Source organism: Aptenodytes forsteri, unplaced genomic scaffold (assembly GCF_000699145.1).
Source record: "Aptenodytes forsteri isolate BGI_AS27 unplaced genomic scaffold, ASM69914v1 Scaffold88, whole genome shotgun sequence".
Lineage (NCBI taxonomy): Eukaryota > Metazoa > Chordata > Aves > Sphenisciformes > Spheniscidae > Aptenodytes > Aptenodytes forsteri.
The window spans coordinates 207,274-338,867 of record NW_008795948.1 but is presented as its reverse complement, the minus strand read 5'-3'; the positions used below and the strand labels follow the sequence as shown (position 1 = coordinate 338,867).

General features: G+C 39.5%; 2 protein-coding genes across 3 annotated transcripts in view; one reads left to right on the top strand and one right to left on the bottom strand.

The window, feature by feature from the left end:
* The first annotated feature begins 38,049 nt into the window (after positions 1–38,049).
* Positions 38,050–104,761, top strand: AFAP1 (actin filament associated protein 1). Of its 2 annotated transcripts, XM_009285361.2 has the most exons (17): positions 38,055–38,181; positions 43,770–43,867; positions 56,291–56,399; positions 61,417–61,628; positions 64,743–64,922; positions 74,298–74,390; positions 76,134–76,218; positions 79,625–79,774; positions 83,304–83,515; positions 84,990–85,135; positions 89,216–89,333; positions 92,892–93,006; positions 94,536–94,700; positions 95,319–95,509; positions 96,231–96,392; positions 98,377–98,427; positions 101,129–104,761. In XM_009285361.2, the coding sequence occupies exons 1-17, from the start codon at positions 38,055–38,057 to the stop codon at positions 101,153–101,155; spliced, it is 2,241 nt and encodes a 746-aa protein (XP_009283636.1). In that variant the 3' UTR covers positions 101,156–104,761. The 2 variants fall into 2 exon arrangements, with proteins under 2 accessions (XP_009283637.1, XP_009283636.1); XM_009285362.2 differs by lacking the exon at positions 98,377–98,427 and having other exon boundaries at positions 38,050–38,181.
* Positions 104,762–120,783: 16,022 nt separating this feature from the next.
* Positions 120,784–131,594, bottom strand: part of SORCS2 (sortilin related VPS10 domain containing receptor 2) — a 119,641-nt gene continuing 108,830 nt past the window's right edge. The window contains exons 24-26 of the mRNA XM_009285427.1: positions 123,344–123,501; positions 121,147–121,226; positions 120,784–120,807 (exon numbers count right to left, since the gene is read on the bottom strand). Coding sequence (XP_009283702.1) covers positions 120,784–120,807; positions 121,147–121,226; positions 123,344–123,501 — 262 coding nt within the window. The remainder of the gene's footprint in view (positions 120,808–121,146; positions 121,227–123,343; positions 123,502–131,594) is intronic.

The window sequence follows — 131,594 nt, the reverse complement described above, 5'->3', positions numbered from 1 at the left end:
GCAAACTTGCTGAGGGTGCACTCAATCCCACTGTCCATGTTGCCGACAAAGATGTTAAACAGCGCCGGTCCCAATACCAACCCCTGAGGAACGCCACTCGTCACTGGTCTCCACTTGGACATTGAGCTGTTGACCGCAACTCTTTGAGTGCAACCATCCAGCCAATTCCTTATCCACCAAGTGGTCCATCCATCAAATCCATGTCTCTCCAATTTAAAGACAAGGATGTCATGCGGGACAGTGTCAAATGCTTTGCACAAGTCCAGGTGTAGAAGAGTAGCAGTGGGATATAGAAGAGTAGTGATGGGATATATAACTGCATTCTTCAGTGTACTGTGGGGGCTGGAGCTAAATCAACATGGCTGAACTTGATAGGCTGAACAACTATAACCTGTTGATAGGTTAGGAAAAGCAAAGGTACTGAGTGCAGTGCAAACCCTTACCCTGCTTGTCCATGGGACTTGAGGGAATAGGTGTGCTGTTTGTTAAAACGATTTTCATTATGTTTGTGGTGGCTTGTTGCATTGGTTGTTCCTGATACACGAGTGACAGCTACAAGCCAGAAGTGCTTTCTTTCCTTCCTTCCTTCTCTTGGGACAGTGGGATGAAATCTTTCATTCGTATGTCAAATCTGTTATGTTTTTCACACCAGAGTTTTGAGGCTGGGAGAAAAAGATCCGTGATGAGGCTGTGACAGGAGGAAGCCAAAGCTAGAGTGAAATGAGAATGCATTTTTATGAAGTAATTAGCATTTGGAAATGTGCTTTCTAACTGAGGAGAAACAGTTTGTTTTAATCTATTCACTTCTAAATTAGGACTCAACTATTGGTACTTACAAGGCACTAAGAAAAGCACTTACTTGGACCATCTGTATTGAAAAAATGGGAATATGAAGCTAAGTGTCATCATATGTTCACAAGTCCTGCCTGTCTCTGGTGATTGTAACAGCAGCCTCATGTGCATGCTGAGTGAGTCAGAAACGAAGGAGACTATGTGAGCTCCGCTGTGGCTCCCAATGGTGCCAGCTAATGTGTACTTCAGGAAACATAAGTCTAGCTATTTCTCTTACTTCTATTCTCAGTAAAACTGGTTAAGCACAGGTAAAAGATGACATAAAAATGATAAGTACTAATATTACTGTTAAATGTGTGTGAATATAACCTATGACTATATTTAAACAACTTTCTAACTGTATTTAAATAGCTTTACTGTAATGAGAAAGCTCTTTTTCACGTTCGTTTTAGTAAACGTGGGATCAGATTTTCAAGCACATGAAAGCTGATAGGCACTTAGAGTGGGATACATCCTGCCAGACTTGCCACACATGGGAGAGCAGGTCTACAGCTGAGCTCGTTCCCTGTAGACTTCCTTTACAGTCAGGGGATAGAAATCTGCTTCGCTAGGATGTACTTAATCTGATCTGTTCTAAATGTCTATTTTAGGAAGCCTAAATTTCTCCATTGACTGTGCATTGAGCCTAGGGCAACTAGCTGAGATACAGATGACTACATTGTAAGCGTTGGCATTTAGTCAGAGGAATGTCACCTCTAAAGCTCAAATGGTCTGCCTCCCTACCTTCAACCATATGAAATGAGTAATTCTTCTGAAGTAAAAGAATTTATTCAGGAGGTTTAAAACAAGGTGATCGTTCTTTGGATTTGCATAGATAGGTGGATTATTTGTACTCTTAGTTTAGGTTTACTCAGTGCTTACAAAAAAGTCTGTCACAACATCTTTCTGTGGCTACTTCAATGCTTTGAAAGCTCAAGGGACTCAGGGAAAACATCCTTGAAAAGAGACTGGAAATGCAGGAATGATGACCGAGACAGACTATTGGAAAATCAGGTTTATGATATACAATTGTTAGCTGTGTATTTCTGAGAATTGCTGTGTAATATTAGCTCTCTCTTGCATGAGAAATTTGCCATATTGGTCTCATATAAGATCATTCGTATACCAAATGTCGGTTCATTCAACTGTGAGATTTTTATTTAGACTGCTGTGCTCAGTGCACATTAAGATGTCTTGCATTGGCTGACTGAGGTTCTTAGTCTTAAATAGACCAAAACTAATTAGTTTTATTACTACTGTTTAAAATTAAAAAAAGAAAAAATTGTGCTGTCAAATAACAGGAAAACATTCTGAAGACGGAAAAATTGAAAAAGAAACTGATTGTGTAGTGCCTTGGGAGTCATCACTTGGAAGTACATGGGAAACTACAGCTAGAATTTGGGAAAATGTTGCTTGTGTCCTTGGAAAAGGTGCACATTGGAGGCCATAATTTCTGGGAAGGGGAAGCATCTGGGTTTAACCAATAATTTACTGATCCCTTTAAACATGAATCCTACATCTGAGTAATGCCGGGGATTTGGGATTTTGAAAGGAAGTCCAGGGAGAACCAGTGGTTTGAATTTATTACCAAAACCTGATTTTTTTATAAGCATACTTCAGATTTGGACAGGAAGTATAGGTATAGATATAGATAACTGAGAAATACGGCTTTTTTTAGCAGAAATCCATATATAAACTATTGTATTGCAAGGTGATCTCCATAAAGGCTGTTTTTTAACCAAAATTTTGTTTGGTTTGGTTTTTATTATATACTATATTAAATACATTATATAAATATTATCTATATATCTCATTCTCAGGTAGTTTAGTAAAGCAATCAGAGAATTTAGTGAGGACATTTACGTAGAGATGGCTGGAAACTGTAAACATGCAACAGTACTCAAATGACTCCAGTAGGAAATGAACACCTATAAAAATAGGGTTTTGCCCATGAGACCCAATCAAGCAAAGTTCTTTACACACGTGTGTGTTTGCAATGAAGCCAATGGGAAAATTCAGAGACTTTAATATGTCTATTAATGCACCAGAAGGCCAAATAAAACTGCAGACCTAGAAGATGCAGAGCGCCTTGGGAAGCTCCTTCATCCTGTGGTTAACTTTACCCGTCAGGCAGACAGTGTGCATAACCCATGTTCTGTATTTCTTTTCCTGTTGACATTTGTTTACTTGTATCAGCCTTTGTCTGACTTTTTGTTGCTGTTTAAGTCTTAAAAATAGTTCAAAGACTTAAAAATAGTTTAAGCTATTTTTATAAAGAATGTAGTTCTTCATCACTGCTTCAGGCTGAATAATGGCTATCTGGCTACATCTTACTTGTATTACCTATTGTAGGTGACCTCCCAAAAAGATTCATTATTGTATGAAACGTGATGATTATTGCTGTATTGTTTTACCTAAATAATTTTTGTTGAAAAAAGAGGTAAGTTAAATATTTTTAAGAGCTGGAGAGGTAGAGCATTTATTAGAAAGTGCTGTTCATAAACACATCACATTCACTCAAGTGTAGACCACCACATGGTTGCTGTTTAGTTTAGGCAAGCGTGCATTTACATGTTCTTTACAAGGGCTTATGATATGCTGAGCAGCTGGAGTTTATGTTAACATTCTGTATTAACCACAAAGGCAAGATAGATAGAGCTAAATGAGGGCATCAAACCTTGGTAGATGTTTCAATGCTTTCCCCGAAACTGTATCCAGATCTCTAGCTAAACACCACCAGTTGCAACAGATGTTGGTAGAAGATATCTGTAATACATATTCACACAACCCTCTTTACCTTACTATCCAGACAACTGCTGATACCTCTTACAGATAAAAAGACCTTAGATGCAACAGAATTTAAAGGGCTGGGCAGCGATTAAGAATTTAAGTGCAAGGAACAACCTTCTGGAGATGCCTCCCTTTCACTATTGACCTTGATTTGGAAGAAACTGGTTTGTATCTGCAACTGTATAGTATATAGGTGCTTATACCTCTTCACCTTATGAGGATATTAATAAATAGGATTTTTTGACTTAAAACTAATTTGAAACTAGTCTTCTCCTCTGGGGAGTAGTGAGGTCTGACCTAGTAATCTAGTAAAGTGTATTGGAAGTGTAATTCTGGAATAAAACCATATACTGTTCAACAAGCCTACATCAAGAGAGCATGCGCTCTCAGTTTCAAAAGGGTGGATGCATCTAATTTTTTTTCTTCAAGCAGCCTCATTTGCTGACCACAAAAATATTTGTGGAGAATTGGCCCCAGCTTCTTAGTAGATGACTAGCTGGTGCCCATCACTCCTCCCCCTTCTGTTACTATTCCACTATCAAATGTCCTACAGAATATGTATATGTGTATGTATATATATAAATATATATACTCCAGGGGCTCCTCTTGGCTCAATGAAGGATGGCTGAGAGAAGCCATGCTGTGAAATGACTCTTGAATCTTGTGTCTACCCTTGCACTGCACTGTCTCATCCCTGACACTGAGATTCCTGAGTAACATATATCCCCTGGGTCTTTGCAGTGGACCTGATTCTCTTCCTCTTTAATTTAGGCAAGCTTCCCCACTTTTTGTGGGTCCGTGATGGAGCTGTGGGATTTTGCTGGAGAAACACTAAGTAAAGTTAGATAGTGCTTCCAGCTGATGAATTGTTTTAGCTTGAGCTGTGGGATAGGAAAGACACAGTTAAACTGTGTTAAGAACAGCTGGTCTTATATATGAATGCATGTGTGTGTAGTCTCTTGCATTAACACTTCTGCACGCATCTGTACTGCGTAACAGACATCCATAGATGAGCAACTAGAAATACAATATTGTACATAACCTGTTGCAGTGGAATTCTGACTGCCTTCAGGAAAGATTTCTTCCTATCATTTCAGATACATTTCCATTTTCTTATATATTGGAAGCACCAAAGCTTTCCACCTTTCCATACTCCATCCTTAAAGGGTATGGGTTCTTTTTGTTTGTTTGTTTTCTTTTATTTATTTATTTATTTACTTACTGCATTCATTTTCCGTGCTGCTTGTGGATTCCAAAACCTTGCCAGGAGGTACTTTGGTAGTTACGTGTCAGCACAAACCAAAATACGTGTCAGCTTTTTTTCCAATAAATAGTTTTATTAAATTCATCTTAGAGTGTAAGAATATATATGTGTTGCCTATTATTATTACTGCTTCTGTAAGAGTTGAGTAATATGTTTGAACCATGCTTATAGGAAAAAAGAATGTGGAAGGAACTATATTGTACTCAATTTCATCTGGAGAACAATGTCCTGAGAGTTAAAATACATCAAAAAATTAAGTAAGTCCCCTTGAAATGAAAGACATGAGTAACTGTGTGCATTCCTCCATTATAACATTTGCTTATCCAGTTTCACTCTCTTCTGTTTAATTGTCAGGTAGAAGCACAAAGTAAAAAGGATAAAACGTAAAGGGTAGTTGTGGTGCCCAATGGTTCATTATTTTTGTAAAAAAAAAAAGAAAAGTCCCTACTGATGTTGTATTTATTGACCTTAAGACAAATTTCAGAAGAGAAAATAAACAATCATCTCCCTAATGTAAAACATTAAATACTACTGGGCTGTTTAATTCTCACAGAAATATTCAGAATGAACTTTACTCTTTGCACGGTTGCTTTGTAGTCTCTAAAAGCACAGAGCTGCATTGTTATCAGAGCAGCTAATGCTTTCCACAGAGATGCAGGATAACACCCCTGCTAGGAATGCTCTGCCCCAGGGAGGAGAAAGCTAAATGTGAGCCTGCTTGCAGCTATTGCTTTCATTTGAAAATAATTATAACATTTAGGCTACTGGTGACATTGCCTCTGGTAATTTCAGCAGTTTAGAGTGCCTGAGTGTATTTCACATATAATACACAAGTATTTTGCATATGTGTTTAATAAATACCATTTTTTACCTTCAAGTGTTTTGTTACAATATGGTCTATGCAGCCCAAAATTTCTATGTCCAAGTCATGCGTGCTCCAAGAAGCCGAGTATACTGCATAATAAAAACATCCTTATTCTTGCTTCCACATAGCTACTGCATCCTACACATAAACAGATGAAACCCCACAGGAATAAGGACTCTTCTCTGAGGAGCTCGGGGTGAGCTGCAGCTTTCCTGCCGTACCCCGAGTGCCTGACCCAGGAGACGGAGATGTTTTCTCCCACCACTCGCCTCCTGATAGCTGTCGTGCTTCCACCCACAGCAACATGAGGGAAGTCACGTATGTACATGTATATTTGTGTGTGTGCATGTATATACACACACATATATATGCACATATGTAGGACTAGACCATGTGCAGAGGTCCCTTCCAACGTTAACCATTGTGTGACATCTACACCAGAGACTCTTGTTCCACAATAGCTTTAAATCTAAATGTAGGCTGCCACTAAAAGCGACGGTCCAATTCATCCTCCCATCCTTGCTCTTGCCCTGCCTGGGCACTGGCAGAAGCTCCTTCAGGCACGCGGTTAGCTGGCTCTGTGTGCTCACCCCGTGGCCCAGAAATGCTAATGGTGGCCCAAAGGAAGGCATGAAAATGAGGGATCAGAGACGAGATCAGCCCCTCAGCAGCAGCCCAGACATAGGTTAACTTAAAGTTTTTGTAAAACCACAGCCTGAAGGAAAGGCAGGGAGAGAAAAAAGCAGAAATAACCATCTAATTTGAAATACAAACATATCTGCACACTGGTAGATGCTTCTTTCACTTGTACAGACTATGCTGAAAGTCATCTCAGTATCTCAGAAAGTGACTCTCCAGGCACTGTTTTCTCAGAGCATTGGTAACTCGTTTTAAGGAGAACATCCAGCCTGGCCTAAGGATTGCAAGTTCTCTAATTAGGAAATCGTTAAGCTGAAAGCACCCCATGAGCATCCTGGAAGGGAAGGAGGAAAGTGGAGAGAGTTTTTTAACAGTTTTTTAAAAACAGGAGTTTTTTATTTATGTTCAATTGTACATGTCATCCTCTCACAGAGTGTATTATTTGATACACAGAGTGTATTATCTGATGCTAATCTAAAAAGAAGTAGATTAATACATTTTGAATTTAAACTCTTGGCAATGTCAAAATTACCTTTTTCTAACTTTTCTGGGTGTATTACTTGGATGATAATGTCTAATGTCTAAATAACAGCTAATGTCTAAATAACTGCTGCTCCTTGACAAGCATCAGACAGATTCCTTAAGAACTTGATTTTTTCCTACTTAAACGGCACTCTGCATGATTAGATCTAAATCATTAATGAGAAACGCTTATTTCCTGTGAAAATTATATTGTGATAAACTAACAAGAAAGAAGAGAAGGGTCTTAGAAGAAGATCAGTTACTTGAAGTTCTGCACAGGCTTCTTGACTAGTAAACCTTTCAAACCCTACTTGGTTAAGAGCTCTGGTGTACCCTTCATGGCCAACTGAAGTTAATACTACCCATGCACGGCTGAACTACTTGTGATTCAGCTTCTGAACTGCTGTGGCATTTAAATACTAACCAGAATTAGGGATCGTTTGCATTAATACGACTTTTTCAGCCACAGTGGCTCATCAGCTGAAATAAGACTGGTGCAGCTTCCATGTGTGAGGAGGAGGGAGAGCGATGTCCTTGGCAACTGTGCCAAGGTATGCCCAAGCCCTAAGAGATCCGTGTCATTCTTTTGAGATGAGCTGATTCTGAAGGGCCTGTATAGCGTCTCATCCTGTAAATGTTCTGCCACTTTTTCCTCCTGCCTGCACTTTTGTAACAATTCAGGGCAGACAGAAAGGAGCCTATAACCTATTATCTCCGCTCCGTAATTAGGCTTTGTCATGTGTCCACTTCTTTGCAACCTACTAATTTGTCATATTAGCAAAGCAATGTTTCCTCATCATAACCTTTTTTACCATGAAAGGATAAGGTCAGCTGGGCTATGTATATGTTGTCACTGTTAACACTTCAGACAGATGCAGGCCGTTTCTCTGATTAAAATGATGTGCAGTAGTATGATGTGCTGTTTCTCTGATTAAAATGATGTGCAGTAATATCAGGAGGTGATAGATTATTATGATGCTCTTTCCCTCAGTGCTGACACTGTTACTCAAACATTGCTTAAGCAGAAAAATAGCAAGTCCAGGCTGAATGCTGTTCCTGGACTCCTGAGCACCTCATTTGTATCATCCATTTGCAATCCTTCCTCTTTCCATCATTCTGCTTCTCATAAAACTGACTTTTGTAACATGGAGGAGGAGTTAGCATTTAGGAGTTCTCTAAAATCTTGGCATGTGGGAAGGGGTCTCTCAACCTGGAGCAAAGCAGTTTCTTCAGACAGCTACCAGCTGGGATATTTATAGCTCTTCTGTTGTCTTGTCTCATGCCCAGATGATAAAAATATTTATTATTCTAGGCAATTATGGTGAGTTTTCCCCACTCATTTTATGTCTTTGGTATGATGAATTTGGTGATGAAACCCTGAAGACTTTTTTTTGTGTTGCTTATGCCGAGGCTGAAGGCCAGTATCATTATAAAATGTCACCCCTGCCCCTTCCCTCTATGTTTTTAAGTAATAGAAACAATTTAAGGTAAAAGTAAGTGGTATCTTTCATTTTGTTGCATTACCTATAGCAAGAATAAAACAGCTGTATGGTCTGCAAGATGTGTGGATGTGACAGCCACATCTTGGCCAAGTCTGAAGGACTGATGTCATGGTGTTGCCAGAAAAACAGGCAAACATTTTACTGGGAGCGTTGGTCTGGAAGGGATGTGAAATAATCCCCCGGGCCCAAATAACCTTGGGAAGGCCTCAGCTGGAGCAGTGTGTTATGTGGGGCGCTGTACGTGGGGGACCGTTGGAGAGAGTTCAGAAGAAAGCAACAGGGATAATCAGAGGGCTGAAAGATGCAACCTGTGAAAGATTCAGTTGTTTAGCTGAGAGAAAACTGAGGAGAGACATGATAATAGTCTTCAAATATGTTAAGGCTGCTACAAAGAGGAAGGGAATGTGTTTCCCATGTCTTCTGTGGACAGAACCAGAAAAAATGGGCTTAAACCTCAGCAAAGGAGGTTGATAGTGCACATTAGAAACACTCTTTGTTATGTTAACAACGGTTGAAGGTTGGACTTGATTGCCCCCAGAGGTCAAAGGTTGGACTGACTTCCATCAGGAATGAGGTGTAGCTGGTCTCACCTTGGATGAGAATGGTGAACAACACCACTCCCTCGCTGTTTCTTTCAGCTGTATTCTTTGATTGAACAAGACCTATTTATGGTGTCTGCATTCTCATATTTTTCTAACCCTCTCTCACCCAAAAGATTGATGTTTTTCTGTTTTTTAGTAATGGCGTTCCTCAGGCTAATACTTAATGATGTCTTAACAAAGTAAACGTAAACATAGTAAACATTTTTCATGAGGGTAGCTTGGATTTCCTGGCTGCTCTCTTCAGACAGTGGCCTGACACCACCTGTTTCTCCATCTTAAATAGAGTACGATGGTCATACAGTAACTAACTAATGCAGAATGGTTTTGGCATCTTGGAGGAAGCTTTAACTGCTAAATAGCATTTCATATCCTTAGTTCTGTCTTCTCGGATCACAGTTTCCTATTCACCCAAAGCTTTTCCATATAACTTTATATTTGGACTTGTTCTGTTCTTTTTTCTTTTCTTCTTTTATTGTGTTGAATTCTGCAATTTTTAGCAAAATTGACATGGACTTTTCACCTTTGATAACAGCTGCAGGGTTAGTTGCTTTTTCAGCTCTTCTTGACAGCAATGCCTTCCATTTCTCTCCCTCCCATTTGCCTCTGAAATGGGCAGAAATTAGAGAAAACCATATGATGAAGCTACTGTGGGGCTGGGACACGCTTACTGTGCCCTTCTTTCAGTTTTTGGTGGCTGGCACTTCTCACTCCCTGATGAGAGTACATCATTGTACTGAGTCAGCCCACCACTCATCCTTACGAGATGCAGCCTCTGAGGGACACGACTTGCAAAAGACAGTCTGCTCAAAGTAGTGTAGAAGTCTGTGATTATTAAAGCCTAATTTTTTAGGAGGAAAATAACCAACTGAGCATTTAAAGGAATGAACGTTGGAGAGGCTCCAACTGAGGGGACTTCTCATTCTGGTGTTGTGGTCTGTCCTTCCCTCTGTCTCTTGTCTCATCCCGCTTCCTCTGATTGCTGCCGTTTTAGAAGTGGCTCTAGTACAAAAAAGGTTTTCTTTGAAGTACTGTGGAAATACCATTTCTAATAAAACATGACCAGCAAATGCCCAACTTTCTTTTTGAGCTCTCTTGTTAGAATACAGCACTGATATCTGTGGTTTTGCCCCTCTGGTGTAACATGAAAACTTTCAGTGACTTTTACGGTTCAATTACTTTTGGCAGACTTCGGTTCTCAATGTTAGACCCATGCACTTGTATAAACATAACCGGCTTCAAGCTGTGTTAAATATAATCACTTAGCTACAAAAACAAAAAACAGAGATAATGACTAAGATTAAGATTACACTTTTTATAAACATTTTTGGGCTGAAAATGATGATTTGGTGTGGCAATCACACCCTGCTTGCTAGTATTTTCCCCTTTCGGTTCTTTAGCTCTTGCATCTTGTCCTGTTGTCATCCTCTTTGCCTTTGCTAAAAGTGCATTCTTCCTACTCTAAACCCCTCAGAAATAGATTCTGCCTAAATTGTGTCTTAAAAAACACGCAGAGACACATGACAACGGGAAGTACAAAGCAAAAGCTGAAATATGACACCACCACTCCTTAGGGAGAGGAATACTGAATATTAAGTGAAATCCTGAAGTTCCTTGTGCTGCTGCCTAAAAACAGCTTGATACGCATGGTGAGCATTAAAAAAAAATATGTTGTGGAAGGAACACAATCAGCAAAACAATTTAAAAAATACATTTGCTTTATATTGATGTTTGAGAGTAAATATTTGTTCTACAGTACAGCCAAATAAGAAAAAAAGAAACTAAAAAATAATTTAAAAAAAATCAGTGTGCAGGCAAAAAAACCCGTAAGTGATGGGACAGAAGAGATTGCAGGTTTTATTTTTAAAGAGGATCTTGGGATGTTTGTTAAAAACACCTCCCTTCCACAGTCCTCCAAAGCAATGGATCACTTCAGTCTTTGTTTGAAAGTTAAAAATATTACCCAAAAGGAAAAAAAAAACCTCTGCTTTTTTGAAAACTGACACTAAAAGCATGGAAATGTTTTTCCTTATAAATGAGGTCAAAACAGCCTCATCACTCCCCCGGCACTGCCCAAACTTGAACTCTCTAAAAGACGCTTCCTGAAATTCAGAAAACCCAGTTGCACATTACACAAACATCACAAGCTGTCATAAGAATTTAACTTGCTTTATATCTGTCTTTGTAATTCCAGCCTTTAGTTTAGACAAAAAAATAACTGTGCCAAACAGTAATATTAAGCCTTGTGTTACCTCCCATTAAGCTGCAGCTCTGGGACTGCTCAGACTCCAGGAAGGACTGATGGACATGAATTAGCTGCTGCTTCTTCTGCAGACTTCACTCCTACACTTGCCCAGGTGTGAAGTTGTCTAGTTCGCTTCCCAAACACACTTTAAAATCTCTGAATGGAGCTTGGTGCTGCTTTCAGTGTAGGCAAGCAGGTCGACGTGAGCAGATAAGCTAATAGCCGAGTGGGTCGTTGATGCGGGCTGCTATTCTTGCCACTTCCCAGCGAGGATGGGGCCAAGCTACAGACGAGTTGTTACTCTTCCTGTGCATTCCCAGAATTTCCTATATGTGCCTGAAAGGACATGGTGAACCTATGGAGATATGCTCCCAGAAGCTCTTGGAAAACTCATCTGGAAAGGCAAGAGGTATCTTACGTATTCTTGATAGACCTCCCACACCTGAACCGGGTTAGTCCGTTGAGCAGTAAAGCAGATGTTCTTGCAGCAAAAGACATGTTTTAGCAGATATTTAAGTATGAGTTTCATGATGATCGGCTGGTTGATTATATGGAAAGTATTAACTACTGAACAGCCACTAAAGATTTGTTTAAACTGTAAAACTCACAGAACTTCACTGAAACATTCTGAGTAAGAATAAAAAAAACCTTGAGGATCCGTTCTAGCTGTTTGTACAACTTGGGTATAAATTCAATTGTAAGTTACGTTATTGTCTTCTCAAAGGATAAAAATACTCCAAATTTCACAGTAATATAGCGGAATTTTTGAGAAGTCCAAAGGGTTGTTTTTTCTGTGATCTAATTTGCTCTGTTGATGAAGAGGAAAGTGTGGTTAATATTACTAGAGAAAGTACACACTTTTATTGATGGCACTGCTTTAGTTTACTTGGTTTTGGAAGACATGGATTTACTTAGGGAAAATCCAGATGCAGACGATTAGATGAAAGGGAAAACTACCAAAAACAATAGGATGAGACTAAATCTGTGGAGCCACCATAATATATCTGCATATCTGGATCGCTGTTTTCTCATAATGAGTAACAGGACCCGGAAACCCTTTAACATATGTTACATTCACAGTGAATCAACCCACGGTTTTACTCATATCCTTTTTATACTTTTATAAAACAAAATTTGGATCTGGTTCCAGCAGTTTAGAAACGTTTTATGGCAACTGAGTCAAAGAATTTGGCAGGTTTTGCAGTTTGGAAGGCCACAGGAATGTTTTGCAAAAGCCATGCTAATGTCTTAGTAATAATGAGGTAAGAGTAATAACTTTTTCTGCATTGCAAAAAGTAGGATTCTTTCTAATTTTTATTTGAATATTTAGAGGCTATTCACTCTCTAGGAGATTCCTGTAGTTCCTCCCTTTCAAATGATAGATGCTCTGTAAGGGTAATGCTGGAGGAGTCCATAAGGCTAAGTCCATAGCCTTACTTTTTCTTATGTTTTCGTGGAGCTGGATGGTTTGATTTGATTTGGCAGAGATGGACTGCACTGTTTTGTTAATATCTTTGTTTAGAAATATAAGGGTCAAGAAGGTACGTAGTGCTCCCTGGAAAATGTAGGAGTGTAATAACATCAAAAAAATCTCACTGCTCTTCCTTAAATATTTAAACGTCAATGTGAACCACCATGCCCAAATGTTTAATGTGGCCTACATGATTTTGACATAAATAACATGATTTTTCTATTAAATTTGCTCCGTAGCTTTTTTCGGTATGTGTGTTTTTTGGCAGTAAGCATTAACAATTCCCGAGAAGCAGAATCTGTCACTGATGCTGCACTTTTCCAGAAGCGCTGAGATAAGGAATGAAAGAACACACAAATGCAAAGGGACAAGGAACTGGTTTCTTGCTGCCACTGTATTGTGCTAAGGATTTTAGGAATATAGCTGGATCTTCTCGTAGACGGGAGTAAAGCAAGGAATAAATGCATCAATGTTAACAAAATATTATGTGTTTGAAATCAGTGTGTTAAAAGTGTTGGTTTATTTACTCCATGATATCAGCTAATGTGGCACATGAGGGCCTATTTGTACAGGAGCTGTTGGATAATTTCGTATCTGTAGAAGTTTTATTATCAGTAGGTTGGCTCTGGTGTCCTTTCTGAGAAGCAGACTGTGTTAAATGTTTGACGTGATGGTTCAAAGGGGCATGTTGGCAGTCTGACCGCTTCTTGCTTTAATCGGAGGACTTCAATGTATTGCAACACTTGTGAAAAGAAGGTGGCAATGTGTTAGTGTTTGCAGAGACCTTAAAGTGAACATAGGCTGTACTGGAAGACCATGAAGAACTGAGACTAAAATGTTGCGATCTAAATTTCCAGCCTCCCCTATCTGATCACTGAAAACACTGGTTCCTGATTTATAGAGGAATAAATCTTGAAAACCACCAGAACACAGCAGCGTTATTCCATCTTTACAGCAGTTTAAGTGGATCTGGGGTTATACTGAATTCTTGTCTTCTACCCACCCTGAGGGTCATTACTTACTAGCAGTAGAGAAACGATCCTTTTTTGGCTCTGTTAGACCTCGAGACTCAACAAAAACCTTGAGATTTTTATTTCCTTCCCATCTAGTATCTGTCTTACATGTATGCCTCTGAGACACATGCAAGATGTCTTTGGGGTTTAATATACATTCCCATATACTACCGTGATTAAAATACACTTGTGGCATTCTGGTGTGCAGAGCAGGCGTCCCGTCTGCCAGGGACAGCAAAGGCGGGCAAACAGGGACGTGTTTCATAAGCAACAAATGTGTATAAACACAACTGTGCAAAAAGGAGGAATGGTTTCTCCTTCGTGTTTCTTAGAATTTACAGAACTTCAGGGAAAGCCAGTGTTTGTTCAGCATATTCATATTTTGTCATAAATTGTTAACTCCTTTAGTCCAGGTATGCTCATAAGTGATTAATTTATCACTTTTTGTACTCTTCTGTGTCTCCATCCCTTGCTACTTTCTGTGAGCGTGTTTATTTGCAGGATAGGAAGCACGTTATCACTGCAGCATTAAGAAGGGAATAGGTCCAAAAATAGCAACAGACTTTCATAAATTTGAAACAAAGAAGTTAGGGAAAACAGAAGAGCAAGCAGTCTTAGACTAACCTTTAGTGTTTAAAGAAAGCTGTATTTACTTCAAAACCTATCATTTAAAATATATAATAGTAGATCATCATGCAGTTCTCTCTTTGTTTTTGTTGTATTTTTAGTTTTGATTACTCTTTTTGGTGCCATATAATCTGCAGTTATTTTAACTAGCACTCACATCATAAACAATCTCTACAGGTTTTTCATTCTTGCAATTCATATTTACCAAATACTGCTTTTTCTGTTAAAACAGTTTACTCACTTGTATCGAAACAGAATGTGAAATAGTCTGTGTACTTTTTTAGTAGATGCTCAAGAATGAGAAAGGAAAGTTGGACCACACAGCCACCATTGGGAACTGTTACCATTATTATCCTGTATTACCACTTGCTTTTACTGCATATCTCTTTGATTGGCCACCAAGCCTTTCCTGGACTTTTAAGATTTGAAAATTGAGTCAGGCATGTAATTTGAAAGATTATAGTCAAAATTTGGAATAAGATTACAATTTCATGTGTGTCTGACTTCATGGCAATTCTAATTTTTAGACTATTCTTTAAACCAATAAATTACTATTAAGTTCAGACAGTTGCCAAATAAATGGTTTCTGCCAGCCTGGCTAAGAAGTTTTTCCTTTTTCCTCTCTGAATACAAAGATGAGTATCCAGTTACTGGCCATTTGAAGGGACTCCGTTGGTAACTGGATATGTAGGATTGTTCATCTTTAGGTTATTAGTTGAAATCCAGCCAACCTCAAAGTCATTAACATGGCTGAAGCTGTTCGTAGCTGGTGTGAAATGAGCCAGAAGTCTCATCCAGTTATTGATAGGCATCTATAGTAAAATGCTTTTGCTGCAACTGGTGCAGAAAATATGTATCTAGTGGGTATAATTAAATAACAAAATAATGCAACTTCCTAGGATCTGAAAAGTTTTTTACCTAGAGAAATTTTTCTCCGTATAATGTTTGAGGTCTCTTAGTGGAGTATCTCTGGAGTTTTCCATTACGTTATCATGCTATACCTGCTGGGCTTTTAGAAAGAAGACTTTGTACCTCATGACTGAGGTACATTTCAGACACAGTAGAATAACCCTCACTATAATTACCGTGTCTATGTCTGAATGAAACCTTGAGATGAGTGTAGCCTTGATCCAGAATGGAAAGGATATAAGAACTGACTTTCTCCTAACGCCAAAATAAATACTAGAGGCAGATGAGATTGTATGTGAAAAAAACCAACCTGAGCGTCCGATCCTCCAAGTAGTGTTCCTGTCTTCTTAGCTATAATAAAACCTCAGTTAATTTCACCCCATTTTGCAATTTTTTGGGTATTAGAGTAATGAAAATGATAAAAGTATTGTCAATATGCTATAGCTGTCAGCAAATGTTACTGAGGCCTGTGGCTCTTCATCAAAAGGCTTGTTCTGAGGACATGAGTCTTCTGCAGAAAGATCTCTGTGTGTAACTCACAGCCCATCACTGGCATTCAGTTAAATTAACTTAAACAGATTAAACTGAAAAAAACCCCACGCATTTGCCACTGTAGTTGCAAAAATGTAGAATTAAATGTCTTTTGAAGTTTAGACCAATTAACAGGATGGGATCTTTTGCAGCCATGTAAAGGTTACAGATGGTAGAGGGAAAAATTGATTTACAAATTGGATGTGTCTTTCGTTCAACTTACAGAGAAATTTTTAAATACAGATACAGTCTGATAGCAGTGATGTAGAGATGGCATATTAAGCCTGAGGACAATCTGTGGCTTGGGATGGGAGGACTGAACCACGTGAAAGAGTCTTGCAGCACTTTTCAACCACCAAGACTAGAGAAGATGGGGAAAACCTACAGCATCAAGCACTGCCTCCTTCTTTGACTGAGCAGGAGCAGTGCTGGGACAGTGGAGAAAGGTTTCAGCTCCCCAGCTTCACCCTTTTCCTGGAGTGTGAGTGAGGGGGAGTCCATGCCGCTCAGTGCAGTTTAGTCCGGGGCTGGGGAGGGGAGGATGGGGAGTTTTGCCCGGCTCCAACTCCGGGCAGCATCTGATGGCCTCAGGCTCTCCAGGCCAGCACTTCCCGCTCCTGGGGGGAGAAGTGTAGATGTGATGGATTTGCTTAAGATGTGAGTACTATGCTGATATATTTGGTGCATTAGCTGGCCGGGGGCGGGGGGGGGAACGGGGTGATTACATAAAAGAGTGGGAACGAATCTCTGTCAGTATGTGTCCTGCTGCACTTGGATGAAAGGTACATACTTCCTGCCAGAGTATGTATCAGCCCTCTGAGGACCCAAGAGAAGGGTTTAATCTCTGAGTAACTGAGTCCAGAGGAGCATGTGCTGAAACAAGTGACTAGTCCCATGAATTCAGATAATTATGCATGTGTCTGGTGTATTTTGCGTTGTATCTTGTAGGAACAAACCTTAACAGAGAGTAAAGATGAAGGTTCCCCAGCTGCCATCCATCCTCCAGCAGTTCTCCCCCAAAAAATCTCAGGTCTAATTCTGTTTCTAATTTGAAACTATGTTTTTCACTTTTAGAAACCTTTTTTTATTTTCTTTTTCCTTAACTACTTCACCACTAGGAAAAAAGCAAGCACTGGCCCTGCAGCACGAAGGGAGGTTTCAAGGCATGGCTTTGTCTATGGACGCATGTGCACAGAGCGCTCAGAGGGGTCTGTAGGAGAGAGGCTCAGACCCTGGCAGAGTTATTTTATGCCTCAGGAGATGCAACCTGTACCAGGATCAGGCCTGTAGTTTCCAACAGACAGTGGCCTAATATAAAACTGCTAGCAGGAAATATTTAATAACAAAATTAGAAATCGGTTCCATGAAGGCAGCTCCTAATTTTCTGTATCTCCGTGTTAGCAAAACATTCTCTTAAAATAAGAGTGACCTGCTGAACTGCTTCTGGCACAAAATTTAACTGCCCTATGTTGTAAATTATCTAGCGAAATTTGGGGCAGTACAAGTGAACAAATATTGGAGGAATGCACTTTTTAAATATAAATGGGGTTTGTGATTAAACTCGACTATCGAAAGATTGCATTCTCGACTTCAGAATAAGACATTAGGAAGCAGAACAAAGAGCAGTTGGAAATTGAGTAGCTGCAGAGTCATTGTAAAATCAAAGTCAGCAGCCCTGAAGATTACAGCACCTGACTGGATTGCTTTACCAGTGCCTTGGTTGGATTCGTGACAGATGCACCAGATCTAACAGTTGTGCAGCTGTAGGGTGAGATGGCTCTTATTCAAGGAAAAGAAATCCTCCCTTTTGCACTGAATCGAGGCACTCTGTGAGTGCGCAGCCTAGCCCTTGATGCAGGGAAAAGCCAGAAATCCACAGCAGAAAGCGGGGGACAGAGCAGATCCACCCTTTCCCAGCAGCCCACAATCATACTGGAGTAGGAGCAACAAGAAATTGGATTTTTGGCTAGAGGTGCCATAGGAAGATGATTCAAGTTTACCTTTGGGTTTGCTATAGGTTCTGCAGATCTGTTCAGAGCAACATTTCCCACATGCCTGAAAGAGAAGGCTTTTTTGGACTGTATCTTTTATTATAATTGTCTCTTTGATGTAATGGGGATTTTTTTTTTTTTTTCACATTAAACCATATAAAAGTAGTACATTATGGTATTGGCACTAATACTATGTCCAAATTAATGTTCTTATTTTATTTAGAAAATGTTCCAAGCCAAAGGCAAAATGCCCCAAATTAGCTTAAAAAAAATATAACCCGAAGAAAAAATTGTCCCCTGGATGAAGCCCAGCTCTGGGAAGAGAGAGAATTAGATTATCTTCCTAACTGGCACCAGCTCCTGCGCAGCGTTTGGCAGATTACTTAGGTCAGACTTTAGCTGTAGTGTTTATAATTAAGTGGAGAGGCTCTGGTTACCAAATATGTTAATATATAATGATATTGTAACTGATATTAGGGGCCAGTTCTTAAAAGTGCTGAAAACTTTGAACTTTTGAGGAATTCCAAAATGAATCAAAAAGATATATAAAATAGTGATGTAAAGACACAGACTTCAGTATCTTTCTATTTACAAAATTACCTAAAGGTATTATAATGCCAAAAATTAATAGGCATTTGAAAAGAATGAAATGCATTACTATTAAAAAGGCACAAACCAGCCAAAAATAATACCAGAATGTTCATTTTTTACCCTCCAAAAATAAATAACTTCTGTTCATTATAAACACTACAATTAGGGAGGTAGTGCAAGTTACAAAATCTTTTATTTACTTTGTTTTGAAGTACAATTGAAATTGATTTCTGCTTCAGAACCAAACTTTAGAGGAGAAAAAAAATTTCTTATGACAGACGATTTTAATTTACTTCTAATGAATTTGACTCATAGCATACTTATTCTTCTGGGGTCTTATTGGAAACTGCCTGAGCAGAAAGTTCATTTTTCCTGAAAAGTCACACTTCCTTCTGGATGTGAGTAATAACGTGTGTATGTTTATGTAGTAAAAAATTCTTTTTTTTTTTTTTTTAACTAAATAAAAGACCTCTCCAAATACACGAGGCTGCCAAGAAGCAGATATTTGCTGGTAACCTACATGGTAAGTTTCCAGAGCATCTTTTTCTAACATTTAATACTGTAGTATTCTGAGGTGAAATAAAATGTTCTTGTGCCTTGAAGGAATGAAGAAATGGCTCTGGAGCACTGGCTATAAATGAGGGGACCTTCTGACTCTATCTCAGTAGCTCCAGTTGGTGGGACCTTATATTTTGGCTTCATAAAAGACTTCTGAAGGTCTTTGGCTCTCGGAGGGGGCATCTTGCCACCCCACGTGATCCTGCCTTTTATGCTTGGCGTGTTGCCAATCTCTCTTCTTGGTGTGGCAACTTCTCATGCACTTGAGAAGAAAAAGGGAGGATGGTCGAGGAAGTGCAGAAGATCACCTGCTCCTCATCACAGCATGCGATTCCTGCTGAGGAAATGGTCATCTAACCCCTGACAGCCTCTTCCTCCTCATATACCAAGACATACCTCCATCAGAGTGGGATGTGAGGCTGAATTCAAATGATCCTGAAGCTCCTAAAGACCCTTGGCTATGATCTGATATGTATGTGCTTATATATAACTGTCTTACACTGGAGGGTCTCACAACTGCTCAGTTAATAGGAATGTGATGCTATAAACTGGGAAACTGCATTTCTGGGATGCTGCTCCTTTTCTTCCATCCCTCTTGGTGCCACAGTGAAGCTGGTGGCTATCGCATGCAGTTCAGCATCTCTTTTTTGCAAAGAGTGTAGCTGAACGGCTGCACTCCTACCAGGCTACTACATAAATGTTCGTCAAAATTACACTTTACCTGCTTTAATGTACCTAAATCCTACTATAGAGCAGACTTCTGTTTTCAAGAACACAGCATATTCTTTTACAATGCCAAAATAAATAGGGGGTAGGAGACAGGGATGAAACAGAGCTAACGAGGATTTTCTGCTGAGTGAATGTTTGGATTGTAAACTCTATGGGGGTTTGGACTGTATCCACACTTGTGTTCTGAGGAGGCTGATCTCACTACCAGTGTCCAACAATAAATAAGGTTTTGCAAAGAGAATAAATAAAGTTTTGCAAAGAGACATAAGGCCTATCCAAAGCCAAAAGGCAACAAAGAGGCTCATTAAGAGGTGCAGAATCTGTAAGAAAACACAAAGATGCAATGCCTTTGGAAAACATGTGCAAATTAGAAAAGAATTAAGTGAAACACAAAATAATAAACAAATAAACCATGACCCAGACTATTCCTTGCACTCAGCTTCTCCCCTGTCTTCTCTGCTGATTTGCTGGCACCAGGGCATGCTCCAAGTGTAGGGGCAGAAATAGGGACAATTAGTGATGATGGAATCAAATATGGCTAAGATGCCCCCAAAGCAAATGCAGCACTTTCCTCCTATCTGCCCTTGTCTGAGTGCACTGTTGCCAGAGATCCACCTCATCTAACAAATTCACAAAAAGAGGATGCCTCACCCCATCTGTTTGGTGATCTTGGCATAACCTGCCCTTCTGGGAAGTTTCTTCTTAACCCCTGGGAAATAGATAACCCTGTTTGGTCTTTGTCTTACACAGTGATCCAGAATTATTAGCAAAAAATATATTCTCTGCATCCTTGCTAATATTTTATATTCATACTTTTCATGTGAAAATTTTGTGTAATTTCCTTTTATCTGTTTGTTGTCTTTCAGTTTTGCTATTTTCTTGCTGTTTAATTATTAAGAGGAGTAAATAGAATCCCAGTGTCCTGTTCTACATTGTTATCTTTACACTTTTTCCTTTCCTAAGTCAAATGGATTATGGTTTTGATTTTTCTCTGAAGCAAGTCTGCCTGATCTTTTAGAGCATTTTAATCATCTATATGTGGGTTCTTTGAGCAGCATGTAGCATTACAAAAATTAGTGTTGTTTCTGTCCCACTGTTGATACGTTCCCTGTTCTGTTGCGGGTCGTGGTACATGAAGTAGATATGTTCACTGAATTTTCTTTTTTGTCACGTGGGATGGAGTGTGGAATCAAGATGGCAGGGACAGAAAGAGACTGGGGAGGTGCCGTAGGGCACATCGGGAGTTGCTGGGCTGTTACTAAGAAGTGATGTGGCGCTCTCTCCTCCGTGTGGGCCATGCCGGGGAAGAGCAGAAGGGAACAACGGGGGAGCCCGCAGTCCAGCAGAGCTGGTGGGAATGGGCATTCCTTGGTTTCTGCGTCAGCTCGTGGGTGAATGATGGGAACGACCTTTCCCAGCAGCATCAGGCAAGCCCACAGTTAAGGCACGCTGTATGAAAGTGCAGTGTAGAGAGCAGCTTTTCAGAGCTCCTTCCTAAAGTTTCTTCCCAATTTTCCCCTTCCCAGACTTCGCATTTTTCAGGTTTCTACCATCTGTATTGCCTCAGTCTTTTTCTTTGATTTGTTTTTACTCTCCTTAAAGTTTTTGTTACTTAGCTTCATATTGTTTACTTTTAAGTGGGAAAGGCTTGAAGATACATATTTATTTGTTCATTTGGAAAAACTTCACCATTATTTAGACCACCTAGGAGATTAAACCCTGCCAGGGTACCAGTGACCCTTCCTGTGTCCTTTACTCAAAGGAATCTACTGTAAATGAGACTAAATAGCAACTTCTTGTCTTCTAATGCAGGGAAAATTGGAAGTGACTGAACAAATAAGACAGATATGTTTGGTTGCTCGCTGGCAGACCTTTGAGATCATACTCTGGTTAGCTACATTTGCAGCACTTTTTCTTATTGTCATGCTTTCAGATTTGTTTGGTTGCAAAACCATTAAACTGTTAGATGGCATATGCAAGAATTCTTACGTTGCTTTCATATGTGTGTTTTAAAAAACATGGTATAATGATATCTAAGTAATGTAGTGTCTTTCTTTAGTGGATATCAAGGCTAAAACCAAAGGGGATTAAAATTATTATCTTTATCTCCAATGATGGGGAACCTGCAGGCTAGAGAGGAGATACCATTTGCTTCAGTGCATCTCACGGGTCCATGATGAACCAGAAGCTGGTCTATTGAGTCCTCTAGTATCTTCTTTTTAGTCCTCTATTTTTTGGGAAGCAAAGGTATCGGGGCACAGCATATCATTTGACTGCTTCCTAGGCTTTCCACACAGACTTAGCAGCCAGGATTGTTTCTTCTCTAAATAGGTTTCTGAGTTGAAGCAAAACTGCTTGCCCCAGTGTTTGGCTGAAGGATGTGGATTCTGTAACTTACACTTAAATAGGTGCCCATCTCTAACTTAGACTCAGGGAGGTGTTTGCTGTGGTAGTCCTCAACTGCAAATCAGACTGTATGGGGCTTGCAAGACACTCCCTGACAAAACGTTATTTTCCAAACGTGAGATATTTTCTGAAAAATGCCATCTGACTGTGATAACTGCCAAAGAGCAGTGGTTTTGAGGCACTTCTGCTGAACCTAAGATTTATGTCAAGTGCTCAGTGAACCTTTTTCTTTTTGCTTTTAATTTGAAACTCTGCTGACAGCACTGCTCCATTGATCAGCTGCATGGATCATTGAAGTGTGGCCTCACAGAGCATGCTTTGGGAAACTGCTACCAGAGCTCGAAAGAGTGATATTAGCTCATGATTTGCTACACTTAAGTAGTGTTCTCGAAGGACCAGGGTACTGGACTGAGTTTTCAGAGCTCTGAATTCATCTCTGGCTTTGCCATTTATTTTTGTAGTGGTCTTGGGCAATTGCTTTTCTCCACAGTCACTTAGTTGTTGCTCTTTTTACCTTAAAGAAAGATAATTGGTAAAAGACTTGATGAGGCTATAGAGAAACTACAATCCTGAAGTTCCACTTAGCTGTCTGAAGCTGGGCTTTTATGCCTTGTTTTTTCTTCTATAAAGTGAAGATATCAACACTCCACTCTGAAACCCCCTAAGCTGGGAGGCTTAATGAATATTCATGCAGTGGTCTGAAGAATAAGAGCATAAGAATTTTCCAAATAATAATCACACCTGCTGACTTTTATTCCAAGCCCCCTTCCACCCTTGCTCTTTCATTATTTCAAAATATAGTCTCTCTGTGCTGCAGAACTGAGACCATTGCTTGGAATTTTATAATGAACATTTCAGAGTTGTGCATGTGGTTTGCTTGAATATGACAATTTTCACCTCTTGTTTTACTTCTCCATGTTCTTCTCATTTCAGACTTGTAGGCTAAGCTGATACAGTGGGATATAGTTTCACCGTAGCCTGTGAAATAATTTTTGTCAGTGTCATCATGTCAGAGAATTACGCTATCCACATATGGCCAGGCTGCACCCTGGCACATGCACAATCAGTTGGTGGCATTGGTGGGGGAGATGTATTGGCGTGGTTGAGCATTTTTATTCTGAAGCATTTATTCTTTCTCAGTATGGGAGGGTAAAAAGTGAAACCTGAGTAGTTTTAATTAATCCATGCTGCAAATGATATCTGGCTTGGCTTGAAATCCAATCCTCTTCCTCACTACTCCTGGACTTAGGTAAGCCATTTGCCTGCAGGCTAGTGCAAGCCAGGAATGTAGGTCTGGGGGCCCAGCGTGGCCTGTGATTGTCCTCCCAGGCAGGACTCCTTGGATTCAGTGAGGAGCATCGTATGCTGAAATTGGGTGTCCCTCTGAGCCCGCACCTCCCCATTTGGCAGCAGCACAGCATCCTTCTGCTCCATGTCAGGCTAATTAGGTGAGGGGCCCCGGGGGCTGAGAGCGCTGCCAGGATGGCTGTCAGCGTCTGACTTCTCGCCAGCCATCTGAGGCAGTTTGGCGTTATAGATCGAGGAGAGGCTGGAAACTAGAAAGTCAGGAACGCTTACATGGTTCTGCCATCATCATCATCATTATTATTATTTATTAGCATCTGCACATCTAGTCAAGCCATGCTGCAGCATGTGCAGAGGCAGCTCCTGCCAGTGGGGTCTGCTCTCATACACAGGGCTGTGGCCCTGGGACAGCCCTGTAATGTCAGGGAAACCTGCAAAGTGGTGGAGAAATTTATTAGTAAAATTAAATATTATTAAAGTTATTAATAGCATAATAGTAAACTCTATATGCTTTGAACATTTTTTTCTAATTCTCTAATACAAATATCTAATCATTTACTATATAGGGGTTTGGGCTCTTTTAAGGTTTAAGGAAAGCTTATCTCTCTTTCAAAAAGTCCTTAAGGACTTTCCACTGCATCCAGGTCACATGATTTAGATCTACGTTTTAATTACAAAAGCCAAAGACAAAAATAGACAACACTGTCAAAAAAGGATAAAATTAGTCAGATTGTCTTGAGAGGGCCACAGCTTGATTTGGATTTTCAGACGTGCTAAGGGTTAGATTATCTCAGCAGCTGTTGACATTGGGAGAACTTTGCCATTAATGGGAATCGTTAGACAAATGCTGTTTGGATCTGAGATTGTGGCTCAAACATTCAGTGTTACACATTCAACATGGATATATTTGGTCTATAAGGCTAATTTGATGCTATAGCACAGAAATGATGCTGATACCAAATTTGTGGATTTAGAGGAGTGCAGAACGTGCAATTTTCCACATCTTTTGCTGGTGTCCCCAGGAGGGAAACATCAGGTATTCCTGCTGTAAGATGTGCACAGAACTGCTCCAGCATGCAGTGTGGATGGGACACCAGCCCTCGATGTGTCCTATCTCTCCTTGTGATATGCCAGGAAATTGGACAGTGAAGACCACCTGATTCTTTCAGACCGAGATCCCCCACTATTGCCTCATACTAGGATAAAAGGGATTTCTAAACAGCCTGAATTTGGGACTACAGCCCCATGGAGCTCCACAGAGCATTAATTTAGGTGCAAGTAGGTCTATGGTGGTGTTCCACCATAAAGTTACTCTAGCATAACTAGGTATTGCACCTAAAAACGGTATCAGTCTCTTGCTCCAGTCCGTCCTGTGGCTGCACAAACACATGTGCCAGCCCAGAGAAGAGGCAGGAATGACAGCCTGGGAAGGATACGTGCAGCTGCTCCTTTTGGTGGCAGCGCTGAGTTATGCTCCGTGAAGGTCACTGTGGTACTAAGCCTGCCTCAGTTTCCCAGCTGTAAACCAGAGAGAGTGCTACTCTGTAAACCCAAAAGAGTGGTAGGTAAATGGAACGGTTAATGGCTCTACAGTGCCTTGGGAATGTAAATTACCTTCTAAAAGTTATGTGATTATATTTGCTCTCCTGCTTCTCTCACTTGAAAAATTGCAAAGGCTTTTTTTAGAATCCATGCCTTCATCATAATTCATTTCTTGATTTGGCTATTAGTCAGTTTTCATCAGTTTACCATCTGGAATGAAAAGAAAGCATAAGCTGATTTTTGCCTTTCTTTGTATGTCTCTTAAGAAAAATTGGGGGCGAAAAAATATAATCATGGGAAAACAGATTAAGGCAACATAGAAGAGAAAAAAACCTCTTTACTGCAAATGCATGTTTGCATCTTTCCTCTAAACAAACTATTTAACTGAGATAAACCTATTCGTTTTTCTTCAAGGAATACTGTTGGTTCCACTGGACTTTTCTGCCTTTTGCCAATTGTCTGTCATTGTCTTACTGCTAGGAGGTGAAGGAGGTCATCTTGCATTATTTTATTGCTAATGTGTATACATGTCATGAGCCGCTGCAAGTAGGGGGACAGAACTGGAAAGGACTAGGACATGATGGAACATTTTGTCCTTTCTTACATTTTTTTTAGTTTTAGCAGCTTATTGGCTATAACCACGGTGCTCAAAGTATAGCTTATGAAAAAATGGTTGAAAACTTTCTTCTTAGAAGTTTCTTCACTGCATTTTCAAACTGCTTTGAACAGGAGGGAAGGTTCTTTCGGTTTTTTTTTTTTAAATATATACATTTCTCCAGAATTCCCCTAAAAACTATCAAAGTGGATTTGACTGCTTGCTTTCTTATTGAAAATAATTTCTAACTCAGATGATGAAAAGTACACGTAGGGTAAAACCATTTTTACTAGGAGGCTTTTAAAAATATTCAATTTGATAATGTTCCTATAAGCAGTTTCAAGCGTGTCTTACATGGGAAAGAAGAGAACAGATTTCTATCTCAGAGTTTTTCCCCTGAAGCCTGTGAAATTAGTCCTTCTCTAAAACCAGTATGTTGCAATTTATATATAGGGAATACCTCTTTAAGACTTTCTCTGGATTAAAGGCCACAGAATTAAGATTTCTGCTTTTCTACATGCAGTGCAAATCAGATGCAAATAGGAAACTGTTAGGAATAAATGATCGAGATGATAAAATGCAATTTTAGTTGTTTCCTTAATGTCCATGATTGGTGAATAGCCCCTAGAAATTGGGCTAGGAGATGTAATTTATACAAGCAAGACCAACCCTGAGTTTTCCGTACGTTCGCTTGTGAAAGACCTTCTTATGTTCTTTGAAAGAGATATACACTTTATTAATTTACTTTTTAGCTCTGATGAAAGTGTATGGGAGAAGAAGAAGAAGGGGAGGTAGGGAGCACAGACTAGGAGGAGGACCATTCAGTCTGATTTATTTCAGGGTCTACAATTGCAAATGAAGCATTTTGGTCTCTCTTGATGAAGGAAGGATCCAGTCAGATTAGAGGCCACTGTCGCCCCATTTGAGTTGCAAAAAGGGTTGCATGCGTAGTCTAATAATTATCTGTAATGCTAAGGAAGACATTAGCTTCTGATTCAAGCAACCACCGTATTAATTTTCAAGTGAGCAGCAGCAGAAGCAGATGGTGAGATGAGGCAAGGATGCAAATGTTTGCCATCGATCGCTTTTACCTTTGTGTAATGGCTGTGGCTGATGCCGGGCTGAGCCAGCGGGGCCCGATCGCTGCCCGGCCGCACCAGCTGCTGGTCCTTCCCCAGCCTGGCTGCGGAGGGATGCTGCACAGGGCTCATCTGCGCACGGCCACAGGCGTGACAGGGGTTGTTTGTGCTATGATGCAATGAGATAGCTTTTATATAGAGTCAGCACATTTTTGATAATACTGAGGCCAACAGATGCAGCAGTCTGTGGTTTCCTAGTTAGGTTATGAGTCTGTGAAAAACAAAGCACATAAACCCAGGAAAATATGCAAACTTGCTATAAACTGAAATCCTTGCTGTTTTTTTTTTCTTGGGGGAGGGTGCTGGGTTTTTGCCTGTGAGATCTCAGTGGGAGGACATTTGGCAGTGCATCTTCTTTGTTACTCAGGAATACAGGAAGAACTGGGAAGCACCTTTCAGCAAATATTGTTAAACAAGCCATCCCAGGACCTTATCCAGCGATAAAAGGCACAAGATCAATGGCACACCCAACCCTTGGTGAAGCTCATGTTGATCAGGATATTCCCTCAGCTGTGACAGAAGGCTGGTGAGGACAAATGGAGTCGCAGTGATCCTCCTAGTCATAAAATGTGGCTTCCTTGCCCAAGTGATATTGCTGAAGTATGCTCAGAGGTAGCTGCGTAATTTGAATAGAGGGTTTTGTTCTGGATCCAATGGTCCATTTTTATCTTTACGGTATCCATCAGCTGACACAAGCGGGCAATCATGAGGAGAATATGCTGAGGATATATGTAAAGTGCATTTTTTTCCTCTTTTTTTTTTCTCTTCATATCTGGCCAGATATGAAGTTTTTAGATGTCGTAACAGCGAGAAGCTGGTGTTGTTTGTGCTGTTCAGTTCTGTGGCAGCACATTTTACAAACAGTAAATTAGCTCATTGACCTCAAAAAATGCACCCGGACTCAGGGTGAGCGAGAGCCTCTGGTAATGGTAACTTTTTGGACATACATCCTCAGAGCTTTGAAATACTCTTGTATGGAATATTTTTTTTTTTTTTTAAAATGTCACCTCCCTGGTGGAAAGGGCCAAGGGGGAGGGTGGAGCAGGCGCAGCCGGCCAGGCAGTGCCCGTGTTGATGCCAGGGTACGTCCCGGCAGCTGCCCTGTTCTCCCGTCCTCCGCGCTGCATCCTCCCGCTGCTGGCAGGATGAACAGACATCCGACTGTTTGTCTACTTTGCTCCTGTTGCACAGGAATGAAATTACTGCCTTTTAGATGTTAATAACTAAACCACAGATTTTTTTTTTTTTTTTCTCTGAACTCATCCTGGTGTTGTGGTTAGTGAAACCGATCAGAAGGATTGGGACTTTTTTTTTTTTACCATGGGAAAATGTTTGCAAGGTCTGGCCTAAAGGTAGATAAAAAAACCAGCTGCATGACGAGACATGGCGCAACTGTTAGGCGAGGGGGAATGTGAGGATTATTGTTGAAGGGACTGCTGAAAGAAAGAGGGATTTCATGGGAGAGAGGGAGGTTGCTTGGCAGGGAGAAGGGAGGCTGTTCCAAACATATGGGGCAGCGTAACCAGATGTAGAAAAACTGGATAATGTGCAGAAAACAGAAAGTGGCCAAGGGGAGTGAAAACCATGGAGGTGAGTTTTCCCGAAGATTTGGTAGGTAAGTCTGTCTAGCACAGTCTGTATTCCAAAGAGGTGCGAGGGTGATCAGGTAGAGGAGGAAAGGTGGCTGGCGCAGCCTGAGAGAAAGGTGTTGGCAGCGGTTTATTAGTGTTTGTTAAACATATGTTTTCTGGTTTCATGATAAATTGAAGGCACATCTATACTTCAAATGAAGTCTCCATAATACACAAGTATTAGCTGTATATCCTAGGTTGCAATGAATTAGTTGAGCATCACTGAAACCATGAGAACTATACCAGATAAGGACCCAAAATTTTCAATGAGGGTTTTTTTTCTGTTTTGTTGTGAGGGGAATTTGCTTATTTATTTATTTTATTCTGTATCCTTAGAATATAAATATAGATTAATGTTTATTTTATTTGGTGAGGGAAATTCAATTTTAAGTCCAAGTTTTGTGTTCAGACAGGTAGTGTATAAAAATCCCAACACAGTAGTTAAATACGTTTGTAAGAATCTGCATTTTTTTAAGGCAAAGGTTTCTGCTAGAATTTTGTACTCTAAAGAAACATCCCAGCAAACAGAATTAAGAGTGCTGTAGTCCACTTCGGTGTCTGGCCTCACACTTCATCTTTCTGCGGATCCAGCTCACCATGAGTCTTCAGAGTAACTGTTGGTAGTATGAGAAAGACGGGAGTTTTCTTTAAAAGCTTCTGCAATATCCAGTATTTAACGTTTCAGGGATCTGACTGTGCATTTTGAAGGCTACCATGAAGAAGTAACTTCACTAATTTCAGTGGTTCTGTCCATCTTATGACACACTATACAGTCAGTAATTAAAATGATGTATCATTTACTGGTTTTTAAAGGAGTTCATGGTTCATATTTCATGCCATGAAATGCTCAAGTCTTTTAAAATGTAATGGTCTTATACCTTGTTTTCTGCCTGATCAGTGCTGGAGACAAAAAACACCATGTATCAGTACTCTGGTTATTGAAAATATCTGGCTTTACAATTAGTGTGTTTCATATGGTTCACTGGGTGGCTGTTGGTGACATGGTGGCAACGTCTTACATCAGATTTGTGGGGTCTAAATCTGTTCATGAAAATTGTTCCAGAGTGTTTGTGATCCTTCCTCTACAGCATGCTCAGTCTCGGGCCCCATTTTTATGTTAATGGTTCTTCACCTATGGGGCTTGAGTTTCAAAGCTACCTTAAGCTCTAATATTTTATTTCTGTTGATTACGATCTACCTCTCACATAATGAAATTCTCCAAAATAAGAATAAGGGGTGACAGTAAAGGAGACAGATGTTTCTTGGGGCACTGGTGTGAGGTGGGGAATGATGTATTTTCCACTTGAAGGGAGATTTCAGTTCTCACCATTCTACTCTCTATCAGTGTAAAAATACGTTCCTTTGGTCTTATTTTCTTAAGATAAATCTGTATCAATGTGTACATCTATTTAAAGAAATTTTCAAAAGCCTGACAGAAGAAGCAGAACATGCTTCTCTCCTTGGGAAGACAATAAGCAATGTATGACAGAAGTTACTCATCGCATAATGGACCCAGCAGTGAGAACTGTGGTATAAAAAAGTGTTGTAGGATACAAAAATATTTTTTTTTTCCATACAAATGTGAGGACTTCTGGATCTGTTCTTATAAAACGCAGTATTGTCTCATTTCTGGCTTTAAATTAGCTGCAAACTGGAAGCCTAGAGCACCAGTTTCACAGAGCGCAAACTATTCTTGGATTGTACTGCACGTATGGCTGACAAGATCAGACTCGGGACTTCTTGAGCAATTTTTAAGTTTGGTATTTGACATGTATAATAAAAATTGTATTGCTGAACACAAAAAACCACCAAATTATAACGTGCCGTTCCCACCATTACCATATTTGTATTTCTTTGTCATTGTTTTGCTATTCTGTTTCTCCATTCCATTAACTTCATTAATTTACTGTCTCACATTTCTGCTGGATATGTAATTATTCATAACTTTGAAAGAAATCCTAACCTAAAAAGGGATCTGTGTGCAGCTGAGGACCTGAGTGAAGAACTCACAAGGTGTACTGCAATGCTTTGCTTTCCTTTTACTACCGCAGGTTATCTGCTTCTGTGTGTCTCAGCCTTAACTGAGCCCCATCTCCTCCTGGGACCTGGAGTCTGTGGCAGCCTTTCACCTCCTACCACAGATTTTCTGTCTCCTTTTTGCATCATGAGGGAACTGCTTTTCTTTTGTGGAATCAGAGCCCGTTTATTAATTCCATAGTGGCTGCTTATCTTTTGTGGTTTGGAGTAATGGAGGAGTTGAGCTAATGCAGGAGCCAGCGAGCAAGACCTGGAATGTCTTGTCCTGATGAGATGATGTCAGCTGATACATTTGGAGATGGTTAAATGGAAGAAATTTCCATTTTCTGCCCTAGTAGGGTAATGGGAGTCTGAAAAGAAAACTCAACCTGAATGCCCACAGTGAGCACAGAGACAGGAGGGTGAGACTCTCGCCCGGGCTGCTGGGCATGCAGTTGGAGCGAAATCCATCTTCTTTTGCTTTACAAGGTATGTTACATTTATTTTGGGAGGAAAAGAACCCTCATGTGGAAAATATACTTTTAGAGAAAGCCTTCAGCAACTTGATAAAGTCCACTGTAGGTTTCTGTAATTAGTTATTCAGCTTTTGGTTTTGGCTAACATATCACAAGTTCAATGTAGATAATTAATACTTAAACAAAAATAAATGCCTGTAATACTAAATTATTTAATTTTTAATTTTTCTTTTTTCTTTTCTTCTTTCTTTTTTCCTCTTTTCTTCTTTTTTCTTTTTTCCTTCTTTCTTCTTTTGTTTCTTCTTTCTTTCTTCTTTCTTCTTTCTTTTCTTCTTTCTTCTGTTTTCGTTTTTCTTTCTTCTTTTTTTCTGAGTCTGTGAACTTGCTTAAAAGGAGGCATTCCTCTCCAAAGTCTGTGGCAGTGCTTAAACACTGGTTTGGACTTTAAAAAATAAACTCTTTATCCATCTACCTTATGCTAATGGATTACACTCCTGCATTGCTGTCACTCATTGCATGGCTGTAGCTGATTGAGTAGGATTTTTGGCAGCTTGTTTCTTGTCCAAACATTCCTTAATGCTTTCCCACCTCTGGTTTTATCACCCAAGTATTGCAACAGCAGCATTTGGAGCTCTGATAGCTTTTTCGGAAATCTGGTTTTGTAAAAGCCAATTCCTTGAAAACTGAAGCAGAGGGAAGAAAGAAAAAGAGGAATACATGTGGGTTGTGGCTGAAATGATCCCTTGACACTCATTGAGGTTGATCATAAATATGCATGAGACAGGAGGAGTTTTTAGTAACTGTGTTTTGCCTCTCTTGCCCCAAGCTGTCTGGAAAGAGAGTTTGTGACAGTCTGAGAAGCTCCAAATTTGAAACAAAAGATGATTGTTTTGAGTTTTTAGAGAGGCTCAAATATGATTATGTTTATGTTAAAACAGTCTGATGACAATCCTTGTATGTGTTTCACTTGTTCCATGCTAATTCTTCATCTTTAGGGCTTCTTCTACTATTTAGGGTACCCCCCTTTTTCATACACTTTTACCATTCCTTCCTGTAATACCATGGACCCCCAAGATGATCATCTGCTTTCTGGAGCAGGTTTTTAGCATGCTTAACAGGTAGAGTTCATCACACCTCATACACTACAATCGGTAGGGCAGCAAAGAAGGGGCAGTGTAACCACAAGAAAACTCTCCTAGTGAAAAGTCTTGTCTTTTCACTCGTTTTTCTTCAAACAGCATGCCTTTACATTTCTTGGTGGATAGGATATTTATACAGTTTTCAAATATGTCATGTAATTTCTGGTAGCATATTGAAGAAAGTAAAAATTTTTCCTGGTGCTAAATCCACTGTCACTGCCTGCTTCCAGATTTTGTGTATTTCTGTGTGAAATTCTTTTCCCAGATAATGATAATGTAGTCATGAAAGGAACTTTTTCATTAATTACTGGATTTTTGTAATTGCATTATAGGATTGAGTGGAAGCAAGTCAAAGTGATTTTGTGTTTTTCTTCTTAGTTTAAAGATTTTTGTCTCCTTGTGGCTCAATATTCTTCATGGTGTCTCTGATATTTATATCTTTATAAAATACAGACATGGTTTCCCCAGTGGTATACTGTTACAAACTTCTTAATAAAATATTCAAATAACGACATCCAAAACTAAGGATGATGACACTATTTCAATAGAAATGGGTATGAACACGCAGTTCACACTCTGTTTTTGATTCAAAACTAGGTCATATGTCTGGTTTCTCCACTGTTGCTTGTGTACCCAAATGCCAATGAGCTTTTTTTGGCAGAGTGGGAGGGTCTGTATGTTTCAAGAAGTTTTTACACATGGGATCTTAGTAGGCTTTAATCAGATTTTGAAACAGGATAATTTTTAATCATTCAGCCAGCCAGCCATCACTAGCTTTAACTTTTTTTCTGAAGAAAGTCCCAAAGTGTTATACTGTGAACAGAATATGGAGGCTTAGGTTTTTAAGAGGTGAGAACATAGATGCATTGAAATTGGGCCATGTGGTGTATGAGTTAGAGAACATCTTTTTTATGTAGTACAAAACTGCAGCATGGACTTTTTTTTTTGAGAATAAATACTATTATAGGATTAGGTATGTATTTCATTTAATATAGCATTGCAATAAATGACCATAAAGGCAAGGCTAAGGCTGAGACATCCACTTTGAAAACCTCTTAGTGGTTACCCAATATAGTGCTTGTGTGTGTGTGCGCGCGCACGTGCATGTGCATGTGTGCGCTTGTATTGGGTTGTAGTTGGCTTGAAGTACACCTATTCTCAATACCTGATTTTCATGTGTAGCTTGAAGATTGGCATCGATATGATCCATAAATCCAATCAAATGTGTTTCAGGAAGTTAAATGGGATTTCCGCCCCTACCTTGGTCAAGGTAGGGCTCAAAATGCTGACATAGATTTTTGGCGTTCCTGGAAGATGTATGCTGACATACTGGCATACTTGTATACATGCATTTATAATAGACATGCAAGCATGGAAGTGCATTTACTTTGCCTGGGGTTTGTATTTTATGGACAAGACAATAATTATTAAAAATACTTCCTGTCATCCTTCCTGGATTTGTCTTTCTTTTTCTTTAAAAGTTCTTCAGCAGATATTAGTCAACTGGAAAACACTTTCGGGTCATTTGTGGTGTGGCAAGGTTAAGAGATACTGTAATTGCTGTGAGTGACCAAAAAACAATCTGATCATTCTTTTAATGAGCTCATCCTTGTCTTTTCTTCTGGTTTAAGCAACCTTGAAATCATGTGTGTGATATAGCACTGCTCCCAAGAATTTTTTTAATCAATTGGAAGTGAAAACTTTATATTCTTTAAAAAATGGTTATAGGCTAGTACCCATAAATGTAGATTTGGAATAATTGCATCATCATGCTCTTTCAGTCCCAGTTGGTTTTAGTGCTGGTTTGGAACAAAAACTACAGTGTGATGTAATTGCCTTCCTCTGATTATTTTTACCTTGGTGTATTCCACTGCTGGCTTGTGTATATCTTTTTTATGTGCTGTCATTTGAAAAACTTTAAAACTCTTGAGAGCCAGTCTTGGAAACCCTTCTGGATGTATCATTGTTTTTTTATTTGTGCATGGCAATTGCAGCAGCCCATTAGGGGCCTATAATTCCTATTGAGCATAGAATGGACTTCTCATCATTTAATATGGAATGTGATTTTTCTCCTCAGTTGAGCTAAAATCTGCTTACTGTTGTGATTACCATCCCTGGGCTCCACCCTGCCTTTCACCACCTGCCACTTACAAGTAATTCCTTTGGCAATGAGAATACAGCCAAAACTGTCAAATAAATTGGCCCCTTTTTGAGAGCCTTCTGATTATTATTCTTATTTTGTGGTGATGTCAGATTTCCAAGGGTAATCTCTCACTGGAGGAGTATGTTTTTCGTTGGGACTTGCATCACCCTCTCATTTTTAGTCTCCATTTCAGAAGTAATGATTGCTTACTGAAAATATGCATTATGTGGATTTTTTATTATTCAGTTCCATTACTTTTTGTGAGCACATCGTTACATTTCTAGGAAGGAGAAGAGAAGATTCTTTAATCCAGAAGATAAGGCAAGGATTGACAACAGACAAACTTGTTTTTTCCTGACTACATACAAGCTTATTTGTTACCATCTTAGAAAAAAGAGTTTTCAGTTCCTTATTTAAATACTTCAAAAGCACTCCATGGCAGTATTTCTGTTCTCTGCTTAAGCAGCGAAAGTATTAAAAAAGAAGAGTGCATTTTTAAGATACATGGAAAGAGCGTTTCTTACTAGCTGAGAACAGTGTTTCCCTTTTTTTCTTTTTGGGTGTTTGACATCACTGCATATATATAAAGTGAAATTCAGAACTTCCTTCCTCCACACTTCGATGCTTGTGATGCTATTAGCTCCCACAAAAGAAAATACAACCCCAATTTAATCCTGGTAGAAAAATAAGAGAAGCGATGTCTTAAGTATTTGTGCCTAGCAATTTACAACAGCTGCTAACAATTTTATTCTGTTGTATTACTAACATTTTAAAGTACCTTTTACGACTGCTTACTTGAAGTCAATGTCATATACCTGCAAGCTTACAAAGGCAGGAAGAACAAGTCTTCTCACGCTCTGTATTCCTTTATGATGCACTATTAGATATTTGAACCACAGTGCTGGACACCAGGCCAAATGTAATCAGTTACAGCGAACGTGTTACTAATGCAGTGGTTTCAAGATTTTTTGAGCATTGTCTCACTGGTATCAGCTTCATCTTGTCATCCTCTATCAGTCCTAACTGAGACTTTTTTTTTTAAAATCCTCTGCTGGGTGCAGTTAAACTGCTGCCAGTAACTTTGTCATTGTAGGTCAACGAACTGTGGTCACCAGTGACTGCAATGCAGATTTTCTCCAAAGACATGGAGGAGGAGAAGGCCACACGTTTATGTGATGAGGCCTCAGGAGAGATTTGGGCTGATGCCAGCTCCCAGGAGTCTCTCCAGCAGCGGTTTCCCATCTCCTCTTCTGTTCCTTCCCTGTCTCTTTGCCTCATAACTTCCTCTTGCTCTGTTTTCATTTCTCATCCATTTATATTAGATTATAAGCTCCTGAGTACAAGGATCTTATCATTTTTAATAACTGGAAACAGTTACGCACACTGTGCACATCAATGGTATCTGATGCTTTCATCCTTTTCTCTCTTCTTTCCCAGAAGTGAAGGTTCTAGGCAAAGAAATACGGTTACTGTGGGACAGGGTATTCATTGGTGAAGGGAAGAAGGGAGAGCTCCCTTTCAGCTAATTTACAGTCCCTTGCCTTAAAGAATCCAGAAAACAAGCCATTGCAAAGAAATTTTAGTGCAGTAATATATGCAATTACTGACAGTAATTTATATGGCTGTAGAACTACTTGAAAAATATACATTTCTAGAACTGTATACTGATTAGATTTCACAATGACTGCCTAGATTCTATGGTAATGATAGCTTTTGAAATGCATGTATTATAATAAATAAGTAAATATGAAAAGATTCATAAATTCCATGATTAAAATCAAGCTCATAACAACAATATTAATACATCTTATATTCAAAGCATACTTAAAAGCAAGAGACCGCTGTACACTTAATGGAGTATACATCTTATTTCTAAAATCTATCATTTACAAAATAACTCAGAGCTGATTATTTGGGTATTATTTTTTTTTAAGTCATAGGTCCTCTCTCTTTTTTCCTCCTTGAGACTTGTAATCATTTACTACTTTGCAGACCTGAACCTATACCATTTTGCTTCAGAAAGCTGTATGCTGTGGGTATGTATATTGTTGTTCCATAATGTGAACAACACTGGAAGTAATAGGGTTGTCATGAAATACTTTAGATTTCTGACAGACTTCTAGACAGCTTAGACAGCTACAAGTGTGATGGCAAAAAAAATGACTTGTAGCCATGGGATGTTTTTCATGAGCTACACTGTGAAGTGATGTAGGCAGTTTTGCTGTCATTTTGGATACCCCCTTTCTGCCTATGTATTGTAAAAATCTTTGGGAAACAAATTTCCTGAAAGTGTGGACAGTTGATATAATGGCAGTGCTACTGCTCAGTTGAACAGAAGAACGTATTCACCAAGAGAAAACTTGGGCGGATGGTTGTATATGTGCAAATTAATGGTGTCTTTCAGAAAAGATTTGCCCAAGTGTACTTCTTATCAGGGATTTCTTTGTTAAGACGCTATCGTGCCTTAGTGTTGCAAACTGGCGTGTCTTCTGTGCCTGCTAGGCATATGTCAGGTTTGCCAGAACAGCCTGAACGTACTGGCAGGTACAGTCAGCAAATAAATGGGAAAATGTGCATTCACTGGAGACAAGAAGGGGCCAACAGCCCCTTGTAGAACCATAGCTGACATCTGCAGGTTTCCCTGCACGGTGCTGTTTTCAAGCGTTGGACAAAACAAATGCATCTTGACCAAGGGTTGTTTAAACATCCAGACATGTTCCCAGAAATGGGAAAAAAGATTCCAGGTTCACTTGGGTAAACAACCGTATCATTAGGAGTAGGGAAGAGCTGGTAAGGGAGTAAGCAGCAAAGTATTTTTTAGACGTCTGAAGAGGCTTAGCAGCGTTTGCCCTGTTAGGCCTTGAAAAGACTATAAAAACAAATGTGAATAAATAGAGAAAAAATTAAGTGGAGGCATTTTGGAATGAGGATAGCCCTGAGATTAATCCTAGGTGCGGCCCTGAAATGAAATGGATGTTTCTCCTCGTCTTTTAATGAGGATAATGTCATCAGATACAGAAAGTACAGAAATGTGAACTATTATATCCAAGATGAAACTTAAACTAAAAATAGCAAGTCTGCTTAAGCGAAGGGACCAGAGAATCAGAATTATGAGAGAGTTGAAGCATGAAAATGAGGTTCAGTACCATGGGTTTCTCATAAATCTGCTGAATAGGCATCATACGATTAAGCTGTAACAAATGTGTTTATATGTATGGTCTGAGCTACTGCAGTCGTCAAGACAATGCAAGACTTTAGAGGTAATTTGAAAGGAAAAAAGTAGAAATGTGCTTATAAAGTTTGTTGATAAAATTGAGAAGCATTGGGAATACATGGAAGGAATGTCGTTTTTTCTAGAAAGAATTGGAAAGCCTTGAGATCTGGAATAGTAGAAATAGGATGAAATATGAAGTGCATCATCAGGAATCTGGGGAGTAATAAGAAATTACGTGACGGGTTGGGAGCTTGTCTTTGGAAGTTACAAGAAAGACAAATCACTGTAAAGGAATACCTGCTCTTTTTTTCCACAGCGAACAGAAGAAATAAGATGAGGGAAAGAGAGCCCTTCTCTAAAGATTTATGAAAATATCAATGTGTTGAGAAGTTCTTTCAAACTTTAAATTTGTTCTGCAGTTAGAAATTGTTTGTTAAAAGGGAGAGGAACCAGAGTGGCACTGCTAGAAAAGCAGATGGCCACCACTCCTGCACTTACTTTTGTCTAGTGCTGGCTTGATGATGTGGTATGTGAAAAGAACTGTCTTTTCTGCATCAATTTTGAGATAATCGCTACAAAAGCCAGTAGTGCTCACTGATGGACTATTCTGTTGGTTTTACTGATGAATAGTCTGTTTCCAGCAGGGAAGACCATACATGTTGAAGAAATGCTAGAAAATAACTGTGAATGTGAATAAATGAGAATTATCTCTATCTTTTTTCTAATGGGACTTTTTAGAAAAAGTAATTCTTTTTTTTTTGTCTTTCAGCCATGGAAGAGTTAATAGTTGAGCTGCGCCTGTTTCTTGAACTTCTGGACCATGAATATCTAACTTCCACTGTCAGGGAGAAGAAGGCAGTAATAACTAACATTCTCCTGAGGATACAGTCATCAAAAGGTCAGTGTCAGGGGCGGGTTTTCTCACTTGCAGAATGCACAGAATAAGTCTGTGCTCAGTGAAATAGCTTTAAGGGCTAAAGACAAGCCCTAAATCGAAGCAAGACAGAAAGACAGGATGAAGCCAAAGTGTAACTTTCCTGAATGCTTTCCTTCATGTTCAGCAATAAAATGTAGCAAAAGGCATACTGGAAGTGTCTTGGACGCACATGGGTGAATCCAGACACAAAACTACGTGCTAGATAGATAGAATGTTTTCACTTCTGCTGATATAGTGGTTACTTCATTTTATTTGTGGCAGCAGTGCTATTTATGAGTTTTGATGGAAAAGTAATACTGCGTCAGGGAGTGCTGGCCACAGCACCATTTTGTGGATGCATGAGTGCTGCATGCTGCATCTCTGTCAAAGGACCCAAATCCATCAAAAGCTTGATATTGAGGCAGACTCTGGTGCATGACTGATACAGGAGTGTCAAGCCAGAGCTAGGAGGAAATGGCTGTCAGCACGTTTGGTTTTCATTTTGCAATTAGAGTTATATTCACTTTCCCCTTTTCTTCCTATCTAAAACCATTTTGATTGCACAATCTGTTTTGTCTCCATCAAGATTATGGAACTGAATGCAATATAAATGATTCACTGTGTACAACAACCTTTCCACACAGCTTATATGAAGAATATTGCTCACTATGTTTCCTAACAGTACGCTTAATTTCCTTACAGCACCTTTCTTTATAAAGAGGCATCTGGGCTATAAGACCTCTGTCTCTCCTACATTTAACAGAAATACTGTCAGTATAAACCCTCACTGTTTAGATTTTTGAAAAATACCAGAGTGTGTTGAAGAAAATGCCACATTGTGAGCAGCTGCATTTCTCATGATTTGTTTCTTCTCCTAAAGAAAAATATGCTAAAAAAAATATGGTCTTGTTTGATGCAGTGTTTCCCCCCTTCAGTAAAGAAATAATTTTTGCCACAGGATTCAAGTCCAAGGAGATCAACTTGAAAATAATGATTGTCCTCCTTTCCATTTTGACATTCTTAAAGACCCGTCACTATTTTTACTTTACTACTGAGAGAAGGAGGCAGGTACCAATTTCACATATTGCGGAAGGAAGCTTCACGCTCCAAAAGCTGATCAAAATACACCAAACTCCCCAAAACCAAAATCTGTAGGTAAGAACCTGCAATTTGATACGTTTAGAAACAGCTGTATTTTACAGGAGTTCAAAAGAACCTCAACAATGCTGATCTGACACTGCATGTTCTTCTTGTGTTTGATGCAGTGTTTCCCCCCTTCAGTAAAGAAATAATTTTTGCCACAGGATTCAAGTCCAAGGAGATCAACTTGAAAATAATGATTGTCCTCCTTTCCATTTTGACATTCTTAAAGACCCGTCACTATTTTTACTTTACTACTGAGAGAAGGAGGCAGGTACCAATTTCACATATTGCGGAAGGAAGCTTCACGCTCCAAAAGCTGATCAAAATACACCAAACTCCCCAAAACCAAAATCTGTAGGTAAGAACCTGCAATTTGATACGTTTAGAAACAGCTGTATTTTACAGGAGTTCAAAAGAACCTCAACAATGCTGATCTGACACTGCATTTTCTTCTTGTAATCTTTTCAACTAGATTTATTAAGAAAAACATTTGACTTCCTCAAGAAGTTGGACAACATTCTGTTGCCAACTGTGCAAGCACAGGGAAGGGTTGTCATATCCTTTTCTTCTGGATTGTGGATGGTGTTTCAGGACACAAAAGCTACAGCTCTACTAGTAAATTAAACAGTGCTGGGTGTGTTTCTGGACCTAGGAACTCAATTATTTACACTGTTAAAATTATGGAGCGGTCCTTGGCATGGGTTTGGCCTGAGCTGACTCATTTCCTCCATCAGTTCCTAGGCATGATTTGGGAGTTAGCTCGGGCAAAGATCTGTTCCCAACAGACAGCTCAAAACCATCACCCTCCAACCCGGTTTTGAGGGGTGAGAGTTTTTAACCATACGGGTATGGATTTCTCTGTACCAGAGTACCTTCCCAGGCATGTTTAATTGATGACTATAGATGTGGCCAAGGATAAAAAGACTGAAGGACCATAGCTGTCTACCTTTAGCACCTACTGTTTAGGTTTTAAAGCCTATTACAGGATCTATAACAAGATCCATTACATCCTATTACAGGATCCATCCATTAACAAGATCCTTACGAGATCCATATATTAAGCAGTGGAGCTTGGTTCAATGCAGTTGTTACTTGAACATTATACCCACTTCTAGTGCCTGCATTCAAGAAGATAAAATTCAGACATTTCAAAGAAAATTCATGAAAGTGATTAAAGGATCCAGAAATAGGCCTTCAGATTATCCAAAATGAGGTATCATAATTAAACTCGATGTAGGAAAGGAATGACTGAGAATGAGCTTTTAGACTTACACAACAAAAAGCAGTATGCAATGGCAGAATGTTTGTTTCAAAGTGGAAATAAAGCACACCTTTTGAGCATTGAAGCTATGAACTAATGGAAGAACTTCGTAAGGTCTGCATGCCATTGCTGGCATTTTGTCAAGATAGAATATTTTGCTAAAAGATATGCTCTAGTTCAAACCAGAATTAATTCAAGGAAATCCCATAGTTCAGTTAAGCAAGAGATCACAGGACTATGCTTTATATGTCTATAAACTCTACTTTATGGAACTGCAGTTTAAATAGAGTTTAAGCCAGCATGGCCTCTGGAAAAAGCATCCTGTTTCTCTCCCCAGGCTACTCATTCTTGCTCATCATGTATTGCATCTTCCTTTCTGCTAGCACAAGCATTATTTGGTTATTTTTGCTGGTTTAGTCCTAACCAGTGTCATTTCCCTGGTCTGGTTCAACCTGAGGCCACACACATGCTTACGCTGGCACAAAGGAGAGGTTGGTGCAGGGACAGGAACAAGGCAGGGAAGGAGAGGAGCTGCCTTTTTGGGAGCTCTGCCATCCCATGCTGGCTTCAAGTGTGTGTGAAACTACCCGGGGAGTCATGTACTTTAATGGAGCTGACCCTGCTGCTTTTTTTATCAGTTATAACATTCAGTACTCCCATCCCTTTGAAACTATTCATCTCTTCATTAAAATTAAAAGCAATAAAAGATGCATAAACCCACAGTACTCTGTAACTAAGCTGAACTGTCATTTGGAGTCTGTTTTTCAAAATGTTGTTTTACTCCACCCACATAGCTCCACGAGAGCTCTTGGGTCGCTGGCACAGTTTAAGAGTCCTGAGGACTATGCTGAGTTCAGACTCTTTATACGCATTTGCAAAAATCAACTTTCTGAATCCAAAGGACATTTCAATTGCTGGAGCAAAGCATTTAAGATCAATGGGGAACGGTAATGAAGGATCTGTGCAGCTGGGAACTGGCTGGGTTCTTTATAACATCTGGAAATGAACAATTATGTTTTTCTTTGTAAAGGTGTGGAAATTATTATAATGGACTGGTTGGCTTTTAGTTTTGTTTTGGCTTTTAGCAGTTTAAGCTCGGTAAGTTCTTACTTGGGGAATTCTTTAGAAACCTTTTGCCTTGTTTTCTTCCGTCTCCCAAATGAACGCTGTTTTCTTCATTTAATATCTATCAACCGGAGAGAACTGGGCCAGGCAGATGTGTTCTTCAGGTCGTAGCTGCCTGGCCTTGACCTGCCCCACGTCCAAACCAGTGGTTACTCTGAATAGCTGGCAAAAGTATAAACTTCATTTTTCTTCCTGAGCCTTGGCATGCCCAATGGATTGTAGGTCTGAACAAAACACTTGGCATTTCCTTCTGAAACTCAGACTTTCTTCTAAAAAACAAAGACACAAACAGTTTATTTTGGAGTAAGAACTGTTGGTGGATTTAGTCATTTAATATGACTGTCAACATTGCCTGTTTTCCTTAAATGGACCTGATGCTGTAAACCTATAATGCTGACTTTGCTGTGTAATTTGGTAGAAGAAAATAAATGTTAGAGCAGGTTCTTGCTAAAACACACATAGTTTAAAACTGGGGAAAAACTAGTTTTGCAGAGTCAATAGAATTCACTTGCAGTAAAAAGCCCTTCATATTTGACTTCTGGTTGTTACGGAAAGCATGGGAGACTTGGATATGGATAGTAGTCATAATATGGATTCATCCTACATAAAGAGGAACAAGTGAAAGTTATACTAAAAAAAAAAAATTTGAATGTTTCCCAAGACTAATCCCCCTCTTGATTTGTAGGAAGAAAGAAGAATCTGTGGCTCTTAGAGCCAGTTTATTTTATCAGTGTTGTTTTTCAACCCACCCCCCCCCAGCCAGTGGGACTGGGTTATTATGACAAGAAACATTTCATCATTGATTACATTTTTAAGAATTATATGATCTTGACCAAAAGACATCCATTTGACTATGTAAATATATAATTTAAAAACTAAACTGAACACAAGAAGCTAAATTCAGTCTAGGGGTAAGCAGTGTACAATCCATTGACTGAATTTTTGCCAGAACATTGAGATGCACCCTAATCTCCCTTTTGAGATTTAGAAAAATAAACGTTGTCATGTTCCTGTGAAGTGAGTTCAACTGGGATTTAAATTACTGTGCCAAAAACTCAGAACGAGTGGGCCACTTCTCTTTTCCCCTGGGAGGGAAATGCAATAGTGATACAAAGGACCCTCAAAGCAGCTTTTACATTCGGCTCCTTTTCCCTTTTCAAACTCACCTGGAAAACTATAGGATTATTTTTTTAAAAATGAGAGGAAGAAGGAAATAGTGGGAAAACATGCTCAATGTGCAGTTCTGTTAATGGTGAGTCGGTTAGGGCAATGTACCCCCCAGCAGCAGCGTGCTCCAGGTTGGGGTGTCGTAGCATCCTGCATCTCCCAGGACTTGTGCAGACTCGCACCGTGGCTCCATGATCAGAGATGGTGGTGGCAGCAGGGACCCCAGGGTACACGGGCGCTGTGGGCTTGGCTGAATAGCTGTCACCACTACTGCAGGGGAGGGAGAGAGGCAGGGTCTCTTCTGCCCTCTTCCCCACTCTTTTGGCATGAAAGGAGGTTTTGGACTCATTTCTGCATGATGGCCTTACCCATCCAAAATGTGCCATGGGAATAACTGTTGCTTGTCTCTGCTGGTAAAAGGCAGCCAGCTACATACTGCCCACAGGCTGACCGTGTTCTATTCACTGTATGGTGCCATTGAGACATTCACAAGTATGGTATCTACCCCCGTAAGTGGTTTTATCTGTATGGTAGACGCCTGGCAACGTGTAGCTGTTTAAGTCTTTCAGTTCCAGATGGATAGGCAGTTCAGAATGATTTCCTGTAAATTTTTTCTGTCTGGTATTTGTTGATCCAAATAGCATATATGTCATTATCATATAGAGTAAGTATGTGTTTGTTCTGCTTGATTAAATTCCTGAATTCCCAGCATTCTTCCAGTCCTGCCTCAGTAACTGCGCTTGGGAGTTAGGTTGTGAGCAGCCTTGCGTGCCAGATTTCGGTGTGTGACAGTCAGATGTGGTGTCCACGTGTGGAAAAAATGTGCCATTTGCATCCACTGAAGTGTTAAGCGATGCATGTTGCTCTTCCACAGGTTTTGAAATAAAAGAACATGTACAGAAGCAAGAAGTTGCCAACAGTTTGCCAGCACCTCCTCAAATGCCTCTGCCAGAAATACCTCAGCAGTGGCTGGTGAGTGTTAATTTAAATATATAAATATATATAAGAGAGAATATATTTGTGGTAAGCACTAACAGAAATGGTTACAAGGGGAAGGAGCCTGCAGGTCCAGGGAAATGATTATTCCTCTCAACTCTGCTCTGGTTGAGGGAATTGAGTTCAACTTGCAGAAAAGAAGGCAAAAAATTCCCTATGGTGACATAAGCCCAGGAACAGGTCACCTGCAAAGGCTGTGGAATTGCAATCTTTGGTGATTTTCAAAATTCAAGTGGCAAAAGCCTGAGCAACTTAATTTTAACTTCAAAGGTTGACCTGCCTTGTGTGGGAGGTTGGTCTGGCCAAGCCCACAGGTCCCAGCCAGTTTCTTATGATTTTAAGGATCATTTTTCCCTGGAGCAAGCCTTATGAGAAGACTCCCTTTTGATAGCTGAAAAAAGGAAGTACAGATTTTTAAAATGGAGGAAGAATAATTCCTTTTTTTATTAAGTCTTTAGTGCCCTTCTGTGCTCAGTCCCTGGGTAGGAAATTCCCTGCAGAACAAGTAGAAGTGTAGGTTCTCGGAGATGTTTATAGCAAAGATACTGATTGAGATCTGTAATTCAGTTCCTCCAGTTGGGAGCAGCTGTCTTGTTACAGAATAAACTATAAACAAGTTTTAATGTGCCTCTGTTACTGACTTGAGAGTAGATTTGCAGAAAACATTTTCAAGATTTTTTTTAGAGAAGCGTAAGCAAGTCATGGTTTAGCCTGTTGAAAGGTGAACACAGTCTTAGCCCGAATCCTGATAAATTATCCATTTTTTTATTCATTTGTGGAAAATTTTGTGCATGGTGATAAGGGCAATCCGTGGAGACCTGCGTTCATTGGCTGAAGCAGGAAATACAGATGCAGCTTACAGGGGCAGAACAACTGGGTGACTGACGTTCTGCTTCATTTTAGTGTGTTACTCTGTTATCACATTTATGCCCAGTTCTGAGATGTATAAGCCAGTAGCATCTTATGAACCTAAGAACTAATTTATCAGATCAAACTCTTGGCCAGCCTTTTATAATAACCTTTATTTGATGGTGAATAATGCTATGTACTGCAGAACAAAGTGAAAAAAAAAACCAACAAACACCTATTATGTAGAATACCTTAATCATAGTGTCTCCCTAAGCACTGCCAGCTTTTGGTTTGTGACCTGACAAGGCTTTTTTTTTTTTTTCCCCAATTTTAATTCTACCTAATGCAATGAGATATGCTGAAATCATTATAGGCAGGCGATGTTTATGCTAGAAACATTCATATCCAGAGTTGGTATATATACTGTAGCAAAATTCAACTAAAAGGAATGCTATAAAAAAATTATGCATAGATTTGAATGGATGCAAAAGTGATTTTATTAATATGCAGTGAAACCTGGAGAATCCATTTCATGGTTAACAGTGCCTGAAAATGATTATTTTTCTTTAATTCAAGATGCATATAGCATAAATTACAAGGGAAGGGGTTGATGAGAAGCAGGAAAATTATGCAAAATGCACATGCCTTTGAAATGCAGACTTCAGGTGCTAACTTCATAAACTGAAGCCAATTGAGATCCTCATTCTTTCATATTTATGTAGGTTCAGTTTAATAAACTGGCTCTTAAGATTTAAGTTGTTTTTCTAACGACAACTGACCTACTTTTCCTTTCTCCTATACTAATGTGTAACTTCCCTTAAAGTTGGTACAGCTGCAGCGAGTGAAATGGTGTGAAGTATGAATTAGGTCCAGGAGGTCAACACTGTTTTTTGCAGTAGTTCAGTTTGGATTTTGGAGTAACGAAAATATTTCTCTGAGATACAGTGGGAATTACCGTGGAAGTTGACACAGTTAGAGCTGGTTGGCCTGGAGCGCGGTCTTCCCATGTTGAGCCTGGCAAAGTGGAGTCTGAACACGGCCCTCCCCTCTGACCTGCCTCTAATGCTGCAGATGCTTTTATCTCAGTGAAGTCACGAAGCTGAGCTGGTTCTTCCATAGTGGCGGAAGCTGATTTTTGCCAGGTTTTCTGCAATTCTGTTGCTGCTGCCAGGCAGTGGTGGTTTTTGCCTCCCGTTCTGGTGTCGGTGCCACTTTGAGATCAGCCAGGAAACGTCCCAGGCCTCTCGTTGTCCTGCATTATCCAAATACAGGTTATGAGTTGTGCTATTTTAAGACAGTAGCACATCGTAATTTGTGAAAAAGATGACAGATTGCTGCTGTCCTGCAAAACACCAGGTGGAGTCAGAAGGGAAGGACAAAACCATCAGCTTTTTGACCTTTGAACACCGGGGCAAGCTCAAACTCCAGTCTGACTGTTTAAAGATTTCTCCTGAAGTCATGTTGAACTAATGGAATTGATCATTAGCTGTTTTTTGGAAACCTTTCTCTATTAGTTGTCTCTTTGTTAGCCCCTCATTATTATTAGATATGATCAGAGGCTGTCATACTAGCTTTCTTTTTACGCCAGGCTGGACATCAGTGACAGTGGCTAAGATCTTATTTTCCCTTCCATTAATGCTCCTGCATGGTGATTTTCAACCTACCCTGAATCAATGGACTCCTAAGAATTTGTAGCTGATGATGCCAATCTCTATAAAAACTGTACATAACTACATTGCTCAGTGACACAAATACTGAGCTACCTTTCCTAGCCACTTTTGATAGACTGTGCTTTCATAGTCGAGTGGCATAAATCCCCTGGGCCCACCAGAGGCTAGGAAATTCTGCTCCAGGTTGCCCTTCTTCACATGGCAAGTTGGAAGTTATGTTGTATGGGACCTCTTTTTGATAGCCATTCAGGACGGAAACTTTTTCCACTTGCTGAATAACATCTAGTGGTGGTCTCAGCCTCCAGTGGAAACACAATGTGCTGCTGGAACACAGGAATTTACTGGAAGTGGGAATCAATAACTTTAAATAAACTATGCACTGTTTTAAAATCTGTGTTTTTAGCACATCAGTTATTGAGCGTGATGGAAATTAAAGTTTCATTTACACCACTGTGTCTTTTTATCGCACTCAAGGGATTCTGCATTCAAAAATGTTTAGTCTGAATTGATGTTTAAGCTTTTACTTATGTAAAGATGTGTGGGTGGGAAGGAATTCAATACTCCTTAAAGTAGTGCCAGGAGCCAGAATTATGTGTGGGCAGGTGCTATGCAAGGTTCCCTTTGTAAATCTGTAAATAGACCTGCATATTTGATCAGGCCAAATCTTGTATCAGTTTTGTTACTCATCAGCCCATGAACAAACAGTACAAAATTAATTTTATTTAGAGATATGCTGTTAATAGTTTAAATGAAGTCTCCAGTTATTAAAACACATTAAAGCCCGGAGAGTTTTCCTGGACCCAGTGGGCTTTGGAACAGGTCTTAAAATCAAGTGACAAAGTTGGACCTTGCATATACTTGAATGAAGCAAATCACTAAGGACACAATCTCTTAGTAATTCTCTTTTTCTGTATACATTCCCTTGCCTACATCTGGTCTAGCAGACTTGCTGTCAGGCTTAAAAAGCACAAATCCTCGCTTGCTTTAGCCTGTGCATACAGCTCCTTCAGATGGCCAGCAAAGTAAAAGCTGCAGATAAAGGACGTGAGCTTAAGGGCAACTCAGAATCCTCCCGCAGAACTGAAACACCACTTGCCTGGATGCGTTCATATGTGCTTGCTAGCATGAATATAGTGCCAGCAGCTGGTGGAGCTTTGCCTGGGTCAGCAGCAGAGGAGGAGATCACCGTGTCTGAAAGAGAGTCATATTGGTTCACCCCTCTTGAATCTGCTTACTGCAAGGGCTTGTGTCTTTGAGCCTGCTTTCTCCATCTCTACATCAGCAGCTACTTTTATGATATTTCCCTGTGCTTGACAGGCAAGATGCAGTGCTAGGTGATAGGTTTGGAGGAATAACAGAGGCGATGCTCTGTGTGTACCTTGCGGTGCTGCTGGTGGTTTAACACCCGGGATCCCATCATTGCACTATCACCACGTTACCTTGAAGTACATTTTCCACTGAGGCAAAAGAATGAGATCCAGTGTGTCCTGCTGCTCAGATGCGCCTGGGGATTACTGGCATAAATTATCCACAGCATGACAGTGACAGAATACATCTAGCCTCCAAGCATTTGGTTGTAATATTACATCTGACAGTTGGTGATTTCAGTGCACTGTGCAGTCCAACAAAATCAAATACAAATAGCACAGCTATTTTGCATGATTTTCACAGTAAAATTGAGTATACGTTTTATTTTTCTTGGAATACTGACAATTTAATAATTATTTAATGGCAACAAGAGTCCAGCAAGATGCCAGAACCCCTGTAGGTATAAATCAAAAGGATAGGTCATCTTCCTCCAACCCTTTCCTGCAATGTACACAGTCACTCTGTAGGAGTGTTTCATATAAATGGGTTTCCTATTGTGGAGAAGAAATTTGACAGCCTCCCTTTATCTGGCTGCCTGTCAGGTATACTCTCAGATATTTATTAGAAAATGCTGAAAGGAGACAGTGTCCTTGGAGAAGAAAAAAATCATCCTGAAATCAAAAGGATTTTTGAGGTGATACATCACCAATTACATTAATCATTCTTTGAACAACAACCAAAACAGTGCCAGTCTTAAAACTTCTTCTAAAACGTGCAGTGAGACTAGTGCCATAACAAAATCAAGGGGCTCATGTGCCTGGTGGGTACCTATGAATCCTTACTTCATCTTGCTTTTTCTTCCAACACTGAAAAACAGTTGTTATTCTCTGTTCTTCTTAAAAGATAATCTTAAGATAGTATGAGCCTTGGAGTTTTTCTCCTTGCAGAAAATTTTTAAAAGCAACAAAAGTAAATTCAACAAAAATTCAGTTGTTTCATTCAGAGCTGGCTAATAGCTTCAGTTTGAACCAATCTCAACAAGTTCTTCCGTAATGAAGGAACAACTAAAGGGGCCTTTTTGATTATTCAGTGCAGTCACTCTTACTGCAGGCAATTATAAAATGTTAACCCTTTCAGAAACTTACCAAAATCTATTTACTAGCATTTAAGTTTCTTTAACCCACTATTTCAATTTGAAAGGCTGTTCCACCATCCCAGCGTTCATTGCCAGCCCTTGTGTTTAAGTAGCTTTTTTCCTCACTTTGGTACCTGTGCCTCAGATATCCTTTGAAATGACAATCATATTCCTCTCGGGCTTCATTTCACTCCATTGTGTATAAGAAAGGCTCTATCAGTTTCATTTTGAGCTATAGTTCAATTCTATTGAACTGTATTAGTCTTTCTCCTAAGCACCTGCTGTAGGTTTGTGTTCTAGTTTGATCATGAGTGACCAAACCAGCAGAGTCTTCTGGGCATGATGCAGTTGGTTGTTGAATACTTTTGATCATTATATATGATTGCATAAAGATTAAAGACAAAGAAGTATTTGCAGCCCGTTTTGTGTTGGTCATATCTTGCAGAACACTGTAGTTGCCATTCCCGTTTCCCCTGGGTGGGGTTCGTGCCTTATTGTTGATTATTTATTTCACATTTGCAAATAGTATGACAGAAAAGTTTTAGTTCAAGTAATTTCCTTCTCAGTTCGCTTGTATTATACAGTTATAACAATGCACATCACTGTATTTCAAAGCTTTCTTCATTGCTAAGCTGCCAGAATGAGCTGCAAATTTGCATTTAAACTGGATGAGCTCAGGTCAAATTTAGAGTAGGATTTGAACTGCTTTACCAGATTCTTCCTATGATCATTGGGAAGCTGTATGCCCTCTTTTGTGTCTTTACTAGATGCTGATAGACTTTGACCTCCACAGACGAAAGCTATTAAATTACTAATACCACAGGTTTGATAGGATATTGTCCCACCATTTTTCATAACATGCTCCCTCAGGTTTTTGGTTTCTTGTTTCTATGCTATTTGTGTCCATAAAACACCCTCCTTGTGCTGATAGTTAGGAACCAGCCTATTTACTTTTCTAAACACACTCATTAATGTGCTGTGCACAAACACATGGGAAAGGAATTAGGCCAGTAAGTACTAAAGTCTTTTCTTGTTTTTGTTTGATGCAGTGCTCAGGGCCTTAGAAAATATTGTTCCAGTAGAAGTGGTGTTGCCCACACTTGTCTCACCGTACTGCCTTGTCTTGTCCCCACTGTCATGTCGTGTACCTGGATGAGCTTATTGACTCCTGGAATAGGAAGGTGATTTTGTCTTCGCTGGGGAATACGGACACTTCTTTGAGCACAGTCACAATAACCACCTCTGACTGAGGGCCCCATGCTGCTCAAAATTGAGATTCATCTTTCTCATGTAATATGCATGAAGGTGTTCCCCCGTGTTAATTAAAGCCCATGTCTCTTCTTGGTACAACCAGACCCTTTGCTTGATATGAGTCAACTCTATTGTTTTGTCTGAGTGATGCTTCCAACTGGCTGTGTAATAATCTTTGATTATAAAATCTGAATGATACAGAAATATTGTGGTTTTGTTTATGGCTCATTCTTTTTCACTTTTTAATTATTTCCTTAGATCTTCTGTTACTTCCATGGAGTCTGAAGCTTATTTCCACTCCTGTCTTCCATAGTGTTTGGGTGTAGCTCCTTCCAGCTATCTGTCCTTTCAGTGGTGCATTCTGTGCTCCAGCCTTTTCAATTTTATTTAATATGTCAAATGTTAATTAAATACAATGGCAAGAACTGAGACTTAAGCTTATGCCTGGGTTCTGCCGCAGGCTGATGTTGCCATCAGAGATGCAAGAACCAGCTGGGTTCTCTGCTCAGTCGATACCCTGGGTTGGTTTCTTACTGTTTCCATTTGGTCCTCTTCATTGCCATCTTTACCTTCCTCTTGCTTAGGTAAAGGGATTATCATGTTATCTAAGCGGAACTCAGATGTGCTGTGTTTTGTGAAATGGTAACTCAGTTCCTGGTGAGGTTCCTGTGTAAATGCTGTCCAGACAATCTTCAGATCAAACTGTGGAGCCATAGTACACCCTGATTCATTCTTTAAATGCAAGCAAGTCTGTTCAGATCCCTTTCCCATCGCCAAGCTGTGCTTTCTGAGGCTGTGATCTGTTTGTAGTCACTATACTCTACATAACAAGCACTTTTCCAGAGATACCTTTAATTAGGCATTCAGCCCTGAGTCAGCAGACACATTCTTAGGCTGTCAGATGTACCTCCACTCCCTGGAGGACAGCGTGCAAAGCGTGTACCTTCTTTTGTTCTTAATCTTAAACCTGCTCAAGGCACTGTTCAGGATCACCCTAAGGAAAAGCTTCACTTGTGTTTATACTCATCCTCCGCCTAGTAGTCACTTCTGCTAGCGTTTCCTCCTTGCCCTCATCTGTTCAGCACTGCAGTAGGAGCTGGTGGGTTACCAGTTCAGCTCTTGGTAGGATTGCTGGGGGTTGCTGGGCCTCCCATCGTGTCTGACTCTGGCTGTTGATTTCTTGGGCAATTCCGTTTGTTTTTTTCCTGGTAGCACCGGTGTCCCAGAGGCATGTGCTGTAATTGCTTGGGTACACTCAGTGGTGGTTGGGTGGGACTATACCACCAGCCTGTCATGCAGCCGTGTTACGCACCTTGTGGCAGGACTGACAGGGTTACTCTGTTCCAAAAAGCTGAGTTTGGTGTCTGGCTGGATGGTTTGCTGTCTTTTGTCAGATGTGCTCAGAAGCTGAAAAGAGAAGTTGTTAGACTTCTTTCACATTATTTGGCTCCCAGTTTTGTAGGGTCCAGCTGACAAGCTGAGAAATTTATAACTTTGGAATACGGAGCTGAGGTCAAATGAAGAATTCTTCTCAGCTTCTGCTTGTCTATGTTCAGGCTAATATTTCACTCCTACACAGCTCAATGTGGTCTTAACATCCCATATAGTCAGCACTTTTGTCCTGAATAAATCCAATGTCCATGCAGGTCCTCAATAGCTGGCAATAAATGGTGATTTCTTTTTAGTGCCTTAGCGATTTTGAGTTTATCTGAAGGCTTTCATACCAAGTGTGTCACAAGTACTGGTGCCCGATTTCCCGCCTTTACAGTGGTATGATGAAGCCTGGTTGAAATGTACAGTCAGTAATTTTGCCAAGTATATTGGTACTCAGTTTGTTGATTCTCCTTGCTTTCTGGACATCCATTTTTTTTCCGTGTGGGGAGAGGGATCATAAATGTGTGAGCACTCTTCCCACTCCAGGCTGAGGATACGGTGAGGTTGTACAGAAGTCAGGTCTAAGCTTGCTCCAAAGCAAATGGTATGTGCATGTGTCAAGGTTTCTTCTTGACAGCCCACATTTGCCTGCTGGCTTCTGAATAGCTATATTGTGCATCACCAATGTGTGACCACTTTTCCAGTCTCATGTTGCTGCTTTCAGGGGGTTATGTAGCAGCTGGCTCCACAGTCCGGCTGGATCCAAATTGGTGGTTGATCTAATAACACATGTGCGAGCATGGCCCTTGAATTGCTGGCAGCCTTTGCCTGCAGCACGAGTGTACTGACATTCTCTGCTAAAGTCACTGCTTTGCACTGGAAATCTCCACGTCCTAAATCATTGCATAAAGGGAGGTGTTTCTTTCTATTTAGTACATAGTGTAAGTCTTCGTTGGGGTGTAAAGTGATTTTATATCCTCAGGCCCCTATATGATGACATTTATTTTCCTCTGTCTTTCATACTGCTTTCCACACTATATACTTCCATATTGCCAGCAGATATCAGCTAGACTATCTCTAAAAAAAAAGTTATGGCCTATCTTCGTAGGACAGAAGATAGGAACCCTTGGACAAAGGGGGAAATAAAGTATTTTATCTCCTAGGACAAAGAAAGAAAGAGTTTATTTGTGGTCTGTGGAACACAGAGGGGCAAGGGGAGGGGAAGACCGTAATATGCCATAAAATTAATATTTCCACTAAGTCTATTTCATAGAGTCCAGTAGAATAATGAGTTTTACTATCCAGGTAAATATTGCTTACTATTGGAGATACTTGTTTCTTTCTCTCAACAATCCCTCCTGTAAACTGGAGTTGGGCATCCCGTGCACAATCCAGTCTTTCAGAGATCTCAACTTTGTAGTGTAATTATCACCCTGTCTGCTCCTTCATTTCAAATAAAGCATCTCTCATTTGGTCTCAGACCCAGCACCTGACAAACACCTTTATCAGTATTGTTTCAGTATTACTGGTATTATTCTGGGCAACAATATCTCGCTCATCTTTGTCCCTTTTCCTCCAATGAGATAAAACAATGGTATTTTTTTTTCTAACTCAGTTCTTATTTCTGTGTTTGAGCAAGGTTATTTGTCTTGAAAGGCAGCAGTCTCTCGTTTTCTTCCCTGTGGCCTGTCGTAAAAAAAAAAAAGTAGGAATTCGTGCTAATGCCTTCTTTTCAGGTTGCCAGGTCTTTCCTCCTGATACCACTTAAACTACACGTTCTAGGGTTTTTTGAGATTTAATCCTTTTATAGAATATGTAAATAGTATTGTGAGTTTTATGGCCTTTTTATTTTTCAGGTACAGTAATGAAAATAAAGAATTATTTTTCAGTTCATAATTCATAACTTCATCAAAATTCTTCCACTAAAAAATTGCCAAGTTGAAAGAATTAAACAATACAACTAGCAAGAGTAAAAAAATTAAAGCACTGTAAATAGTAGTAAGTAATAGCAGAATGCTCAGATGTACTTTTTACATTTCTTGATGTTCAAACTCTTATGTATTCCATAGCTCCCAAAAGATGTAGCCGTTTATGGTACAGATTTGAGTGAGGTATTTTTATTTTGTATTTAATCAGTTGGATTTTCTTTCAATATTAAAGCATCCTTGCTTTAATCAGAAAGTATTTAATGTTGGATGTTTCTGTTTCTCCTAATATATATTTTTTTAAAAATCTTTTTTATAATTGTCTTCAACTTTGTTATGGCAAGCACTGCAAAATGCGTTTCAGAAAGGAGGGCCTGGTTAATTCAGCAATGGATTCCATCTGTGTTGACGTTGGCTGCACAGCCCAGCCCACCCCAGCTGTATGAAGTAACCGGTGCTCCAGCAGGGTCGAATTCAGACAAGCACCATTTGTGTTTCATTTCCTTTTTTCTTTCTTCTGAATAAACATTTTGTATTTTGTCTAAAAACAAGGATACCCCCCCCTCCCCCCCGATCTTTATTGGAACCTCTTATTTGTTTCTGGATAAAAGATAGCTTTGAAACCTGTGCTGTGTCAAGTCAAAATTGGAATGACTCTCAGGATGGGTATTTCCTGGGCGAATTAGGTTTAATAACAATAGGAATTTCATATATCGTATATACACCTGACAGGGAAAATAGTTTAAGGCTATACCAAGATATTAATATATCTGTCTTATGAAAGGGGTGGTATGAATCTACACTGCCCCAGGAACAAACCTTGACCCCGACTCACTTGAGCAAGGCTCTGCCCACCTGCGTGAAGGGAGAAAATACAGACTCTTTGGAGGCAGTTCCCCCTGTTGTGTCTAGCAGTTCAGGCCACACAGAGCTGATGTGTGCAGGTGTGTAGGGCAAAATTCATAATGTGCTGTCAATTTTCCAATATTAACGAACATGTAATATTTCCTCATGTCCCTTACACCTGTTGCGCAGCAGCAGCTAACCTGGGAAGACTAATTTATTTTGTGATTATGTGCAGATTTGCAATTTTTTTTTTCAGCAGAATGACAGGGAAACTATGCTGAAAGTTGTATTTTTTCATTATTTTGCTTCTTTGACAGATAATTTCTCTAGCAAAACTGGTCTGTGAGGAAAACATTTGGTTCACATTGTAGATAACAGTAATTGCCATCTCTTATCTGTAATTGAGTGTGACATATGAAGTTGGCTATATCAGTTGATAGAGAAGTAATGTTAGTGTAAATCTCAATTGGACCAAGAATTTCTGTGTTCAGTCACGAGTCGGTTCATTGTTTGTGGGGAAGTTTCTGATTTTACTCAGTGCACCCAGGGAAGTCAGCGCTGGATGAGCCGAAGGGCAGGTTTATTCGCTAGCTCCTTGCCTTCCTGTACATCAGGAATACGCAAGCACTTACCTGCAAGGTGGAATAACCTACTCAATATGCATTTAACTACAGAGCACACTAAGGGTGGGACTCGTCTTGCTGATGTTGTTAAGAATTAGGTGTGCGGTGTAGGTGTGTAATCGGTAATGAGATTTGGAGATGTCTAGCTCTGAAATCTGCAAAGATGAATCCAAGCCTGAAAGTGCCCACAGAAGTAATTTCAGTACATTTAATAACACGTGTTATTAAAGCTCAGCTTCCTCCCGGGTAACTTCAGGTCTATAGCAAAAGAGGAGTCTAGTCAATGTGGCTTCATTTATATTATGTGGAAGAAGGCTCTATGCCTCTACTAGACTGTTCAGCCCATTGAATTGCACTCCAGAAGTGTCTGTGTCTGACCACGAGCAAAGCTCACCCTGACTAGTTTCTTACTTTGGTATCTCTGTTCATTCCCCGAGTTTAGACTGGATCAGTCCAATGCAGATATACACCGTTATAGCTCTTTCATTACATGAAGAAAGAGAAAGATATATTGAAAAAATGTGACTGCAGAAATGAGACTGCTTACAAGTTATATTTTTGTAATCATGCAATAAACCACTGGTGTTGGAAAAAGACTTCAGTATTTTCTCCAATATGAAAATATGGAACTAAAAACCTGTGGCAAATATGAATGAGTTCTATAAAATACAGTTGTTTTGGTACTTGTTAAGGAAATAGAACAGTAAGTCATATGGAAGAAGTCATAGAGTACTAAATTTACTTTGTTTACTATATCAACATACCAGCAGTCGGTCAGTTTTAAATTTAAAACTGGTTTATATTTAGAAAAGAAGCATTTTAGAATTTGACCTGGTATTTGAAATATTTATTTTATCATATAATAGTTTCTTGATGTTCCAAACTTTTCCTTAGTTGTAGCTCAGTTTTCACTATGTGGAAAGAGCATTTTAAAAATTAATGTCTATATTAAGAATTGATTTGCCATTGAAAAACAAAATACATCATGAAAATATGATCTAAATTATCTGTCCTTTATCTCTGCCAGCCCAAGCTATTTAGCTTTCCTAAACTGTCCAACCAAACTGTTGTTCGCTGCTGTAATACGAATTATTTTAGATGTAAAATACTAATAAATAAGCCTTAACACTGTAAAATGGTCAGTGCACAGAAATCTCTTTCCGACATAGACCCTTTAAGTTTCTGGTTCTTAAATAGAGAACTATATCTTTTCAACATTTTTACCACTTAATGCTGTTGTCGAAAGGACTTCTTCTAAGGTAGTTGTTACCTTGATTGTGCCATCCTTAACAGTGGCAAGTGAGATCATGCTGTGTTTATATTCCCAAAGGACTCAGTTGGAGCACATGCAAGAAGGTTCTGCTTCCTTATCATGAGTGATAGGAGTTCATTTTTTCTTTTTCTTTCTTTTTTTTTAGCCACCAGATAATGGGCCTCCACCATTACCAACATCTTCCCTTCCCGAAGGCTATTATGAAGAGGCAGTACCACTTAGTCCTGGAAAGGCTCCCGAGTACATCACTTCCAGTGAGTAATATATATCTAGACCAGTTTCTGAGCGTAATTCTGGTAATTCCAGTGTCCTTCAGCTTTTTTGACACCTACATCTCTATTGGTGCTGTGGTGACTTCCAGTGAGTAATATATATCTAGACCAGTTTCTGAGCGTAATTCTGGTAATTCCAGTGTCCTTCAGCTTTTTTAGTATTTGACACCTACATCTCTATTGGTGTTGTGGTGACGTGTCGTAAACGTGGCTTTGACCATTTGGCGCTGGTTCTGGTTATCCTCACTGGCCATGCATTGTTTGGCCTGCAGAACTGTTTTGGTGTGCACAAACCAGGCTCCTTTTAGAGGAAACTAAACCTGGAGCTCAAGTTACGTGCACATAAACATGTTTCAGCTGCTATTGGAGACAGAAGGTCCAAATCAGCCACTGGTCTTTTGGACAGCTTTGAACCATGCAGGTGGTGGGGGCATTGGACCAGGAGTCCAGACTTAAGTATCGTCCAGAGAAAACCCCTCTAAACTGGTGATACTGTAAATGTAGAGGTCTCAGAAACTGGTGCTGATCTGCAGATCTACTGGTATGCCTCTATTGCACTGAATTACTTGCTAAAGTGTACAAATAAAAAGAAAAAACGAATTATTGAAAAGACGTGATTTACAGCATTTCTGATGACACGTTGTGGATAGGGATAAATCACTCATACTGGCTCCCACAAGCCGTGTTTGATGCATATGACGGTATTTCCTCAGAAACTGGTGCTGATCTGCAGATCTACTGGTATGCCTCTATTGCACTGAATTACTTGCTAAAGTGTACAAATAAAAAGAAAAAACGAATTATTGAAAAGACGTGATTTACAGCATTTCTGATGACACGTTGTGGATAGGGATAAATCACTCATACTGGCTCCCACAAGCCATGTTTGATGCATATGACGGTATTTTTGTGACTGCTCGTTTAGTGCAAAAGGCAGAGGGCTGCCTCTTAACTGACCACCAGAATGTCCTTCTGCAACACACAAATGCTCTTTCTCACGTCCAAATACTTATCCAAAGAACTACGCACTTAAGTGAAGCTACGCTGGGAGCACGCCGATGAAGCGATGAAATGACTGCTGTGAGCATTTACACAGGGTCAGTCAACAGGCCATTATGTACCAAAAAATCGCAAAGATTTTCCTTTTTGCTGCTTTTTTATTGGCTGGGGTAATTTCTTACTTGTGTATGGCTGATTTATCGCTAATCGTTATTTTCTATGGCCCAAAGATTAAAGGCATATCTTCCCCCATTTTATAGCCATTTTTATTAGTTGAACCAGAACAAATGAAGAAAATTATATCTGTTCTTGAAACACATGCATAAGAGTCACCTTAGAATATTAATTATTCACTTGTACACTGCACAAACTGAGGCTATCTTAATTTACTTAAGAAATTCAAGGTAAGAAAGAGTTTCATATACTGTAAAGCAAATGAAGGAACATACAGTCTTAGCAGAGCAGCAAAATCACTCCTCTCCTCATTTCCTCCCTTGAAATGCTGCAGGGTGGTCCTGCTACACCCTGTAGTCCGGTGAACTGCTGATTTGTGTTTTGTCATTAAATAAGAGCCATGCTCAGGCAGAAAAATATTAATAGAACAAATATTAATAGAACTGCTAAAGGATCACCTAGGGAAAAAAAGACAAAATATGAAACTGATTTCTTATTGTACTTAACCATCCAAATCCATAAAAATATTTAGGATATCAGCCTTAAAGGTTCATTAATAATTCCGTAATTTAAGTATATATATCTCCAGACATTTAAATCTCTGTTAGTGTAACTTATCATCTCACTTGCTGTGATTTTGCTGTATTTTCTTATGTCCTGAACTCCTTATCATCTCTTTTAATTTGTGTTAAAAGTATTCCACTCTTCATCGGTAATAAAGTTGCTTTTAAATTCAATATGCCGTTAGTAATATATCTCCACTCAAGCAAAACTTCCACTAAATCCAGTGTGTGTGGTAATTAAAATAAGCCACCAAAGCAGTGTATTAACCAAAGATGTAGCCTTAGCTGTTCGGACTGTTTGAGGTGGAGAAGACCATAACAAAGAAGTGCTAAAAGAAGTGCAAGAATAAACTGTTAAACAACTGTTGGGATAGATATCATTATCTTAAGTAAATATTCCTATGGAATATTTTTGTAATGTCATTAATAGCAAGGAGGCTTACATACCTGTGTCCTACCTATAAAGGCGAACAGCAGCAGAAGAAAATTGCAGAATATAGATCATGAAAATGAAATATCCGTAACTTCCCCAAGTCCCTGTAATCTGTTTGTAAATGAAACTTTGTAAATGAACACTTGCATGTAGATGAAAACAAGACTGAATATGCCTTGTCTGATAACTCTCTCTTTATTAAAACCTACTGGTCTGTACAATATGCCTAAATTTTTACAGATTAATCTTTGGAATACGCTATTGCAAATAATGTGAAAGTCCACTGTGATTTTCACCCCCTAAGAGTGGAAAATTTTTATGAAGATAAGTGTAAAAAGCCAATGTCAAAAGAAGCTAGAATAATCAGAAAATGCAGAAGATGCAAAAAAGGTAGATCAGCAGCACTGGAACATGTTGTATCAGTGAATCTCAGTCTCTGAGACTTTAGTAGACTTAATAAAATAACTTTATTTTGGAGAGACACTTTTGACTTTTCCTACACGTTTTGTATTTCTCGCCTTTCTCTCGCCCCCTTCCCCACTCCAAGACCCAAAGAGTGTGTTGACTTGAACATATACACAGGAATTTTTCAGATCTTACCTAAAGTTTACTGTCAAGCCTGTTTCATTACCTGTTGTGATGAGACAATAAGAGACGACAGGATTTAGTCACCAGTAGCCTTTCCACAACTTACCTTTACACAGTTTGTTTCCACAATTTAGCATTTTTAATAGGTAGTTTACTGCTTCCCAAATTCAGTTCACAGTGAATATTAGTTGGAAGTAATACTGCTTCAAAACCCTTTGCAATTATACGTACATGCTGGATTTCTCTGCATAACTTTCTGTATAACTACTAAAGCTGTTAAGTATGGGTAGTAGTCTGCCTATGCTATTTATGTTAAAATAGTCACTTTACAATGTGAACAGAAGCTAGCTTGTGTCCAGAGCCTGACAGCCTTGTTTTGGTCATGATAGAGCAGTTTGGAGAAACAAAGAATAGAAGCGGGATGTGGCAAAGTGCAGCAAAGGTTTCAGCCCGCACGATATGAGTACTCCAGGGTGGTCATCCTTCCTGGTGTGAGTCACACAGCAAACTCTTCTTCTGGCCAAGAGTCCCACAACCTAAGGAGAAGAGAAACATGGGGAGTAGTTAATGAGCAGGATATGGCAACAGGTCCCCAGAGATCCTGTTAGACTGAGCGAAGATGGGAGTCCAGAAATGTCAGCCTCAGAAGCTCCTGTTGGCTTTCATCCTCCTATAAACAGAGATTTGGATGAACCTGCAACTGCTGTGCCAGCAGAGTCCCTCTGCTGATCATACAACTTACTGCTAACATGAACTCTGCACTCGGACTGCTTGTGAGCCCCATAGGAAGTACCTGTAGCATATTTAACATGCAGAATTTCAATCTCTACTTTGAAGTCTCACTCAGCACTTCCTACAGTTAATTTAATTAATAATCTGAGGCTTTTACCACTTGCCCATACAAAGCTGCCCCAAACCAAACACTCCGTAGCAGAATGGACCTGAAGATGGCAATTAAATTAAATTTAAAAAAAAAGTTTCAAGAGCTTGAAATTTTATTTTCATTTCACTTTGGAATGAAGACAAACTATTTTGTACACTTTTGTGAAAACACAAATAGGATCAGAATATCTAGTCTTGATTCAGCAATGTGAGGTCTAGGTATATCCCATTCTGACTCTGCACATAGGGAGGAACTGATTTAGAATGAGCTTTCCAGCAATTCACTCTCTTGTCCTTTTCCCAGTTGTCCCAGGTCTCTTTCCTACATCCCAACTGTGTCCTAAATACCTAGCTAAAGCAAATGAGATATTTTTCTTCCTCATTCTGGCCTAAAAATATATCAAAGTCTGCTTGAAATGTTTGGATGAAATTTCAGCTATTGAAAATACTCCAATCAAGTCTCCTGCATGGGAGCATGTGCCAGTGGATAACAGGCTTGCCTTCAGGTGTTATTATCTGAGGAGCTTTACTTATATGCCCACATAAACAAATAAGTAAGTATGGATGATGGAAGAGAAGGTTCTGTGATAATGGCAAATTAGTTTTGTAGTTGAGGACTGCTAGAGCTGATTGCATTGTTGAATTCAACAATTTCATTGTTGAAAATGAAAGGCCTGAACAAAGATTGTTTAATTAAAAAGGAATCTTGCCGTTACATTGCCGAACTTCGAGCAGGATTAAACTGTTTAGGCTAACATAACAGGACTTTTTTTGCAGAATGCCTTTAACTCCAGCAGAATCCGTAGCTCAAGCAACAGCATTGTCTATTCAACGTTAATTGTATCAGTGCAGGTTCTGTATTTGAGAATTGTATGAAATGTTACGATAGGTAGATAGTGCCCCATAATTTACTCTTGTGACCTTTGTCATAATTCAGTGTTTGTTTCTTAATATGCTGTACTAATATTGACATTTCTGTGCCTACATTTTGCATTATGCAATAGGGCAAGATGAAGATGTTTCTCTGTAGAAGAATTACAAAAGATGAAGGTATCTGCTAAGTAATATTTTGAAGAGAATAAAAAACTACCTAAAATTCTAACTATTTATTCCCAGCTCATTTTTTCAATTAAAATTCCCAAGGTATCAGTATGGGTCTTCTATAAAATGTCATAATGGAACAGCATCTCTTACTCCATTAACTTAATGTATTGATATTACTAAGCACTGAAACAGTAATTTGTTCACGGCTGACTTTCAAAAGCCTTAACTTAAAATGAACCCTGTTGAGATTTTCAGTTATTTCAGTACGCTTCATTGCTAAGTGTTTTAACTTGACAGTTTTACGCTTTTCTTAAAGATTATGACTCAGATGCTATGAGCAGCTCTTACGAATCCTATGATGAAGAGGAGGAGGATGGAAAGGGGAAAAAAATGAGACATCAGTGGCCTTCCGAGGAGGCCTCTATGGATCTGGTGAAGGATGCCAAAATCTGTGCCTTCCTCCTTAGAAAGAAACGATTTGGGCAGTGGACCAAACTACTGTGTGTTATCAAAGAAAACAAACTACTGGTAATTTTTATTTTTATCTAGCTATATTTTCTTTGTACCTTTTAGACGCATTTATTTTTGCAGGAATCTGGTTTTTGGAATAGGTTCTGCAAACAGTGGCCAAGTCTACAGTAACTTTACGAAAAGAGTTTGGTCATGATTTACCCAAGAAGCAGAGAAGCACTGAAATTATAAGCGTATCATTTAGCCACTTAGAACTTTGATTTTTATTGCACTTAAACCCAGGCAGTTCCCTGATACTGGAAAGAAAGTCTGGCCTATTAGCTTCTAACATATTTCATTTGGAAAAAAAATTGCTGAAACTGTAAATCCAATCTTTCATTCCCTGCGGACCAAAAATCTCCTAGGTAGCTTTGTGTATGAACTGTTGGATCAGACCGCTGGAGAGAAAAGTCCCTTGTTCGACTGAGAATTTACTTGGCAGCATATGCCGTGGTAATGTATACGCTTTAAACGAAACCTTTGCCATCTGTTCTGCGGTCATTACAGATGCAGTATTCACATGATGCACAGCTGCATTATAGAAAGGAAAGAAACAAGTGGATGTATTTGTTCCTTAAGCATATCTGCTGTGTTTCTTTCTGATTGGAGGCACCAGTAGAAGATTCTGTAAGTTAGTAAATGATCTGCTCATAGATGTTTTGTTTTCTGAAGAGAGAGCCTATTTGAGGGAAACACTCATTCCTGTGTCATTATAAGCGAACTAATGCCTACAGTAATAAATAAGTTGCGGTCTTAGGCACTCCCTGTCTTCCTGTCTGGTGCTTCCAACAGTTGTAACTAATTATGTAACTAATAATGACTGCAATATCCCAAATGTTAAAAGCTGATTAACAGGTGATAGAACATTTTCTGTAGAACCTCATTATTCTACGCTCTTACAACATAGCTTAGATGCATTCACTTCCCCAGTACATTTATGCTTGTGGCGGTACAGGAAATAACAGGATATGAAATAGAGGTACCTGGGTAAGAGGTTTCTGAAAATAGAGTTGAAATTCATTTGCCAGTTTTCAGTGGTTACTGAGGATTTAATTTTTCTATCCGCCTCTATTTAAGTGTCGAAAAGAATGTTGATTCCGATTTGGTTTGTATCATATTGTGATTCGGTTTGTATTATGATGCCATTATGCTTAGTCCACATTTTTATCACCATATACCAGGATCATATCAAATTTCAGGACCATCTGATAACAGCTTGAAGAAAAGAAAGACAGAGGGGAAAAAACAGATTTTCTCTGAAGTCACACAATATTTCTTCTACAATTATGTTTGTTTTTCTGTATAGAAATATGTTATTTTTTCTATTTTCATTTCCTTTAGCCATATGTGTGGTCTGAAAAGCTTTTTTTTTTCCTTATAGGGATTGTCTTTCAGTAATTCTGTGATGGGGATTAAGAAAATAAAAATCACAATAGGAGTCTAATGACCAAGTTACACAAGATTGGTTTATTGTTTGAAGGAGGCCTTAGACATTTAACTTATGAGATATGCAAGTAAAACAAATATATGTTCTTAGGGATTAGTAATTGCTTGTGTTATAAATGCAGCTGTCATCATAAAACCAAAATATTTTAATTAGAACTAGACATTAGAAATAACTTCTAGTAGGGAATCATTTTTCACTTAAAGTCCTTTAATATATAAATACTTCAGTTTTAGTCATGTATAATTATAAGTAAAATATTTAAATTAATATAAAGGGAATTATATACTGGTTATTGCTTCTTAAAGTGACTGATGTTGTATGTTTTCAAGACTTCATAGCTTGAAAACTTGACATTTTTTTAATGTTACAAACTGAAAATCTGTGACCAAGCTAGAGAAACTTTGAGTTAGTGGGCTTTGGAGAGGGAGGGAGGATTATGAGTGATTTGCAGACTGGGTTAGAGACCAAGCTAGAGAAACTTTGAGTTAGTGGGCTTTGGAGAGGGAGGGAGGATTATGAGTGATTTGCAGAGGCTGGGTTAGAGTGGCTGTATTTGCTCAGCCTAAGTTGTAGAGTTTATAACATACTTTTAACAGCTACTGTCTTCCTGACAGTTGCATCATGACATGAATACTGCCGCAGACATGCAAAAGTTCATGTGCTTTTCTCTGTTCACATTTATACTCAACTATTCTATGTATGCATATACTAATTAGTCTTCTTTATTATCAGATACCTTTTTAGCCTTTGTGCTTATTTGTATGAGTAAAAGCCCAATTTACCCAAGTATATAAAATAACTGGACATTCATATCCACAATTAAACGTCCTGTAGTCTGGCACTCTGTGACAGCTTGATGAACCTCAACTATACTGATGTGTTAGAAGACAGGACTAGGTCTATAGGACAAGTGATGTAACGTGAAACCCTTAATCTTTAGATCACCAATTTAAACATAGAGCAGGTCATCAGTGATCCAGCATGAAATGGCTGTTCATTGACAGCACTTACTACTGAGGGAAAAAACATTGGGTAAGTTATGTAGTTTTATCCAGGAGCTTACAGAGTAAACTAACATGGAGATTTAAGCAGCTTTGTGCAGTGACTGATTAAATTGAATTAGCTAAAAAAATTACCGTCCTGCGACTTTGCCCCCTTTCCACAGCGTGACAATTTTTTTACTTATCTCAAGAAAAAGAACAGCTGAGTAGGGCATGTGCCAGAGCCTTTGTAGCTGCAGCGTGTGGGCACTGGCGTAGGTTTGCCTTGATACGCCGGGCTGTTGCTGCAGGGCAGGGTAAGCATCTGGGCTTTAAATTTGTTAACTGTACAAGTTTATTCTGCTGCTACCTGTGAACAGATATCTGAAATCACCCTCTTCCTACCTGATCAAGGTCAAGGTTGAGTCATAAGGATAACACAGAGAAGCTTAACGCTCTCCATATGTTGTACCTGTCCTGCAATAAAAGATGTCTATTAATGTCAGTCTGGAAGTAATTTTGCTTTACAGAGGGGATGAGGAGGAGAAATGCAAAGTTGGCATTGGCTGGACTCTGTGGTATGTGGTAAAGGGGTGCGCGGAAAATATTAAAAATTAAAAAATAGTATTTCTATGTAATAACAGCTTTCCCCCAAGGTTCAGAAAGGTGATATCTAACTTTTGAACTTTCCTTACACATATTTAGTGTTACAAAAGTTCCAAGGACCAGCAGCCCCAGATGGAGCTGCTCCTGAATGACTGCAGTATCACGTACATTCCCAAAGACAGCAAAAAGAAGAAGCATGAGCTGAAAATCTCACACCAAGGAGCGGATGCCCTGGTTCTGGCAGTACAGAGCAAAGAGCAGGCGGAACAGTGGCTAAAGGTAAGGGGGGATTTCTGACCAGGAGCTTTTCCACCCACAAAGTGCTTCCAGTTGCTGTTAAAAACTGAGATACAGACAGTAACGTTTAGGCAAATCCAGACCACTTAAATCCCATCTAATTTGGGACTGCAGAAATACAGACTTAATGTTCAGGCCTCGAAGCAACTCCTTGGGTAATCAGCAGCTCAGTATTACACAGCTGCTGCTGCTGCTGCTGCTGCTGCTGCTGCTGAGTATGGTTTTCACTGCTAATTGCACAATAATCTGGCACCGAGAGGAGAGGTGGCAAATTCCCTTCCATTTTCATCTCAGCACATTTTCCAGAAAGCTTTGGTGGTGAGGGCACACTAGTAGTGAGCTGAAGGTTCAAATTCCCTAAGGTGGAGGGGGCTGGTACCCAGGTTGCTTTATGGAGTGGTATATTTGCGTAACCGCCATAGGCTACCCTGCAAAAATTGGGCATACCAACATCACAGTCACCTTTTTGAAAAGAAGGATCTCTGAGGAGATACCTGTTTGAATTGCTCTGGATGGAGAAAAATCCTTCAGCTTCCTGAAGTCAGTTCAAGTTTGCTAATCCTGGTTTAGCAGGGTATCATCTGTTATGGTTTGTTCTGGGAATGCAGACTTCTGAGAAATGGGATTTTGTCATCTTCCACTCCTTTCTGTTCAGTGTCTGCAAATGTGGAAAATCCCAGTGCAAGGACTGCAGTTTTAGATCCTAACCAGATTACTAGTATTTATGTTGGACTATACCAGTCTCAAATGTAGAGGTCAGTGAAGTAGTGTGGGAAACTACCACTGCAATTTCAGTAGCTTGTTTTAAGACCTGGAAATCCAGCCTTTTAAATGCATGTAAAGGTCTGAATGCATAACACTCATCAGGCGTTCTTCATGCTGTGCTATGATCTAACCTTATATGGTACTTATTTTTCTAAGAATAAATTGTATTTTTCCAAATACAATCGAATTAAACACATAGGAATTTCCTGATGGCAGATAGTTTTTCTGCAGAAGAGGGAGACATAAAATGCAGCTTAAGAGGTATGAGTCCTGCTGTGGGCTAATTTACTAAATGTAAAATTAATCTGTAATTTCTTATTTTGCAATATTTGAATATATATTTTGGGGGTTTGCAGTTTGTGTGTGTATGTGTGTTTGGTTTTGACTGTGAGTTTGTACTTAGCTTAGGAAAATGCACTCTCTATTGCCTTTTTAATAGAAACTAATCACAGCCATGTATTTGTTAGGCTTCTTCTAACATCAGTATCTTGTTTCAAGTTATAAAATCTAGCACCATCCAAGTGTCCGACTAACTCACCTAGAGTTTCAAAAACACTGATTGGAATGAAAAGAAATTCACAAGTCATATTCTTTTCCAAGGGAATTCCGCTGTAATTAGATCATAGGAACTGCACCATTATTTCCTGTGTTGTTCTAAACTTGGGTTTGCTGAATTCATTGGCATTTATCAGACTTTCTTTCATTAAAATTGTTTTCTTTTTTCTTTTTTTTTTTTTAATTGTACATAGAGCAGTCCCCACACAGGCAGACAGAGCAGTGCTAGATTTTTCCATATCCCAGATGCATTCCTTCTACTTTAATTACAAAAAAAAAAAAAAAAAAAAGATTTTGTACAGTTGCATGTTAACAAAGTTGTGTGTGCCGAGGGTGAATGGCCGGACAGTATGTTATCTGCAAAGCATTTGGAGACAGTCTGACAGCACTTTATTTAGTTCCTTCATGCTGCAAAGCTCTCTATTAATAAAACTCTTCCAAGTACATGGCAGCACTACTGTACGCTCAGCTTCCAAGTCCTCAGCACTGCTGCAGCACTCTCTGTTCTGTACAGTACAAATTGCCTATCCAACAGCTAACCAAAAATGGTCTGTGCAGCTCTTGCAACAGAGTTCTGTTCTCAAGAGGAAGTATAGCTTTTTGAGATAGACAGTATTGAGTTTTGTATTTTTTAAAATGTATCAAAATTTAAGTTTGAGGGTTTTTTCTTATGAAAATAATTATTGTTTGTCATTCCAGCCTTATGTAAAATGAGCATCTGAAAATCATGTGTGGCTTTGTGTAGGAAGTTTCTATACTGAGAAAGGGATCACTGCTTTGTCTTGGGAGAAGCAGTTTGAGCTTTCCCTGCCTGTCACTCAGAGGGGCAGCATCATCCCCAGCTCTGTCACCTACATGTGATTTCCATAGTTAATACCATGGGCAGATTCAGAGACTGACAATGAGAAAGGTCTCTGCAACCACATTTTTTAATCATAACATACCTTCTCTGTCAAAGATACTGTACCAGTACATGCCAGTGGAGCCAGGTTATCGCTCAGGAACAACGGGTTCTCATGAACTCATATGTAGGTGTCAAATTAAAGCTTTACTCTTGAGCCTGAAAAGCTCAGAATGGCTTTAGAGGCCAGATTTTCCCATGAAAGCTAAACCAGATTATTTTTTTTGGTCAAATGTAATCGGTATAAAATACGTTTACTTAAGCAAATAATTTTAAAATATCTATTGGAAGACAAGTGTGAAATAAATGCAAAATATTCTAGACCTTTTTTTGTAAAGATGACACCAAAAAAACGCAGCTGATAAACTTAGTGCAAATTGAAGTCTAGACTGGAAACCACAAAGGGAGTTTCAGGTTTACCAGCTAAGAAATGCTTGATGAAAAAAAGATAGCTGATGTCACCAAAGAGCCTGTCAAGCTTTCAGAGCAAGGAGCATAAATTCAGGCTAGAGCTGAGATCATAGCAGTAATATGGTGTGCAACATAAAGTGGTGGAATTTTCCAGACTTGAGTCCTAAAATGTTCCCACAAAAATGTACATGAAAAAATGTGTGCAGTTACACACTCAGACCCAAACATGAGCTTTTCCCATGCGCGCCTGAGTATATGTGCATCTGTGTGTGCTTTTTTGCATTTGTGGTCAGGTGAGGTCTTAAATCTGCCTGTTTGTCTCAGCACATCCAACGGACTGGTTGAAACTACATTTATTTGTCAGCATCCCTGGGAAATGCTACATTGAAAATAAAAGGACTACTAAGAACATGACATTACAAGAAGATGCTTGTTTAGTGGCTTCATTCATACAGATGAATGTGTTCTGTGTGCAGGACCTTCAGACTAGGCCACGGAAAAATGCTCTTAATATTAAAAATATATGGATGCCAAAGAAATTAAGTTCTGAAGTAGCTTCTTGTAGAAGACTGGTAGAAGAAGGAAATGGTCATGGTTTCTGGTCCCAAGGCCTTCTCTTCCTCTTAGTATTGCCTCCTGCAAAAATGTATTTCTGATTTATCATGCATGAGAGGTAATCTATCATTTTGGAGTACTGGCCTTGATTTACGTTTTTCCCTAATGTTAGGCACCCTTTGTTAACTTTTCTTCGTTTTACAGTGTGCAGCCTTTTTGCTGCAATCTCTTCAGCTGAGGGTTTGTAATTGAGCAGTGAATCTTTCAGGCATAAGTAGACATTTCTGCATCTATCATTTTGACAATGTTCAGTCAGTTCTGAACTTGTTGTAATAAGAGGGATTTTTTGCCCCGGAGAGAGAAGAAAATCAAAGTTGTAACTGCATCCAGTCATCCAGAGACCCTGCAACACTCCTTGTAGGGCTGTTAATCCGGTTGTCCTACCCAGTTTCCATCTCCGATAACTGCATATTGTGTCTCATAAAAGTCTTTGAAAACGTCTTTTTTTTCTCTGCCCTGAGCTTAGTGAGGGGAGTCAAGTAACTTCTGGGCTCCGGTCTTAATGTGGACTGAGTTTTACTGAAGAATAAACTACTGACAGAGCTCTTTTTTTACTAGTTTAAATCGGCACAAAACTGAGCTTGTAACTGTAAACATTGTGTGGCTGGTTTTACTTTCTATGGGAATTTCCAGCTAGAGATCTCAAAACACTTGAAACATTACTTTCTTGGCTTAAGTAATGTTCCCCAAAGAGGTTATCATCTCCATTTTGTAGCTGAGTAGAGTCAAGTGCTGAATGATCATGCCTTAAAACTGACTGGAAAAAGTGTGTTTGGGGATGCATACTTGGTACAAGTGATTTCCGTATAGTGTTTGTTAGTTTATAAGTAACTTCAGGAACATACTGTGTCCCAAGGCAGTCAGGCTGGGTTCTTTCTCCACTGCACATCATCACCAGCAGTGAAGGCTTTGCAAACTAAAGCAAACCTCCCAGGACTTACACCCCTATTGTCTCAAAGAGATGGTTTTAGATACCTTGGTACAAACCACAGCAAGGTCAGTGTGTTTGCATAAAAACTATTTAGGGCATGATCCGGAGATGTGACAGGCTGAGCTGCGTGTGAGAGCTTTGACCAGCCTGCAGGACTGCTGCCAGCGTGCTTTGACAGAGCCAGAGGACCCCATCCTGGCTGTGAACCAGAGTGTGTTTGTGTGACTGGCACCATGGAAAGCAATACATTACTTAAAAAAAGCAGATGCATATGTAAATTTAAAAAAAACCCACCAGTGAATACAGAACCACAAACATCTATTTGCTTGTTTTCTCAGGGATAAGTTTTCTGTAAGTTCCTGGCTAAAATCACAAATGCAAGCTGTAGCAGATCTCAGAGCAGAATCCAGGAGGGCTGAGACTTGATCCCTTGCTTTCACCACGAGATAGTATTCCTCCTCTCTCCTACTTGCAGCTTTGGATGGAAAATTATTTAAATCATACCTAGCTCAGATTTACGGCCTAGAGTGCGGTCTGCATCTCTGCACCGCCTGGGCTGGGGATGCAGCTCCCCTTGCACGGGGTACCTCTGCCCTTGCAGCAGCAATGCCTCCAGCCACCCAGCGCCTCCTTCCCTGGGCTCTGTCCGATTCAGTGGCCATATATGGCAATAGACTTCATGGTAATAACACAGGAGAAAGGGTGCGGGGGTTGTCTTGGTTTAATATGTCAGAAAAGTATTTTTAAGGGGATATACAGTCACTAAAGATAGGCTTGCTGGCTGCTAGTCTGCTAGAATCTCATCCCCACTTTGCTCAGACAAATGGCAATAAGGCAGAAAGATGAATCTTTTCAGGCTAGGGGATGCTTGAGAATTACGTTTTCCAGTACAGAAGGTAAAGGGGGTTTCTTTTTGAGACTTAAAGCATAGGCTATGATGTGAATAATTTCTGCTTTTCCTCTAATTTATCTAGGTAAACTCCTTGGGGCATTTCTTCTCTGCAAAATGCTAAGAGAGTTTTGGTGCTCTCTTAAGGAGGGCAAGATTGATGCTAATGTATGTAGTGTGTAAGGGTCCAAAAGAGAGAGAAAATGAGAATTTAGTCATGCCAAAATGATGAGAAGTCCCAGAAAGTCAGTACTCCTCCAACACTGAAAAAGGAGTGTTTCAGGAATGAGAAACACTGAGTTACACCTGGAGCCAAACCCTTTTCCCTCTGCTGTGTTGTGCATAAGCAGATTTCAGCTTTACCATATTCCTCTCTTCAGAGTTAAGCAGCAGTGACGAGGCAGGGGCTTCAGCCCTCCCCATTTCTAGCAGTTCCTGTATTTGCGAAACACGTGGGTAGATGGGGATGAGGGGGTGGGTTGGCTGGATGGATTTCTAGCCTGGTTACATGCAGAAGTGAAGCAAATGTGCTGTCAGGCCGTCAGCTTTCTCCCTAATCACTTTTGAACTCGATCATATTAAAAGTGTGAGCTTCTCCTGTGAGTTTCATGAAAACATGAGACGAGATGAGACGAGATGCTATAGTCGCATCCCTGTGGTGAGCACAGCCTGTAGCCTGAACTTGTCCCTCGGTATCCCCCAGGAGAGAGGTCTGCAAGCTCCTCAAACGCAGGAAGACTCAGTCTTATTCCGTATCGGGTCTCAAAGAGATCAACTACAAGGAACCAGCTACAAATTTAGTACTTTTACTCAGAATTTTTTGGGTTTCTGTGAGGCAGGGTCTGGCTGGCAAGCAGCTGGCTTTCTGCTTTTACTGCATAGCCTGTAGTTTTTATCTGAAGCCTGGATCTTTGAAGGTAGCTGGAAAAAGCTAATTTGATTCTTCTGACTTTGCATGTAGGGTAAGTATTTTGCCTCCAGTCATGGTGTGTCATTTAAGATATAATAACTATAGAAATTTGTAGGTGACGACAGGTAAAAACATTTATAGTAAATGTTAGTGCTTGTGTAGTAAGATAGTTTTAAAGAGAGAAATATTCCAGACACACCACGTGGCAGAAATTCCACTGATTTCACCCGTCACTGTCCATGGCTTGGGGCAGGGAATCTTTCCAGCTTTGTACCTGCAAATATTTCCCCTCTATTCTTCATGTCACTGCAGTCAATGTGATACACCGGTGTATATCCTGATCTAGCTGGGGATTCAAGACCTTTCTATAACATAAATAAGGAATAATAATATAGTTCAGGCTGCATAAGCTTTTTCCAGGTCTGCATTTGAAAGAGGCCGTTCTGAAGTCTACTAATTGTAACATTGTAATGGTAATTGTGGTATTTAAAATTCTTGCGATGAAATAACAGAAGATTATTTTAAATTTATTTAGTTTTGAGGATATCCGAAGAAGTGAAAGGTCTTCAGTTTTCTGATTACATTTGCTTATATGTTTTAAATATTTGAATACATCGTCTGTTTATGATCTCAGTTTGATTTTCCTGGCAGATCACCCTGTGTGTGTGTGTGTATGTAATGTACAAAGGCATTTGTGCTGAGAAAAAGAGAATGATTTCCCTTTTCTAATGTGTGCGAAAACTTAAACTATTAATGGAGTATGCACCATTACAAAGTATTCTCAGTACAGCACTCCAGATAATGCCATTTTATTAAAAATAACACATTTGGGGATTCCTTTTATTTGCTTTCTAGTTTTGGAGCCATTGAGATGTATTTATTCATATTTTCACACATTTCATTGCAATGGATAAAAATTTGCTGACCTCCTTTCCCCACTCTCACTCACAACTATTTTTTAATGAAAATAGTGGTCTTTTGTTTTCATATGACTCCAGGAGACTCCACAGAAAAAACTGACAAAAATGCCGAGTCTTGTGATTGAAATTATGCAAGTTGGCAACACTGGTGGAATGTTTTATCCTTAAAATTTTGAGTTAAAGCTATAAGCATGTGAAAACCACATCTATAATGGCAGCTGTCTGCAAACGTAATTATAGAGAGTGCATCCAGGCAACCATTATATATTAAAGGCATTTCATCCTGGTGAGCTGTAGAAGCATGAGTTTTATGCTGCGCATCGAACACAATTATATTGCACATAGAAGGTGATGAGCAAGTCTGCCAGTGAACCCCTTGAACCCAAATGAAGTGTTGGATCCTTGAATATGCATTTAATTCAGATCTTGCCATGAACTTCCATTTGATAGTCTGTCATTTTTTTAATCAAAATTTAATTACAACCCAATTAAACACTTTAGCTTCTCCTTAAATATGTGAGGTATGATAAGAACCGGATTTACTTGAGTGCATGACTTTGCACATACTATTCAGTTAGTGCTGCCAAATCATTTCCCTCTGTTCTGTCTGTAACTCCCATTACTATCTGCCTTTGCCAAAATTAACTAACTGTGTGGTGTGAGCAGATGCTGAAAACATGAGCCATTGAACCAGGGTCATGCAGGAGACAGAAATGAATGTTCCCAGAAACTGTACGGCCACATTTCTCTAGGAAGAAAACAGCAGTGTATTTACACCATACTGAGGACCAGCAATTGAAAATAAAACAACACACACAAAAAAAAATTCTTATGATTTTGGGGAATATAGGGCTACATTTAACTCTGAGGTGCAAATGCTCTGCAACAGATATATCTACATTTTCTGTTACAAAGGGCGACAAGTGCCATGAAATACTGTGCTTATGTTTCTGGGACAAGATATAGGGAAGTTCAGACAGTCAAGAAAGGATACTGAAGTGTTTTAAGATACTAGCTCAGAAATGAAAGTGTAGGTTCATTTCCCCGCTCTGCTTAGATTTTTTTATGTGACATTGAGTGAGTGATTTGATCGTTCTTTTGTTCCCGAGTTCTCCATCTGTAAAATGGGGCTGGTGCTCTTTCTTTCTGTATGGCATATAGTGCCTGTAATTTATGATGTGCTCATGAGTTGTAGCATGGGTCTTTGTGTAAGCCCAGAAACATGTGATTTGTTTAGCTTCACCCTTAAAGGGAACTTCAATGCTGTGAAAGGACTGTTTGGTGCCATTTTATGTGCTCATGAGTTGTAGCAATTGGGTCTTTGTAAGCCCAGAAACATATGATTTGTTTAGCTTCACCCTTAAAGGGAACTTCAATGCTGTGAAAGGACTGTTTGGTGCCATTTTTAGCTCTTCAATGGTTTCCACATCAAAATTCTTCAGTTCAAAACTGAAAAGTGTGAAGGGAGGAGCTGGATATGTAAACATGTACATGTACATGGAAAGAGGAAAGTTTGCCTGTCTAGCGGTAATGTTTCCAGCAGACTAGGATGCCTTTCTTTCTTAGCTCACTTGGCACTGCTGTCCTTGCGTGGCTGCATGGCTGTAATCCACGCTGTGGAGCTCAGCATCCCCTTGGCATGAGTCTGGATGGAGAGGTGGGACCTGTTCTCATCAGCACAAGCAATTTCAGACTGATAACGGTCTGGTGGTAACCTCATGAGAGAGAAAAAAACGTAATTATGTCCATAGGGAATCATCAAATGTCTTTACTCATCACATATTTTTACATTTATATAGTTTCAGGTTTTGAAGTTGTTCAAATTCTATCAAAATCTCAGTGAATTCAGTTCTGGATTTTTCTTTAACTTTTTAAAAGCAGACTTAATGCCATTCTCATTTCCGAGAACACATTCACAATTGCTTTGACCTATACCTTTATGTCAATGTGCAAGTATAATACAAAAATGCAACAAAATACCACTGCGCAGTATTAACTGTAAGTCGATCAGCACTTCATTAGTTCTCCAATAGCAAAAAAGAGCAGCTGGGTAGCGTATTATGCAAAACTCTTGTCCTTTGACATGCGGGACCTTGAATCTAATCCCACTTTTTTGTCATCATAATGAAATTAATTTGATGGTGTCAGCTGAGTTCGTATTGCAAAACTAGCACGTGGAAATAAGCAGCGCTGTTGGTTTCTTTACTCAGGAGAGCCTTGGAACTTAGCTTGTCTAGAAACTGAAACCTCCCACCTCTAGACATTATGTTTCCTCCAGGTTGTACATGAAATGACTTAGGGAGGCAGCATGGAGAAGTTGGTGTAGTGACAGTCTGCCTGACACCTGCCAGCCTAGTAAATGTCTGTGGGATTCTCCTTCCCATCTCCCTTCACATTCATATATAATTTTTCTGATTTTTATTTTATGAATAATTAATAAATTCTGCCTTGTCTCCTAAGGTTATAAAAGATGTGTGCAGCAACTGTATGGGAGCGGTAGACTCCGATGGGCTGTTGTCTAGTTCTCCAGTACACAAGACAGAGCTGGAAAAGGTAAAGTTATCAAAATGATGAATGCAAAATTCCTAGCGATTACTTATTATAGAGGCACTGCTAGACGCTGCATGGTTTAGGGGATCTTCAGACCACAAAGCTGAAACTGAATTTAGGTTCTGGATTTCATGTATTAACTTCTTCATGTTAGACCATTTTCTGGGGCGATCTTCAATAACTATTTGCTGACTCGTGCTGCTTGTTTTAGACTATTAGCCCCTGTGTCATTTTTGTTTGTCTGGGTACGTGCACACATCCTACAGAGTTAAGATTTCTGCCATGTCTATTCGTTTGGTCACGAACAACCAGCAGACTGGCTTGTATCCATTAGCAGCTTCTCTTTAGCCATTTAGGGTGCAGACTAAGCAGGTCTGATACATGTGCTGTGATGCAGAGACACTCTCCATCAAGTGCAAAGAGCAAGCAGGGATGTGACCCTCAGGGAAGAATAGCTGAAGATGATACAAAAGTTTTAAGTGAAAGTCTTAGTTTTGAGAATTTAGTTCTTGAAGAGCTCCCTGGGCATGCTGAGGTCACTGTGTTGACAGACCCTTTCAAGCATTCGTGCCTCAACACAGAAACTTGGCTATTCACGTGTGGTTGTCTCTGCTGCCTTGACTCAGCAGGATATGAGAGCAAGAATTAGGAAGGAGAACAACCCTGCAGTGAACGATCAGTAAATTACCAGCACCAATTTAAGCCCCTGCTCTGTTAAGTCATCCATGTGAGCAGACCCCTCTGCAGACCCTGCTTAAAAGTCCCACTGACAAATGTTGCATCCCCAAATTCCTGATGGCAAGTTCTGCCTCCGTAGTGGAAGGATGCTACAATCAGTAGTGTTACGTTGCATTGCACCTGGGATAGTAAGAGCAAAGCATGCTCCATGACAGCTCAGACCTCCTGATTTCACAAGGCAAAAGCTGTTGGGTTTGCATGCTTGCACACACCTGCAGAGTATTAACAAAGTAACTGAAAGTGTCATAAAATAGTAGTTTTCTAAAATGCACGCCATGAAAAAGGGTAGCAAAACTTCTCATTCGTTTCTTTTTGTGATAATCTGTACATCTTCATGGCTTCACCACTCATGAGTAACGTGGTTACCAAATCTGTGCTGGCATAAGCTCTTTACCATGTTGTCCTATATCTCATATGCAACCATTACAGAATAATCGGCGCTAAAAATTTATTTCAAAAACCTCTTTTTTTGCGGATATTTAAAGTAGTGAAGCACCATGTAGGAATGCACTATTTTCTGATAAGTTGTAATTGTAAATGCGTATGTGAAGAATTTTTTAAAGAAATAATTTTAAAATTATTCTTATCTGATCCATGTAATTGTTCATTGCTTAGCAGATTAATAAACAGCAACATTTAGATTCTAGAAATTAATTAAAAATATATTGTGTGTATATTTTTATATACTTAATGTAAACAATTTATATACTCAATATAATACTTTATTTTAAATACTCAAGAGGTATTGAGTTATGGTTATGTCACTGTTTTGACTGTACTTTCAAATATAGACCTATTTTGTGGTTTCTGTGCTTTTCTAGAGCCTGAATGGCAATATAAAAATCCCTCTAAAACTGAATTTTTTACTATCGTCTATTTGTCTTCCAAGTGGATGAGAACTTGAAATGTGTTTTATTTCACAGTAAGCATACTTTTAAATTGACTCATGACACTTCATTTGGCAAAGGTGCCAACATTGTATATCAATGTATATCTTTGTCCCTGCAGAAGTTGTCATCTGAGAGGCCAAGCTCAGATGGGGAAGGTGCTGTGGAAAATGGCATCACTACCGTGTGCAATGGGAAAGAACAAGGTACGTCTCAGATCCAGAGATGCTTGGTGTAAATAATATGTGCATATGGGGAGCAATAGGTAGTGAAATACCTGGCTTTTGTCTTTTAAAAATAGGCAGTAAAGTTTTTGAATATTTTTATTAGGATTCAATTTAACTTGAAATCTGAATTATGTCAAGAGTGAATCCTTAAAATTTTGCAGTAACAGAGGCATTTGACGTTGTCATTGTGCAGGTAAAATCAATATAATTAGTATAAGGAAACAGAATATAGAAATTTTGATTCAGCCTTTTGTGTGTTCAAAAGTACAGTTTTTTAGAGCTTGGCCGACCACTATAGGCATCTAACAGTTGCTTTTAGCAACTGTAACTACAGTGGCAACATAAATAGTGGGTGTATAGCTTCTAAGCAAAAAAGCTATCATTTAATACTAGAAGGAAAGAATCATGAGTATTATATAAATATATATGTGTGTATACACATACATACACAGTTTATATGTGTGTGTATACACAGATACATAGATATATAAACTATTATGTATGATTATTTATATTAACATACTAAAATGTATATAATCACATAATATCAGTGGGTTTGTGAGGATATATGTATGTAATTTTACATATGCTACTTGGGAACCATGCATGTTTTGTAGTCCTTATAATCCAACAGAGGCACATCCCAAACCCAGAGGGAATTTTGTCTGAGTTATATCTAAAAAACTCAACCCCTATGCTCTCTGCGCCACCCCCCTCGCTGCTCCCCAAAGCGGAAGAAATTCTGTGACTTTGTTAACTTGCCGTATAGCAATGGTATCGTTTAGATAAGACATTTTTCTGCAGCTGTCAAGCTGAAGGGTAATGTGAGCTGCAGTGAGCACGAAGTCAATACTGGCCTCGGTGCCAGCGCTGTCTCGCCTTTTGACTCATTTCCTTTATCTTCTCCCTGGGTCGTTTTCCAACATTTCCTGACTATACAGATCTCTGACGTACCCAACAGTATAGAACAACGTCAGGTTTTGTGGTTTCTAGAAGTTGTGGTACATGGTTAGATTTCACCCTATAAAATCTTCTACTAAGCTTTCAAAAATAGTACTACTGTTTTAGCCTCTGAAACCTGCTGAGAAACATCTGTGATCCAAAAGCTGTTTGTCCATGATGTCCAAAAGTGCCTGGTGGCTCAGGTGCCCCACAAGAGGCATGCTGATGGAGCATGTGCTGCTGGAAAACCAGCCCAGCTTAGATGTCTCAAGGAGAGTAATTAAAAATACCAGTTGCTTTTGAAAGTTGTGACCTTCAATATGTAGTAATAAAAATAATAGGCATTATTGATTGCAAGGAGATTAAACTATTCCTGGCATCATTTTAAGTGGTTCTGGATGAAGGTTCACAATTTTGTTAAACAACGGATAGGAAACACTTAAGGGAGTACGTGGGAAGGGACACTCCGGAGAGCAGTCATCTCCAGCGGTCACGGCCAGCCTCTACTCCGCTCTTAACCAGCTGCTCGTTTTGCTGTAGGGAAGGAAATGAGAAGAAAATACTTTTGTGACAAAAATCACTGGCAGTCAGGCAATCAGTAGATTCTTTAGACTCAAAAAGATTAAGTCATGAAGGCCTTATTTCTGCTGCCTCTCAGTTCTGCAGGAAAATAAAACAGCAGTGTGAAGGGAAGATAGGACACAAAAACTAAAAAGCACTGAAATGGGCTTATTCCACTGTCTGTTCATGCTCCTGAGAATGGTTCCTTTGGGCTTCTGTCTCAGAGAGATGAGTTTTTCTCAGTCTCTGGCATTTTTTAATGCTTTTCATCTCCTCCCCACTCAACAGCCACAGCTGGTCATCGGCTGCCGCTGCGTGGGACAGAAACCGGTCTGTGGGCAGGTGCTGCCTTTGGGTTTTACCTCAGGCAGGGACTGACATGAGCAGATGGGGCGGGTGACCTTCCTCCCTCAAACATGGCAGCTCGTTGCATGTTTAGAGAGCGCAGTATAAGTTGTGAACACCCTTCCCTTAGGAAGAGAGAATTAGACCTTTGCTTGCACACGTGTCGCTGTATTGGAGTTTGCTGGTGAACAGCTATCCGCACCTGAAAAGCTGCCTTTCCCCCTCGGCACCGCATGTGGCAGGTGACAGATTTGTACAGTCTTGGCTACTGATACAATTTCTAAATAACGTTCCATGATTCCTAACAATTAAACTAAATATGATAAATTATCCCATTGTGAGTCCCAAACTGCTTCTCTATTTCCCGTGCATTCTTCTTCCCGGTTCATCAGTTCATATAGCCATTTCTCATATGAACATTTTGTCCTTTTTTTTCCTCAGTTTACACAAGTCCATAACCACTAAATGTTCCCTGTTGCAAAGGGAATTGATATGTCAGGGATAAAGTTACAGCAGCTCAATCAGTAACTATCCTAAATGTATTTTTCATCAAAATCATGTATTGGGGCAAGTTGATGGATGGTTTTGCTGCCCTTTCAGTTAGCAGAGAGACTGTTGCTCTATTGATGGAATCCAAATTAGGCCACTGAATGCAATTTCCGAAAGTTCATTTCGTTTGTTCTGTTTTGCAAATAAAAGGTCTTTTTTTCTGATTCTGTTTAATCTTAGAAACTTTTTTTTTCAATTTATTAGGATTTTAGTCAGATAGGCACTTTTAAAAATTATATCCATAGTCCTTGCCATGTTATGTTGAGCAGCTCAACGTGCCTCAGTGCACAGAGCCGTAGTATTACTAGTAATGTATTAAGTTAATGGAAGCATAGACTGGATGTTAGCAAAATACCTCTTTTCAGCAGAGCTTTTTTTTTCCAAGCCCTCATGATCACAAAAAGTGCCAACTTCTAACCATTGAATGCTTATACTGATCCCACTAATTTAATTGTTAGTAGTTAATTTATAAGTCTTGTCTTTCTAAAAGGTCCATTATTATAAGATACCTTAATTGTACATGGCAGGAGTATTTTTGCTAGGCAAGCATATTCTGTCTTTGTTGTGTACTTAATTGTTGAAGTATTTTGAGGTAAATGTTTAGGAACAATGAAGGATCATCTGGCTGGATTTTTATTCTTGTGTATATGAGCTAAATTTATATGCAGGTACCTCAGTCATACTGATAAATTAGATGATGACTGCTGTGGAAAGAGACTTTCAGCTTGATTAGATTAAATTAAATTAGAAGCTTGATTTTTGTTTTTCTTATCCTTCTGAATGCCATGATTTTTATAGCACAGAGGTTATTTAGAAGCATCTGCATTAGAGAGGGCATATAATATTTATCTCATTGCAGTCTGCAACTTTTGTACAAATGTTCATCTTGCTCAGGATTGCTTGTCTGAACTACTGTTTTTATTCAGGTTCTCTCTAGTCATTGGTTAATTTAAACACACTAAAATACACACTTTTGCTTTCTTAATAGTGAAGAGGAAAAAAAGTTCAAAATCAGAAGCCAAGGGCACTGTGACTAAAGTAACAGGGAAAAAAATAACGAAGATCATTGGTTTAGGAAAGAAAAAGCCATCAACAGATGAACAGACCTCATCAGCTGAAGAAGATGTTCCAACATGTGGTAAGTGATTTTTCTTCTTGAGTCTTAAATGCACATTGCGACTAAAACTTTATAAAATTCTAGACTAGAAATTCCTCTAAAATTGCTTTTACTGCTATAATTCTTCCCCCAACATCAGAAGGATGCACTCAGACTGAAAGAGGAGTAATCAAGAGCTTATAATTTGAAAAGAGACTAGAAGAACTTGGCTTTTTAAATAAAATGGTAGCACAGGCTCAGAAGACATATCATTGCTCTTTGCAAAGGTGAGGGGGAAGAGAAGTGTGGACAAAAAGCAGAAAGAAACAAGAGCTGTTTTCAAACAAATGGATATAAAATGAATATAGGCTGGACTATGAAATAAATTTAGGCTAGGAATTAGAAGAAGGTTCTTGGGAAGGGATCAAGTCTTTTATGATGGATCGTGGTGAGGTTTTATGGGACAGCAATCAAGACAGCAGTCGACTGGCCTCAGCCAAAGTGATTTGAGTTTAATTGTGGGTTCCTAAAGTGGTACACATTGGGCAAAACTTGAATGAAGTAACAAATTTCTAGTAAGCTATTTTAACTCCTAATGTTGATCACTCCATATGACAGCTGTAGTGCTTGGCAGCACCAAGGAAGTATAGAAAAAGGCACGCAGAAAATGCTTATGTTTTGTATCTTAGCTGTTAAAGTTTGCTCACAATTTAGGATTTTGCACAATGCGCTTAGCTGATGTCCTCACAGCTCTGGTATTTGCAAACAATGCAATGTATTTACATTCTCCTGTTTGCCTTCTGGTGCTCCAGTATTAAGTAAGACTTTCATACGTGAATAAGGTTGAACCCACCCTTCTCCCAATCCCTTCCAAAAAATTTTTCCATAGAAAGCAAGCTGTGAAGCAGTTGCACCGGGTTCTGAATTTGGATTTGCCTTTTCCCCTTTAATTGACAAGGAAAACTTTGGGAAACCCAGAAATCTGTGATTAGGCAGCAGTTGGCAGAACTCATCAGTACATGAAGTATGATAGATGCTTGCCCAAGGTGAAAGAAGCAGATCCATGGACCACCAGCAAGAACTTCATAGATCACAGGTGGCTCTCAAGCCACACTTTGGGAATCTATTCACATAAGCAATCTTTGATTAAATAAGTATGTGTGCATATATGTCTATACATCAGCTAAGTACAGATGTGATTTATCAGCCAAAAGAACAGCTGGGAAGAGCTGTGTCCAGCCAGATGCATTGTCTGAAGCATCTGGCTTCCATAAAAGCTCAAACTTCCAGGGTCTCATACTCCATTGATTATTCTGTATTATGTGAGACGTTAACCACAGCTGGACAGTCTAATTCCTAGAATTTCTATCGTTATTTCAGATATGGACATAAGTATAGCCATTACTATTGCCTGCATTTGGCTCTACTCAACACCACTTGCAGATTTTACAGGAAAATATGTAAGTGTCTAGGCTTTGGTCATTGCGGGAAGGCTTTGCAGAAGGAGTTTCTCACCACCAGGAATTTGGCTTAGTGCAATGCCCTCTGGGAGGTTGCTCCATAGTTGAAGGCTTGTACACGTTAAAAGGCTCCACCTCCCATGAACAAAGGGAAAAGCCCAGCAGAGCTGCAGGGGACACCCAGCTAGAGTGGAGATGGAAACCCACCTGCACTCAGAGTCATGGCAAAGCTCTTCCCTACAGCATCACCGGTCTTTGACTGCCTGGGCTAAGCTGAAGTGCTAATGCCCCAACTGGGAACACACTCAAGGCATTTTGGTCATGTAAACTGTTGAAGTTTTAAGTAGGGATATGTGGGAGGAAAAGCATGGGATCCTGCTTAGTTCAAGTGAAGTAGGAGGGTTTGGAAGAGCTTTTCTGAGCGGTGCATTGGGAGCAGAGGGGGAAGAAAAGTACTGTCTGAAAAAAAGGACTCTCACTCCAAAACAAGCCAGCTGGCTTGCACGTGAAGGGTTTTCTGTTTCTAGGGATTATATTATAATGCATAGCTATACAGGGTTTTGTTACAGGAGGAAGGAGGAGAGCTGGAGAGTGTGATCATCACAAGGAGCCAAAATCAGAGGATTGTGCACATCCTCCTTTTTTTATGGCACCTTCCAAGATGTGCGCAATTCTGATCTGCTATATCCTGTTGGATCAAGCTTTGCCATTGGAACCATAATGTTGGAAGGGAAACCCAGAAAAATGAATGATAAATCATAGTTTTAATGAAAACCAAAGAGATAGCTATCCAACAGGACTAAATGAAAATCAGACCAGAGATAGAAGACAATTTTTTTTACATAAATTCTGGCCTGTGCAAGATATCATTTGTTTCCGTCTTCATAGCCTGTTTGGAAGCAGCAACATGCTGAATTCATGTACCGTTCGTAATGTGGAAGTAAAAGATCTTTTTTTTTTTTTTCATTCCCAGACTAAATAAGGCAGGAAAATTGGGCATTGTCTTGATTTTAAGGTTTGAGTCTGGAATGATTGTTGCTATGGGACAGAGAAGGAAAAACAAAACAGTGCCCATTTAATGTTATTCTATGCCTAGACACTGTATCCGATACAGAGCATGATAGGAGAAGCGGGTTTTTTTAAAAGCCACTTTGTTCATGAAATTTTGATTTGTCGTAAGGGTACTGTATTATCCCTGGAAAAAAAACCCCACCTTTGTTTAAACTTTTGTCTTAAAGTTTAGCTAAATTTCATATACATTTACTTCTTGAATTTTAAACCAATATGAATTTTATTTTTATTGGCATCAGTAGCGATTTTTTAAGTTCTGCTTTAAAAGTGTTGCAAACCAAACCTGCATTCTTCTTTCTAAACGAAAGTAGAACATATAACATCAATGCTTAGTAGGTCCTTAAAACACTGATTTTGGATGTTACAGAAGGTAGCTCATCGCCTAATTATATAATAGGAGCTGAGATTTTCCCAGAAAATTTTGGTCAGCCACAGTTATCAAAGCCATTACATATGGAGAAGGTGGGTCGTTGCAAACCAAACCTGCATTCTTCTTTCTAAACGAAAGTAGAACATATAACATCAATGCTTCTTAGTTGGTTCTTACACTGCTTTTTTTTGTTGTTGCAGGTGGTTGCTCGTCTCCTTATATAATAGGAGCTGAGATTTTCCCAGAAAATTTTGGTCAGCCACAGTTATCAAAGCCATTACATATGGAGAAGGTGGGTCTTCTGTGTGAGAAAACTGGCTGTGTATGTACCTTTTTATCACAGTCCCTCTCCCATTCACTAAAGTCTTGGGGATCAGTGTGCTCCTGCTCATCCAGCCGCCACAGTGACTAACGGAACAGCCACTTGCACGTGAGCGGGATCACATCTTTATATGCTTTTTTCTAGGTTATTGGCACAGTGAAAGTTTTCATTAAAAGAAGTGGGGCAGGGTCATTTATTTGTCTTCCTAAAATCCATCTGGACTTTCTATTGTAAGAGGAATAAGTTGTTTAAGTGCTAGCGTTACATTGAAAAGTAAGTTTCCTTTTTTTTTTTTTTCTTTTCAAAAAAAGTCAGGAGTAAAATATCTCACGTTTCATTTTATTGCAGGATATCTCAACGTGCTCTCAAATAACCGTTGGCGTGAGCGCTGGTGCAGAGTGAAAGATAATAAACTGATTTTCCACAAGGACAGGACAGATCTGAAGACACATATTGTTTCTATCCCTCTCCGTGGCTGCGAAGTCATCCCGGGACTGGATTCGAAGCATCCCCTAACCTTCCGCCTGCTCCGAAACGGGCAGGAGGTCGCTGTGCTCGAGGTGCGGTGGTTGCTAATGGCTATGACTTGTAGGAACTCCCACAAGCTAAATTAGAGAAGCACTTTCATACAACCTGGCCATTCAAAAAATCTTTGGAATAGTATTATTGCAGAGCTGGATAATAAATACTGGAAGGAGAAACAAATATTAAGATATTTGCAGGCAAAGAGAGAACTGACATTTAATGCAGTTCAGAAATCTTCTCAGTAAGATGCTTTTCTCTGACCTTCCCTTGACCTGTTACTAAAATATCCCTGCTCCTTCTCTATACACACTTTTACATCAGGGATATAATCACTTTGGGTAAATAACTTTGCAATAATTAAATAATGGATCACTGTTGCTGGGAACTCTAGAGCTCTTAACTCTCATTTGTCTGCTACTTACATGAACCACTTTCGCTCAGTCTGTATCTGTAGTAAGCTAATTCTGCAGTAAGAAGATAGAGCGTGCCAGGATCCTGGTGAGTCTCTTGACACACCACATGTGTACACACTGGCACAGTCCTCGCACTTCGAAGGTCATACCTTCATCTGTGTTAGGTGGGTCAGGATTTTCTGAGGGGCTTTATTCATCATATTCATCGTATTTTGAAAGCTGAAATGAGAAGACACTTAAAGCCAAGTATAATGAAGATACAGGAGGAGGCAACCTTTTCTTTTCAGTGGCAGGATGGACACTTTGACCACTTTGGATTTCCAACTGCAGGTCACGTTAGTCTCCTGCCTGTTATATGTGAGCAGTGCAGAGAAGTTGAAAAACTAGAAAACAGCTCAAGGAACCGTGAAAGGCAATGAAATATTTAAAAAGAACAAGAAATTTAGAAACCGCACAGTTTCCTTCCCCCCACGCTTTTTTCCATTATTTATTTTGCTGCTGTTTAACTTTGCAATTGGTGAATTGAAGCAAAATATGAAAAAATAAAAATTATTTTAACAGTATTCATGTTTGTACTTGTGCCATTAGGAATATAAACGCCATCATCTAGACAAATATATTGGAATTTTTCAAAAACCAACACTAAAATTTCTTCTACTGTTTCATTTTTTTTTTCCCCTCGTTTCTACTTAGGACTAAGAGTTTCTTCTTAGGAGTCATCCTAACTAAAATCCCCCAGCCTAGCATAGGAAAATAATTCTGTTACAGCTTTCAATTTTCTGAAGTCTAAAATAAGCATGACTTGAATCTAAATCCACTAGCCTTAAACAATTATTTTTTCTTCTTTTTTGGAGATCGCCCATTTCATGTTACATCATAACTGATGACCACATAGCTTACTTAAAGTGCACTCCTTCTAGCAAAGCAGATTTAATAAGAAATCCTGGGGTTTTTAGGAGTTCAGCAGAGAGAAACCAGAGCCTTTCATACAATGTGGTAGCAATTTGTCAGCCAAGAAGAATGCACCATTTTGAAATAATGCTCAGCTCAGTGGCAGACTAAAGACCTGAAATATGCCCTTGACCTCTCCTCGCAGGCATCCTCCTCCGAAGACATGGGCAGATGGATAGGAATTTTGCTTGCGGAAACAGGGTCTTCGACAGACCCCGGTGCTCTGCACTACGACTACATCGACGTGGAAATGACAGCAAGCGTCATCCAGGCTGCCAAACAGACGTTCTGGTGAGAGGCGTTCAGCTACCCGGGTGTTTCCAGTACTGTGAGAATTTATATCCGGTGCCAAGAGAGCTTATCAAAATCCACCCCCCTTTGCCAGATATTGAACTCCTAAAGTGTTTCAGCATTGCAGCATGTTAGATGTGTTTATGATTATCGTGTTGGCATCCTGCTAAGTTCTGTAAAAGATGCAGACACCATCCAACTTTAGTCAAATCTTTACTCATTTTTTCAGTAAGTCTCCTTATCAAATGCTATATTTTAATATTTTATTTTGCCTGAAGACTTAGAACTATCCCTGGAAGAGGAGAAATATGCTGAAAATTAAATAAATATGCAACTACGTAGCTCACATTTATCTATTGGCTGTATTTGCTGTACATACAGCCAATATGTACAGCATATATTGGCCAATGTATGGTGTAGACTAAAAATGCACAGCAAATTTAAATCTTGGATAGTCACATTCTCAGTGTTTCCTTCTCAAGTTCTTTTTTGATTAATTAAAAACTTCATCAAGCTCACACCAGTCCAATTAATTTCTGGGGTTTAATTTAGGAGGTGGAAATTGGGAAGGTGTCTAGGCCACAGCATGGAAACTGTTTAAATTGCAAATCAGTACAGTGGATTCCCCATTGCTCATCCTGTGCTAAGAAAAGTAATGCATACTTAGCATATATAGTGTTTTACATGTTCAAATCAATTTAGGCATTAAAGCAGTCTTTGGTGAGAAGAGACTGTCATTTTTCCTTGGCCAGATGAGGTGGTTTAGAAACGGGAGTGAAGGAACAGTTGGGACAGGTGGGATGCTCTGCTGCAGACGTAGCCCGTGGTTTCCCGGGGTCAGAAAGCGGGTGGCCTGAGGAGACAGCTGGCAAAGGCGTCATCCCTCATCTCGCTGCAAAATGAGAATACCCACACAAATTTGGAATTCGTGTGACTTAATAGAGAATCACATCCCATCTGCCCACCATAACTTTAAATGGACTGAAAATGCAAAAAAAAAAAAAAGGCAAAAGCTTCAGAGGTTTCCAAAAGAAGACTCTCCTGCCATTTGCGAGGTGTTAAGAGAGCTTTAATGAGAGCGAATGGGCAGCTTCATTCAGGATCTGGTTTGAATGACTTCTGATAGAAACCAAAGTGACTCAGTGTTACCACAAGCCCAGTTTTGTGAAAACCAGATCATTCTGATAGAATCAAAATGCACTTAGCTTACAGACTTACATTAATATTTGTTTTGAAGTTAATAGGGCTCAAAAAATTTATCCTGTGTTGACATGTATTTTTGCTTCAGTCAGCATCTAGCAATAACCACATTTAAGAAAGAAATAGAGTGGAAACCTTTTCCACCTGAATACTGCTTGGCTTTCATTTTCTGAACAAATGTGATATTAATTGGAGCCAAGTGAAAAAACATGCAACTAAACCACATGTTAGCAAGGAATGTCAAACAACTTGCAAAGTAGCAGAATTCTCCTATTAAGAATTAGTTAAAATTCATTGGGTGTCTTTAAAAGACTGTAAGAGCTTGTCAATAAGCAACTAGAGTAGCTGTCTGCTGATTTTCAGCTACTCCTAGAACATGAGGAGAAATAACAATGATACTTAAGTGTTAATAAAGTACTATTGCTGCCCTTTATAGAATGAGTATCAGTATTCCAAATTAACTGCAGTTATCATTGAAGCTTTGATTATCGCAGTCACTTCAGGATTATTGGTTATTCGTTTCCTGAGACTGATCCTTTGCTAAACGATCAGCTCTTCATTAATAGTCCCATCAATTTTCTTCATCTAAATCATCAGATATCTAGGAAAGGCTGAAGAAAAAAATGCTTCCAAGCAAGTTTTCTCCATTTGCTTCCCATCTAGCAGTTTCAGAATACAATTAACTTACATGGATGCATCTGTAAACAGGATTAATGAGGCTTAGTGAAATAATGCTTGTGAAGTGCTTGCAGATACTTAGATAAATCTCAGCTTCCTTTGGTGGTGGAAATTAGTTACTACAGGTGCATCAGATGTCATTAATTAATATCCCAGTTTTCAGACATGGTTATTATGCATCACTCTACTTAAATAGAAACATATACAATAATGGCTCCAAATGCAGTCCTTCAGACTAACCAGAAACACTTGAGTAATGTCCTTCATTAAGAGGAACAGTAAACAGATGCAGCCCTTTAATAATGTCTAATAAAGTATGAGATATGATAAAGTTAAAAATATTTTTATCATGGAATTTATCTTGGGCTTTTTGTTGTTTGTTTGTTTGAAGTAAGAAAAGCTTCCGTCTAATGATTATTCCACCCCTGCCCTGCCCTGAAAGGTTCACACCGAACTGGGCAGGTTCATCCCTCCTGTGAGCCCGGGTTTCCCCGGCTCAGGTGAGCCACAGTTGGATGAGGTCTGTCTCCCTCTGAATGAGAAATTCAATGGACTCCATGTTATTCCAAAGCCAAAAGAAAGCAACTGTTGAAACCACAGCATTCTTGAGCTCCAGCCAGCGCTACAGAAGACCCTCGCTGCTTTAATAGGGCTTTATCATATTTTATGAATGTCAGCACACAGTCTGAATAGTTCCATTGTTTGGGATGGACAGCTTTGTTTTCCCATTCATGTACACCTTAAACTATATCCCCCATCCCTGGAAACATTCAAGGTCGGGTTGGACGGGGCTCTGAGCAACCTGATCTAGTTGAAGATGTCCCTGCCCACGGCAGGGGGGTTGGACTAGATGACCTTTAGAGGTCCCTTCCAACCCAAACTATTCTATGATTCTATAGAAATTATTTGGGGTCTCACTCTATATATTGTTCAATTTCAGCAGTTGCTAGAAAGGAAAACACCCTTGGGGTTGTCATTGCTATTGGGCCTGATTCTGCCATTTTCTGCATTGTTAGATCTTTGCTCCCAACACAAAGCCCGTTGTAGTCCGTGGTATCTTGCATGTGTTCTGCACAATTCCAGTAAAACAAGCTGCAATATTGATTTTGGGGAGGGGGGGGAAACAAACAAACAAACAAACATACATATATATATATAACAGTATATGTAACAGTATATGGAACAGTATATGTAAGTAACAAGCAATAGGACAAGAGGAAATGGCCTCAAGTTGCACCAGGGGAGGTTTAGATTGGATATTAGGAAAAATTTCTTCACCAAAAGGGTTGTCAAGCATTGGAACAGGCTGCCCAGGGAAGTGGTTGAGTCACCATCCCTGGAGGTATTTAAAAGATGTGTAGACGTGGTGCTCAGGGACATGGTTTAGTGGTGGACTTGGTAGTGTTAGGTTTACAGTTGGACTTGGTGATCTTAAGGGTCTTTTCCAACCTAAATGATTCTATGATTCTACATATATATTGTTCATATATATATATATCCCTTTATAAAGGGATATATCCCTTTTGAAGTGTCCAGAGGGCTCAGATCCACTTTGTGAAACAGCGCAAGAATGAGTAGTTGTATGCACAATTACCCAGACAGAGAGTTGGGATGCATAGTGCCATCGTGCACACTCTGCCCAGACAAAAGTTCTGATACGGTAATGAAAAATTGCCAGATTTTGAGCAAGAAAATATTCAGCAAATTTTGATAGATACGTGAACTTAGATTTTGTCAAAGTTCCATTTTTTTACAGATTTTTGCTGGATTTGATTCTTGTTTCTCCCAGTTCCTAAGTTCGCATCCCCCTTGAACATGCATGCACCCAGAAACACCTGCTTCTCCCCGATGCAGACAAGGGAACTTTTATGGGACACTGGTTTAAAGCTGGTTTAAAACACAGATCAGCAGGTTCCCCTGTAAACATGCCACTGAGCAGTTACAGCTGTTGCCCTCCTGGCTTTCATACAGTCTTATCCCCACTGTAAGAATGGAGCACAGGAGCATGTATTGTAATATTGGCTGCTAGCAGCAACATGTGAGTAGCAAAAGAAGGAAAACTGTCCCCAGCTTTCCTGCAGAAAGTGAGAAGATAATGTGCTTCCAGGCTACATAATCAGATACAGGGAACATACCGCTGAATCATCATTTAGACTTAGGTTCAAGCACCGGTTTTTATTATTTTTATTTTGCTTTATTCAGTTTTATGAACAGGCGAGTTATATCTACAAATCCGTATCGGGGAAGCACTGCCAATGGCTACGCCTGTCCGAGTGGAATGGCACTTCATTATGATGATGTTCCCTGCATAAATGGATCGGTAAGAACTGAATTTGCACAGAACAAATGGTTTGCATGTGTTGAATGCATGGACATCTGAAAATTATATTATCTAAAAAGCCCCACTGGTTAGTTTCCAAATGAACTCCTATTTTTTTTGATTGGAGGCTGCAAACTTCTCTCACACCTACAGAGTATTAGGGGTGTGGGACATACTGTTTACATTAACCTGCATGTGAGCCAACGTGCATTTAGAAAGCAGTTGCCTGTCGATGATTTGTTGCCAAGTCCTTGAATATAATACTCACTTGAGGGGGTATTTTTTAGATCACACCGGACCTGGCAAAATTAAGGACTCAGTTACACCAGGCACTTCGTGGTGTCTGTTGAAAAAAAAACAAAACCAAAACACTTCTCAGTCCCTGGGGCTGCATTCGTGATGACGGCAGGTACTGCTCATCCCAAAGGAGAACCACAGTGGTCACTTCCATCTTGGTAAATTGCAGAGCTGATCGTAGGCAGATGTGTAATAGGGTTTAACACATAGTGGATGTTAACCCATAGCAATATGTGGTCCTCAGGAAAATTTACAGGGGAGCTACAGCCTGTGTCAGCTCTTAATTTGGGCTGCTTCAGAAAGGCTGAACTCAAGAGAAATTCAGAGTTTCAAAGTGTTAAGTGGACCACAAGTTCAGTCCTCCATCATGTCTTAGTAATGTCACAAAGATGGTAGAAAACCCCTCTTGGGAAGAAGACACGACCACATGTGTGGTGAGTAGTCTGTATGTGTAGTTCTTGGATGTGCTCAAGCCTTTGTATGAGTAGTGCCCTGCCACAGCCAGGACGGATTAAGGAAGGGTATTTGCCAACCAGGTTGGTTTCTTTGAAGACTAATTGAATGAATCACTGGAGTATTGTTGTTGAGCTTTCAATTTTTCTGGGGGGGGGGGGAAGGGGGGAAAAAAAAAAAAGAATGGCCTGTAGCTATTTTAGCTGGTTAGCTCAGAATAATAATTCTCCAGCAAATAAAACGTAATACTAGCATACCAGCAGCTGGTATTCACTGGAAAGACATATAGCCTGAAGAAAGAAGAAAAAAAAAAAAGAAAAAACCCTCTTGGCTTCTGCTAACTGTTAGGCCGAATTACTTTTAACAACTCATGTACCAGATGTAATCCCACAGATTCATCTGTGCAGCCTGTGAGTATCCCCCTGTTAACACAGTCTGCTTGTGCCCCCTCAGTGCTAGAGCTAACAACTGAAGGTGCAGTCTATGAAACAGCAAGGGTGATAGGATAGTACCCGTTTGCTCATACTGTGGAAAATGCACAGGACTGAGGCTATGAGCTGTGTAATGCAATGCTTCCTTTCCACACTGTGTCCTCCCCCACTTTCTAAATAGTTTGACTCAAGTGTAAGCAATAAGCATATGCTTGCTAAACACTGAGGGCTTGCTATGGTCAAAAGAATTACTAATGTTTTAATTTCACTTAGGAGGTTCTGCATGGTATATTGTTTACTAACTGCCAAAGTGTATGTGTTGCAGTGGGAACCAGAAGATGGCTTTCCTTCTTCTCGTAGCAGGAACATTGGAGAAGAAATGCTTTATGATAACGCAGGCCTGTACGATAACTTGCCGTCTCCAAAAATCTTTGCGCGCTATCCGCCAGCTGACAGAAAACCCAATAGGTTATCTACTGACAAACTCTCCTCTAACCATTACAAATACCCTGTCTCATCCAATCTGTCTTCTGCTCAGTCTGTCACTAATACCTCTGCTGTGGGGAGGGGATCTGGCTCGCAGGTACTGTACTATTTAATACTTAACAAAGCTTTTTATTTTTTGTCTGTTCTGTTTATCTGGTTGTTATCTAAAGGGCGTTGGGCTATTTCAGTCCCTTAGTGTTAGCACTGAAGTGCTTAGAGTTTAGTCATGAGTCCACTGCAAATGAAACAGATTTGCTAAGTTGTAAATTCTGATGTGAAAGTATTGGCACTTGGGAAAGGCTTTCCCCACAAGTTCTTGATGATTTACAGATTGTGGATAATAACAAAAAAATAGATGTGGCCTTCCAAACTTAACCTGAATGCATATCTAGCCACCTTCTGTCTCCTTAGGCAGTGACGACTTAAAAAAAAAAAAAAGAAAAGTGAAAAATGACCTGGCTGTGAGAGCAAATTTGCCTCTCTAGAATTTTACTAATCTGTATATTGTATATACTATGGTTATAGATATTGTGAATATGCATATATATATCATAACATATACTGTATTTTATATATACTAAATGATATTGTATATAGTGTGTATATACCATATTTAAATTACTGCCTGTTATTTTCTTCCCCTGCAAAGAAACTAAGCCTATGTCTATGCTGCTTTCTGAGGGTGGTCTCAGGCTTCTGGACCTTAGCTGAAATGCGAAGCTACAGAGCAGATGAAATCCTGTGTGCTCAGCCTCAGTAGCAGACAGGCAGACCCCGGCAGGGGGGCAGAGCAAGCCTTGCTCACAGCCACGCCAGGGACCTTCTTTAGAGCCCATAGCCAGTCTGCAAAAGCTGGTCATTGGCATAAACCTGTGAATGTATCACAAAGATGGGTGGGTTTCCATCTAATCTGAAATGGAACAGTTCGATAAGTGTTTCCCTTGTATAAGGTACCTGTCATATTGTGTGTTAACTCACTTAACCCTTACAAAAACTTCATATTGGAATATTAGAATTCAGTGGACTTGCAGAATCGGAGGTGGACCCGAGCAATAAATTGCCCTAATCCTTGGCTGCAGCTGCAGGCTTCTTGTTGCACTCCCGGTTCAGTCCTCAAAAGCTTTTGGAAGCAGGTGACCAGAGCGTGGCACACCTATGCCCTGTGCTCAGCTAAGGCATCCCCCGTGGAAACACTACGATTAGTCAGGACAGCGTTGCTCTTCCCAGGGTTCAGTTCATTGCAGGGGAGCCCTCTAAATGGAAACCCCTTGGACATGAAATGTGCTGTTTCTGGTAATCTTGTGAGTTTGCCTGGCCATTATGAGAGGTTGCTTTTTTTAAGTATGAAAAACTTTTAATTAGTAGCTAGAGGTTGTATAAGAGGAAATTGATATGTTAACTCCTAACATTTAAAAATGTGTAATAATTATATTGTTTTGCAAAAAAAAATCCATGCACCACAAGGATGGCAAGGTCATATAGTAAATGAGAAACAGTGTTGAATTTTTGTGTGGCAAACCCTGTTGGGTTTTTCTGTATGAAATTAACTCTGACAAACCTGTGTTTCAAAGGTACAACTTTTCTGCCTCGCGATGGCTGTCTTAATATAGTAAATGCCAGAGTTTTAAATAACTTGGAGACCGTGATGCCGCCAGAGATGGGGAGTTCATCCCCTTCTAATACTGTGATTGCTGGTGTGGCTTCCGCTGAGCAGGCAGCTCTCAAGACAACATCTCTGGAGGAAGCGCTGTCTCCAGCTCAATCAATGCGCTCTATTAAGGTTCTCCGAGCAGGCAGCTTTTTGTCAAGCTTTGCCCTTGATGAAAGGGTGACTGTAATGCCAGTGGCACAGGAATAGCTGGAGCCCATCTGTACTTTTGTTTTCAAACAGTTTAAAGGCAAGAAGCCTCCTGCGACTGCTAATGGGATCACCGGAAAAGGGAGAACTTTAAATAGCCAGCCGAAGAAATCTGAATCGGTGTCATGTGTGAAGCGCACCGCATCCAGTAAGTATTTCTCCTCACTGCTGCCTCACTTGTGAGTGGAGTCATGAGGCTCCCCAAAATAGCTGTCTTCTTAGCAAACAAGATAAAGGACCACTGTGGTTCTTCTGTGGCTGAGAGGCTGAGCAGGAGATGCCCACCAAGACTTTGAATAGGAGATATTGTGTGCATTGGTGACTCAGCACTCCAGCCATGCCACGAGATAAAAGGTTGTCATATGGAGAACGATAAATATGAAATGTGGACCTGTGGCTGCAAAGTCATGAGGGCAGCAGGAAAAAAAAAAAAGGGTAATGATTCTTCATTTGGGGCAGAGAGCAATTCTGTATTCCTGTTGGAAGAGGAGGATGAGGAGCTGGGAAAGACATGAGGACATTATGTTGCTCAAAAGTGGAATTATTCTTATCACTAATGAAAAAGAAAAGGTATAACAAAATGATGAAGACAACCATACAGCTCAAAAACTTCCTCAGAGAGATGAGATTTCAATTGGCAAGTGGCACGTTCAGAAAGAGGGTTCTTCTGGGCAGGTGGATTGCCTCTAGGAAATTCCTAACAGGGATTGCTTTGCTTAAAGAAGAAAGGACAAAAAAGAGCTATAATCATATTTTTAAATATGGATTAAAAATCATGGCTTCTTCTAGAGAAGGAGCGAATGTGGTTTTTTTGATCCCGTGATAAATTTTTAAGAAGTCATGGATTTAATGGCAGTAAGGGAAATTTGGGTTAGACTTTAAAAAAAAAGTATGTCTCTTTCTAACTAGGCAGGTCAATTGGTACTGGAATAGGTAGTTGTGGGAGTAAAGGCATCTCGGTTACTAAAGACTGACTAAAACTGGTCTGACAACTAATTGTCAGGAATGGTTTAGTGCAGCTGACTTTGCCTTCAGATGTGCAGACAGAGTGATGTGTTACCTGACCTATTTTCATTGAGTCTGCAACCGGAGCAGAGGTATAGAAGGGACTGTGATGTAAATTAGAACACAGCTACATGTGAGCCATGAAGTGAAAGCATTTATATGGGAAATTAAAAAAAAAAAAAAGAAAAACTCTCAAGTATCAAAAAACTGAGAACATCATTGTATTCTCTTACGTCAGGTGAGAAAAGACGTGTGCTTTAAGTACTAGAAGTAGGAATGGAAACCAGGCAAAAAGGGCAAACAGGTAGCTTTTCCTCTGACCCCTTCCAATTAAAAATCAAGGGTTCAGAGATAAAGGGGAGCCTCCTTTCCTTCTTCTGAACTACACAGAAAGGCGAGGCCATTTTTCAAAGCCAATGCACTATAAGGTGACTGGTATTTCTCATCTTCCCCGTCTAAATGTAGAGAACAAACAATCTATCCCGTATCATTTCCAAAGCTGTGCTTCAGCACTCAGTGGGAATCACAGACCTTGAGAAAAAGTCGGTGGAAGAGGGGTGGTTAACTGGTTTCTCAAACCATGAAATGCTTCATGTGATGTTCAGTCTCAGGGAATAGTTTAGAGTTTTACTGTTAATTTAGCCATAAATAACCAGAATCCAATACATACAGATGCAGAGCAGTACAAATATGGCAAGAATCGTGTGGAGGCAGATGCAAAGAGGTTACAAAGCAAAGAGGAGGAGCTGCTAAAGAGGAAAGAAGCGCTCCGGAATAGGCTGGCCCAGCTCCGAAAAGAAAGAAAAGACCTACGCGCTGCCATTGAAGTCAATGCTGGTATGAGGTGCTTTTTTGTGCTGAATTCTGCCCTGGGTAGGCTTAATTATCCAAATAGCTCCGTATTCTGTGCTGAAGACATGCCACTACATGAGGTTTGGTTTTGATGTTAAACAATAGTCTGTAATGTCTATATTTGCTTTCTATATAGTTATAAAATATATAGTATAAATATATATATTTATATTTTATATATGTATAGGTGTATATACTTATTTTATACACTTTTTTTTAATATGCGCGCGCACGCGTGCGTGTGTGTGTGTGTGTGTATATATCCCCTCTATGAAATTACACTGATGGGGACTTCAGACAAGTAGAACATGAGAATAATTTTGTGTGACTGGCTAATTATATTTTCATTACATGGAAAAATAACAGAACAAATACTGATTTGAAACTAGACCAGAAACCTAGGGAAGGGACCTGAAAGAAAGCATTTAATTTCTGTTGCTAAACTTTTTACATGAAAAAAGTATTTTTTGCAAATTACGTAACTTTTTTGTGATGTCACTGATTTTTAGCGACCTTGTTCCTTACATTTTTAAAAAGAAAATAATTTCTGTAAGTGTCAATTTAAGCTTCTTATTGAAATAATAACATCGCTGTGGATGACAGGCAGGAAGACCCAAGTGATTCTTGAAGACAAGTTAAAGAAGTTGGAAGAGGAGTGTAAGCAGAAGGAGGCTGAGCGTGTAAACCTGGAGCTAGAACTGACCGAGGTGAAGGAGAGCCTTAAGAAAGCCTTGGCTGGTGGCATCACACTGGGCTTGGCTATTGAGCCCAAGTCAGGAACATCAAGCCCACAGGTATGCAAAGCCATTAAACACGCAAATCCCAGTACCATGAGCTTCTGAGCTCCAGTAAAATGAGTGGGAACTGAGAGTTTTCAAAAGGTTTATTAAGCCCAGGAAATAAGAGCAGAACTAAATGCCTTTCTGCATTATTTGCCGCCTTCACCTACATCTGCTGTACTTTCTACAGCAACGGGGAGCAGGTAGACATGGGAATCACAGGCAGTATGTGTTAGGATGATGTGCAAAAGCTGACACCTCATTGTCCTCAGTGATTGTAAAAGTGCATGAACTGAGACATTGCTCCATCCCAGGGAGATTTAAATGCACCAAGTCATCGTGCAGTGATGGAGACCTACTTGTGTCAGTCCCCTATCAGTCACTGTCACCCTTTGCAAGGGCTGCATCTCACACATTCACGATGGAGCATGGCAGGCCTTGCTCATGCTGTGGATCTGTCAGAAGCAACTGGGTAGCTGCATCAGAAGGATCAGAGGGATGCGTCAATTCCTCCAGATGACCCAGTGTTGTTTAATCCCAGAAAACAAACTTGAATTTTCATCACAGAACACACACTTTGCTTTGTTTTCTTTTGTTCTAACCTTTTTCATTTATCCATCATGATTATGAATATGGTTTCTTTAAAAAAAAATCTGCAGTTCTAAGTCTAGATAGAAAATATTGCTCATGTGACTATTCAAAGGAAACTCAATGTAGGGTTTTCACTCTTTATTAGTCTCCAATTTTCAAGCACCGAACTTTGGAAAACTCTCCAATCTCCAGTTGTGATACCAGTGATACTGAATGCTCAATACCTGTGAACAGCGCAGCAGCTCTGAAGCGACCTCCCTCGGCAAATAATTCTCCATGTCGAGGCCACGTCCTTCGAAAAGCAAAGGTGAGAAGGCTTATGTCTAGTTTTCTTTGTCTGTCCTTTTTCTTACTTTTAAAGAAATCTTACTTGCTTGTGGCAAGACAGAGACAGAGAAGGAGAGAGGGAAAAGTTGGTTCCTGCTGCTCCTGTGGGTGAAATTTAGCTTTAAGAAGAGAATGCACCATATCTAAATTATTTGTATTACTACATAAATACTGTTGATGTTGGGAAACCTTTTGCAGAATTGGTAAGGAGTTTGGGAGACAGATTTGACTCTACTCTCTCATTCCCTGTTTTACTCTGTTCCTTTATAGATTTAATCTGCAAGGTAAGTGGTCTCTGGTGTAGACAGTCCATCTAAAATTCCTAAAGTTACACTAATCTGTGTAGCAGAGAAGTGGTTAAAAGAACACTGTTATAGTAAGTGTTCTGAAACAACACAAGATCGGGTCTGATCTTTGCCAGCTGGTGCAAGAAAAGAATAGTTCTACGTTATAGTAATCAACGATGTGTTGTACAAGTATCTACTCTTAATGTACATTTAAAGTAGAAATTGAATTAATTTAATTTAGTCTCACAAGTACCAGGCTGAAGTTTGCGTTCCTCTTGTATTGTTAGCATTTTCTAATTTTTGTGCTTTAGTTTAAATGAGATTTTTATGACCATTCTTTTGGGCTAAATTTGCTAGCAACATAAGCATGTGGGCAGCACATAACCAAGGGTGACAGTAATAGCATTGGCCCAAGCTTCTGTTGATTTAGTAGTTCACTGCTAATTGTAATTATAAACAATAATAATCATAGACATTTGTCTTTCATGCAGTGCAGTTCTTTTTTCAAAACAATGAAGTATTCTGTATAGGGATTTTTTTAAGTAACTTTTGTTACATGTCTTCATTGATTATATACATTCACAGTGACTGAGCATGAGCCTGGCACCTAAGCGTAGTAGATAATGAAAAATCATCATCTCAACAAATGATTTGGTTTTCTGGCACATCCTAATCTCTCCCGTTTCCTCCCCCCAGCCCCTTTAACCTCTCTACATTGCCCAGGCCATGAATTACTTCTCCCGCTGTACCTTATACAAGAGCCTTCTCACCCTTCTTCTGCCACCATTTCCTCCATCTTTTCCACGGACATCAACTGCTTTTTCTGCCAGTTAGCCTGATTCATTTAAATTCAAATAAGAATAATTAAACTCAGAGTAATAGGTTTTGGTTCTATTTAACTTCGAAGTTTGCTGCTTGTGTTTCAAAGCTGAAGAAGGATTCATGTGCTCTAAAGCTTATCAGTGTATTCCAATTATACCCTCATTTGTCTCATAAAGATATCATCTCTTAACTATACACTTCATCTTAGATTTGCATGTTAGCACAGCGTTACTTGGGGGAATGTGGTCTAGCAGTTGGAGCATAATCCTGTGCTCTACCTATCTATCTATCTACCGTGTTTAAAGGGAGCATGAATTTGTGCTACACACTGGACAGGCACATTAAAGCCAGCCATTTAATCTTTAGAGCTGGAGAAACCAAGGCACTATAAAAAGCTAAACATTTTTGGTGTAAAGAATACCTTCCAGCTGTAGTACATTTTTTATGCTCAGCATATACCATACAGGAAAAACCCTGCTGTGTTGTTCGGTATTGCTGTGCTTTGGATGGCACGATAGGTTTGTCAAGCTCTTTTGCAGAGGAATCTTGGATATAAGATTAGGCTAATCAGAAAGGATATGGAGCTACTAAGCATATTTCCCATCCTGGGAAAAACAACTCAAAGTATCCAATTCAGCTTTAACAGCTTTTTCCTAAAACCTCACACACTAAATATTGAGTGAAATTTTGCTGAATTACATAGTGCAACCCAAGCTGTACTCAGCCCATTCGCAAGGAGCTGCAGCCAAAGTCTGCCATCAGGTATGCATCTGCAGCACACCCCGCTTTCAGGGGGAGTTAACTGTACATATGCGAGGGTGGAATCTGGCTCTCAATTCTTTTGGCCTTTTGCAGTTATGCGTGAGCCCAGGCCTTATAGATGTGGCTAAAGAAAGGGCGTCACACGTGAGTATCCCAGAGCAGAACTTACTTGGCTCTCCACGCATGGATGTCAGTGTAATATGTGGGCGTGAAACAGGTTTCAGGTCGTGCTAACGCTTGCATCTTCAGCAACTGGCAAAGCTCCCAATGTTATGAGGGAGTTGTATAAGTGTTCAAAATGGCACATTATTTTTTTTCCCCAGTATGTATTTGAATGCACTGAATGCCTCCCTTCTTGCTCTTTCCTTGCACGAAGGATGCCGAGTCTGTCACCAGCCAGCCTTGTGTTTGCAGCCACCCTCATGTCACTGTCGTGAGCTCACAGCACTGCGCCGCGCTCTGCTAGGGCAGCTGCTGCTGCAAAATGTGTGCACTGTGCAGCCTGCTCTGAGAGCTGTATGGCACAGCAATGCCTCGGAGGGGAGGCGAGGCACCTGAAACAGCAGGTTTGGAAGCTGCTCCACCAAAATCTCTCTCCTCTCAGATGCACTGACACGAGAGGGAAATACAGAGAGAAGCAAGAGGACGGATCTAGTGTTAAATCTTAAGAACTAGCAGCAATTTGGGGATTGACTGTGTAGGACATATACTTTACGTATACACATATATGCATACATGTATTTGGGTTATTTTAACTTTTCTGTTTGTAACATGCTTTTTTTTTTTTTTAGAAAGTAATAATGCATATTTTTAAGAAGTCAGAAGGCTTTTTAAGTGCAATTTTGTTAATCTCTACTTGGCTGGAAATGGAGACGGTATTAAAACGTGGAAAACAATATTATGCATTAGCATTCCTAGAGAAGTAAAATACCCCAAATATCCTTGCTGTACAAGAAAAACAATTATTTAAATATTTCACATTTCAAATGAATTTCTAAAACTAAATTTTATGTGTAGCAGGGAAACTGCAATGCGCATTTCTGATCTGTTTTCAAAACTGGTGGACCGGTGAATGTCAGCAGCTTACATTTTGCTTATGTTCAGGGACTGGAGAAGAAAAGGAGCTCTCCCAGTTTCCCAGCTCCCGGTCAGGCTGTCAGTGTTGACTTAAACATTCTTTCATTGGTGTGAACCTGCTGGAGAAATGGAAACAAAGAAAAAGTTCCTTCTGCACCTGCAAAAGAAGCTACTGCTTTCAAGGCTTATTTAACACTTAGAAAAATTCTCCTCCCAGTTGCTTAGCCAACAACTTCCTTTAGAGCTTTGGCAGCGTATACATAAAGAATATACATTCAATATCCATTTTAAAGTAATTTAGTTTTTACCAATACTGTGTTTTAAGTTTAGGTTTACCATAATTTGAAGTGTAAAACCAAATATTTAAAACATACTGTATTTTAATAAAAGTACCATTTAAATGAAGAAAAAAAAGCCCACAAAAGAAAAAAAAAATAAACTATTGTCAACCTGCTTTAAACCCAAGATTTTTTTTCTTACGTTGCTAAAGCAGCCACCAACTGTGACCTTTACTGTTGCTTTACAATGGTTGAAGAGGTGTCATAATCGTGCAGCTGTTTAGCCAAACTAATGCTATTACTGCTTTGAGCAGCAGAAATAGATATTTACATGGATAAGTAACAGGTTTCAGTCAGAGCTGTTAAATGTTGTGGAATGAGTGTTAAATTCAGGAATTCAGGTTGGGAGCCAAGTCAGCAGGCTGCCTGCAGATTATCTCTGCAGAGTAGATGATAGTGGGTGGGAGAGGAATCTGTAGACCCAGTGCCTGGCTAGGAACAGCTGGGCGGTTGCTCCACGGGGATTACTTCAGCGAGGGGCCAAGTCCTTCATATCGTCATTATTTTCTGATCACTGTAAGGGTGTGATTCAGGGAGTAGGTACAGTACGGATGTCCTAGGCTGAGCCCATCCCTCTTCAGCTCTTCTGCTCCTATGTAGTGTTAGGAAATACTGTAGGTATCACTCAATAGCCACAAGTCTGATTTAACTGGGTTTATAGCTATCTCACAATTCTCACTTATGTGGCTGAAGAAATGGCAATACCTTGCTCTGAGATCTAGGGATGAAATCATTATAGATTCTGTGCTTTGCTGTGGATGGTAGGTGTCATTGTCCTCAGCTAACAGGTGGGGAAACTGAGGCATGGAAAGGCAAGGTGATTTCTTTAACTTGCTGAGCAATAGTTCAACTTCGATTATGTATACGGGAAACAAATGCAATGTAAACTAACTTGTTTGGTTTTACCCTGCCTGTAAGTCTCTCTACCTCAGTAAGTTGCCCTTGTTAGCCATAGAAACGTGTGTCTGCCATGAGTTTTATAATAAAAAATTGAAGAGTAGTAAAGCAATCACTTGGTGTCAGCTATGAGAGATATTGAGTGCTTCCTGCTGTCTCATGCAAGTAAGTTAGAAAGCCCTATATGCTAAATCAGCCTCTCACTCAGCTCCAGCTGAGTGCTTTAGACCAACTGTGGTGTGTGAATTTGCTCCATAAGTACCCTTTGCAGAAAACAAACTTGGCTTATTTGTAGTGCGCTAGAGAAGAAGTTGCCATATATAGTTGCGGAGGGGTGGAAGCTGCGCACAGACGCTATCAGGACATACTTCTTAGCATTCCCTAACTAATTTGTGGGCAGAAGGCTGGATCCAATGAAATGTTCAATGGAAAAACTGTTACTGACCTCAGCTGGCTTTGGCTGATCTGATGACATCAGTGAAATATCCTGATTTCTCCAACACTTTCTGTATCTTTTTTTCCCCCCCTTCCAGGAATGGGAGATGAAAAATGGAACATAAATATAGCAAAACCACTCACTTTCCATAAAGGCCTTACCTGTTATGGACCAAGACATAGGCTGCAAAAGACTGATCTGAAAGGTGGTATCAAGCGATACAACGTAAGAAAGAGGTTTTCTAATTCTGTTAGGTTAATGGTAGCTTGGCGCTAATTTGCCTGTATTCCCTCTACTGTATTGCTGTGTAACTACGTGTGCCCCTTTTTATTAGCCGTAACTCTTTATTTTCAACTTCACTGGTAAAGAAAATGAAAACCAAAAAAACCAAACCAACCATAGTAAGTAAAAAGGAGCATAAAGTCACAGTTGAAAGTTTACTTTGCTGAAACAGCATAGACCAGCAATGTTAATTATATCGCATCAGGTGGCCTGAACACCACTGAAGACTGGTGCGTTAAGACCGATATGAAATCATTATGGATAAGAAGTACTCTTACAGGTTAAAACTGACTTTGCGAGGTCTGCCACAGAGGTGGCTGAGTGAAGTCTTGCTCATTAGCAGTCACCGTGCTGTTAGTGGTTCACGTGGCAAAAGAAAACTGAAGAAATGTATTCACGGAAATGGCATGGCTTGCTTGGCCGAGAAGGCAGGAGCTCTTCAGTGCCGCTGTCCTCTACGCTGGTGCGAAACTGTGGGATGACACGACTCAGCTGTGAAGCATTTTTTGGATACTATTTAGACAGATGCTTTTGTCATTGGGAGATAAAAAGCTGCCATACTTTGAAAAACAAAAAAACCATTTTAGTACATTCTCGTTATTAGTATTCCGAAGCACCAGTCATTTTCTAAGGTCATGTTGTCGAACTATGATTTGTTCCTGATTTTTTTAAAAGGCAAAAGGTATTTTTAGATACTGCTTCTTTTCTATACTTTTAGAAAAAGAAAACGTAATTGAAATTAATCCTCAACAGATAATGGCAACTCAGAATAGCTTACGCAGTCAGTCTTGTTTTGTTTTTTATGATATAGTATTGTTATTCTTGAGTTATAGAACACTGCTGTACTTAGTTTCCTTCGTCTTTTCAGACCTCAGCTATTATTTTTGAGAAAGATGGATTGAAAAGATGATAGTTTCCAGACTCTTTTATAAACAATTTTACAAAGAATTGGGGATTTTCTTAGACAGGAGCCAATTTCTGTTTACTAGGAAACAGCGTCTTGCATTTTAGTCTGTAAAATTACAGAAATCTGTTCTTCTTTGTCTCCATCCATGTCACTCCTGAGAACTTACATGCAGTAAATTGCCAACTGAAGTCCTTCAAAATCTCAAGATTGGTTTTAAAAAGTCAGGAGAGAGAGTGGGGAAAAAAACACATAACGAATTGGGTTCTTTTAATTTTTTCTCTGTGGTTTTTTTAAGCCTTTGGAGAGCCTTCAATCACGTTCTCAAGATTTTTTTCCTCGTCAACGGTGAGGACTAGAAAATCACTTTAATTAAAAAAATTAAAACACTACTCATACTTTGAAATAATCACAGATGTTAGGGCTGGAGTCTTGATAATTATTTAAGACTTGCAATTAAAACCACAGAAGTTGGCACCACAGCAGGTATCAAGGATCACATCCCTTTATGGCCCAGCTTATAGTTTGTCTCTTAACTTTAGGAGTAGGTGTGTGTAACTCTTGAAGGGTACACTGGGATTCCCAGCTGAGCTGGATGCCAGAGGACTTCCTGCGGGAGCTGGTGGGATTTGAAGGCACAGAGCTATCAGAAAAACCTGATGGTTGATAAGACACAGGTCCTGTTCCCAGATGCAGTTAGTGCCAGAGATCCCATCGACCTCAGCAGCGTAGAAGCGGGGCCCAAAATGAGAAAAGGCTCTTTGCTTCTTGGGACTATGCTTTGTACAAAGTGCCGCAGGAATGCAGATACAGTAGGGAAGCAAGTGTCAGTGTGGTTTTCACTGAAAACGGGATTTTTTTATATTATTTTAGGTCATCTGCTTACTTACTAACTCTATAAGTGGAGGGCACATTCTGTGCTGTATGATTCTGCACTAAACAGTATCAAGTTCCCATAAATATGAGCAGAAACAAATTTGAAGCAAAAGTAAGTTCATTTAGGCTTTTTATTTCAAATTAAGTTATTTATTTGTATATTTCAATAAATATTTAATTTATATCTGTACATATTTATGATGCAAATTAGGCTTCTAGTCAACATTTGCAATGATGTATCAGTTGCCATTAAGAAGTGGTCCCGCATCAAGTAATGCAGAATAGTCAAAAGCCAAATCACTTGTCTTGTTTACCCAATATTGGCATTGTATCTTCCACCCCCTATATCCAATGGGAAAAAAAAAAAATCCTTGGCAAGGACAGGTTTTAATCCATGCCTGAGATAGAAGTGTGCAAATTTCTGTCCAAGCAAACAGAAATCGCATGGTGCTGGGGCCATGCACAGAACCCCAGCCACAGGGCCGCAGCCTTCTGCTCTGCTGTAGACGCCAGTCGCCCTCGACACCTATAGCACCCTTGGCACCTATAGCGCCCTCGGCACCTATAGCGCCTGCTGCAGCAGGGGCTGCCAGCAAAATTAAGCATCTTTCACCCTTCCTCCAGCAAAGGCTCCGTAAAGCCACCACCGCCCCCTCGCCCCCAACCCGGCACGTATTGTAATTGTATGTCTCTAATGTATAAGTACGTTGGTACCATCACACTTTGCATTAGTGACATGTCTATTCTATATGATGGCCAAGGTTTTGAAAGGAGGAAAACAAAAAAACCTCGGGAAATAACCTCTCTGTAGACCACATTTGGTGCTGTGAAATATACTCCGTTTTGTTGAATAGTACTATTGCTGTACAATTTTTTATAAAAAGCGACAGAACTTGTATTTTCACCAATTTGAGATTTCAGGATCACCAGGCAAAGTCAGCAATAGAGCAGCATGACTTTTGTTTTAAAGGAAAACTCTTGTATTTTAAACCATTGCGTTTCTATATCTTTTAAGAAAATGTTACACTTGTGCTTCCTCAGCAAACTCCTGTTACTGTACCAGGTGCTTTTTTTTATTGTATTTTTATTGGTGATGCTTTTTTAAAAAAAAAAACAGATCATAACTTTGGGGGATCAACGGTGTTTTTTTTAATGAGATGATTGTGGCAATTTGATTTTTCAAATGGAGAATACTTAATTTAGTATCAATTTTTGTTAAAGACACTTTCAAATTAATTGGCCCAGGCTGTACGTTGTAAGATAATGTTCTCATATTAAGAATGTAATTATTTCCTTATTGTATTTTTTAAAAAACAAAATCATATTTAAAAATCTCTGTGAAAAAAAGCATGAAAGAAACATGAAAAAAGTTTTTGTTTTATTTTTGTTATTGGATATGTTGGCAGTGCCCATTATAATTGACTGTAAATATTGTCTTTCTACTGTTTTTCTCAATGTATTTAAGTTTTTTGACACACATTCATGTAAACTTCTGTGTTAAAAGAAAAAAAATCCAAAAGAGACCCACCTACAAATGTGTGTCTTAGTAGCTTCAACTAACTTTATGCCTTTCTAGTTTATTCTTCAGAAAGTCTTGCAGAGTGTGAAAAAAGACTGGCACCTGGTAGGTGCGACAGATCCAAGATCATTATTAATAAAGTTACCTGTCAAAAAAGAAATATTTGCATTGTTGTTTCTTGGTAATTGTCAGTATAATAAGTAGGTGGCACCTTAACAGACACCCGCAATAGTCCTCCTCAACCAAGTACCATTCTCCCGTGCCAGTCGGTTGAAAAATGCTTGGGCAGGTTAGAATTAGTATTTTTTTGGTATCAGTTCTGTCCCCGTTGAACTGTGCAATGACCTTCTGCAACGTGAGTGCAGTCTATCTAAGGGATAGTCCAGCAACGGAAAAGGGAAGTTCAATGTATTCAGAGCTCATCGCAGAAGTTACCGCTTATTGAGTGTTACTGCATCAGTTTGCTTAGATGTCAACCCCAGTAACAGATAATGTAAAATGTAAGACATGAAAAATTACCCCTAAAAAAATAAAGTGGGTCAAAATTAAACCAAGCTATTTATCAGGCTACTTAATGATGAACATAGCAATTCCTTATAGATGACTGACAGATGAGATTGAAAAGTGATAAGCCATAATTAACTCCTTGTTGCTTTTCTTAGATTCAGCCCTTGCTCCCATTACACTAAAATTATTACCAAATGTCATGCTTCAGTAGAAAATACATTTCATTTTACCAAACTCAGGGAAGCAGTATTATAAGGTAGTCTAATTGTTTTCCTTTCTGTACTCACAGCCTCCTGACCGCAGGAGAAAAAGGTGGTCAGCATTTGTAAAACACGTGATGGTGGTATAACTAGTAAGAATTGTCTCTCAAGTAGACGCAGCTTTTTGTCTGCTTAATCAAAGCTTATAACCGCTGCCTTTTGTCAATTAAAAAGCCTTCAAAAGCAAAGCAAATTATTAGTATTTCTCTAGAGAAAGAAAGAATGTCATCATAGAATCATAGAATCATTAAGGTTGGAAGAGACCTCTAAGATCATCGAGTCCAACCATCAACCCAACACCACCATGCCCACTAAACCATGTCCCTAAGTGCCGCATCTACACGTCTTTTAAATACTTCCAGGGATGGGGACTCAACCACTTCCCTGGGCAGCCTGTTCCAATGTTTCACCACTCAACCATGTCTGTAGAAAAGATATATATATAGGACAAGTTGTATAAAAATATCTATATGTTGTATATAAAAATAGGTATTTAGAATAGTTGTACTATATAATATATATTATTATAGAATATTATATATGCATAAATTAGAAAATGAATACCTTAAGTTACTCAGGCTCATGGCCTAAAAAAGCCTTAAAGAGGATCTTAATGTTTTTGTATAAGCCACATTTAATATTTGGTCTACCCAGCTGCACCCCAAAGGCATTCAATATGAAAGATCCCACCAACACCTAACTTACTCCATTTCGGTTTATTCTTGCAGGTGGGCACCCACGTTGTAAGCATTGCAGTGCTTTAATGTTAGGTTCTTTTTTTTATTTTTTTCTTTAATTTGTGCATTAAGTTGAGCACCATCAGAGCCCTCGTTACAGTACTTAAGCACAGGGCTTTATAAACAAGGGCTGCTTGCTAGAGAATGAACGATGCCAAATGTGACACCATTTTTTGAATGGAGAGGGAAAGAATCAGGAAACAGACTTTTACAGCTGTGCTGGGCAAATTGACAGAGGGTATACTAAAGTGAAGAATTAGTGAACAGACTGAGAAATGTGTGCTTGGATAGAGTCAACACAGGTTTTATACTGGGGTGTCCTTGCTCATGAAGTGCTAAGAGGTCTGTGAGGCTGCTAGTGAGCATCCAGGAAAAGAACATACGCTGCTTGAATTTCTTCAACACACTTTTGACAAGGTCCGTCACTAAAGAGGATTAAGTAGCTACCGGAGAACAGGAAAAGACACAATAGGATAAACAACTGATTGGTAAGCAAACAAAAAATAGGGCTTAAATTCTCTATTTCCAGTGGCCTTGGCCTTGGGATCCCACAGGGCTGGGGTCTGAGCCTTATGCATATCAGAATAATTGAAATAATTGGGAAAAAAAATGAGATTAAAAATGTGCTGTTACTAATTTAGTCGGGATAGTAAGCCAACTACAATGATTTCCAGAAATACCTTTCACAACTTCACCAGTGATTAAAATGTCAGAAGAACTTCAATGTAGATAAATAGAGAAAGAACTGTCTGTGGTAAGAAAAGAAGAAAAAAAATCCAAAAAACCAATCTAGACAATTACGAGCACCGAAATAGCTCTGACTACACCCAAAAATGATCATGGAGTTTTAACAATTAATGCCAAGAAAATACCCATGTACTGCATAGTAACAATAATTTAAAAAAACAAAACCAAAAAAAACCCCACAAAAGCAAAAAACATCCCGTAGCAAATACCCTGTGGTCTAAAATGCAGTAAATAGCTCTAGACCCTGCCCGACCAAGACACACGTAACATCACAGCATACGCTCTCAGCAACAAAGCATCCTGGGCTGTAATAATACCTGTCGCCCAGGGCACCAAATGCCCCCATTGATAAAGATAACACTGAAACAACTGCTATGCGCAAGAACTTGCACAAACAAGTGGTAAAAGAAGAAAAACACCCACCTACCATCTTTGATACCTCCATCGTCTGCTTTAGGACCTGTAGAACATTATCCAAAATCTGGGCACTGAATGTCATAAATAGATAAGCTCATACAGGTGATGGTACAAGAGCAAGAAAGAGATCCAGAAGTACAGAAACCTCCCCATACAGGGAAAAATAATACTGATTTTACAATTAAATTCAAAGGGAAAACAAAGCTAAGGTCTTTTCAGTGTGAAAAAAAAATCTTGAGGAGGGAAAAGAATATCTTAAAAGGTTATAGAAATCAGCAGCCGAATGTGACATGGGAATGAAACAGTCCTTGTCACTAATGGTACAAACTCTGAGAGTATCAAAATTAATGGGGCAGGTTCAAAACAACTCCACAGAGGTACTTTCACTCACTGCCTAATTCAGCTATGGAACTTGTTGCACAGAATTTTATGGATGCTAAAAGCTTATACAGGTCCATAAACAATAAAGAAAATTCATGGCAGAAAAGAATTACTTAGGGCTATTAAGCACAGAGCTACCAGCTCTGAAGCAGAAAGGTCGGGCTCCGCGGTGGATGGAGGCTGGAAGCGCATACTGGGTTAAGTGTCCTCGTGTGCTTCCTCCTGTTCCCCTGCCATATTGCTGTTGATAAATGAAGCTGGTTTCTTTCATAAAAGACTAATTTTTTCCACCAGCAGTTACAAAAGCATTCTCTTGTATAAAATAATGTATTATCTTCTTTTCAATTTGATTTTTAAAGCAAGCATCTGTCTTAAGATCAAGACAATGCAATGTCATTCCTTCACAATATATTACATAATTGAAATAATTAAATTACATCAAGGATATTCCTCTTCAATAATCTCTCCTGATGGCAAGGAAATAATTTTCCTATTAGATTTTGTAGAATTATAACTCAGTAGAATTAGAGCTACACAGTCCTGAGTTGAACTTAAGTGAAAAGCTTCATTCCTGGTTTCATTATTAATTTTTAAATAGACTGATAATTGCTATCACTGAATGATTTCTTGGAATTATTACTTTTTTAACCTGTTTTTTTAGCAGGTACTGCTGCTTCTGATTTTTTTGGAGGTCAGCTTGTGGTGTGATCCTCTAATGGTGAGAACGGATCCTTTTATCACATTAAAAATACACTGAGCAGCACTTGTAGTATTTTGCTTCAGCTTTTGAAAACGTGAGGGTCAGAATACAGTAACATTTTCACCACAGCAGCTGGATTCGTAGGAAAGCAAAGCATCTTTCAAGGCATAAATCACAAAAGGGAAAAAAATGGGAAAGAAATCAGTGTCTTAATGGACAACAGGAAAAAATATTGGCTGGTGTTTATGACTCAGAAGTTTTATTACAGAGACATAATTTATGATGAACTTGAAACTAGTTAGGCTTCAAAATAGCATAGCAATTAATATGGCTTTGATGAGGACAGCAAAGGAAACAGAAGTGATTATCTTACTCTTTTTTCCATGGAAATCGGTTTCTGAAGTAAAGTAGCCCTTCAGGTTAAATATTAGCAAGTTTCATTTGGTGTCTCATTTACAGGAACAGCTTGTCCGTATCTGTTCTCACTCTTGCCCTTCCAACTCAGGAGCTTTCCTCTGAAGGAGCTATTGGAACATCCTTAAAAATAAGAGACTTTAGGGTTTCTTTTCATTTTGCTTTTATTTATATCAGAGCACTAAATTTGGAAAATGAAACGTAGTCACTTGAGATTCAACAGGTGGCTTTTTTAGTGATAAATTGCAGTTTAAAGTCTCAGCTAGCCACAATATAGGATTGGAGAACCTAAAATGACAACCATCAAAATGTTTTCTAGCTGAGTTACACAAGTAGGGAAAGCCTCAAGCTTCATTTCTGAACCCAGCCTCACATTTAGCATGATGAGCCACAGGGTAGGATCATATAGCCCATACCGCGGCGTTCCTCTGGCTGCTAAGTCTTTCAGCAGTGACTACGAGAAAGTGCTGAACTAGGGCCGACTGACAAAATGAAGTTTAAACTTATATTTTGGAAATTTTTCCTTCTAGTTGCCCATCTTCTGATCCTCAAAATCTACTCACTCCATGAATAAATAATCCATTCATCGTCCCATTAAAACTTCATGGTAGTCTATAAAATTTCTATGGCTAATTAAAAAATTGGTAGGTAATAGTTTAGGTCGTGCTTTGTTCCAATATATGTATGTTCACATTGCACATACACAACCCTTAATTTTGCAAGGAGGATGCAGCTTCTATACAGCACAAGGAACTCTTCAGGAAGAGTGTGGGACAAAGGAAGGACAAGACGGTAAAGAAAAAAAGAATAAACAAGGAGGAAGTAGTGTGTGAAGAAGCCAATGAAAATGGAAGAGATTGGAATAAAGTCACGGGAAGGGCAGAAGAACACACATAGCTTTGTCCTGTTTATGGCTGTTTCTTACAGGGAGATCAAGGTTAAAACCTGCTGAATTCTTTAATTCTTTAGCTAGACAGAAACATTCAGCCTTTGATTCAGCAGAGTTCTAGGAGAACATTTATTTTTCCTCTACGGCAGTTGCATGGCTTCAGTCTCACCACAGAGTGTCACCCTCCAACAGTTATACTGCAGCGACTCCACTCTCCTTTTTCCCTAGGAGTGGAGTTGAGCTGCAATATAGGAGGATGAAGTGGAGTAGCTAAAGTGGAGGAGGATGAAGTTTTGCTGCAGCCTTTGAGTTCAGTGCTGCTGAAGTTGAGGAGTTTGCTGCTAATTACTGACAAATCAAAACACACACAAACTCTGGGGACTGGTTAAACCATTTCTCCTCCACAAATCCCATGAAATGCTTCACAAGAAAAACAAAGCAACCAATAGTTTAGAACCAAATTTTATTAAAGAAAAACCTGTAGTGCAGGTTCTCAGGACAAATGCATACCTTTGGATGCAGTGGAGTACACAGGTACGTATACAGTAGTTTGCCTGCTACATGTTTGGAAGCTGAAAGAGACCGTGATAAACTGTACTGCACAGTTCATCGCCATCATTAAAAGTTGCCAAAAACTTGGTTGTGGATCACTAACAGATACTTGGTTATGTGTGTGCACTACATATTGCACAAGACTTTTGATTAAGCTATTAATTGTGCAATTGAATCACAGTTAAGTGTTACATTAAGCATATTCAAACATGTATTTGTTGGGTGTTTTTCTCAAAAACAGCACGTCACTACAAAACTGCCATTAAATGTTACATATTTACAAAAATATACAAATAACACTTTTCCCCATTTATGACAATGCACCAGTTACGGATCAATTTCATTCTTCCCTTGAGCCCTGATACTGTATACAAAGAAACCTGCTCAGTCAAGGTCTCGTGAAACAAAATTAGGAAAAGGCATGTACTGTTTTCACAAATACTAGAATGTGCAAAGGCGAAAGGAGAGGACTGCGTAGTCATGTATGTTAAAGGTATGGACTGTAGCATACCCATGACCGCTAAGAGCCTTTACACGGATTGAAATGTCCCCTTCATCACAAATGCAGTTAGAAACACAGTGTGAAGCATTTGCTGATCATATTCTGGAAAAGCAGTTGCAAGTAGTTCAAAAACTAAGTTCTACCTTGGTTGTAATTAGCTTACATCTATCTGAAGTACGCTCTTGCTTACCACGGGAATAAGAATTACAGGTGAAAATCAGCCCATCACCTGTGTGAGTACGGATGCAGTGAGATGACGACTGATTTTAGCCTGCAGCTACACTTCAAATTCACCGTGGGTGAGTGCCTTTCTTCCATAATGCAAAGCTGAACTGACAAAGTCCATGGAACTGCATGGTCTAAATTAGGGTAGAATTTGGCCCTGCAATGCCAGATACAGAAGAACAGGGTAGCAAGAAATGCTTTATGAATCTTCACAAGAAGTATGTCACTTCTAGTTTCTATTTTATTTGCTTTCATATCATTACCAAGAGCTGTAGCTCTAATTAGCCAAAAAATATGATTTGGGCTGGTTTAATGCCAGCAAAATCTGTATGATTTATCTGTCCGAGTCTGGAATGAGAGATTTTGGACCCACCTGTGCTGAAACAGCCAGAGATGCACTGTAAATATGCCAGTATTCATCCTTTACTCTCAAAATGGAAAATTCTCCCATTCCAACTCTCATTATCTCTCCAAATCTTCCTCCCATACTTAATCCAGGGTGAACTGATATTCCTAGTGCAGCTTCATAAATACAGAGCAATGATACTATGATATTTACATTTAGGTGAGGAAGGGTGATAGTTGATGTCTCCTAAAACCACAGTTGCAATGCACTGGTGTGATATTCTTTAGAACCACCTCCCCTTTTGCAAAGAAACATTATCTATGGTTAATGGAAAGGTAAATCACAGTAGCTGTACATATTTGTAAAAATAAGTGGTACGTAAAGCACACAAGTGGAAGCTTCCCAAAGTGCCCTGCCAGCTGATCAAGTTCCCCACCTCTTCCAATCTGCTGTTCCTCTGCAAATTTTTTTTCTCAGCCACATAGAAGAGGATAAAAATGAGTTAATCCCCTTTTGACATCAACCCAGCTTACTGGCAGAACCACAATCAGAGAAAAGCAACCCAGAAGAGACTGGGATCAAGAGGGGAGAATTCAAGTATACTTCTCCATTTGATTACGTTTTCCCTCCAGAGCCTTCTGCACTGCAGCAAGCGCAGCCCATGACTTACACCCATGAGGAAATAAATCATAGCATGTCAGTGACAAATAAAAAAAGGACCTGTACTGAAATGCCTGGTGTGTATATGAAATGGAGGAACTCTGTGTTCCTAAAATTAAAATTTCTAGTCACATGTTCAGTAAACTCCAGTGGCTGGTGTTTACCCTCAGGAATACTATACCAATTCCATTCATCCTCTCTAAACATTATAAAATCACAGCTAATAGCAAATTACATTTAAGCAGCATAAATCCAAGACACAGATCCTATAAAATAATTCTTCTCCCTTGCCTCCTACCCCCGTGCTGTGCTAAGGAAGAAAACCCTTAGCAAATGGCCTACAATCATCTCAGAAGTAAACCTACATTGGAGCTACCTCTGGAGCACATATACATGCATCCTGGCTCCTGGGAAGCAACCTCTCTTCCATGCACCTTAAGTGGGATGTTACTGTGAGTCAGATCCCTCTTAAATCATAGGTAGAAATGCTGATAATTTTGCATGCTCCTGGTGCTGCATCAATTTAGACTCACGGTTTCAAAGTCTCTGTATGCAACCAACAAAACTGAAAATAGTTGCCATTATGAATTAATGTAAGCTCCAAGGCTTAAGCAAAACAAAATCAACAACTCGTGGCAAAATCATACACACTGGTAACAATGACTTTCTCCTTGCTTTTCCTTGTCCTGTTTAGTCTTGTGCTCCCCTCCTTCCTGCATCTCTCTCGCATACACTCCCTCGCTAACACAGGCTCTAACCTACAAAGATACCGCTGAGCTTTTCCATTATCTTATTCCCATCAACTTCTCCAAGCTCCTCCAACAAGAAGATTCTGCCAAACCTATCTGGTGATTTTGCTTTAACTTGCATTTTATGGGGCTTGAAAGCAAGCCATTTGCCTCTGCCTCCAGGAAAGGTTACATACAGATCCGTCCCACAAACCTGACAAGTCAAATTGCTCCCAAGAGGAATGATCCCTGGTCCTGCTCCTCTATTAGCAATGGACCCTCTTTACCTCACCTATTCTTCACCTCCAGGTTGTAATACTTTATCTCAAAGGCTATATACTACTAGTTTGTCCTTAGTATTTCCCATATTGAAATACAAATGCAGCCCAATGGTCTGGCAAGGTGTCTCTGCCCCACCTTGCTGCAATTCTGTACCTGCCAGTTTGAAGGGCTGGCAAAGCAAGCCAGCCCTTGCTGTGCTCCAGGAAACTCATGCAAACACTATGTCTCATCCCCATAACCCAAAATGAGGCAGAAGGAGGCATTTGGGAGATAATGGTATAGCTGTCTGTCGATTAAATATGTATTTTCCACCACAGAGAGACAGCAATGTCAATATATACATGGATGAGAGAGGAAAATGCTAGTTACAGGTTTTTTGTTCTTCCAGGGAGTACAACACTCAACCACATCTCAGACTAGAAGTATGTGCTCTCTGGGACAAGCAGCTGAGAGAAGTCCTGGAAAGGCAAAAGGAAAGAGTTCCAGAAAGATTCAGAGAAAATGAGCGCCAAAATTAAAAGTGAAAGGATTAAAAGAACTGAAAGTGGGAAAGAAACAGGAAGGAGGGACTGCAGAGAGACAAAGCACAGGGGAACTACATCAACCCAGATAGTACAGCAGAGCTCAGAGGAGAGACGGGGATGAGGAAGAGACCGTGATTCTTCTTGTTATCACTCAAGACACAGTAGGGTGCATATCCAAATAAAAACACAGATAGAAACAGAACAAAGCAAAACAAAAAGCAAGGAAGAAAGAAGTGGACTGCAGAGAACTGTCATCAGGAGGAGGAGGCAGGCAAGGTGGAGCAACAAACAGCAGCAATAATGAAAAAAACAAAAGGACAAAAAAGGGAGAGGGAAGAAACGAGGAGAAACAGAAGAGAAAAAGAATGGAAATTCAGACTTTTTTTTCTATGAGGTATCACCAATCACTTAGCAAAAAGTTGGAAGCATTAAACAATGCAGGTCACTTCTTCGAAGAGTTCAGCATCTCAAAAATAAACCACAAATAGAGAGAGGAATGTATTTACAAGCAAGTGGAGCTGGTGAATTGGGCATCTTCCTATGTTTGTGATGATATTCTGTAATCTTAACCATTTAAATGCCCTTCTGTGAATCAGGGCCATATAAGTGGTGTATTAAAATGTTCTCCTTGAGACTAGCGCTTTTTTTTTTAACTGCCTATCTGCGTGTTACTGATGTTTGGGTTGTACACTTCTTCTGCATAGTCCTGCCTATTGATAATCCATAACAAGAATGTCTTAAAAACCATGTGGATACAAGTCTGCTGTTTTCCTGTATGAGCTGTTCTCATTAAAAAGCATCTCTTTCAGCATTTCAGAAAGATTTCCTTTTTAAACTGTTTTAATTAATAAGCAAATGCTATGAATTAATACTTTTGTTTAAAAAAGAGAATAAGCCAATTCTTGCCCTTTGATCTGCAAGAGCAGACACTGTCAGTAAGAACTGAATATAAGTATCAAAAGCTGGCTAAAATTAGCAACAAATAACATAGAAATATGACATGCTAAGAAAGTTATTTGGAATGCCTGGCTTCCTGGTGATTAATATACTCATTCTCTCTCATACACATTAAAAATATGTGCAACAAAGGCATATTATTTAAGTAGCGTCATGTACCGCTGCATGTATTATGGCTGCCCAGCAGGGCTTTACGTCCACTGTATTGCAACAAATCAGTGTAAAGATGCAAATTCTACAGAAACTCAGAAATTGAGTCCGATCAATAAAGCTCAAGTTTGTATAATGCTTTCAAGTGTTGCAAGGAAATAATTTTAAACAGAATTACTTGTGTAAGGGAAAGACTCCACTGTTTTTCAGGGCTGGTAAATGTCATTCCTAAAAGAAAATCAATCTGGAAGGAGAGAGAGACAAAGAGTATGCGATTAACAACATGTATTTTTAGAGATACTATTAAAAAAAGTATTTTAATACAATGTATTTGTTCACATAGCTCTATCATTGCACTTCAGAGTATGTATTTCTAAGCCTTCCAGTATTTCTTGTCTTAGATACAGTCTTCCAGAAGATCATCTCAGCTACCAGCACATAAACTAGCTGAAAATAGTAATTCTGACAAGCTTCACATAAGGGAAAAAAAAAGAGATGAAAAGAATGAAAATCCTTCATTCAGTCACACATGGCTCCACAATTCATATTTTAAGTAATTTGCTACTCCATTTAACAGGAGGAAAAAGGCCGGGACTGAAGACTTAAAAGAAATGAGATCTCATATATTAAAAATCATGAAACTAACTTGCTGTATGTATCAATTTCAGGAAAAAAAAAAAGAGAAATTTCTAAGAGGAACGCATTCTTTAGTCTTCACACCATCCTGAAGTACCATTACAGGTCCTTATTTCCCTGATGGTATGTATAATCCTCTCTGCTCTATGTGACATACTTGAAAAGAAAGGAAAAATAAAAACTTTGTCCACACGACATTCCTGTTCAGATTTGGGAAATGAGCTGTTCTAGTCCATGTCGACACTGAGAAACCCTTCTGCACTCCCTCCAGCTTGAGGTTACAAAAAGAATTGGAGGAAAAGCTGCCGAGGTGATCAATCGGGTAGATGGGCTTAGGAAAGAAGATAAAAAAATTGAGTGCACAGCTTGACATTTCCCAAAGTCTGCGGGGTTAGGCTTTTAATTGCACAAGCTAACTGGGGGTCTGAGTTATTTCAAAATTTGTCACTTTGATGATTATAGTCTGAAAATAAGTGAAAAACATTACACATATATCCATGACAGGAATAAACATGCATTTAAATGGCACTGAGAGGGCTAATACTGAAACACTGAAAGGAAATAAGGAACATGAAAATACAGACTGAACATTAGGAAAATGGTCTGAGCAGATCCTGTAACTACTTCTAAGCAATTAAATGCTAGTCTGATGGAAGTTTTAGAAAGACTTTCTCGGACTAGTAAGATTAGGCTATATGCCAGTCTCATAAAGAAAGTTGTAGAAGCAATGTGCAATTGGGACTAGAACAGAGAAAATGAGCCAGGAAGCAGCTTTTTTGATGGATTTAGAAGACACAACAAAATTTTGCATCGCAAAAATCAATATTTATAAAGGTAAATGCTTATAAATTTCTTCCTGGTGGAAAGCCAATATTGTGAGAAAAATGTGCACCTGCTTTCATCTAAAACTCTGAAATAAAATGAAGATGGAAACAATACAGCTGTATCAATCAATATACAATAACAACTCCAACTGTCAGGGATTGTGCAATGAAATAAAAATTTTAGTGTCTCTTTTCCCCCCAAAGTCTCATTAATGAAAAATTACAAAACATTGTTTTATAGGAAACACAGGAAAAATCTACGACTGAAATTGTCATCGATTCTATCAACTTAGTAACATTGTATTCTACTTGAAATAACACTAGAAATTCCAAGCTTATCAAAACCAGTGGTTCATCATCAAAAAGTTACTGCAAATGCATGTATTTAATTTCTTAAAAATAATAAACCCCCCCACATTTCTTTGACAATGTATTTGTGTAAGGAGGATGGAAACCACTGCAGTTCCATTCTACTGACCTCTGTTAAAGAGACAGCATACAGTAGTAGAGTATTCCCACTAAAGGGGTGTCTCATTGGACCTAAACCACAGCTAACCATCATAATCATGTCAGCTGAAATCTGCTTTGCACTAGGAACTACTAATGGCAAAGCGCTGATTTGTCTCTGTCTGTCCAGAGGACAGTAATTTAACAAATCATCTACTTTATATGAATAAACACTTTACTCCTCTTTACTCTGGTCACTGAAAGCAGAAAACTCACCAAGAAGGATATAATTCAATGAGAATATCCTAAAAGAGTTCAAAGAAATTGCATGTGAATTGGAGGTAATAACAACATCTTGCCTTAGGCTGGTTCCTTCTATTTCTTCACAGCCATTTCCACCACCCTCTTCTACACGGTATAAAAACTTACATTGGTTTAGATTGCTTTTATTTTTGAGAAATTAATTTACACTATGTGTGGATTTTCCCTAAATGTCTTCTGAGCATTTCTGAGCACTTTATATGGATGGACCACTCCAAAGCCATATAAAACACTCAATGTCAAAAGGGAAAGCAAAGATAACAGCTGTAAATCTTGATGGCTCTGTTGGAATGCTTCAAATCAATACTGCTTGGAGCACTCTGAAAAGTACAGGGTGTTCTTGAAATTGCAAATACATCAGAGTTTAAGATGGCCAAAAGATGTAAATGAGGCCAGTACACCGCCAGTTTTGTTGGTTTCAGTATAGTTCAATATCAATGTTGGTAAGTATCACTGTACCCATTTTTATAAGGCTTTTGACCAAATAACACTGCAGAAAAGTAAGTTTAAGATACTAGTGTGTAACAGCAAAATCACAGCCAATGTTGCAATGCTACCACGTAACAGTATGTTCCAATAACAGTTTTTAAATATAATTACCTTTTTTTTTAACAGTGATGTACCTTTTTCAGATTACACATTTTTTACATTTATACATAATTGCAGCTGGTTTCAGTAGACTACCTTTAACAACAGCGATAATTACAAGAAAAACAAAGAAAGCGAAACTATTTATAATTTATGCTCACAAAATTCTTTCACTCCAAAGATCCTGAACAAACAGTAATTAATTTAGCCTCACAATACCCCTGTGAGGTAGGTAATTACTATCAGCCCCATTTTACAGGTGGGGAAACTGAGGCACATACAGTTTAAGTAACTTGCCCAAAGTCTGGGTACAGAATCCAGGTACCTGACAGCCATCTTCTGTTTCTTAGCCATCAAATCACCCTTCCTCACTAACAAATTTAACTGGAATATGTACAAATACTGCATGTGTGTGTGCATGCATGTGTGACTAGCGTTTGTGCATAGAAACAACTCTGTGTTTCTGTATACACATGTATCAGGATTTTAGATACATATAAAGGATAAAATGCTAAGATGTCATGGACGTAGTTCAAGAGATTCGAAACCTAGCACTAGTGAGACTTTTCATTTAAAGATAAACGAAGACACCATGAATGGGAAAATGGTAATGGTATTTTCTCAGTTTTAAAATAATTCATTTTAAAGTTATTCTTGCCAGGGAATCAAAGGCTTCCTTTATTATCTGCTGGGTATTATTAATACAGTTACGGCAATACTGACATCTCTTTAGAGAACAGTGTTTTTAAGACATGACAAACCAACCTCACAGGAGTGCTGCATGAATCAAATTAATAAGCATCGAAAAACATTATTACAGGCACTATATTGTGCTAAGTGTTAATTAGAGTACCAAGCGGTTAAATATTCTACAGTGTTCCAAAAGACTCCTGTTATCAGAGACACAAATCACCCTGTATTAAACGTATAAAAGTAGCTGTTAACACACAAATTAGATGCGTGACCTAGTTCCAACAGTGTCCTTTGCCAATCAGATGAACCATGGGAGAACAACCCCAAGCTAGAACTTCCATCCCATCCCTTGTCCATGAGGCTAATCTGCCACTCACCTGCCCTACACAAATAACCCACTTCAGATTTATTTCACAGGAACAAGTAAGCTGTTTGCAATACTGTTTTATTCTCTGCTCCAGCTCATTTCCACTAGAAGAAGCATAAAGAGCTGGTGAGGAGGGAAAGCCTCTGGTGCAATGATCCCGGCCGAGAGTTTCCAATGCACAGCACATTTTGTATTTGCACTTCTCTTCAGGAAACCCAGACTCAGATACATGTAACACCTTGGATTTCTGCACAGTCTGGCATACAACAGTCAGCTAGAGCACTGCTTCTCCGTAAATCAATTTTCATGGCACTCTACAACTAAATAGGCAGAAATTTTAGAACAATTTTTGAAATTATTTTCCTGAGCAGTTTGCAAGTGCTTTTCAGAATCTTCACGTTAACTTTTCCACCTAGTTCCTTACAGTAAGTTTATAATCTAGGTTTTCTTGTGCTTTACACATACATCCTGTGGGGTTTGTGAGAGCCTACAGTACTACACTGAATTATTACATCCCAGTCCGTTGCATTTGATGACAATGTGTTCTAGGATATCCACAGCTACATGGAAGAATTACTCCAATGCATACGATAATTTTGACAGTTCTTTTCTGTCTTACCAGCATTCATTGTTTTCTGTTTGTTTATTCGAAGAGATGCAGTTAGCTATCTGTATCCTCCTTAAGCAAGGTGATGTGTGAGCTTGCCACTAGCATCAGTATGACATTCAGTGAGTAAAGAGCTATTTATTCTCTATCAAAGGCAAAAAGTGAAGAGATTATATAGGTTTCTGAGAGAAGCATCCTAATCCCAGGCAGCTGAGACACATAGGATGCCAGATGTTTAAACTCATCACACCACAAGTCTGTTTCCTACATGGCTCCATAAACCACAGGGGAAAGACCAGCGGGGTGTGGATTCACTGCACTGCCGTTCCCTGGGGATGCAGAGGTCGGGACTAGGAAACTCTGACCCAACTTACAAAATTTGGATTAGGAAACTCTGACCTGACTCACAAGCCTTTCTGCAGACAGCTCCTTCAGAAGCCCCACCGCCCTCCCTGCAGAAATAGGGGCCAGCAGTAGTAGGGACTGAGTGACACCCTGTGGTGATGGAGAGGCAATACGAACCCCTGAATCACAGCCCATCCTCCCCATGGCCCTCTGGATTGTCAAACCAACCCTAGCGGAAAAGATCAGGTAAGATTTTTGCCCACCCCTGCCTGCAAGGGCAAACAGCCAGGGAAAATCCCAAAGAAGGATGCAGGTGGGAAGGGGATGGCGGTGCGCTACCCAGTCCTGCCTGGAGGAGAGCTCTGACCTATCCGGCACCTCTGCCCTAATGGGAAGTTTTAAAAAAATAACCATACAAAGAAAGCAACTTAAAAGAGGTATTTACACTCTCTGGAAATTTAAAAAGAGACAGGCCACCAGCATGGGGTTTTACAGGATAACTCATCCGGCAGCTGCCATCGTCCTAGAGGTGCTCGCTCAGGAGACAAGAAGAGAGCAACTGAAATGACTGTCCGCAAGTGAAGGCACCTGGTCTGGAAATAGCATCAAGCTGGTGTTTTTCTTTCACACGGGGTGGGATTGGGGGAGATACTGGTGCTGATGGTTTGTCAGGACTTGCTATGCTTACAAGAGCATTATCCTATATTATGAGATATCTTAATTAACACTTTACTTCCTTTAACCCACAGAAGGGCCTAAGCCTAAATTCATTAGATTGTCTCACACATGTTTAAGTTAAGAGCTTGTATTGACTAGGAATGCATTTGTCTCCTTGCTCAGTCCTCTCCCAGTACAGAAACACTTGGCCTCCTAAAAAAATGTCATCGTGATCGACCAACCATCTGTTCTGGTCTAGTCACTTGTGTAAAAATCGCCTTTTCGGGCTGAAGAGTCCCAGCCTTCCGCTGAATACCTCAATTAAAAATATAATTAAAAAGTTACAGTCAATCCTTCTAAAAATAAACATAAAGAACTAGAGCATATACAGAAAAGAAATAAGGTGGCATTGAAGGTGCCTAGGGCTACAAATTTGCTACCATAGTTTGAGTTTCAATCGTAACGAGTTCCCAGGCCATAGAGTGAACACAAGACGTATTATCCTTCTTCCTCGGTAACTGATGATGGACGCTTTTTTCCACGGGACTGATAAGAAACCTGCTCTCCACCAGCATTCACAGCCATATTTGCAATTTTGTGACATCACCAGGGAAAAATAAAACGATACAGGGAAGAGTCTTTCGGGTTTTGTGTTCAGCTGTAAATATCAGCTAACCAGGTAACTGTGCATCTCTCTGGAGTTGATGCTCAAAACCACGCCTGAGTGATTGCCTATGAAAATATAGAAACAAAAGGCCAGCATTAGTGTATTTCAGGCACTTCACAATAAATCTCCCTTTTATTGCAGGGACAAGTCAATCGCATAAAGAGAGTGGCTTTATCAAACAACAGGTCAGGTGAAGGTTGGTGCAACAGCTCCATGTACCTACAGGATACGTTCGCACAAAGCTTTTGTTCATGGTGGTGGATTTGTGGTGAAATCCTAGGGTTTCTATCCCAGTGACAGCATAAGTTGGTTCTCTTTGTGGCTTAAAAAGGTGTAGTTGTCTCAAGGGGTGCAGGTGAGGGAGGAGAATGGAACCTGAGGCGTCCATTCGACATGCCACTGACCTGGGACTGGACACTGACCGGCATCAGCAATAAGGGAACTCTGTAGCTGTTCAAGTTGCCACTTCTCCCAGAAGGAGTCACTGCAAGGTAATGGTGTTGAGGAGTCCCAAGGTGGGGGTTGCGATAAAGTAGGCAACATAAAATATATAGAAAACAAAAAAAGTGGATGGGTGAGTCTGGAAATACTGTACTGTGGAAATTCAAAAGTTATGAGAAGAGAGAGAACAAACAGAAACCCAGGCCTGTAACTCCCTGCTGTGCACGGAGCGGAGGTTGCTACTGACATCTCCCTACAGGGAGGGAGAAAGCTCACCAGAACTAGAGCGGATCTCCATAGCATAGGAACCTTCTGCAAATAATGTTGTAAAACAGAATTTGATATAAAGCAGGGATTATAACGTTTCATACTCCAGCCAGATAAAATAGAGGAGTATCATTAACAGGAATATTTTCTTGGCAGTACTGAGCAATACCGGAGCTAGTGGGAAGTATTGCAAGTAACAAAACAGTACAGTGAGCAGAAGTATACTTTTATGTCTTAAATAAAGTCTTGTGTCTGAAAGTTGTACAGTAGCTGACAAATATGGATGATTATGATCCACAGAAATGAACTCTTTACACTCTGCTGGCAATGCTGCTCTCTTAAGTTTCACATCAAAACATCATGATCGTGCACACTTTAACCCTAATAATGCTCTGCCCAGATAGAAGAATTTTTTTTTCTCTGAGTAAGGAGTGCAGGGCAAACAGAGATTATTTCTGAATGCATTACAAATCAGGGTAGCATTTCTTTATTCCAGTATCGCAAGCTGCCTTATATAAATAGGCCGTAAGGGATTTCCTACCATTAAGAGAAGTTATGCTTTTGTACGTTACTAGAGGTGTTTGAATGCTCCACTTTAATAGGCATGTCTGCAAGGATTTTGTTAGCATTCAGCCTTCTCCTCTAAAGACCCTGGAGATGAGTTGATCAAACAATTTTAACACAGACTTTGTTTTTCCAGGTTTGTTTTTGGAACTAACTCCGGTAAAGTCAGGAGTGCAATCAAGGTCGTCTTGCAAAATCTGAATGAAAACACAGTGATAGTCATACACAAAGGTTGTCAAAGAAAAGACAGAAATACACAAAGCAAAGCAGGAGGCTGGATTCTTCCCTTGTGCTCAAAGCTAACACCTCCAAGAACCTAGAAGCGGCACACAGTTCAGCAATTGAAAATAAAGACATCGACAACAAACAATAAAGGTGAAACCCAAGATAAAGAAATCTCTCCTCTGCCAAAGTTCTGTCCTTCCCCAGGCTACCTCTGGTGCAGCAAAAACACATCTTCTTCCGTGGGTTCATGAAGACATTACAGTTGCCTGTTACACCATGAATCTACTGCTACAAATCCCAAAGGCTTTGGGTTATCTGATTTATTTTCACAAAATGTGTAGAAATGGAACTGGGGAGCTTTTTCCATTGTCCTACACTTTTCAGACTGTGACCTGAAAGTAGTCTGAACACAATGGTAAATTTTACAAGAAATGAACTTTATAGATCAGCACTCCATGTTACATTAAAAATAACCACAGGGTGCCAGGATATACACTTCCAAGTGACAATGAAATCATTTGCACTGAGAGATATTCACAGAAAGTTTCCCTCATGGGTTCCTTATGACCACCCGATGAATACTAGAAAGTTACCAGCTAAATTAGGGAAGACTTATGATACTTTTTATACAGGAATAAATTTAATGTTTCTAATCACGAAAACTTTAAATGCCACTGGAATATGATGGCAAATATAGCAATGGATCTAGACACAATCCATCTGAAATCATGGAAACATTGACTCTACAAATCCTTCTGGCCTAAACTCCATTTTCCACTAATTCAGGGGATTATTGAGTCAATTCAACTGTTACCTATTATATCCTGTTCTGCCAAATACAATTTCTCTCTAAAATTGTCCAAGTAAGTCTCCTAACACTAAACTGTACTATCTCTGTACTCATGTTCTATATAGAATGTCATCCATACATTAGCCTGTATCACAAGCAAGCCAAAAGGAGATAACTGAGATAATCCTTTGTTAGTGGTGTACTATTTGCTTCTTCCTGAGACTGAGCAGAACATGAAAAAAAGCTAAAAAGAAAACAAACATCAATTAAAAATAAATTACTTATGAAAATGTATGAACTAAAAATGAAGTTACCTCTTGCGTTACCTAGTGTTTGAGAGTCCAGATCATCATCAATAAACTCCTCACCCTGGATGATGTTCTGGGTGTCCTCACTATGATTAACAGGGCTTGTCATCTCCTGCTCTTTTTCGTTGTGCATCTGGGCATAGACATTTCTGCCTGGCAGTTTCCTAAATCGGACAAGGAGAAAAAGTCTTGTGATGGAGTTCCTTTGTGTCGCACACATACTGGCATCAGAGCAGAGCTTCAGCAGAGCGAAGTCACACCAGAATCACAAAATAGCACCAATTCCACCCTTCCTTAATTTTGTGTTCACAACCTAAACTTATCAACTCCTTACTCTCAGTCACAGTTTTATGTAACTGCCTTATCACGATGTTCATACCAACGTAATAACTAAGCATCAATTTCTTGACTAAGACTGACAGACAATGAATATTAATAAAAAAAACCCTAAAACCACAGAAAAGCTATTTTTAAGTACTCAAGCAATAAAAAGGCTCAACAGGCATTAATTCCTGGTTCCAGGTGTCTTCACAAACATTAAGCTGTGTCACAGTCACCACTCTCGTGAGACCCCACCTGGAGGACTGTGTTCAGCTCTGGGGCCCCCAGCATAAGACAGACATGGACCTGCTCAATCAGGTCCAGAGGAGGGCCACGAAGACGATCAGGGGGCTGGAGCACCTCCCCTATGAGGACAGGCTGAGAAAGTTGCGGCTTTTTAGCCTAGTACTTAAAGGGGGCCTACAGGAAAGATGGGGAGGGACTCTTGATCAGGGAGTGTAGTGACAGAACAAGGGGTAACAGTTTTAAACTGAAAGAGGGTAGACTTAGATTAGATATTAGGAAGAAATTCTTTACTGGGAGGGTGGTGAGACAGGTTGCCCAGAGAAGCTGTGGATGCCCCCTCCCTGGAAGTGTTCAAGGCCAGGTTGGATGGGGCTTTGAGCAACCTGGTCTAGTGGAAGGTGTCCCTGCCCATGGCAGGGGGGGTGGGCGTAGATGATCTTTAAGGGCCCTTCCAACCCAAACCAATCTATGATTCTATGATCACATCTCCCTGGTGAGGTGGGCTGACACTGAAGATGGATGATAGTATCAAATAGCACTCTCAAACTCCATCAGGGTTGAGAAGAAAGAAGCAGGAGAAATCCAGGAGACAGGGAATGGAAAGGGAGCAAAGAATGAAGAACCAGGAGGCCAGGAGCAAGGGGTAAGAAGGAAGGAGGCAAACAGGCATTGACAAGGGCAAATAAGAAGACAGGGGAGGTTAGTGAAGTTAAGCAGGCAGCACTGAAGGAGACAGAGTGTAAAGCTTGGCCCAGGACTACTGGGAATTGCTGAATTGACAAAACTTTCTATAGCAGACAGCATTTAATTCATTCATTCTGATTTGAATCTAGAAAAACAAAAAGCATGTTATTAAATGGCTCTATCAGCTCTAATGGACAATTAGCATCATGGCTGAGCCTGGGAGGCTTAAGAGTAAGTATTGATAAAGAGTTCTTAACTAGATTAACTTAAATTAGACTTTGTAAAATCAAAGGGAATAATCAGAGACTTCTAACTTTTGCAACAGAATTTATGGTTTCAACATTTCTAGAGAGCCATATCCTTTGTTGTAGCTGCATTCACCTGCAGTCTGCCTGGGCACATAAGGACATCCTTTCCTAGGCACCAAGCAGACACTTCTGATTAAGGAGTTGCAGGTTGTGAGCTCCATTTCTCACACTACAGGGAGCAGCTTGACAGCTTGATCAGCATGACAGCAGATCATGGCTGTCAAAGTCTGTGCTTAAACACAGATTATTGCAAAGGGCAGACAATGACAAGAAAAGAGAAAATGGGGTTGAACTTCTGAGGTTAAGTTGGGGTTTCTGCCGAGCTCCTTTAGACAGTGAGAAGATAGAAAAAGTGACACTAATTTTTAGGCATCTCTCTAAAAATGACCATCTTCTGCTCCATATTCTGGCAGCAGTATGAAAGCTGGATAAATACACAGGTTGCTCTGTTTTCTCTAGGCTTTTGAAGATGACCTGTCTTTAAATGTCATTTCAGAAGAAAGGTTCTTTACCAGGTGGGACCATCTTAGTTTGAGGTAAAAGCTACTGCAGCAAACTATTTTGAACAGCACCTTTCATTGCATCAAAGTAATTAGAATAAATAGAAATTGCTGAACAATGAAAGACGACTGAAGATGACCTCCTCCCTTTAGTTTGAACTATGCAAGAGATTAATTGCATCCTATATACCTATATATGTACACCCCCCCAGAGGTATGTCTATATACACACACACAAAATTATATATATACAGAAATCAGGTATTTATATCCCATTATTTATAAGCAGCACAAAGAAAGAAGTCTGATTGCTCTTGCTCTTTTCTGTATCTCGGTGAGCATGGAGTAAATAAAGCACAGGACTAACCAAATGCAAAGGACAAGGATGGAAAGAAGGTCTGATAGCACAATGCTCTGCTATTATGACCACTTCAATAGGTCTGAGGGCTCCTCCAACACAAACATACACATAAAGCCAAGCCCTGCTTCACTCTCCTCCCATTAACTGGATGAAAAAAGCCATGTTGAAAGGGGGAAGGACATTCCTCATTACCAAAACAAATACATTAGGTAATTAATTTTGATTTTTTTCTCTAGGGCCAGTAAATCCAGGCTGTTTCTAATGTGTCTGCTAATGAAACTGGTCATGTGGAAAACAATATACCTCTCAATCAGACCTACATCAAACCTGCCAACTTGCTCACTTTCAGTCCACTGCCAAATGCCTAAGGGAAACAAAACCCAGAAGAATGTCTTTGCAACACATCTGCAGAATTAGCACATATGTTTCTGCAATAATTAGGGGACCTTCCCAAAACTATATTTCTGACAGATTGTAGAAGCATCAATGGCATTATCAAAGTATTTTTGACATAATAAAAATGTTATCCACCTCAAACCCATATGGCACATCAGACTTTTGCAGTTAAGTAAAGGGAACAGAGCTGCTAGTCTAACTGTTGTCTGCCCAGGCTGAAGGACCTGTCTGAAACCAGGTCAACAAGGTGTGTCCTTTGGTGTAAATCCTGAGGCTTCAACACACATCTCTGGTAAGACTTACTAGTTAGAGATCACCACAACCACAACACATACTATTAAACATATTAAGGGGGTCTTGAATGAAGAAACCTCACAAGTTCACAAATAACCATTAAACATATTGTTGTTAAGAGCACTTCTTTATGGGTTATGGATAAAAGGAGAAAAGGCATAAGCTGTTATGTCTCACTCACCTAAACCTCATGAGCCCAGTCCTGCTAAGTACAGATCCTTCATAGAAGGTATAAAGTTGAGGTACTCAGTGACTCTTCCATACTTCCCTTTGCTCCTCACACTTACAGGGGAAAGCATCTTAGATTGTAACACGGAGTATGGATGGGAGGAAGGAGAATATTACAGGTCTTGTGAAGGCATACACTCTAGGCATTTGACCTTTTATACATTATAGACAACTCTACGTGTTTCATATTGGTTCAGTTTTACAAGGAAGAGACTCAACCAGACTGAAGAAAATGCTAGTCCAAGCCTTTTCAAAAGGCATTTTTAACACATGTGCCAGATGTTCTGTTTGTAAGGGACAACCACACTGTGGGATGAAACAGGATGTGGATACTGAATCCTTGCTAAAGATGGGCCTGATTCTGGCAATTTTCCAGTTGCTCCTCACCACTCTAACATGTAGGAAGGAAGCTGCTACCCCTAATTATACAGAGAGAAACTCTTGTGTACCCTGATGTGCTTTGCTCTTCATAAGGAAGCAATTTATGTTGAGTCCAATGTAACTGTTTGAAGTAGGCAGAGCTGAAATGCTTGCGTCTACATAAAAGACTACTGTGAAAACACGACAAGACATGAAATTTGACCCAAGAGATTTATATCAGCAACATGAAAATTGAAAGCACATTTATAAGAACAGAGAAAAAGATTTTGCAATAGTTTCTTTTGGGGGTTTACTCTTCAGCTGCAAAATGCATGTGCTTCGCATCCATCACTGGAGACAATTACCTCTGCTAAGCAGCACTCCATGGTTTACATTTTTAGTTCCTTTTGTTTTCTCTGTAGCATTTTATTTCAATCATGAAGAAGAAGAAATATTCATGCCTGCTTTAAGGACCATAAAAATATGAACTGGAGACTTAATTCTGCACAGAACTACTAACAAACATCACAGCACATGGCTTTCACCAAGCTCTCCAGGTCCCACACCTTTTAGAAGATATTCCAGAAAGTATTTTTTTTCCTCCCTATATTCACAAATTCTAATCAGTTCATACCCAAAACTGTTTGCACTTAAAAATGTTCAGCAGTAAGGAACAGCAGGAGGGGGATGAGATATTGATTCCCACTTGTTTATACTCTCTAGTTTATTTGGCTTTCAATTCCTTCCTTGTGGAGCCAATATTCATTGGCCTTTATGCAACTTCATTCATTTTCCAGAGGCTTGATTAAGATTCTGTTTAGTATACAAAACCAGGAACATATTCACATGGCAAAGGATATGGAATAATGTAGCATTCTCTTGGAACTTAAATAAAACTAACAACAATAATAATCCATTAAATAGAATACTTTATTGTGGTGTTGGCTTTATTATGTTTGGATTAATGCTCAGATGACTGACTTCTTTGTGCTTTAAGGCACTCCTGATTTACTTGCCTCTTTCATTTCAGAAATCTTTTCTACATGCTATTACTTTGATTTCTGAGGAAGTTTTTATGAAATATTATGGATCATTAAATTAGTGCCTGTTTTTTTATAACTAAATGGCATGGGTTGGGACTAAACTTGCTCTCATGGAACATAAAAGTAGTATAAGCAAGGTGGGGAAAAAGGATAGCTTTTCTTCAGAGACTGAAAATGAGATAGTAAGTCAATGAGGCAGAAAGATAACACGGTTCTGCTCCAGATTGTGGAAATGACCCAGGAGTGGGTTCATTCACCAAAAGTGGCACTTGATAGTAGTGGGGAAAAAAGGAATACAGACAAAATGGTATAAATTTGGCTGAAGTAGATTCACAGTGATTTGTGAAAACAAATGTATGCAGCTTTAAGTACACTGGCAGTAGTTTGCATACAAATTAAAAGATTAAGATTTTCATACTCTTTTAGAGAACCGAATTTGCTACTATTAACCAGCTAAAATACCTAAGCAGAAAAGCCAACTATTTGCTCTGGTTTGGCTACTCTAATATCCTGTTGTTATACAGAAGGAAAAAATAAGAAAAGGATGATTTCAGATCTTCCACTAGTAACATGATGATTACATGGCAGCTTTGATGTGGCTAAAATATAATTTTTCTTTCCTCCACTTTTCTTAGTGCAAACAGCGCTATTTGCCTTCTCTATACTGTTGCCCAGGACCCTACACCATTGAAGATTGCTCTGAAGGGATGAAGGAATCTTTTCTGGATGGCAACTTGAAACCCACAAAAAATATCAACAATGTTTCAAAGGGAATGGAATAGTGTGTTTTTACTGAACCAAATTTAGTAAAGATGGTATGGTATAGAAAAAATATATGCAGGTCGGAGATCCGCATTAACAAATAGACCTGATTTCTCAAAAATATTTTCCAGCTGCTTCATATTGTTCTGGTCAAAAGAAGCAGCTGTAGTCCATTTTACCTGGATGCTTAAACAACTGAAGCATACTAGTGAGTATTGTAACATATTGTTTGCTTGAGACATCAGATTGGTGATTTCATACTGAGAAAGTAAGAGCAAAGAAAAGGCAAATTATTCTGGGCTTGCCCACCATCCACGTTCGTTGCCTGCACTGCCTTTTGTGCCACAGCCACAGTCAGATTTAGCAGCTGGGGTATTACCTCTTGCTCCTTGCTGCCATGCTGAAAATTTCCCCCCAAAACTATCTAAGCCAATCTTTGTTCATTTCTGGGATAAGACTAAAATTAGTTTTTAAAGCCATCAGCATTTATCGTTTAAAATTTACTTTTCATTTACTGGGTAAAAATGATCTGAATTGCTTACCTACTCTGATCACAAAGAATCAAAACCCTGCATGTCTCAAGACTTTTTGCCTTTTTATTTTTTTGGTCTAAAGCAACTAACCACTCTTGGAGATTGCCAGAAGTCGCTCCACAAACTCTGGGGACTCCAGCACCAGTTTTTCGAGCACGTGTTTCTGGCAAGAAGTGGCTGGATGCACAAATAGGCCATTAGATAAAGTGTTTGTGTCGGGGGGGGGCAGGTTGGGGACACGAAATGATAAATGCTTGCAATTTTACTGCATATAAGAACAGAGGGCAGCAGTCTTCCTAGTCAGTGTTTAAGTATTTGGGATTAGGGCGTATCAGAACCAATGTAACCTACAGTCACCTAATCATTAGCTACCCAGCCATGACAGCTCTGATTACCCGGCAGACCCTACAATTCTAATTTTGATTAGAGTAGTAGGAAATTATACAATTTTAATCTTTTCTTTTTAATGGGCATTCCTTCAGGAGTGATGAGATGGCATTGGTTTTTACTATGCATATAACTACTCAGCCAAAATCCCACTACCTCTGTATGAATCTGCCTCTGTTTTTCCCCTACCCCCCTACTTAATTAGATAAAATACTCTCTTCATTTTCTGCATATGAGGCATCTGACACAGAATCTTATGCAGGATTGTTATTTTTAGATTACTGCTCTCCCCCAAACTAATTTTATGAGATTTACTTCTTGTGAGGGACACCAATTTTTAGTGCTGGGTATTGCAGTTTTCAAAAAAATGAGAAATTAAACAGGAGCAGCAAGTTTCATCATAGCTGTCCCGACTGCCCTAAAAGATTCATAAAAAAAGAGGTATTAGATAAATCCCTGATGTCTTGTCAAAACTGTCTTTCATCTCGCAATTCTGCCTGACAAAAATTAGTGTAAATTAAGACCCAAGTTCTTGCGACATGAACTTCAGAAATAATCCAGGCAGGGAGGGCAGGTGGCCATGCCTGGGGACAAGGGGCCTCAGCACTCAGGAACCATTGGGCAGTTTGGGCAGGTTTCTCCATTTTCTATCGAAGCTGTACTACAGTCCACACAGAATTCCGCTATTTTCTCTTTACTTTTCATCACAAGTCCTGAACAGTGCCTCTGCTCGTTGCAAATGGATGAAATGCTCTCACGTATGAAGCTGTAACCTCTCTGCCAATCCAGTCACCATCTTATCTGCAAGCCAGTCTTTCCATCTTGCATCTTTCCAGGTATCAAACTTAACCTTAAGTAAAGAACTGTCCTTTGGGGAGGCAAAGAGAGAGAGAGAGAAACTAGTCCAAGGCATGTCCATGCAATCTTTTGCAGACCACCTGCTTTGCCTGTGCCCCAATGCAAACTGCAAGTCCTGTAGACCCAAAACTAAGATTAATAAACATTTCTCTGATTTGGGGAAAAAAGGACTTTTAACCCTTTTCTGAAGGGAGTATGTGACTATCAGCTTACATAAATGAAAGGAAAGCACCACCAAATGTCTTCCATCTCCTCCTTAATTTTGTGAATCCTACATAAAAATTACGGACAGTATTAACATTTCAACACCTTATGCAAGTCTGTAATTCCATGTGGAAATAATTCATATTTATATTTGCATGTCTGAGTTATCATAGGGCCCAGTAAGTGTTATTCTGCTGAAATTATCTCCTAAAATTGAACAGTTTTTGTTGCCTACAGCATTCTTTCAGCAAATTAATTTTTAATATACAGGCATACACACTAAGGGCATAACCTTTCCCCTGGTGCTGGGGATGGTTATGGAGCAGATCATCTTGAGTGCCAACACGTGGCACGTACAGGACAACCAGGTGATCAGGCCCAGTCAGCATGGGTTTATGAAAGGCAGGTCCTGCTTGACTAACCTGATCTCCTTCTACGACAAGGTGACCTGCTTAGTGGATGAGGGAAAGGCTGTGGATGTTGTCTACCTAGACTTTAGTAAAGCCTTTGACACCGTTTCCCACAGCATTCTCCTGGAGAAACTGGCTGCTCATGGCTTGGATGGGTGTACTCTTCGCTGGGTAAAAAACTGGCTGGACAGCCGGGCCCAGAGAGTTGTGGTGAATGGAGTTACATCCAGTTGGCGGCCGGTCACAAGTGGTGTTCCCCAGGGCTCAGTATTGGGACCAGTTCTGTTTAATATTTTTATCGCTGATCTGGATGAGGGGATTGAGTGCACCCTCAGCAAGTTTGCAGACGACACCAAGTTGGG

What these genes read in the sequence shown, in the direction of transcription:
- AFAP1 (XM_009285361.2), top strand. Translation starts at nt 38,055, where the DNA reads ATGGAAGAGTTAATAGTTGAGCTGCGCCTGTTTCTTGAACTTCTGGAC. An exon ending in AGGCGGAACAGTGGCTAAAG is followed by an intron (nt 64,923 to 74,297) that starts GTAAGGGGGGAT and finishes TTGTCTCCTAAG; the next exon opens with GTTATAAAAGATGTGTGCAG. An exon ending in AGAAGATGTTCCAACATGTG is followed by an intron (nt 79,775 to 83,303) that starts GTAAGTGATTTT and finishes ATTTTATTGCAG; the next exon opens with GATATCTCAACGTGCTCTCA.